General features: G+C 25.5%; 1 protein-coding gene across 1 annotated transcript; it reads left to right on the top strand.

Moving 5' to 3' along the window:
• The first annotated feature begins 25,518 nt into the window (after positions 1 to 25,518).
• On the top strand, positions 25,519 to 129,985 carry LOC129966151 (prothoracicostatic peptides-like). Its single transcript, XM_056080544.1, has 3 exons — positions 25,519 to 25,613; positions 113,302 to 113,959; positions 129,529 to 129,985. Exons 2-3 carry the CDS (start codon positions 113,314 to 113,316, stop codon positions 129,564 to 129,566), a joined length of 684 nt encoding a protein of 227 aa, XP_055936519.1. The 5' UTR covers positions 25,519 to 25,613; positions 113,302 to 113,313; the 3' UTR covers positions 129,567 to 129,985.
• The last annotated feature ends 14,194 nt before the right edge of the window (positions 129,986 to 144,179 follow it).

Raw genomic sequence — 144,179 nt, 5'->3', positions numbered from 1 at the left:
TTTTACAGTTTTATAAACTCTTTACCGTAAATATTCTTAAAGCATAGTAAGCATCAAACTCATTATGAAGAAATCAAACATTCAACGACAGGGCATTTGTAAGAGGTAACTTCTGATTCTGAATGCAACTAGATGACAATTAATGGTTTCAGAAAGGTATTTGAAGGTCAAAGGACTACTTTACCGAATGCCACTTTTAAGACACCCACTTGAAACGAAATTTTTGGCATGGAACAATGCGACAGACAGAATTATCTGTCAAATGAGCTAGAACAGGTGGTGGAAATTACGTATATAATACAGACATGAAATGCTAAATTTATTTCAATAAACCTGAATAGTTTCAATAATAGTTAATAGCATAGCAATATAATTGTAAAATGATAATGTTTGTTTCAAAAGATATATAATTTAAAGAAAACCTGGAATATTTTATATTTCTATTTACAATAATTAATGCTATATTATTTCTTTCTGTCAATGTTATATTATTTCTTTATATTAATGTTATATTGATTCTTTCTTATTTTAATCAATTTAAACGAATTAATTTTTATTATTAAATGATGGAGGTAAAATTAAATTGTTATTTTTGTATTATTTAAATACTTTATTTTGCTTCAAATGCTATATATATATATATATATATATATATATATATATATATATATATGGTTAGACAAAACAAAAATAATATGCATTTTTATTATTATAAAATTAGTTCATTATATTGATCAGAAATAAAAGCCAATCACAAAAATGCTGGAAGATTTGTAATAAAAATTCTAAATGAGCAAATTATCGTTTTAGGAAGAAATATATTTTCGAATGAAAAGTTTTATTAAGTTTATTGAATTTGCTCTGTTTATTTTTTGCCTTTTCTGTTGTTTGAGAGATATTTATTTGATTGCATAAATATTTCTTAATAATATTAAATAAATATAATAAGCATAAATATTAGAAGTTTTGATCTAAAAACTATTTTAATAACTGAATATTTTGCTAACCTTATTTTTTGGGTCTTTTTATTATATAATTTTGAAATGAAAATATAGATTTGTTTTTAGACCAGCCAGAATATGATACGCCATCTACAATTGTGACACCTTAGATTGGTTGCTATTAAAATATGGAAAAAATCCCCAGTTTAATTTTAAACTCACTAAATGTCAGTGAGTAATATGTAGCTAGATTTTAATGTTTCCTTATAGAATGTATAGATCTTTGAATTATTACAAGATCAGTTCTAAGCGCAAAAATATTACATATTTTCTTAACAGGAATACGAAACATTTTTAATCTTGCATTAAATTGGGTACGTTTAAAGATATCTCGATCTAGAACTAAGCAAATAGTATGAAACTACGGTAGGTAGAAAATGAAGGATTGAAGACAAATACATTATTGTCTTGTATATTAAAGTTGGGATAAGCATACAGTTATTGCTCAACATCATTCAATAAAAATGATATTAATCAAATATGTAATTGTCTTTAATAAGTATGCTGATTGAATTGATTGTTAAACATATAAATCTCATGTGAGCCGCGGTGGTATTGTGCTAAGGTCTCGGCTTCGGAACCGGAAGGTTTCAGGTTCGTGACCCGATTCCACCGAAGAACAGTCGTGTAAGGGGATCTGTTGCCTGTTAAATCCGTCATGACCAAATGTCCTCTCACTGGTGTGGAGAGGGACCAGCCAGCTCAAGTGTCGTCATCGTCATCTGGCCGGATTCAGAATTACGAGGTCCGTTCCGAAATCGCCCTAGTGTTGCTTTAAAAAACGGGATATTAATATAACTAAACTATACGTCTCATAAAGGTGGAGAACAAATAGCATTTAATTATTTTCTATGAGTTAATAGAAAAAATTTCATTTCCTATTATTCATTAAATTATTATAAATTATAATATTAATTTAAAGTTAGTCTGTGTAATGATATTAACAATTTTTTTATTCGATTAACATTTCAATAGTGTTTAAAAATAAAGTACAATCTCTCGGACCAAATTAAATATTTTGAATGCCAACATTTTAAAAAAAACTCAATTTTTCTATCTCAAACCAAGATTTGAAAACATAAATTTCATTCATTTAAGCTGAGAAACAGCTCCTTCGAGTAAGAACTGTGAGTTGATTCGAGGTGGTCATTGAAATGATTTACATTATTTAATGTAAATAATAAGGTAGAGTAACAGTACAAAATGTTTTGCAAAAAGGCACTCATTATATATATATATATATATATATATATATATATATATATATATATAATTGAAGTATAATAAATAGTAGTATCATAAATATTGAGCTATGATTAGATTGACAATAACTTAACCCAATGTAAATTCGCTTTAAAAAATGTCTAACTTTAATACTTCATCTGATTACGAATCTCGCAGTTGGACGGAAATAACTTTAGAAATAAAATAAAAAATAGATGTAAGTTTTTTGAGAAAATGCATAAAATGCTGATTGATATAAAATTTCAAAATTGAAATTTACTGGACAACCAGTGTCACTCTGAAGTAAGTTAAAATGGTTTTTGCAACTCTATTCTCTACTTTGTGCTCATTGTTGGGAAAGATATTCCATTCATGCCAGAGAGAGAATGTATATATATAGAGGGCAAGTCCCACGTATTCCATCTAAAATCCAATCTGTTTGGCTATGCAATTCGAGCAACGCTTTAACTGAATAATACCCTCAGTAAGCATTCTAAACTTTCTGCACTCGGACTCTGGAAGACGCTTTTGAGAACTAAAATCCTGCTCTCCTCCAAATACAGGGTTAAAATTCATTTTGACGTTTAAAGAGAATTTTGAATAGGAATCTTTTCTGGGGAAAAAAGCATTATTTTGCTCAGTACTTGAAATTTAAAGCTTAAAAAAAGAGTTATCTATGATAAGAATAGTGGATTCTAATATAAAATTAACGATAGCTTATAATGTAAATATATTTCATATTAGTAATAGGTACGTTTTCAAAGAGAATAATATAAACGTTTTTTTTATATATATTCCCTCCTTCTTTTATTCCAAAAAAAGTTGATAAACGTATTTTTATTTAAAATTTAAATAATTGATATGAATAAAATATTTTCCCGCGTTTCAAAAGTTTTCAATACTTCTTTCATAAATTTATGTACATTCTATTTATTTGTAACAGATTTATTCAACATCATAGCTTAAACCATATGGCTTAAATAAAATCTGATAAGCTTTAATGAAGAAATTTATCAAAGTGCTAAGCAAAATAAAGATTCTTTATATCTAAAAACTTCAAAACATTTTAGCAATTCTTTAAATCTTTCAATCAATATTTTTTTCCATAACATGAATTAGATTGAATTTCTTATTATTAGCATATTTTTGTGTAAACTTTAAATTTGAGCCAGCATTTAAAGTTTAATTTCAATGGAGCATTTAAAAAAGTAAGAAATTTCATTCAGAAATATTTTTGTCTGTATTCTACTTTTTTCACACACTATGGCTATATTCTTTCTCTTTTTTTCTTTAAAAAAAGATGAAGCAATTACTTTTATTTTATTTTCTTGCTTCCACTTAAAAGGATGATATATTAAGTGTTTCATTTCGAATGATCCTTAAATTTAAAAAGACACCTATTTTATTAGAAGAAAGATGAAAATATCCTTGAAACATGGTTATCACTTCAGAAATGACTGCGAAAGAATTCTGATATCTCATTTGGGACCTCTTGACTCATAAAACAATTCTGAAACAGATAACTTTTAATAGTAGTCATTTACTAGTCTGAAAGGTTAAAGGGAATCAATAGAAGTACGTAGTTCTTTGTTGAACAGAATGGTAGTAATTTCTATTGTGCTTGAAATATAATCTCCTTATTTCATGGCAATTGCTTGGAAAGTGCTTAATCAAAAATAGTCCAATACACACATACACAAATTGCTTTGTGATCTTCCTATATTTAGTAGCAAAAGTTACTTTTGTGAATATAGGCTATAAATTTTGATGCCATTTACAACATTGATTTATTAATTAGTTAGTTTTAGCTTCATTGTTGATTTTAAAGTTCAGGACAATAAATAACTGCAATAAATTTACTTAAGTTGCTATTACATCAATAAATTTACAATGTAATAAATGTATAAGGTAAAAGATAGTTTACATTTACTTAATGTGCAACATAAATTTCTCTATCAATACAAAGTAATTACTATTTATATAGATATGGCATAAGAAATATGAACGATTTTAACAATTGTATGTCATTTTGAAAAAAATTATTTCTAAAAGAAAATATTAAGAATAATATATAAATAAATAATAAATTAATATTATATAATAAATAAATAATAGATTAAAATTATATATATTAAAATTATACTAAATAAAAGATTTTAAAATAATTAATAATAAAACAGATAAATGAATAAAAATAAAAAAAAAATGATATACTAAAGAAAATACTAAAGAAATTTAATTTTTATGATAATTTAACAATTTAAAATCGTATTTTGAATCTTTCTGTTTTGAAATATTAATTTGAAATGAAGTTTTGTATGATTAATATGGTAAAATAATTTGAAACAAATCATTTTGTTAATAATATGATAAAGATCTTGAAGAATATTTTAGTTTCAAATACGGTTTTCGGAAAGAAAAATCTAAATCCTTTAGACGTCGAAGTATAAACTTTCATTTCTAACTTTAGATATAATCGTCTCTTGGATCAATGCATCACTTGGTTTAAATCTGTTGTAAGGCCAGAAAATCTTCAATTTCACGAAGCATTAACTTTTTATAACATGTTTGAAAATTCAGAGAGCCTTTAAAGTGATACGAATAAAGCGCACTTAAACTAACATTACGAAATTGCATATTTCAGAAACATTTTGATTAAGATTTTTTTTTTCATTTTATTATCAAATTCTAGAGAATGAATGTTTAATTGAATCTTTCCTTTCTGTTTCAATTTTACTTATTAATATTAAAGAGAAATTTAGATTCATTGAAATATAATTTTTTTTGCCCTCATCGATTAAATGAAGATAAAGGACATCGCAAACAATCGATCTTTATCTTTGAATTAAATTTTGAGATATGTGTAAAAGTAAAATATATCAATATATTCGTCACTTAGGAAAAAAATGAAGTCAGTTGAGCTCAGATAATAACAGATTGTAATTTTAGGGTTTTATGAGCTGAATTTTGAAACATTCGACCAATAAAAACGTATCATTATATCCTTCATAAATAATTAATTGAAGACAGCTGGGTTCAGATATTAGTGCATTGTATTTTAAAGTTTTTAACAGAATATTTAAAATGAAAATAACTGATTAACAAATAAAAAAAACTTTGTAGTCATTTTTTAATTAAATCTTAAAACATTCGATCTATAAAAACATATGCCTTATTATTTTTTCATTATAACCAAGTGTGGTATTTGTGTTTATAAAAAGCACCAAATCAAATTTAAGGAAACATAATAAATGCATCCATTATAAATAAAGAGGCTTATCTATATGTGTTTTACTTACTAATAAAATTTTAAAAAATCCATTAGTAAATTCAGAAAATATATAAAAGGTTTTCTACATTTGATATTTATCATTAAGAAAAGATAATAATATATTATTAATATTTAAATATAAATCCTACTGAGAAAAATGAAATAGAATAATTTGCTTATTCTACTTTTTTAATTTATGGGAAAGATTTTTTTTTTTTTTTTTTTTGACTAAGCCATGTTATTTTGGCAATTCACAAACAATTTTATCCTAAATCACTTTTAGTTAGAAAATTTACAATAAAACGACTAAAATGGGATTTAGGTAGTAAGGTTTTGAAAATCAATTTATAAAATATATTCCAAAAGCTCTGAAAATTTCTTTGCTTTTGCAAAAATGTTTTCACAGGATTATGTGTGAGAAATGTAATATACACTTCGATTCATTAATGAAACAGAAAATTATTTAAAAACAGAATATTTATAAAATTCATTTGCTTACATAAGTATAATAAGAGCCATCTAAATAATCAAACTATCAACTACAAACTTATAATTTATCTTAATTAATTAACTAACTAATAAAATAATTTGAAGTTGAAAAATCTTTTCTCAAAAATCGTTCTCAATGTCAATATTGTACTTCCTCAATGAAATTCTTTATGTAATAATAGTAACATTATTATTTAATAATAATAATATATAAATTATTATTAGTAAGGAATAATAAATTAAATATAGATTATTTCTTTTGATAATGGTAATTTAATACTAGTTAAGTAATGATAATAATAATCTTTTGATGAACTCAAACTGATAATTATTTGAATAACTCAAAATGTAACTTCGCTCACTGTACAAAATATATTAGAACAAAGTAAATAAATAACAATCTGAACTTATGTTAATAAATGACATACAGATGCTGAAAATAATGTTATTGTAATAAATAATTTAAAAAATTAGTTCTGCACAAAACTCAAGATGTTTCCTTAAATATTAAACTGATAACTCCAACTAATATATTCTAAATAAATAATGGATATGAAAATGATGGTTTATAATATTTTAGAAAGTGCAAAATTGAGTGCAATTTTAAAACCAATATATTTTTTTAAAATCATTTATTAATTATTTACAGTCGCACGTAAACTAAGATAAAACAAATTTAAAGACAATCAAAATGAGCAATGGATTTCGATTCAAATATATCATATTGCAGTCAAAAAATATATCAGTTTATTTGAAAATAACTTAAGATTATTTTGACCAAGTAACATTCTATATTTCAATTTATTTTTCCAACTGCCTAACACTTTATTTGCGTTACAGTTGATATTTATAATGTAAAAATTTATTCTGGAAGTAAAATTATATGGGCATTTAAGAATTTATTGATTTGCAAAGTATTCAGAAACTAGGCAAAGGATTTGTTTTAAGCAATCTTTAAATCTTAACTTAAGCAATCTTCAACTTTCGGCTTTAAGCTTTCTGACTCCTGAAAGTCATCAAACTTTAGTAATTACAGCTGGATTAATAATGAGAGGATTAAAATTCTCTCCTTTTTTTTCATGGCAAAATTCGAATGTTTGGGAAGGTTTGTGTTGAAGGAATAAATACTAAACCGTTTTTAATGGCTTCAGTAGACATAATTTAACTTCAGAAAAATCGTAGCTTTGTTAGATCCCAAAAGATTAGTCTATATTTTCTATTATCTGATTTTCTACTACCTATATTTTTCTTGCTTTTTTTTTAATTTTTTTTTGTCTGTTAAAATTATTCTCATTATTTTTTTCAGAATACTTCCAATACTGAATTGACGTGAATTGCAAAGACATTGTCTACAAAATCCATAACCCAAATAAAAAATTATGTTAGTTATAAATTATGTAAAATTCTATTAATCCTCTGTTGAATTATGAATAAAACCTTTTAAATCATTTATTTCATAATCCCGTACCAACAATTATCACTTCAAGGAACTTGAATGCCACAATTGTATTGATATTCACTAGTCATAGCGAAGTGATAACCTAGTCATAGCGAACTTCTTTTTGTTTTTTCTTTACTACAGACGATATTTTTTGGTGACACATTTTTTCAGTTGAATAAATAAACTTTTTATCATAAGTTCAATCCGCATGCAATAAATTAACAATTTTCACCACATTTCTGTTAAAACCTACTATTAATATGAAAAGAAAGACTTCAATCTATATTCAGTGCATTATTTTCTTTTAACTTTTTAGCAATATTGTCTATGTTTATTTTATGTTCTAATATTACTTTAAAACCTTATATTTATTTTTCTTTTTATTAATTACTAATTTAATTAAATTATTTTTCACTACTAAATGTCTAAAGTTTAAAAATCAGGGACATTTTATAGAGAAAATTTTAAAATGACTTCAGAATTATATCTATCTTAATGAAATACATTCATTTGGAAACTAACGGAGACATAACATTACGCCATCTTGTGTACCCAGTGCATATAACACTGAGTTATCTAACCAGTCGGATAAACTAAAGAAGAAAAGTGAAATGTAGCAAATTAAATAAAAAATTAAAAACATCTGTGTAATGGTAAAAATTATTTTGTGGAATTCCTGTAATTCTTGGTCCAAGAAACCATCTTAATAATTACATACGCAACGGAAGGTTTTAAGAAGAATTTAATTAAACATTTTGTTAGTTAATTAAGAAGAATGGACAAAAAAAACAGGTCAACTGTAAACAAATAATTTTCGAGAAACAGTACTTCAAAAATGCAATCAAAAGAGAAATTCGTGGTCTTTACAACATTTCAAAAAGTATTCACGATGGTGTTAATAATTTCAAATCGATTTCATCCATTGTAATGTTTCTGTGTATATTTTGGTTTCCAAGATGCAAGAAAATTCTTTGAAAGTTTAATCTGCCGTAAAGATTGTATTGTTTTGTATTATTTTTATGTGGAATTACCATGGATAAAAAACCAACTCAACAAACATTCTTATTGATATGTATTTTATCAAATATTGGATCTAGTGAGAACTTTTTAATTCATAAAGCTGTTATGAAATAAAATGGTACTTCAGAAACTCTATATAATTTAACTTTCGAAATTTATTTACGGATAAAAGATTTTAATTTGCTTTATTACTCTAAGCTTTGAATATTTCTTCAGCAATACAGTATATATAGAAAGTAATTATAGTAAGGCAATTAATGTTTTCTTAATCTAAAATAATTTTCATCTGTAATTTGAGCTATTAATGAAGAAAAGTCACTCAAAAATAATATTCTTATTACAAAAATTTTAAATATCCACCCGTTGTAAAAATTTTTAATGGAAAAAAAAATTGAAAATACTATTTTGAAGAAGAAAAATTTTTTTTTAAGAAATTGATCTGCAATATTTTTATTCTTTTATTTATTATTTGCTATTTCTGTATTATTTTTTTATTTTAAATTTTTTCTTATTTTAAAATTTTATTACTCGAAAAAATTTTGTCTGATACAAAACGTTTAATATCCGTTTTCTAATACTTTTTGTACCATTAACGATCTCAGTACTACTTTACACAGTAGAAAAGTGATGCAGAACATCTTAAATGTTCTTACGCCAAAGGCAAGGAATTGAAGAAAAGGATTCCACAGTTTTCAGGTAAAGAATTTTTTAAAGCAAACCAGTTTTTTTCCTTGTTTCTCTTTAAAGTAACATTAGGTTTTATCCGGCATCTGTTTTGAATCTGCAAAAGAAAATTGCTTTCAGTAGTTCATTGATTTAGATATTGAATGTAAAACAAAACAAATGAAGAATTAAACTTATAATCGAGGAAATTAGAGAGTGCGTCAGTTCTGAATTCCAGTATATAACCAAAATGTAATCGAATAAATATAATTCGATAACATATCATGACAAATTTGATATCTGAACAATTTTCTTAAGTATTCAAAAGTTAGTACATTAATTCAATATTGTTTAATAAATACATTTATATTTTTAAAAAGAAACAGAATATGAATGACGTTTTGAATCTAACTTTGATGTAAATTTATTTCTGTTTTAGTTCGGCAAGTTTTGAATCTAATATGTTCTTTTGAAAGGATTTTGAAGTATGGTATGTGTAGAATCTGATTTTTACAGAAAACTTTTATATTTTACAGAAAATTTTAATATTGAAAAGATAAATTTACTCTTTATTCAACAAATTCGTAAGTTAGTATAGATCAACTTAAATTTAAGAAATGCAATAGGAAATGCGCAAAATCTATTTGAACTTTATAAAAACAATAAAATATTTTCGATATCTCTAACTCGCTATCTCATGTTGTTTGTGTAATATGAGTGTAAAAAATGATTAAACAAATAAAAATAGAAATCAATATAAAAACCACGAACCTTTTCGATTCAAAACATGATTAAACAAACAGGAATAGGAACAATAGGAAAACCATGGAATTCTTCGATTCAATACATGGACAATCTAAGAGCGTATTACATATTTGATGTCACTATTGAGCTACAAAATATTCGCTGAAGAGTGTTTTCTTTATTTACTAAGCAGTGTCATCAAAACATAAAGCCTAATTATTTATCAAAGCATAGTTCATTTCAAAAAGGTTCCTATAACCTATAACAGAAGATGTTTATATTGGTGATAGTTGTTGGCTATAAGTCGAGGTCCAACATGAGACAAAGCAAATGTTCAAAGGTAGAAATGGGAAAATCTTTTCCCATTAGAGATAGGATTTGAATTCGTAACTGATTTAAGTAATTCTCTTTTAATTACTGTCAATACGTTCTTCCACGGTAAGCGTTTGCACTTGTTTCAAAATCTGAAGGATTAGTTGCACGATGATTAACTTAAGCCGATAAGTAAGATCAAAGTTAAAAGCAATGTTAAGTAGAATTTGATGAACACATAACAGCAAATTTGACATTCTAAGTGGCGCATCTATTAGATACTTATAATGCTACTATATGTTGCAGTTGTTTGAAGAAGAGATTTAACATTCATTTTGATCTTATGTTTCTGTAGAGTAGAATATGTTTTGTTTATGTATGGTACTTTAAAGATAGATAGTGAAGATTTCTGATTTAATTCTTATGAATTATTTATAAATCTTGTTTTAAGACAACAGTAAAAGAATAGTTTCATTATATATGTGGGATATCGGAATTCTCCAAAATTTCTATATCAATCTCCATTTCAAAGTACTTGTTTAAATATTTCCTTTTGTATTTTTATATTTATTTATTAATCTTATTTTGTGACATCATTAAGGGAATAGTTTCGATTTATATATGTGCGGGATATCGATATTCCCCAAAATTTCTATGCTTATCTCGATTTTAAAGTACTTGTTGAAGTAAATTTTCTCATATTTTGCGTAGGAGTTAACGTTATAATTAACAAAAGTCATTCTATTACAAGATGCAATTTGAAATATGTTTCCACGGACACTTTTGATGCGTTTTTTGAAAAGTGCAAATGCGAAATTAAAGTTGAATCAAAATTAAAAGTATATCATAAAGAGCACATATTCTTTACTCAAGAGTTGCTAATAAGCTAGCTAAAATTATAAAATTTCTGATTTTATTTCTCTTGCTCATGTATTTCCCAAGATTATGCGGAATGTAAATTTTGCATTTCCATTATTTAAACAGCAATGGATTTGGTAAATTTTATGGATATTCTTAGAAATAGTTGACATATCTGTTTTGTTTAAAACTAATTAATGTTGTGAGCTTGAAGCCAAGTTATATCTTTGAACATATTCGAAAAATATTAAAACTTTTAGAATTTAGAGATTTGGTTACTGTCCGATTTATTTAGAAATACTTTATATTCCAAATTGCCACAATTTCTATTTAAAATAAAGATTATAGTGTATTGCATAATATTACCATAAATATATTTATTAAGCTTCAAATATTCAAAATTATCTTATTTAAATTAAAATTAATTTTGTACACGCATTTTTACATTTTTATCTTGTATGCTTTTTACATAAATTGTAAAAAATACTCCTGCATTTTTGCAAAATTTTGGATAAATTTTAATTTATCATTTAATTTCAAAAAATTATTTTGTATTCGCACAAGGAAATTAGTATTTTTCTTATTATTTTACTTTTAACTATCTTAAATCTGGAAAATAAAATATATTTATGCTTTATCTAAAAGCAACAAGTAAAAGGACACGATATTGTTTATTTTTTGGTATGGTAAATTATATATTATTAGAAATTAACACCATAATCCATAAATAAATCCATACCAAAATTTATGAAAGACATGAAAAGAGAAACCATGGCAACAGGAGAGTTTTAGATTCAACAACAAGAAACGAAGACAAGAAGAGAAGAATCTGTGATCTAAACATTCATCTGATTATGTGATAAAATGCAAAAGCAAAACTTGAGGTTAACTTAAAGCAGAAAAATAAGTTTCAAGTTGCAATACAGGATTGGATGTAACGGAGCAGTAATGAAAGTTAGATCGAAATTGCTAATATAATATGAATACGAAATGAAATCCAAAGTGGTCACCGAAATTTTCTCATATAATCGCTAATGGATGAATTATACCTTCCATTTAGGGATTGCAATACCGGTGTACCGGGATACTGAATATCGGTATTTTGAGCCATTTGGGCAATTTTGTAATACCGGTATTCACAAGTTTAAATACCGGTTTTTCGGTATTTACTAGAATTTTTTAAAATTGTCTCCAGTATATGTTCAGGGATTGCCAACACAGCAAAATAGTATACGTTTTTGTTTCTATGTCTTCCTAACGGGCGAAATTAATTAGCTAATTAATGGCTTACTTAACTGCTTAAATTTAAATTAGCGAGACATCGATTTTCCCTGAAAGAAGATATTGTATCCATAACGACTGATGGAGCAACAGTTATGAAAAAAGTTGGAAAGTTGATTGGTGCAAAACAGCAATTGTGCTATGCTCATGGAATTTAATTAGGAGTAATAGATGTATTATACCAAAAAAATAAAGAACAGAAGAATCCAAATACTGTGAATATAGAAACTTCGGATTTCAACTTTGAAGAGAGTAAGAGTGAGAGTGATACGACAATGTAATTGTTGAAGAAGATATTGCTAATGAGCATGAAGTATTAACTCATCAAGATTTGCTTCCTATAATTTTAAAGTTCGAAAAATTGTTAAGATATTTAAACGTTCCCCTATAAAAAGGGACATATTACTAAAATATGTACTAACTGAAAATGAAACAGAATATATGATAATATTAGATTCTAAAACACGTTGGAGCAGTTTACTTCTAATGATGGAACGATGTTTGAAACTGAGAAATCCAATACAAAAGGCAATAATCGACTTAAACCTGTAAATTAATTTTTCAGATAGTGAATTCGACTTAATATCCAGAACTGTATCAGCTCCACTTCCAATAAAACTGACTATTGAGGTATTATGCCGGAGAAATGATAATTTATTAACAGCTAATGCAACAATAAATTTAGTGTTGCAGTCACTGAAAGAACAGCACACTTTATCTGAAGAATTATATATTACATTGAAAACTCACACAGTTGAAAGGCATACCGAAATAGAAAATGTCTTATGTTATTTACTTAATTATAATAATTTTAAAAATGAAAAAGAAAAAGAAGAAAAGAAAATAACCAATTCAAATCTGATTAAGTTTATAGAAAATTTTCTTAAAATTTTTTTACCCACAAACCTATCTACATTCAGAAGAATTCCGTTCAGTTATCGAAGATTATGATGACACTAATGTCGATAGTGAAAGGAATCGTCTCTTGAACAAAAGTTAGAATTAGCGATAAATAAAAAAAATTCAACGAATCAAAATACAATACAGAAATCAGCTATATCCAAAACCATCCGACGAGAAATTGATTTATTTGAAGATGAGGGATTTAGAGGTAAATACTTGGAAAAAGTATATCGCGTATTGCTAACAGTATCACCAACTAGCGTAGATGCCGAAAGAGCGTTTACGACAACTGGTAATTTTTTCACAAAATAACATTTCTGGCTTAATGACAGTACAATGGATGCATTATGTTTTTTAACATCTTATTTCAAAAATTTGTAATAGTACCACATACTGAATAGTGATATCTACACTTTTTTGTGATTTAAATAAATAAGATGTTCCTTCACTTTTTTGTGATTCTTTATATACTGTCATAATTTATAGGCTACAAATTATTTTTTGTGATATTTACACTCTCTAATAAAACTGGCAAATAAAACAAAGAAACACCTGTGTTTTCTTTCTTTTTCTAAAATTTCTAATACCGGTATTAAAACCGGTATCCCGGTATTAAGATCTAAAAAATACCGAATACCGGTATTGGAATTTCGGTCCGGTATTGCAATCCCTACTTCCATTCCTCATATAAATTCCTCATATAAGCCTTGGGTAAGGTCGTGGGTGCCACGAGTATTCAAATAGCTAGTTTGAGATTTCAGCAAGTAAGCAATTTGCGTTTCATTTTATCGTAAAAAAAATCAAACATGAATTTTGAAAACTAATTTTTTCCCGATTTAAATAAAAATTTTCCTCGGTATTATAATTTGAATAATAATAATAAGAAGATCACATTTCAAATTTCATTTATTTAAGTCACTGCGTGCTTGAGTTAATGCCTCTACATATGTTTAAATACCAGTCAACACGCGCTCAAATGTCTGCCAGATTTTATTCCAAAATTATTTAGAACATCCACTCTATATGATAGTGCTATGTACCTATTTATCGATCTAGCTTTCTTGGTTTTGTAGTTATGGCTCAATTATTCTCAAATATATAAACGTATCTCAACTGAAAAAATCGTTCACAATCTGATAAAAACAATATAAAATGCGAATGAGTTCCATCAGTCTAACTCTACGAGATCTTGAATTACAGTGTTCACAGACATACAGAAGAATATCATTTCGAAAATATATGTCTCGGAATCTGAAAAGCCTCAGGTCTTAAACATGGAAACTCACCAAAATATCTAGTTGGAATTTTTTAGCAATTAGAATATTTTCTCATTATTTTTTCATATAAGCATAAGGTAAAAAGAAGCTGAATTACCACAATACATATGGGCTCGATGACATAACTATGTTCTATTCAAAGTAACAAAATGCCAAATATCCACGTCTGACAGAAGTCTTAAGAGACAGATGGATTATAATTAATAAAAAAATGTGTAAATGGGTACTAAAATAAACAATTTGGGTACTAATAATAATTATAATTTACAGTAATTTAAAAAAAAGTCAAAAAAAATCTATCTACTTAAAACGTTAACATACGTGGCACAGAAATTGTTCTTGTTTCTTATAGTCTAATAGTAACAGTCAAACCGCCATACGAGTTTTCAGATGTTTCATTGAACGATTTCACGCCTATATTTCATTGAACGCTTTGTTTACTAATTAACTGGGTAGTATGATATTACTAGAAATGTTTGGGAGAGAGATCACCATCTCACCAAAATTTCCCCAGCGCCAGAAGAAAGAAAATGTAAAAGAGCATGATTGTACACACAGGCATTATACAGAAAGATTAATTCATAGTTATAATAGGCTGAAACCTTTCTAGATGGGCAAACACTATGACTTTTCTATGGAAACTGATGTCCACAGCCTCCAAAACTGCATTTTCAGAAAAACATTTGCGTTGTCTTAAACTACAAACAATTACCTCTAAAATGTCAAAAATCGAAATAAACAACTGATCGTCATTCGTCAAAGGTGGTGAAATTAAGTTAATGTTGAATAATTTCCATACTGGTTCTTAACTATAATACGCGGTAAATCAACAAGCAGTGTTATTAAGATATATTGAATATCTAAAAAAAATTATGCATTTTGTTATAATTAGTGATAAATTTAATTTATTGAGAACATATTCTAAATATCTAGGGCAAAATCAATACTATACATGACATCACTGCATATAAACAAATATTTTTTTACAAAAATTTAAAAAAAAAACGATTTTAAATAGAATTTTCAGATGAAACACTGCAATAGATAGACTGTAAGACAGACAAATTAAAAATAAATTTGAAATGGAAAAATTTATAAAGAGGGTTTATAGATTAAAGACATGTTCAACAGGCATCAAATCAATAAAAAGAATTTAAAAATGATGATAAAGTTCATTTGAATTAATTTTTAAATATATATGTAATATAAACAGGCAATTTTCTCATATTTATAAATTTAAAGTTATAAATCTTTGAATATGAAAAAAACATCTCGAAATAATAAAAGGGATTATAAATATGCGTTTTTACTAGGATAAACTTCTTATAGGAAATCAGTTTTTGGTTTAAGAAATGAAATTTTCCTAAAATTCAATAATTTAGTGAATTGTATATCTCATAAGCAACTTCAGAATTTGGGAAAAGTTCATTGAGTACCATATGCTTAGCATATATTTTCATAAAAATTCTCGAAAGATTTTTTTATGTATTATTTTAAAAAGAAGAATTTACAAGGTTTCATGACAAAATTTCAAATATTTTTTCAGCATATGATATAAAAATTTTAGCTAACCTATGATAACTATTGAAATTCCTCTTAACCCAATTACTTATTCAGCAATTATCAGAATTCCACTCCATTTCAACTAAACCTTAGAAATAAATTGAAACCCAATTTAATAATACTTAAATGCACTCCTACCAATCAGAAAATTCACACTTAACGCCTTACATTCATTACTTGACATTGCATTGATTGAGATAAGATCTGCGATTTAAAAAAATTAAATGGAAAAATGATAGAAATTTTCCACTTTCTCTCTGAAATTAGGTATAATTCACGGTCAATTTCTTTCCATGGCCTTTCAGTAATTCAGTAACACTTAATTTTGATTGGACTGAAATGAATCTTTGAAGATTTCAAATCTGCGTTTTTTATTACTCTGTCTTTAAATGAAAAAGAGGATAATAGTGTATATTATTAACCTACCATTAGAAGATTACGGGAGGGGGGGATATATCCCATAATCCTTCCTCATGACGTCGTGGATGCGATTGTCCAATGACGATCTTGTTCCGCCCGCGCTTTTGCCTGTTGCTCAGCATTGGACTCCAAAGTATAGAGGAATCATCACTTCATGCCAAATTTGGCGCGTTATCGCTCCTGAGAAGTATTTTCCAATAAACCATGCTTTTAACTTTCTGTAATTCAGTCTGAGTAATATGTTTGAAATTGTACAAGTTCTTTAATTTAAATGGACATTTAAACATTAACATTATTTTCACCGAAAATTATATTTAGATAATCTGCTCTGCTAGTAACTCTATAGTAAATATTTTAATTCATTTTTTAAAATTCCATATCAATTTACATGTAGAAAATAAACGCATATGGAGAAACAATTTACATGTTCGTATAAGTATCAAAATTCGATCAATTTCATTATTTAATGGAGTCAAAATAAAATAGTTTCTATTATACTAAAAAAATGTAAATTCAATATATTCATCTCAATTGATGAGATCTCACAGGCAAGTGAATAAAACATTTTGAAAAATATTAATTCTCAAAAATATTTTTCATTGATGATCAAAGGTTTTTTTCCCCTGGTTATGCAATAAATCTTCACATTTGCTAAAATATAATGAACACAAATTATAAAAATATAATTGTCTGTAGTCTTGAAAGAGAAATTATAAAATATATAAGAAAATTGATTACAGAAGGACACGGAATTTTCTGAATTAAAAGATGCTACTTGGAAACGATCACACAGATTGAAAATTTCAATATATCTTATAAGATAATGTTTATATATTTGTTTATAAATGGCCTGAATATAAAATGCCATAATTTTATTTATTATAAATAATAAGTCTACTTAACCACTTAAGTGTGGTGCTTGAAAAGTAGTTCGTGTAGCGGATTATCATAATTATATCTTTCATTATGGTAATATAATTTAAGATTAAATCATCCACAGTGGTTATAATTCCATAGAAAAATAACTGTTAATTTATAAACATCCTAAATGTTTCGATTACTAAAATAAATCAAAACAACTCAAATCTAGGTTAGAAATTCTTATCTAATTGAATCGTTAAGAAAACACCGTAAATAAGGAGTAATTAAAAAATAATGCTTAAATATTATACATGTTTATATTTGTAGTTTAAATATTAATTGTATGCTTGTATAATGTTTAGCTTCAAATAGTATTGTTAACCACATTTATTATAAACTTTATTAAGAATTAAGAATTTTTTTTTATTTTTTAATGTGTTTAATACATTCTATAGTGGAAAAGAATATCCTGTAGTGATATAAAATATAAAAATTAATTCATAAAAATATCACCAGAAAAAAATTTAAAAAATACTTATTTCTAAAAATTGGAAATATTATGGCTGTTAATCTTTTGTCATTAGATTAACAGCGAAGTCCATTTTGGCCCAAAAAAATGTTGAAATTAATCAATTTAGCTGTGAACTTGATGTTAAAATACAATAAAATGAACAACATAATAAGATACCAGACAGTTCTCATTCTTAATAAATACAGGAGTAAGAAATCATTTCATATTAAATACAGAATATAAGAAAATCCACATGTTCATAGATATTGGTTAAATGTTGTCCACCAGTTTATCGATTTGCTTAGTCGAATTTTGTCTTTCATAATTAAAAAAGTATTAATATAGGTTTATTCAACTGCTTTTGAATTTTATCCTCTCTTTGCCATTCTTTTACAAATAAAAATGAACCTCCCTTATTTACCATTGATATCAACAATCATAATTTTGAAATATCTATGTTAAATGATAATATCACGTATTTTTTACTAAATATTTTGAAACATAAATAATAAATCTCATTAGTAAAACGATTTCCTTTAAATATTTAAAACAAAATTTTTACATTTTTTTTTCTAACAACTCCTATTTACAGATCATATTAAGTATCTAAATTTTTTAATACAAGTAATTTTTACTTACTAATCCTGAATACCACGCATTCTTAAATTCAAGAAAATTCTACGCTTATATTAGCGATATTTTGGTTTCAGAATTCCTGAGAAGAATTGTGAAAAATTTACAAATAATGTCACAGTAACTAAGAGAGCAAACGATACTTGTTAGAGCAACCAATTATGAAAATTAACTGCCTCTTCAAAATACTAATGATTTTAGTGCGGTTAGAAAATGTTCACTTGATTTTTCTGACGTAATATTCAGTCTCAAATAATGGGATTTAAAATATTTTCAATGGATAGGTGGACTTTGTCAGAATTATATTGAATCTTATTCTTTTCTGATATAAGAATTAGATAAGAATTTTGTATAATATGTTATATGTATAGATAATAATACATATACCTGTCAAGAGGTATAACTGATCGAATATATTTATGAATAAATAAATATGAATTATAGTAAATAAATCTGATTGAATAAAGGAATTTTAATAAATAATCAATAATATTAAAAATAAATTACATGAAACCTCATGATAAAATTATGAGTTCTATTCATAATGAAAATATTGCAATATTTAATTGATTCGTAAATTTTTATATGTAAGATGATGATAAGTTATTCGATTAAAAGACTTTAAAGATAATTCACTAATCTTCAAAAATAATAATAAAAAAAAATGTTCTATATTCCTGAGTTGCCAAATAGTTTCTTTTAATGTTAAGAATGGGTTTAAGATTAAGAAAGTAATGGGTTATGATTCCATCTTCTTTCGATTTAACTTCCATCATCACAAATCCTCATATAATTTTTGATAACTTTTCACAGTATCAAAAAGAATAAAAATAAACATGTTTCAGAATCAACATGTTTCAATCAATTCAGTAAGCATGTTCAGAATCGCCCTGATACTTATTTTAAATATCAGATTTTAAGAAAAAGTGCATTTTTGATAATAGATTATTCTGACACCAAATTATAGTTTCTCACTTTAGTAAATATAACTGAATTTTTCATGGGATTATCAATTATGAAACGAGTCCTGGTTCGGGCATGGTTGTTCTCTTCCTTGTGTTCTCTCTGTGAGGTGCGTGAATGAGCCCCCCTGTAAAAAGGGGTTGTGCAAGCTTGTGTGTGTGCTATCTTCATTTGAGCTAGAAGTCAGACTTCTGCCCTCGGGTGCTCAGAGGTTTATACCCTCAGAAGCTACTGCGCAAAAATTTGGCTTAAAATAGTCACACGACAAAAGAAAATATCGAGGATATACCTATAAAGAAATACTAAAGTTAAGCATTTTTTTATAATTTTGTTACAGTGTTTTAATTTACTGAAATTAGCCCATCATTTAAAAACTCTTCGTTAAATCCCGGATGCAGTAAAGCTAATGTCACAGATGACCAGTTGTTAAATCAAGTTACAAGTCTTCTCGGCTGGGATCGTGCCATTTGAGTTTCTAGCTTCACTCTCTGCAAGCATTTAATCTAGAACAGGTAAGTTATTAGAACAATTGAACTACCAAGATGATTTAAGTCAAACAACGCCGGTAGCCAGTAGAACTTAATACGATTGTTAGGAACTGTATTCACCCTAACAATGACACACTGAATACATTTAAAAGGGAATCTAGGATAAGGCTACAATTACATAGAATTACTTTGATAGATGCTAATTGTTTCTAGACTCTTTCTACCTAGTTACAGATCATATTATTTTAAATTATAAATTTCAATCACTTAAGATTTTATTGATGATTTTATAAGTAATAAAAGTAATTATAGGTAATTTAATAATAAGTCATTATTCTTAATAATCAGAAAACGAACATAATATTATAAAATAAATAGATGGACTTAAAACTTTACGATTTTGTATGAAAATATATTTATAATTATGAAAACTACTTAAAGAGAAAAATATTTGACACACAAGGCAAAACTACGACACAAAAATTAAAATCACAAAGATAATAAAACGTATTCATTTCTTAATTTTATAGTAATGATATTATTACTATTGATTCATTTCATTATTACCATTACCCATTATTAATTTTACCTTCTAGAATTCTACAATAGGTCTTTTTATTGTAATAAAGATTGTATCTCACATACTTTAAGTTATGAAGACTTAAAATGTTTATCAAAAAGTTTTAATGAATTTTATTTCTTACAATTTTAGTACTTACCAAACAAAAGAACTGAAATAATTAGTAAATATTTATTTCCGTATTTTGAGGGAATGATTTTATTGAATATTAATACCAGTAATATTTTCCTAGATGATAATCGATGCGTTTTAGAAATTTCAACTTAAAAATGCTTATCGTAAATACTTTTTTTCTTAATAAAATGCTTTCTTTTAACTAACATTCAAATAATACTTTTGCCGGAAAGCTTTGAATAATTTATAGTGATTATAAAATTTTAATAATAAAGCTCTGATAATCCTTTTTTATTCATAAATTTACTTATTTTGTATTACTTTCCTAAATACAAATTTATTTTAAAATCTATAATAAATTAATATTTATATATTTTAATGTTTTAAGTAATTTGTTTGCTTTGATTTTTTCTATCATGGAATTACGCCTTTTACTTTTGAAAAAAGGATGAAACTCTAGCTTTCAATTTAAACGTGGCAACGAACCTCTATCGAAAAAAAAAATCTAAAGCAGTTTCATTACCAAGTTTTCAAATTCTTTCATCATATTTTAGTAATTAAATTATTTCTTTAGTTTCTTTAAAAATAAACCATAGATATAATATAATTAATTATTCTAAATCTTTCATGTCTAGACTTATTTATATATAAAAAATTAATATCAGGTAGGTGTTAAATTTCACAAAATTTGTGAATTATGTTTTATTTTTATTACTTTAGAAGAAAAAGCCAATATGAATTACCTTTAGAAATACGTATATATATTTTCCAAAAATAATTTATTCCTGATTAAATATATATAAAGATAAGAAATTGTTCTCGTATATATTTTGGGATAAGCCAATCCCTGAGGATAAGAAATCAAACAGAAAGTTAGAAAGTATAGCGATACATATCTTTAATGTATGACCAACAAAATTTATACTTTCGAAATTTTCATTTTTCTTTAGAAAACTTGTTTTTCTTCCAACATAAAACTCTTCCATTTTATGTCCCAAGACATCAGTTCTTGAAGGATTTCTAGAGTGTATGGAGTTATACTGGGAAGCTGTGACACTATGTATCCGATAAATAAATATTCTAATATTTCTTTGTTAAACACAATTTTAACGAAACTCTGCCCGATAATCGTATTTTAACTAAAATATGTCCTTAAAATTCTAATTTTAATATGATGTATGAAAATGATTATGGAGATATTTGAAATTTCGGGTTTTGTTGATATTCGAAAAATAGAATAAATATTTAAATGATATTTTGAAATTAAATTTTTACTTTACTAAATAAAAAAAAGTCTGGAATTTTCCTAAGCAGCAACTAAAAAGAAATTTAGTTTTAAATGAAAGATACTTCCAATTCTACTTCATCTTTTTTCAGACATTTAGTAAGTTATTGTTATATTTGTAGTTTATTTGAATATTAATTCCATCTTACACAGATTGTATTTTTATATTGCATAAGGGCAATAATTCTCCTGAAAACTGTTATATATTGGTTAGGTGTTCATTTATTATTCATAAAAAGTACCTCATTGTTAAGGTATCGTTGGAAACTATAATCCTATAGTTCCTTTTAAATCCATTGCAAATAGACATATGCCTCCAAATGGAAAAAATGCTATAATAATAATTATTAATAATAGTTTTGTTTGAGTTAATAAATATACTATTGAAAAAATATTTAAAGATTTTTAATCTGTTATCCGATACAGTTATAATATTTACTAAAAATTTTTCGTCATTTAATATTAAAAAAAAAACCCTCATTTTGCTTTAAACAAGAGTAACCGAGTTACGTATATTTGAATATCGTTATCAATTGAACAACTTCTTCAATAAAATATATCCTCTATGATGGTTGATTGGTGTTAAGTAATAAAAATCAAATGTTTCATTATTCGATCAGTTATTATAAAATATTACAATAGATTGGTTGATTATATAAAAATTTGTTCCATTATTTTTTTCAACTCTAAATTCATAAACTAAAACTAACTGAATTTCTATTATTTAACTCATTTTAAAGCATTTTTTCCGACAGAAAATGTATATTAGTATTGTTTTTTGAAAATAACCATAGAAATTCGAATAGAGTGGAAGAATCTAATGGCATACAAAAATCATCCTAATATTTTACGTCACATGTAATAAAAATCAGCTTGGCATGATGCACTTGAAATTTAAATATAGCGATTAAAATTTATTTTTTAATTATTACAGCAAATATCATTAATTTAATTGATTAAATAAACAATTTCTTTTCTTCTTAATCACATAACAAAATCCAAAAATTTGTTGCCTAAATTTTTTTAGAAATAGTATCAAGCAACGAAATTTATATTGTGAATTACACGTTTGAATATTCTGCTTTCCATTTTTGTTTTCTTTATGGATTATCACAAACGATAATCGTCAAGTAGTTGTGGCAACAACGTTGGTGTTCTAACTCACGAACCTCATTCATCTTAATTATTTGACACAAGTTCCGATATCTAAGATAAATTATATGTTTGGAGCACGTAATCTTTTTTTTTAATGTTGTAGTCAAAATTTAGATAGCTTAACGTGATAGATATCTAAACTTGAGCACACAGTAGTGGTTTTTTATTGAATTTTTTTCCTTTTTCCGTTGAATAGATCTCTTTTTCCAAAAAAATGGATAAGTATATTGTTAGAATTTCTAAAACTTAAACGAAAATTTGTATGATATAGAGTGTGCCATTTTATTTTACAAACACTTGAAAATAAAATGAATAGTTATATTGTATCATGTTTTCGTAGTTTAATTTCCACACTCACATTATTTTTATTTGTGATTAATTATAAGTGCATACAAAAGATTAATATTATTGCGAAAAAGTAAAATTATCAAAATTATCAAGTAGTACTTTAAATTACATTTTACTTAGTTTTGCATAAACAATACAATATGTGATCAGTTTTTTTTTTTTTCTTCTCTTAGGTAATTATTTTTCAACTTTTGCTCAAAAAGATTATAATTTATTGTTATAATACTCTGTACTTTCAATTACGATAAATTATAGTAATTTAGTTATATTTTGTGTAATAATTATGATATGAATTTTGGAATAAATAATCATGGGATTCATTTATTTTGAGAAAAAAATTAGACAAATTTAGACCTGAGATATTTATTCTCTTCCAGTTTTATTCAAACCTAATAAAAAAATATTAAGAATACATTTTTAATTTAAACTTTTATCTCATGCATTTACCAACAACATGCAACTATTTTTCTTTTTCTATATTTATCATCATATCAAAGCATATTATAATTAAAAGTCGACGAAATCGTTTATTAAAATATACGAGTTCCCATTAAAAGAATTCTTTTCGAATATTGCTTTATTTCACTGAGCAGAACAAGTTTCCTAATATCGTCAAGGGAAGTTTCCACAAATGAATATCTGGATTACTCCAGTTTTCAATTATACAATTATAAATGAAGTGTGTGTGTGTGTGTGTGTATTTGACTGTTCACCTATTGCATGTTTTTTACTGAGCAAAGTCTTTTATTTAAGTTCCCCACAGTGATAATCTCCTTTTTTATATATTTAGTGAGAGAATATGGCCATTTCTAAAAGTTTAGAATATTAATAACTATGATAAATAGACGCCCTATATTAATGCCTACGATAATAAGCTATAAAAAATACAACATAAACATAATATAATTGAAATCTTTCAGATATTAAGTTCTATTTCAGAAATAATTACATAAATTAAACTGGAAGAGTAGCATAAACGTTTAAAAATGTACAAAAAAGACTTTTATCATTATTATTTTATAATTTTTTCTACATTCAAAAGATTTTAACTGTTACAGAAATAACATTAGATATTAGATTTTTATGGTAAAAATTAAATTAGAAAAAAATTATGAGTAATTTACAGAATCTAGTAAAATTTAAGACGATTTAAATTCATGATAATAAATGTTTATTAATTTGTATACTTATATTTTTAGAAAGGCAATCTACGATGAAAAAAGTACTTTATATAAAGATACAAACAACAATTTAAGTAAGTAATCTTTGAATTTTCTTTCCCCAATTAAATTAGTTATGTGTATTATAGTTTCGGGTGAAATTAAATGTATAAAAATAATGAAGCCCGTTTAGATTTTCTGAAGAAAAAATATTTAATATTTATATTAAATCGCGTTTATGATGTAGATATCCCGTGATGGAATCAAATTTTTGAATATGAAATATTTAGATTCTTTCAATTTTTGAATGTATCAATTACATCCAATTGAAGTGTCTACAAGTGATATTTTGTATTTAATTTAAGTTACCCACAATATAAGCACGAAAGTTTAGATTGCATTGATGAAATTTTCCGCATCGAAACAACTAAATTTTTTTTTCAGCGGATATTTTATATTTTACCATTTTCTCTTTTTCGCATATTTGTCTTTTCAATTTTTTTTTAAATATTAATTTCTATTACAAATTTAACTTTTAAAATGCATCATAAGTTTTATAATTTCTATAGTTTCGCCTCTTGATAACTTTATAACCATTAGAAAAAAGACTAAAATTTTAAGTCGGAAAAGTCACACATTTCGAAATTTAAATAAAAATTGTTTAACATGTAACAGAATATTCATAAATCGATTTGTCAAGAGAAATATAATGTGAAAAAAATAAGTTAATTATAAAATGAGGCTAAAATAATTTCATAAATGTCTTTGAAAATAAAGTACTAAAATTAATACATTGTTAAAATTTCATTGTAATTTTTGCTATCTTTCCTATCGCCAACCAAGAGTTGGCTCAATTTCGGTCGGGCTTGGCGAGACTGCCTTCAAACGCGGCGGCCGGCAACCCTGCGCGAAAGTCCCGAATATAAGAAAGGGAGTAACAGAGGGTTCAAACTCTTTCAATCTTCATACTTTTCACCTTCTGAGAATTCCTCGGTTGCAGTATCCTGAGATTTGGAAGAAGCAAATTTGTATCAGCAAAGGAGGTCAGGTAAGGACTTTTTCTAGTGAACTGATACATATTCTTAATTTATAGCATAAATTTAAACAATGTGTTATTTCTTTTTATTAAATATATTTATTGGAAAATAAAAGAGAAATGTTTGTTTCATACATACTTTTTAATTTCTCGACATTTTATATTCATAGAAAAATAATATTATTCCTGAAATGATAATTTATAAGAGATGGAAGTTTTCAAAGAAGAATAAATATTCACTTTTTAATACTTGTTTCAGCGTGATTATTTAAAAGTTGATAATTTAGATTTATAGGCGTCCATTTTTGCTCTGCACCGTCAATTTTAATTCATTTTGAAAAATAATACGATTCAAAAATTATGTTGCGTCTCAAATAAGTTACCTTTAGATTTTTTATGACACTTTGACATTTTAAATATATGGTGGCATTTACCGGATATTTTTTTAGAGTCTGATAACTAGAAACATATTTCTTTAAATTTAAATATTAATAAAATAGGCGACAAATGAATATTATTGAAATATATCGAATTTTAAACTTATTTTTTAATTAGTTAAATAAAATATTTTCATTTGTATTATTTGGCATTCATTATTTGTAAAGGCTTTCAAATAATAAGTGCAAAGCGAATAACTGAAAGTATTTACGGAGTATGAGTGAATATAATGAAACATTTTATCAAGATGATTTATATTACGAAATTTTTAAAAATCATTTTCATGCATGTCACAGATACACAAACTCCATATTAATAAAATAATTCACAATTTCACTACTTTTTACTTATAAATTTTTCCGATTAATATTTTGCATTTAATGTTTTAACCTTTTTTGCACCTTATTATTTAAAAGCATTTTTAATACTTTAATTTGTTGAAATATTTTTTAAAAATGTTTTAAATTCTTCAAGATGAAAAAGTAATTTTCTTTCAACGAATTATGAATTTTAATTTTAAAAAATGCAACCCAGTGATTTTGGAATAAATAGGATAATGCACAATCACAAAAAAAGGTTAACACGTTCATTATGATTTTTTCCATTGAAATATTAATGATAAATACATCTTAGCATCTCATTCAAGTTTTCTGGTTTATTATAAAAAAAGAGTAGCATTATTTGCGCATATGAGATTACTTATCACATTGTCGAAACATTTGTTCTGCTCATATTTCTCTATCAGTTAATTTATATTATTTAAGAATATATATAACATTTATTTTGCCAATTTATTTAATCTTCTATTGTTTCTCTTAAATTATATAAAAAGATATATACAGAATAAATTTCAAATGAATAGAAAACCTACTTTCGTTTGTGGTAAAGTGTTATAAAGAAAACTGAAATTAAAAATACATAAATTTAAGATCATTTTTCTCACTAATTTTTAACAACTTAAATTAATGTTAATCAGAATATTATAATTTAGATTTCATATTCGATTAATATACTTATTTTTCTGTATACTGTTTATAATTATTCTTCATGATGTTTTACAAAAAAAAAGTACTGAGTTGCTATTAATTAGAAAATTTAATAATAACATATAAAGTAATTTCTAGTATTTTTATAAATAATGCAAAGATTATATAACTTTAGAAATTGTAGCATTGCACAGCACTCATTATATTTCTTTTACTTACTGAAAAAGTTTCTAAACTCATTGGAAAATTTCTTCTTTTTATGAAATGCATTTTAATAATGCCTCTCTTAAAGTTTTAGAAAAAATGATGAACGGAATCTTTAAAAAAATCTGCATTTTGCTAAAGATCAATTTTATCAATACTAAATTTTCTAAATATGAAATAAAACACATTTATTGCACTTTTTAAAATGCGTGGCACATTTTTTTTTAGGTATTTTCAAATGTTTTGAAATATTATTGTATTATACAATTCAACTTCTTTGATATCGTTTGTCTAAATAAAATGTTAAAATAGTAATTCCTTTTTAATTGTTCTGATTTTCCTAATTATGTAATCTTAAACTCAAATTAATAAGAAATTGAGATATTGGTAATAATTTTTTACCGTATATTTAAATTATTCTTGTGCGACGTATAAATGTCACACTTTAACATTTATCCATCACTAAAAGATTCTTCAAAATCAACATTATCTTCAATAAAAAAGATTTTATTTTATTTTGTTTCATTGTTGAAATTTATAAAACAAGAATTTTAAATGAGCTAAAAATAACGTTAAACAAATAAAACTAATTTTATTTTCTAAAATATATTTTTAATTAAAATTATTTTTATTTTCTAAAATATATCGGTATTTGTATTTCCACTAACATGAAAATTTTCAGTAGCAGAACAGTAGGAAACCACATATATCAAGCCTAACATAGTCTAATTAATTCTACTACGGAATTTCTAGGTAAATGTTACGATTGACAGCTCAACAAAAGATCAAACGATGTATTGCTACGCTTTAAAATTTTAGACAATCGGGTTTGTTCTGCTTTCTTTATTTTAATTGAGTAATTGGCTTACTTTTTTCGAGAATGCGAGTTTTCTTTGTCAATTTTCCTTGTGGAAACTTATTAAACGAAATGACTTGATTAACGGATTTTCGAAATATCATTCATGAAATTTCATTCCATACTAATATTATGAAATGTGAAAAGAGTATATCCAGTTAAAAGTTTTAAAGTACTATAACCAAAAATGATACTTGTTTAACTGAGAAGTTATTCTGCATCAATTAATATTAAGATGCATAATAATACCTTGCAATGAATAGTTATATCAGAACGGAAAATAAATTAGGCGAACGAAAATCATATTCTACTTGAAAATAAATATTCAAATATGAGCTCAGTATTATAATAAAGCATCTTCTTAGTATAATAATATTTTGAAACAAACTTAAAAGTTACCCTTACCTTTCTTCTTTTTTTATCATCATTTCGAAGCTTAGTATAATGAACAGATTATGAAATCGGTTTCTTAGAATAAATAAATTTCAATTTAAGTAATATTAAAAGAATTCATTTCGAATATTTCTTTATTTCGCTCCACAGAATACGTTTCTCATTATTTGCTTAATATGGTCAAGGGAAAGATCCACCGATGAACATCTAGATTATCCAGGTTTCAGTTATACAATTGTAAATCAGGTATTTTTTATTTGATAGTTCACATATTATACATTTGTTACTGAGAAAAGTTATTTTAAACTTTTTCATAAAGATAAGCTCATTTTTTACCAAATTATCAATTTGAAGCTACAGAGTGAAAAATAAAACTGATAGATAATCATATATTTTTTAAAAAATTTTAAACAGACTCAGAAAATGTAAATTTTTATAAGCATCGGCTTTTCATGGATATACTGTATTTGAAAATATTTTGAAGTCTGTTCTTAGCAAGTGTAAATATATTTTCCAAATCTCTTATTAGTTTATAAAATAATTTTCAGCATTAAATTACAAATGAAGCTTTATAACATTTTATAAATTTCGTAGAATCAGGAGTACAAGTCAATTCAAAAATTATTTTAAAAATATAAAATAACAGGAATTTATTATTCTTATGTTCAAACAAAGAAAAGTTTCCTGAAACTGTCATAGTTTATTTCTGTTTCATATTGATTAAAGATAAACTCTTCATGAAAATCCCACTAGACAAGAGAAAATTTCTTTCACATTTGGAAACTATTCTTTTGTATAGTGGATGTTGGAAAGTATGGTTGGCATTTTGAAAACGCTGAATCTTTTTAACGATTTTCTCTACCTGAAATAGGGAAAGTTTTCCTTAAGACTGAAAAGTTTACAGACTTAGTTTGTCTTTTAAGCGCTCCTCTCTTTTTCTTATAAATATGGAAGTCATTCTTTTCGCTCATTTGCAAGTTCTTGGTTTATTTTTGGACTAAAATGACTGTATGTCGATGCTTGAAGATACTTTTGAATTATTTGTAAGATACAATTTTTATAAATTAATATTGACTTAAATGTTTCTGATAAATATATGGAAAATAAAAAAAGGAAAAATCAGAATTTTATATTTTTTATTATTTTATTTATGCATCTAAACTGTCATTCTAATCTAAAAAGAAAATTGTTTGTGCTACAAACGTTTTTTCCTGCTGCCATTGTACAGGTTCCATCAAAAAGATAAAGAAAGCTCAAATTTAATATGAATTTCTGCCGAGAGCTTCTAGAACAATTTTTATAGTCTCAAAATCAAATAAAAGATTATAATTATATCCATAGTTCAGTTTTCATAGTAGTTATAGTATATTTTAATAATAAAGATCGAGTATAATGAGACAAGAAAAATCCAATTTACAGCTAAAAAATATATTTTTAAGATGTAAACTGTTTATTTTTTTTCAATAAAGAAGATTTTTGAAAACTTTCTTTGAAATGTATTTGCATGCAAGTTTTATTTCGTACTTTTCCTAAGTGGTACATTGCAACCAGATGAATGAAAGTCATTAGTTTCTAATATCCAAACTCTTTAACTAACTTTTTATTGATTTGCATTTTGATTTAATTTATGTTCATCCTTTTTACTTAAAGTACAAACTAATGCTTTTTACACAACACCCATCTATTTAATTACGAACTTAAGCAATTAAACAAATATATTCAATTTAATTTTAATTACCTTTAGTGCAGGTATTTTTTTAACTCAAATAATTAATTAATATTGAAAAGTTTTTGTACGTACAGAATAAGTTTTCAATATTCTAGCATCTTCTTGTTAGAAAACGAATTTCATTTTTTTTATTAATTCTTTTTTTGCTAGTTATAAAAATGAATCACAATTTTTTATTGATTTCTTTCTTTTTTTTTTCTATATTCCAAAGTTTTTTTTCGTTTTGTTATAAAATTCTTCTAAAAATTATTGCAGTTAAAAAAATTTCATGTCATAGAATTAATTCTTAAAGAAATTGAAATAATGAATTATTTAAAGATTTTCTTTTGTAGATTAATGTTATTAACAGCTTAAGAAAATAACCGTTATCTAATTAAAATCGTTTGATATTATAACTCCCTGATATTCCCATCGAATTCCTAATTAAATTATTTATAGTTTTATGTAAACAATTTACAATTAATCTATAATATTTAAAAAATTATTTAATCACTCACAGCCAATTTATTCTACCAATTTATAAAACAGAGGCATTTTTGATGAAAGATGTTAGTTATATACTTCTAGATTCCACATCATAAGATAAATTAAAAATCCATAATTTAATTTCAAAATAATCGCATAATTATGTTCTACGTCTCTGAAACACTCGAGGTTTTTTTTTTTTTTTTTTTTTTTTTTTAACTTTTGATAGTTGAGTAAATACAAAAAAAAAAAAAAAAAAAAAAAAAAACACAGATATATTTTGCATTTCTGAACTTTCATCGGGATATTCTATTTTCTCAAATAAAGCATTATATAAAGAAGAACTGAATTCATGAAACTGGAATTGAACTAAATATTCTTAAGCAAGATTTACTTTTATTCAGTGTTGGATTTTATAGCGTTTGTTCGATTTATGTCCTATTGTGCCACTCACAAATAATGCTCTAGCAACATTACAGAAATCATCTCTAATCCATATCTTCATACAATTTATTTACTAAAATACACGATTCAATTTTTTTAAAAGATTCAAGTTTTATATAAAAAAAAGATACCTGAGTTAGGACGTTAAATATACAAAATATTATACATAATGATATGCTTATATATTGTTTCATATTAGATAAATAAAACGATCTGGTTGAGCTTAAAACATATTAAATTAAAAGAGCTAATTTTCACATTTTGTTCTTTTAGAGCTTATCTTAGAGTGCAGTTATCCGTCCCTAATATCCTCAAATACCAGACGGAATAGAATAAACTCTTGTGTAATCTAGCGTTTATTTGATCTAATTATGAATTATTAATATATGCATGTGTAGTCTGCATATTTCATATAAAAAAAAAGTTATTTAAAGTTATTTGTGGTTATACACTTAAACTTACATGTAGCTATACATTTGTGGCTTATAGTTAAACAACCATTACTGCAAAAACTTAGAAACAATATACATTATTATCAAAACTCTTATAAGAGCATGTAGTTCATTAAGAATGATAAAAACTCTTCAGACCAGAAGCTATAGTTATTATGTCTCATCTGGATGGAAAACTAACTTAAGTATTTTGTATATGACGAAGCTTATTAAAGTTTGTAGTTTCATTTTTTCAGAGTTAATATTCACTGCCTCATAATGCAATATTGATAATCAAAGATTTTCAAAATTAAATCATAGTATCATATTTCGAGTGAGCCATACATTATTTTTAAAAGCATTTTCATTAAATTCAATCCATATTTTTCATTAAATTCAATCTCAGAAAGATTTCTTTTCTCATTAGTAATAATAGATAACTTCTTTATAAGCTCTGAAAATATAATTTATTCTAATTATTTAACTTCCTATTTTGTTTTAAGTATTTTTATTGAATCTCAAACCAAATTACTCTTTATTCCAATGATTATTTTAAAGCAAATTTAAAGCTATTACCAATAATGAATTGTCCAATTAAATGAAAATAAATACTTCAACGCTTTGTAACTTATCTTTATTCCGTTGCCGGAAACGATTAATGCTATACATATGATATAGAAAATAATTATATACCCTGTTATTTAATCAATTAAATGCAAAGCATAACCGATAAATTCTTTTTTAAATAAACCAAGGCTATGCATTCTTAATTGTCATGCCAATTTTCTTTCATGTTGTTATTTCGTATTAAAAAATTAAGCATCTTAATTTTTGAAAAAGGATTTATTTTTATAAAAAAGATAAAATATGAAAAATAAGAAAAAGAAGAAAGAGCAAACGATTTTTGAAGCCAGATGAAGAAATTCTACTAGAATTTTATAAAAAAAAAATAAGTGGCATTCATTGGAATGAAAAAAAACAACTTTAATTACACATATTTTTAAGAAAATAATTATGGATTTTATATTTTTATAATAATTATAGTTTTGTACTGATTGTATGTGAAAAAAGGACAAAACAATCCAAATTCTTTGGAAGAACCACAATTAACTCTGATTACGGTTGAGTAATTCATTCTAAAATGCTGTCAAATGCTACTTTAAAGCAATTAATCTTAACTTTTAAGTTAAGAGATGACTAATTATCTCTAAATAAGCTACCAGCAAACACAAATTTAATCTGAACTGACTATTTGTATCTAGATCCCCAAATTTATTAAAAGACAGGAATCATAAAAGGAAGTGAGCATAATCCTTTGATAACATTCCATTCGCTTAGGAAGCAGATTATTCAGTGGTAGTAAAATTCTTTACTGGGGTATTTAGAGCCAAAATCAACTTCATAAGCAGTCATGTTTTATGACAGATTTCATATGCATACAGTCTGATATTTAGTGAAACTGACTTATGGATAATACAAAATGGGAAAGAGGTAAAGTAACATTTAAATTAGAGAGCTAAAAATACGAAATCCATTATCTTTCTAATGGATGTCATTACTAGACATTGTAATGACGTAGTTAATCCAATCAACACCGTAGCACGCAGCTTAAAAGTAAGGAAAGATAATTCCCTTCCAATTGATGTTAAATTACTTCGTTTTTTTCTTCTTATCGATCGAATACAGCGTAAGAAGTAAGAGCTATTTCCTCTGCAAAAATGAAAGACTAATTCACAGAGTTAGCAAAACATTGTGTCCCATTTAATGTATGGCATTATTCTAGATATTCTTTATTCTTAATTAAATCTATATTAACGTTGGTTTCAATACTGCCATAGAAAAGAAATATATTCTGCTTGATGTTGTTGCCAGAAAAGTTCTTATAAATAACATTATACATGAAACGAATTTTTAATATCAGAAAAACGCAAAAAGCATTTATCTTAATCTTTATTATTTTTTAAAAGTCAAACACTACACCAATAAAACTACATTAATATCTTCAAAATTTGCTCATAGAACTGTATTTCAATTATGAATATCATGGAAGTATTTATTTGTAACAATACATGTGAATTATAGTTACAACTATATATCAATAAAATTCTATTACATTTGTAAAGTGATACCTGTATAGGATATTTCCATTCAAGTTAACAAAAATTCTATGTGGATAGTTTAATAAAAATCCTGAATTCCCTGGATTTTTATTTTTGAAAATTTTATTTATTATCATATGAAAATTATAATTATAATTTAATTCAGCACTCAATAAATTGTTATATTTGAAAAGTACTAGCTAGTTATCTGAGGCATGAAATAATGATTTTCTGCACGTTATTCATTTCCATTCATTCATTTATTTTTATTCTTCCTTTGTTCATATGTCCAAATGAGTCAGATTTATTGTTTAACTTATTATAAGCGAGTGTGCGCAAGTTTCACAATAAAATTATTAACCAGAAAAGTAGTTATATTTTTTTTAATGTCTGTACATAAATTTTCATGTCTGAAGATAGAATTTTACAACGAATTTCCTTCACTTTCTTAGGAACTAGATTTCTGAAATATTGTACAATTATTTTAATATTTCAAAGACCTTACTTATCAATTAATTTAATAATATAGCGAAACATTGGTTTTAAAGAAAGGATGGCTTCAATAAAGTAATTTAAAATATATTAAATCTTAGAATGCATACATTTCTGAACATGAGATATGAAATATATTTGTGACTAAATAATTGAAAAAAAAATAAAGTAATAACGCTTCAGATCGTTTCGTCAGTGTAATTAAAAATAAGAAATAAGAAATTATTATGGAAAATCGAGTAATATTATATAGAAATGAAAGAAATTCTTTGATATGCATTGCAAGTTAAAATATATTATGAATTTGATTTTAAAAAAATCCAATTTTTTATGTATTTCTTTCTGGATCTATTACTTTTATTATTTTCTTTCGGTATCCATATCTTATACAAAAAATTAATTAAAATAAGAAATGAACGATATTATTGAAAGATAATTATTGCAAAGGCTAAGTATAAGGGATAAGTATAAAGGCTAAAACAATAAGTATTCATATTAAAATATTAATAGAATGCAATTTTCTTTAAGATGAAACTTTTTATGAATGTTTTGAACATAGAATTTCAAGAAAACTGGAAGATTTAGCATATTGGTTTTACAAGACATGAATGTAAAGTCAATCGATTTCCGAAAATCGTTGAGAGTATAAGCATTAAAAAAAATGTATCAAGATATGAAGATTTAAGAAGTTCGAAATATATATAGTTTACACGTCATATATAAAACAAAAACAATAAAAATGTAATATATTTAATCCAATATAAGATTTTATAAGATATAAAAAATCCCAAATATTCAGAACATAAATATAAAACTACATTATATATGTGATTACGATTCCAATTAACACAAAGCCTAATTATCTACTTCTCATGCATGCACGATTTTTGTTTTGATTTTAAAATGTTTGATGAAAAATCATTTTGCTTTTTTAACATATTAATAAAAACGCTGTTTAAGTTAGTTTCTTATTTATTATTTTTCCACATTGATTTAGAAGCATCATAAGCAATTGCGTTTCTATATATATTGTTAATAAAAACTTATCTTCAATTCATCGACCAAAGCAATCATTATCGTTTATTTAAAAAGAATAATCAATGCATTTTTGGTGTTGCAAGAGCAATATAATCTGCTTTACAAAATAACCCCTGCAATATTTTTATTAGCATAAAAATATTATTTTTATTATTTTCTTTTGAACTATGACTTTTTAATAATTAGCAGGTAGTTTTATAATCATTTAATAATTTTTGAAGTGCTCTTCTTTTCAGCTAAACGCAAACATTAAACAAATAATTAATATTTTCCAAAGGGAAAGTTTTGTTTGAACAATTTTACCAAAACTTTGCAGATTTTGAATTTGAATAGAAATCGTGCATTTTTTTCTTCATTGTGACTTCCTCTTTTTTAAGGAATATGTTAATTATTTCACACACAGCCGTTGAATTCATAATCAAACATTTATAATTCGAAGCAATTAAAACCAAATTTAAACAAGGCTTATTAAATAATCTTATCTAACAACAAATGCAACTCACGTTTAAATTTCATACCAAATCTTTTTGAAGTATAATATATGGAGATTGGTTTTGAAATATTAAGTATTTTAACTTCGATTTAATATTTAAAAGCAACTTCCAAAATAAATAATGTCTGAGATTAATCAAAAATTTAGTGAAAAAAAATATTTAAAGGCAGCTTTTTTTAACAATTGAATATAACTGAAGATGAAGAGATAGTGATGCTTATTAATCAATTGAAAAATGCTGTAATGCAATGAAAAATGTTGAGTGTTAAATATTAAGATTAAAAGCTTAATAGTTATTAAAAAGTTTCAAAAGAACTATTTGTCTAGAGTGCACTACATATTTTCCTCTCAAAATTCATGAAAGTAAATATTAAGTGTGTAAATCAAAATTTTTTGTGCGTCTACGCATTACTTCATATTCTGAAATATTTAAAAGAACAAACAAATTGTTAAATTTTAGAAATTAAATTTTCTTTTTCATTTATTAAATATTTATGGAAAGCTTATATATTTTTCTTCTTTTTGCTATTTAAATTATGACATGCTATTTTTCATAAGTTAAATTTATATATTAAAGCCTGCACCTATCGCGGATATTTTATCTACTCAGAAAAAAAATGTACATGCTTTATTGATGTTAGAACTACGCTTTTCAAAATTAAAAAATTAAACCGTGCAAACATGAATATTATCATTTCCTTTTTTCAGAAAGATATTCATTTTGCAATGAAAAAAGACGTAATCTTGTGAGATCAGTTAAAAACAGCTACTAGTACAATAGTTTAAATAGTTTCTGAAAAAAAATCGTTGCCCTTTTGCCAATTATTTAAACGACAAAATGCAAAATGTAACCAGACGTGATTATGATCATATTATCATAAATTTCGTGTTTTCTACATTATCAAATCCGGAATTCTGCATTTGGCTTATTATTTATTCTATCTTTATTTTAAAACATATTTGCTCACCAGAGATTCATTATAGTATTTATGTTATGGCAAACAGTAAGACATCTTAGAAATCCAATATATTATACGTAGTGCAAAGTGGAAAAGGAGTATTGATTATTTTTATTAAATATTCTGGTGAATTGGAAGCATGTATGAGAATTTTTGATCAGAAAATTACTCTCAATATTCTATTGATGGGTACTTTTATAATTCATTCGACAGATAAATCATTTTGTATACGAAATTTTGAGTTTCTTTTTCCTCAAAAAATCCGAAGTAATAAAGTTTATGAGTTACAATAGTTATTTTTCACATGCTTTATTATAAATTGTGTATGAACTGCAGATATTTATTCCAAAGGTCTTATTATGAAAGAAAATAGAACATTCTTAAAGAATAATGGGTTGCTATATCCTATGCATTTTGTAAAATATAACTTTATTTTTTTAATTAAATATATATACGGAAATAATAAAGATCTGAAAATTAATTTTAGGATCCTGCCAGAGAAAAATTGTTTACAGTGGATAGCTTGTAGTTTCACTAAATTCTATTATATCCCATGAATTAGTTTCTTATTGTTACCAGGTTTCAATTCCATTTTCCATATGGATAAATCAAAATCTAACTAAAATTCGAAGACTTAGTGTTAAAAAAAATCTACTAAAAAAGCACCTCACAAAAAATATTACAAATACGTCAATTTTCAGAACATTACCTCCCCTCCAAAAAAGCAAGCAAAGTTAAACGATTACTTAACATATGTTGAGACAGCAAAAACTAAAAAGTTTGAAAACTGTTCAGAGATTTATAAATAAAATGTTGATTTTTTTTCCTTCGATAATGAAATTGTTTTCAAATAAATAACTCACATGCAGCACTGATATTCTTGCTTGTTTGAAATTATGATGTATCTCTTATCCAAACAAAATATTTTGAATTATCGACATGGAGTAGCAATCCGCTCTAAATTTAAATATGTTTGTTTTTATATTATTACTGATTAAATGCCAATAATAACCTACAAATGCCTTTTTCTTGGAATACAAGAAATAAATGCTAAACATACACGGTTTGATTAATCATATTTAAATAATTTATTAATAGCACGTTTCTATCCTACATTTTATGTGCGAATGAATTGTGATTGAAAATCTAATGTAGGCAGAATGTAAAATCAATGTAGGTAGTTAATCAATCATTGTTTATGTTTAATCATTTTAAAATCATCCATTTGCACTATTCTATTTCCTTTTTATTTTATTACAAAACTATTCAGTATGTTTGTCACCATTCCCTAATGTTATTCATAGAAAACAAAATAAAATTAATGTTCGGATTCTAAGACATTTACTTTCTAGTCGCGTTTAGAGCTTGAAAAGTTTTAATTTTCTGTTGAAGATAAATCTTTTCTTTAATCAAATCCCTGATGATTTCATAATTCAAATTATATATATAGGTACAAATATAAGTATAAAAAAGAGTGAATTATATTTAAAAGATTTAATAGGTATCATTATTCCTTGTTCAAATACCCTTATATTTTTTTTTCCAATTCTAATGCGATGGTATTAATAATATTTTTTCAGAATTATTCACCAATAGGTCCTGTAAGGGCATATTTTGGCTCCCCTAAAGCGACGAGCTCATATTTTTGCAAAGTTTATATTTTTAAGTAAAATTGATTAAAGTAAAAACCCAATTAAATCCAATTGCATTGTATACATAGTTTTAGAGGATTCAATATATTAATTTTCGTCTCCTGAATATTAAGTAGATAAATGAAATACCCAACATATGTTCATAAAATTTAATTTACAGTGATATATCTTAAATCTTGAGGAATAAGTCAGTACTATTTCCAGTTCCTAATATACAGGGTTATTAAAATAAAACTTCCATAATTGTGAATGCTATGGAGAACGTTCTTATAATACAAATAATATAAAATTTAAACAAATTTCTCATCATTGACTGTACGCAAAAAAAAAAAAAATACCAATTTGAAAAATATTTACATTTATTTGCATTTTAAAAAAACTACTTAATCAAAAATTTCACTGAGTAAGGTCAGTTAATAGAGTGGGGGGGGGATTGAAATATTATAAAATAACTACGATCATCTACACTTCTGTGAAAATTTGTTGTAGCAAATATCGAAAACATTTGACTACACTGGGATGATGCCCCACTTGAGAGAAAAGAATGCATCGATGTTGTTGAAATTCTGACATCAAATTAATTGCTAGTATATTATAATAGTTATCCAGTAAGAGAACATGAATTTTGTTGAAGTCCCTATTCATATCTTTTTATGAATCGGACTACGATTCTTTCATTCATATTCATGTTCTGTAGAAGTAAAATACTTTATTGGCATTCTTACAGATTTTCAACTGTGCAACGACGTCCATAAAATAAAAAATATATATATATTATTTATTTATTATATAACGATTGTTTCATCTAAAATCATTAAAAACAAATTTTTATGTCATTTATAGTAATAAAATGCACTTTGGTGTCTTCTAAATTGGTGAAATATAATTTGAATTTTCATGTATATATCGTTAAGAGCATGTCAATTCAGATAGTTAATTCACTGCTATGCTGCTTCCTATATTAAATCACTGCTTTTTGCAAACTGCATCGTAATTTTAAATTTAACTAAAAATTTAAGACATATCCAATTTCTAAATTAGGATGTTCGCTGTTAAAATTTTATTTTGTAAAGAATTTTTTTGGTGTTTAAGCTGAGTCATTTCACGAATTAAAATCATTAATGCAGCCCATAATCAGATGATTTAATTTCAAAATTCGAATTTCAATGAATACAAATTGTAAATTCTAGAAAGAAAATATCGAAATATTTGTCATGTTTCTTTTGAAAAACTACAGTTGTAAAAGAATAAAAACTATTAACTTGTGAACGTTAAAACTATATTTATTTCTGTATTTTATTATTTATGATTTGAAAAATATCCAAAACATTTATTTTGAGATATAAAGCATTGTTCCAACTACTAAAATTCTCACTCTGTATAAAGGAAACTTTACCATGTCAAACGAAACTTGAGAGATGGAGGGAAAATTGAAGAATGAAGAATCTTGATGGCTGTATTTCAGAAACAAAATGTTTATACTATTCTACAAGGATAGTATATTTTTTACTTTATATATATATATATATATATATATATATATATATATATATATATATATATATATATATATATATATATATATATATATATATATATATATATATATATATATATATATATATATACGAATCTTTCTTTCATATCTGTCACGTGAAAAACAAATATTTTTTTTTATTATCTAATACGTAATATTAAGGTTATATATATGGGTTTCATTATAAGAATAGTAAGAGAGATTAGAAATGAAGACAGAAATATAAAATTTTTTATTCTAAAATTTAAATGACTAATTTATATCTCTAACTTAAATCTGTCTGATAACTGTACTAACTCATAATGCAAATGAGTAATTGTTAAAAATCAATAAAATGAATTAGGAACATCTGAATAAACTTTAACTACAAAATCGTCTTGTCCTGAAAACATTTATATTTATAGTTCACAATTCTTTAATAGCATCAACATTTCTTTCATACGGATTTTGAGAAAAAAAAAGGCATCAATGTGATTCCAGGCATAATAAAAAGCAAAAGTAAAATTAAGAGAACCAAACATCAATATATATGTGGTTTTCTAAAAAGTTAGTTACATTCCTTCGTATGAGGGAATATCTATTAGAAATGCACATAATTTTGAGCATATTAATAAAAATTGTAATAAATGATAGATAAAAAAATAAAAAAGTAGCAGGCATCACCAAGTTTCTGCTCTTCATCGTAACTGCTATTCATGCTAAGCATTTTTCCCAAATATTGGATCAGTTTGAAAACCCAGATCTCATTCAGATTCGTCAGTGGTGAATAGCGTCATTGTCTCATGGTCCATTTATGAGCGATGTGCTTTATAAATGCAGTCATGAGCTATTTGCTTGAGAAAACTTCAATGGATGGACGTAATGGATGGAAAGTCAACAAAAATATTTTCAGATCAATAACATAATTTGCAAGAAATTTATCCAATGACTAGCTGGAACAAATACTTTTTAGGACACTTTCCAAAAAGAAATGCATTGGTATCAATCCAAAAAGACCACTGTTAGGCATTAAGATGTAAAATATCTGATATTATTTGCTGTTTATTTAAGAATATATGTAGGATCGTGTCCTCAATCGAAAGAAGACTACACGTTTGTCTTTTCCATATTTTAATAAACGAACACAGGACTACACGAACATTAAGCAAAAGAACAAAAGTATAGGGTTGGTTGCATTTCAGGCGAACATAGCATGGCTGTTATCCTTCACCTTCGAAGCTCACACACTCTCGCACCAATTATCTCTCTTCTGCCGTTTGCCTCACTTATACTTCTAGTTGGAACACTACTGCCATCTGCCGGCGAGGTAGAGGGAGTAGCATAGGGGCTCATACTACATATATATTCGCAAAGATAGTAAATTAAATAATCGGCGAGAAAAAAATATACCTGTGTTTCTTAATCCATTCATCTAAGAAATTTCAATGGAGCAAAAAAAAAAAAAAAAAAAAAAAAAAAAAAAAAAAATTGAAATTAAACAATAGAGTCGCATCTTCTTCAATGAGATGGGTAACTTAATTTAATGAATGATTTTAAACGCCAATTAGTATGAAGATTATTAGTCGAATAGCTTTCAGCTGAGTTAGAATTTTGCAGGAAATCCTTTCAATCACTTGAAGTCCTTACCTATGATGCTATCATAAATATAAATTTAAAAAAAGCTAATTAAAATTTTGCTAAAAGAACATTTTAATCTAGTTCCAAATTTTTGGTGCGAACTTCTCTTAGAGCAAACATTATTACGAACAAGTAGTACTTTGTCATGTGTGTCAATTCCTTCGCTAAGAAAATCATGACTTATTATATACATGAAGTAGATGAGCAGTTAAAATATGGAGACAACAGAAATGTCCCAGTTAATTCCTTTGTTTTAAATCCCATTGAGCAAGTGTAGAAAGGTTGGATGTTTGGCTGTTTTTATTCACCGAAAAACAAGTAAACTGATAACACGATGGACTTGTATTTCATATTAGAAACCACTTTCAAGCAATAATTGCATTTAAGATCATACTGTATATTGAAGAGAAGAGAAATGCATTCGGATTCAAATAATTTAAAGAATAATATTATGAAGTTAATTTTCAATGAAGAATCTGAATATCATTTGCTTTTTACTTCGGTTACATAATTCTATATATTGTAATTTCAAACATGTATATATTGATGTTCAGATCTGAAAGCAGATTACAAAGAAGAGAAAGTACACATATTTTTATCATTTCAACTAACTTATTTAAATCAACCAAAATATCTAATGAAATATGAACTTGAATATATTAAAATATATTTTATAAAAATTCTTTCTCCCAAATTTATTAAAAGTATGTATTTCCTTAAAAGAGTTTAGATGGTTAATGTTTTCATGTAGAAAAAAATACTTTAATCAATCACATTTTTCAATCATAAAAATAAATTCGAAAAATTTAAAACATTGTATGTTTGAAATAATATTTATGTTTTAAATACGTAATTTAAATAACCTTCTATAAAATATCAGGATCTATAACTGTAACACAAAATCGTAGTGACAATATCATGTTTTTTATAATTAGATTTTAATAATTTTGCTAAAGTTAAATTATCTTTTTAATCAGAAGCAAAATAGGAAAAGGAAATTTTCTATCATCCAACTATGTTTAACATAGAAATATTGCATTTTACATTGTTATAATTTCATTTAAACATAAAAAAATACTTTTATATTTGCAGAAGCATTGTTTGAAAGAAGATCAAGCGAATTATATCTTATCTACTGATTACTTTCATTTTCTGATTATTTTTCTCAGCATAAGAAACTATACATATTTCAGGATAGTCTAAATTCTTCATATAAAAATATTTAAAAAAAATTATTTAAATTAAACAAAAGCAATGATAAAAAATTATCAAGAAAGCTAAAAAATTTAATTTTTATTGACAAAGTACTTATATTTAAAAGCTTATTTTAAATAATTTTCAAAGACCTAATTTAAAATTCTTCGCTGGGAGATAATATATTGAACAATCAAATTTACATTATAAATAAAAATTATAAAAGAAAATTCCTATCAGGCATTAAAAGAAGAAATATTTAGTGAATGATTCACTAAATCAGTGAAAAAAATATATTTAAAAAAAAATTGATGATAATCTCCAGAAATATTTATTTTAATGGGATTTTTTTTATCCTGCTCATCTTTTATTGAAAATATTTGATTATTTTTTTATCTATCTCTCTTTTATATCTGGCTTTCAGATGAACAGTTTCCGCCGATTATAGTGTCAAAATTAAAACGTCAAAAATTAAGCTATCTGTCTGTAAAGAATAAAGCCTGGCGCAGTTTTACTACCATTAACAGAGATAAGGAGTTTTATTGATTATTTAAATAAATATTACCATACTAGATTAACGGTATTAAACATTAAAAAGCAATTAATTTTGATTAAAAAAGTGAACCCAGCTCATATTTTATGTTTGCAAAGTAAATATATTATAATTAATAAGGTGTAGATTTCCCACTTTTTAAAAATATATTTTAATGTACTGTATAAAATTGCAATTTTATACTATCTAATATTGGGATTTTAGAACAAAAATACAGCTAACATTTAAAGGAAAATCTTATTAAATATAAAAAATATATATATTTTGGTTATATATTAACAAAAATATTTTCTTATCTATTCTACAAAATGTTGATGCGCTATTTTATTCATACCATATCATCAAACCATATTAATGGCCTAGATTATCTAAAATTTTCATATTACTTTTATTATTATAATAATTTATTAATTATGATTTTAAGAAGTCGTATAATTTTATTTTAATTACTGAAAAAAATCTTAAAGACACTTATAACTATGAGTACTTATCTAAAATTAAGGAGATATTAATCGTTTCATTCCTATAATCCCGAATTCAGTTCAGAATACTGGAATGTCCGAGTGTTTCTTTAAGAAATAAGAAAAATTATCTATGCCCCTCAACAACCCATATTCTTAAAATGTTAATACAAAAGAGGATCTTATCTGATGGGTACTAAGCAAAAATATGATCAGGCATCTTTTAAAAATTCACAGAAAAAGTCCCTATCCCTAATTCAACATGGGTGAGCGTGGCTAACGAACGAAGTACACACCTCGGGTCACAATTAATACACTAAACAAAGGGATAAGAACTTTGTCAATAATTTCCAAAGGTTATCAATAATATCCATATCAATAATATCCAGAGGCACTTTCGTGAATGGATGTTTGAAGTTGTCTTTCAGAGTTGATAGAGTTTATGTCCATATGTTACGACAAAGACCCTTTGTTATGATATGTTACGTATGAATTTACTTTTCTGTATAGCAATTTTGCATAGTATTTAATATACTCTTTATACATAATAGATAAGAAATGCAACGTATTATTTTAACTGTATAAAACTAGTATATAGCATTTGGTATATAGTACTAGTATTTGGTATATAGCATTATATTGCTACAGTTACAATATTCATATGCAATGCATATGCAACTATAATTATAAGCAGTTACATGCAGGTTTGTCCGATTTTATAATATTTCACCGCATATTCACTTCTACACATTTTTTCAATAAAGTTTATCCAGTTTTTTAAAAAAATAGTTACTGTCAGTAATAATGGCTACAGCCACATAGTTATTATTTTTTTTAAACTCTAAATCATAAAATGTTTCACACATTAAGAGTCTTAAATGTAATGCACAACCCAAACTGAATCTCGAAATTCTTTATCCAAAACAAAATTCTGATAACTAAAAAGTATACTCTGTCACAATTAATTGGCGTCACCTTGGAAGAAAATGAAGAAATTGTTTTTGAAATAGTGCAACAAAAATTTTAAAAGAAGAGAAAAAATCAATTTTTTTTGTTTATTTTTAAGATATTTCGTCCAGTTCTTTAACTCTTTTTAACTTCTATTCTCTTTAAACTACAAAATTATGGGTTATTTTAGTAACTAGATATCTTCACTGAGTAATGCGGCAAGTAAACAAAGCATTGTTTGACATATTTCGCAACAACACCATTAATTCATGATTGTCAACTTCCCCATACTTTTAACATATTTTCCCCTTATTTCTTGCTTGAGTTATAGTGTACATAGGATTTTCTGATGGAAAAGGACAGTTTAACCATTATCTGTAAAAATAAAATAATGCTCATCCTAAAACAACTCTTGCTTAAAAACTTTTTATGCACTTTCCAATAAATATTCCTTTTAGAACGGGATTTGATAGTCAAAAGTATCACACATTTGCAAATTTAATTGGGAAGTATCAATTTTGTTTTTACTAATTTTGTGCATACCAAATATGAAAACACTTCTTTTCTCATTAATCCATCGGTATAAGCGTTTTGTTTAAACTTTACAGATAGTATCTAATGCTGATTGCCAAGTCTTATGTTAAAACAAACCAGATAAGCTTTTTTTAACAAAATACAATGAGACATTTCAGTTCTCTCTCAGATGCACTTACTTTATATGTAGCAAAATACATCAAGAAGATTAGTACAATTTTTTCAAATGAATGTTATTCTTTCTGTTTATTAATAGGCTGTGTTAAGTAATATATATATATATATATATACATACATATATATATATATATATATATATATATATATATATATATATATATATATATATATATATATATATATATATATATATATATATATATATATATATATATATATATATATATATATATATATATATATATATATATATATATATATATATATATCCATCCATCAAAAAGTTCTTCAAACATCTTGGTGAATATTATAAAACCTGTAGAAAGGGCATAATACCATCTTAACTTTCAATTTAAATTATCATAAATCATCTTAACTTTCAATTTAAATTTGAAAGCTGGTAATAATACTACATTATTTTAATATACATTATGCCAAGATAACGATACAGAAAGGATAAAAACGTAGGTATCCAGCATAAAAAAAAAAGGCTATTGTAATCATTAGTAGTATAATAAAGCATTCATCATATCATAATTTAAATATGTTGACTCTTAAACAGTTGATCAAAAAGCAAAAAACTATTTCCAAATTTGAAATAAAAACACAATCTATATTCAAAAGCACTTAAAAAAATTCTAGACGACAATTTTTTTCCTTGTATTATAATATGTATGTTCTATATTTTATTATATATTTTATAAATTATGTATGTTATATTATAATTTATATAAAATAAATTAATAAAAATAGTTAAATGATATAATTAATTATTACGTTATGCTAAAAAAGTCCAAAACATTCTTAAAATATTTTATTAGTAGCTCTAAATGAGATCTTTTATCAAGATCTATGCATATCTCTTATGAACAAGATTATCTGAAAATAATTTCATGAGGACAATTTTTACTCTTTTATGGATATTTATAAATGCCTACATTTAATTTTTAGCATATAATGTTTTCAATGTTATACAAACTGCTTAAAAACGTTAGATGAAAATATGAATTAAATAAAATGTGAAGAAGGAAATAAAAATGTTAACATTTATGTCCTCACTTCAAAATTTTGCTTTTACTATTGTAAAACTGTAAATATTGTATTGTTATATTGAAAATAAAATTAAAATTTCAAAAATTATCACAGTTCTGAAAATTAAGGCTTGATGCTTCAACCCTCTGTATAATATTTTACTTGATGCGATATTATATATAAATCTTTCAACTTCTATTTTATTTGAATTCTATTCATAAATAATATTATATAAATGTTTTTTTAATAGTTCTTTAAATCAAAATTTTTTCTCTGAATTAAATCTGTTATAAATGTGTACTGAGATTTATATCAATTAAAAGATGAAAAATTAAATATATTTATTATAACAAGAAATTAACATAATTTTTTTTTCTCTCTGCTGATATATCCCATATTTGAAATCATCTTATTCACTAGAGAAAAGAATATTTTTAATTAATTTTCAGATATTTTAATTTTCTGATTTCAAATTAATAATTAACAACTTCCTAAAATATCACTTCTTTGAGAATCAGTGTTTTGTCAATATCCCATAGACAGAATCGTGAATTGAGTTGTAGATTATCAAATAATTATAAACATTAATAATCTCTTAATCCATGACTGTGGTATCATTAGTTTGACAATATTTAGACAAGTTTAGCTGATATATTACCTTCAATTAAGTAAAAGTAAGCTTTAAACTCGTTAAAACTAGCACGCTTTAAATCTACAAAATTATTAACGTGGCAGGAAGATTATATAATTTAACATCAGATATTTGAATTAACTTTTCCTTATTTGAGGAAAAATATTGCTGTGGTAATAACTGTTTTGTAGGAATTAGGAATTTGCTACACCATCATATATGTGGAAACAAATGTTAATTTATATAAAAAAAATTATATTCTCTATTTTTAAAACGCAAATAAATAGATGTGTAGCTAATGAGTAATATTATTCAAAATAAGGAAGTAATCATTCCTATATATAGTATTAAAATTGCACTTAAAATTTATAATTAAATTTATTTCTATTTTATAATATATAATTTAATACATCTGAGATTTGTATGTTAAAAAATAGAATAATATGTCCTGTTTTTATGTGATATATTTGTAACACAAAAAAAAAAAATCATGCGTATAATGCGTGCTGCTATTAACAAAAAAAATTACTAATCAATAATTATGCACAGTTTTTCTATTATGGAGATGACATTTTAAAAGCACAAAAATATATTAAATCAATGTTCTTTTTTTATTTAATCATTTTTAGTTGTATATTGGCGTTATGATGATAAAAAGATATATTAAGTAATTTAATGACATTTATTTTTCCAAGCATGATTTGAATCTTAAATGCAGAAATCTACTCATAATTTGATGTTACATTTTTATCATTTAAAAGTAGATTATCAGGGTTTTTTAATTACTTACATTTTTTAACATGATATTTTATATAAATCAGATTTTTATTTTTGAAACAAACAATTCTAATGTTTGATATTTAAACTTATTGCAAGATTTATCATTGATTTTTTTACAAGTCCAAAAAGGTTTTCATAGTTCTGCAACCCAATATATAGTTTTCTCTCTGTCACAAAATCTGAGTGCTTTTTTGGTCGACCCTATTTCGCCTGTTAACATGATTTTCCACTAACACAGACAAAGGTTTTCCTAAGATACGTTCTTTGATGCAAAACGTGTCTCCTAGAAGAATATTTTTGACGTTTGAATATCAAAAATTCTAGAGACTTTTTCATGATTTTACATTTTAAAGCCAATATTCATATAAATCTTTATGCTTTTAGGAAGTTTCGAAGTTGATTGCATTGTTTTCTGGTAAGTGATAATAATATCATTACGTTACTCTATATTCAGAAGATAAGGCAGGACGGCATCTGAAATTTCAAACATCTCAAAGCGATTTTTGCCAAACTATATTTTACCCTACAAATCAGATATTCGACCTTCTGATTTTTATGAATTTTGGCGTTTCAAATCACTTTTGGATAAAAAAGTCATTTTTGGAAGCAATATATTTTCTTGTTGGTATGGCAACATTTTGCATCTTTCTCATCAATTTCTTCTGTTTGTTATCTGTTTCTTTTTATTGTTGGCTTTGTTTTGTTTTTAACTTCAGGACTGTTTCATATTTTGGGTAAAATCCCCAGTCATAAATTACTCCTTTAATATTCCAATTTTTCTTTTATTTTATGAAACTGAAGAAATATAAAGCACTCTAATAAAAATATTTTAATTACGAATTTCCATTCATCCCTAATTGTCATTTAACTTTGAGATAAAAATAATATCATATTTTTTATTTAATAAATTAATTTATAAACCCCAGTAAAAATGTATATTTGTTATTTTTGTTGCGAGAAAAGCTGATTTTTTTAAAAGTGCTGTGAACATCAGGAAAATAATAAATTAACAAAATTACCATCATTAAATACGTGTTTTGAATTAAAGACAATGAAAAACCCATTTCGTTTAGCTAATAGTCTCTGATATTATTATTAGAAAAGGTTCAAATCAGGAAATAAAATTTAAAAAAACGAGTGTGAAATCCTCTTATGAATGTGTAATCTTTACTATAAATAAAAGAGAATGCTTGTGCTTTGGAGGAGAGATTTTTTTTTTTGAAATTTCAATTAATTAAAAATTAGGCGAGATTTCGGCGTTTTACAGTAGTAACATTTAAAATATTATTGCATGTAGATAATTTTACACGACTTTGATATTGCAAATATTGGCTTTTTAAGTATATAAATTTAACTGCCGTATAATTTTCCATAGATTGTAACATTAAAAACAATTTCAGAATTCTCAATTCTATTTTTTTTCTTTTTCAAGGAAATTTCAACTGTTTTATTGTATTCTCTAATATTTAATCCGTGGGTTTTATTTTTTTTTATTACTGAAACTCAGAATAAAAAAAATCTGTTTATTATATGTGTACTTTACGAGCAAAGTAAGAAAAGTAAAATTTCTATAGCTCAAAATAAAATAAAATAAATAAATAAAAAACAATGCAAGGAACTAGATTGATTATATGAAATATGATATCATGCATCATGGAATCCATTTAAAATTTTCCTGTACACAATAAACTGAACAACCGTAATGTTATTAAAATGAAATGATTTTAATGCTTATATAACTTGATGCTTAATAATAAATTGTTGAAGGCATTATGAATATCAAATTAAGCATGAGAAATTTAATTAATTAAATCAATATTACCGGAGAATCAACTGGTTGTCAAACGAAGCTCTTTGTTTTAAATATTTGTAGGTGGCTAATTACATCATCGAAAATGTTTGACTGCATAAACCAAATACACAGCAAGGTTTCGAAATTTTAAAAGTTAGCGTTTACAGCAATTATTAATTAGAGCTCTGTCAGTTATTCAAGCTCTTAATATAAAATCACAAATCTGAAATCATGCTATTATACTCAGTATTATTCATTCGTCTATTGCAAAATGTATATTACAAATGGATTTTCCAATATAAGAAGAAAAAAATTTATATTTTACTATCATTACAAAAAAAGAGACTAATACATTTGAATCTGTTTTACAAGCATAAGTCGCTCTCGAATCTTACTTGTAATACAAATCACTTGTTGAATAAAACGATTTTTTCCACAGGAATCCATGTAAAATAGGTCAATGCATTTCATTCTGGGAAAAATACTGAAATAAATTTATAATAATGTAAGTTATTGTTTACAATGCATAATAGAAAATTTTCTAGATATTTGTCTTTCGCCATGCTTCAAAATTTGTCGAAAATAAGGCACATCATTACTGTTAAATGAATCTGTAGCGAGCATAGGTACTATCTTATCAGAGTGTTGCTTCTCAATGTACGATGCAGTACATTCTTATGCTTTCAACATCTCCCTTATTTCACTTCAAAGTTATTGCTCTGTGGGGGATTTTCTCTCCTACTAACCTGACTAAATCTCTTCCACAATTTTTGGCTATGATACAAAATGCAGATTCATAAGCTCTTCGGTAGCTTGGGCTATATTCTTCCACCAGCTTATCATTATCGTTGTTTTCCACCACTAACCTTTGGAGCCTTAAAATCTCTATTAAGACTTCACGGGCGCTCTTCCTAACCCCTCGGAATTGCGTTCGACAACGTTATCAGGCCAAAACTTTTACTACATAGATATAAGGCCTTTTTACCAAACAAGAGCTCAACACAGACTGATCCAGATCAATTCAGTTTGTGATGATGATGCCGTGTCGCATTTGTCTGCCTCGTCACTTGTTCTGCGAAACATCGCTCGTTAATCAAGTCAGCATTTTACATTTAGTTTTGCCTCGTTATACGAGGAGCTCGTTAAGTTAGGTTTGACTGTATATTGATAAGAAAAAGAAGAACACTGAAACGAAATAATAAATTATAATAATAATAAAGGATAAAAATAATAAATTATAATAATAATAAAGGGTAATAAAGGATAATTAATATCTAAATTTTGTAAAAAAATTAGATATTATTTGTAAAAATTTACATATTATAAAAAAATTGTAAGATTTTAAAAAAATTCAGATTTTGTAAAAATTTAGATATTATAAAAAACATGTATGCTTCAATAAGTTTTGCATTTTGAAAAACTCAAAACTGTGAGAAAATTTTTCATTCCTAGTATTAATATTTAAAAGATAGATCACCATCATTTAATGAAGATACGACCATATTAAATTATATGTATTGCGTTTATTGCTTTCAAGAAAATTTGGCTCCTTGTTGCTAAATATAAATACGAAATAAAGGCATTTATTGTTGCTAGAGAATGCGTGCATGCTCCTGAGAATTCTAGCTCACCCAGGAGACATAATATTCGAGAACTCCTTTCAGAAATTAAAGATTCCATGAAGACAAGTAAATTAAAACAATTAACAAGACATATCCATTTCGCTTAATCTCTCGTGATGGAAATGTTTGCTGGATGTTAGAAAATGAATTTGCAGAAACGCCTGGCCATTCAGTCAATATGCTAAACAAATTAGATATGAATGAATGATTTCGAAAATGAATTCCTATTAATTGCAGCATTCTATATCGAAGTAAAAATTCAATTGTCTTAAAATGAACACTGAACAGAAATGATCTAAAATGTAGATGGTAAACAATAGATGTTGTATTAGTATGCATTTTGAAATGGAACTAATAATCATCAACTTAGAAATGATGATTACTTGACTGTTCCTACTTTGAATTTAAAGGCGTTCCACACACTGATATATTTAATTCTCTGATACTTTGATTTCATATTCATATTTATCGTTATAAATTAGCAATTAATCAAATTAATTAATAAATCAAATTAAATTTATCTAACAAGCTAAATGAATTGCTTTTCTTAAGCCAATATCAATCTTACAATTATTTTAACAAACCATGAGCAGAAAAAAATGGCTCTTTAAAAGGATAAACCAGAACATTTTTGTTATTTAATATAATTTAAACATTTTTCTAAATAGGAGCTAATGCTCCTATTATATATTTTAAATCGAAATATATAAAGAAAATAGAGAAGGAAGAAAATTCTATACATTTTAGTAATTATTATAGGTACTACTCGCTTATTCCTTACTCATTATATTGCATTTAAAATAAAATTACTTTAAAATTTACAGATGATTTATATTAAATCAACGACTAAAAATATGACAGACATCTACTAGATAAAACAGTAATGGAGCATTTGCTGTAATACAAAATATTGGAATGACGAAGTATCATTTCAGAATGCATTTCCATTTCAAATTAATCTGCGTGTATTTGTCTAGTAGTGGGTAGTTAATTAAAATTTGAAACTGAAGACAATAATCATAGATCATAAAAGTTTAGCAATTGTTAATATTTGTTTATCGACTGGAACTTCTGTATCAGTACTTTTAAGTTATTCAATAGGTTATTAAATTTTAACATTTTTTACTTTTCTTTATAAAGAATATTGTCTGGACAAATGTTCTGATTTTATTAAAAGTAAAATTTCATTTCTATACTAATTGAATTTTGATTTCAATATGATTCAACTGATTTTTTCATGAGCTGTTGTTCCTATTCGTTTACATATTTTTTTTCCCGATTTCTTAATGAAAATAATTCATGCTTTATTTGTTATTTTTTTATTTGTCGAACTCAATAAGCAGAAAACAAAAGTGCAATTTAATTATAGGAAAAACTATGTTCTTTATATGTGACTTTTTCTCTTTCCCTATGCATTTAACGAAACATTTACTTTTGTGCTCTTCTAAATAAGGTTATGAAATGTTTCCATTTTTTTTATACAGTTCTAATTGTAGTGTTTATACGGCGGGAAAAGTTCCATAAAATAACTAGGCTGAATTAATTACTTTAAGTAAAGCATGTTTACTAGTTTTCCTCCGACTTTATTTAATTAACTGTATGTAACTAGCTCTTTTAATAGATTAAAAGTCAAATCATTTTTAAGGCTCTTAAATATATTATCTAAGATAGTTTTTCTAAGAGTTTTAACTGCGTGATACAAATTTTTAAATGATATTTTTAACTAATTTATTTGAATCAGAATTTCAGGAAATGGTTTCCCAACAGGAAGGTATAATATAAATAATTAGTTCAAAACTAAATTATAATGCTGAAATAATGAATAACTATTTATAAAGTGGTTTCAAATTAATCTGATGAGAACTTTTAAAATGAAATTTATTGTTTCAGTTAAATTTGGTATATAAACATTTCATTTTCTTAAATGCTATTATAACTATGCACAAAATCATACGAAAAAGCAATATTTCTGGAATTCAAATTCTACTAGATTAGTTACATTACATAAAAATGCAATTCAACATAAATTTAATCAAAAATAAAGCAAACAAAAACATATATTTTAAAGTTTTAAATTTTGCAAAATTTTTATGATGTATCTAATTTTCAGAATTTACTTGCATAAAAAACTATCTTATCAATAGATTTAAATTCCAAAATACTCAGAATTGCTTTATGATAAAAGACTACACACATTTGTTATAAAGGTATTTATCTTTTTAGAGTCGATTCCATTTTGGAAAATTGAAGTTTATCAATGTTTTTCAACTAATTTTATTCCCTGATTTTGAAAAATATTGATTTATCGATTCTTTAAAAATATATTGTCTTACATTAAATCCACTGACGCTACATTAAATGACCTTTTTAAAAGTTAAGAGTACAGTTTATCTTAATTAACATTTCATTTCAACCAATTAAACTGTCTTCGATGTCAAATAATTTCATTCTTTTAATGCAGTTAAGTAAAAATAAATTTAAAGTGATTCTTTTCTGTGAAATTAAGATTCCTTGAGTTAATTTTCATTAACGCTAAGCCTAAATCTGTTGCCTTTTTTTTTTAAGTCAGTTATGTTTCATTTATTGGCTTTTAAGTTTCTGTAGAATTGAAGAATCTATATTTGCTAAGATATAAAATTGAACACTCGATTATTATATGATTGAAGCTCTATTAGAGAAAATGAAATGATGATTATAAAATGTATTTTTAATAAATAAATCATTCATTGTTTTTGTATGCCCTGACAAAGTAGAGTGCAGCAAACTCTTCCATACATAATTACAACGACACGTAATTAAATAACTTCTCTTTTTCAAGTTAAATGGCTACATTGTATTTATATAATCACATCTGCAAATTCATTTTTATAAATACATTAAATACAATGTGATTTAAATAAGCATATATTTAAGCATTTCTTGTTCAAAAAGCTGGCTCATGAGCAAATTTTGAATATGCACTCTCCCGAGCATACAATTTTGGTATCATAAAAAGATTAGTTCATAATTTGGCAACTAAGAAGAAAAGAGCTCCGATACGCGAATAAAATTATTATTTTTAAAAAGTAGGGTCTGGAAAGGTAATTGAGAATGGTGGCTTCAGTACGCACCAATGAAGCCTTTGCGAAAAGGAAAATATATGCATTTTTAAAGGTAATATCTTATGTCGAACATTTTACAGCTTTTTCGGTATTATTTTCTAATATTTATATACTCTAGTTACAATAGCGCTAAAAAAGTGATATCAAAATATTACTGTCATTATTTTTTTCCTATATTAATTATTTGTAACATAAACTTCAAGTTTATTTATTTCTTGTATCTGTATAAAATGATATAATGCTTATATGATTCAGTTTACATATGGAAATAGGATAATGTTCTCAATAATGCCTGATAATTTTCATCATGGGGGGGATTAGGAATAGGTCGTTATAATAATAAAACCCATATTTTTCTTGCATTCGGAATAATTTAGTATATCAAAATAAGTTATATTAAATCTTGGAAAGTAGAAAAGTCTTGTTAATCAAAGAATGTCCAACATTTGATGTCAAATTAAAGAATCTGTCATTTGATCTACATAGTATTATCTCTCAAGAAAATAAAGTTAAAAGGTAATAACAATTTGATGGCATGTAAAAATAAAAAAACTAATTTCAAAAAAATAAACAAATATGAAGTTCAGGGAGGAATCTGGAAAACTGATTCCAATTTATTTTCAGTTAGAAAGGGAGGCAGTATAGAATGGGGAAATAACTTATTTCCACTCATCCATTGTCATATATGTATGCTTTAATTCAATACGTTGAAGGTAGCATGATGAATCTTTATTTGTAAATTTGAGGATATGATGGAGTGGATAGGCACCAAATGAAAACTAAATCAAAATATAGTTTAGTTCAGTTGGTGAACATTTGCGACTCTCGAAAATTAAATAAAATTTATTCTACTAAATCCAATAGATTAAATAGAATTTTTGAGATAACGTAAATACCAAAGAAAAATGAGTTGATTAGATGACCGAACATTCTACTTAAAATGAAAGCTATTAGAATTTTTTAGATAAGTTAAATATCTAAGAAAAATGAGTTGATTAGATGACTGAACATTCTACTTAAAATGAAAGCTATTAGAATTTCTGAGATAAAGAAAAATGAGTTGATTAGATGACCGAACATTCTTCCTAAAATGATAGCTATTAGAATTTTTGTGATAACTTAAGTATCAAAGAAAAATGAGTTGATTAGATGATTGAACATTCTACTTAAAATGAAAGCTATTAGAATTTTAGAGATAAATTAAGTATCAAAGAAAAATGAGGTGATTAGATGACTGAACAGTGTACTTAAAATGAAAGCTATTAGAATTTTTGAGATAACTTAAATATCAAAGAAAATGAGTTGATTAGATGACTGAACGTTCTACTTAAATTGAAAGTTATACTTTCTAAAATTAAATTGAAACAACATTTAAAAAATAGTGCTTTAAGTTAGTTAGGGAGGGACATTTAAATAAATTTTGAAGCAATAAACTGTAATTTCTTTTCATTTCAAAAATCCTAGAAGTTATATTTTCAACAGATATTTTAGAAATATATTGCGAATAATAAAAAACTAGCAATGTAAATAGAAAATTTATATTTAATATACTTAAAATTTCAATCAATTATCAATATTTTCTAAAGAAATTTATTAATAAAATTATTTTCTCTTGAGGTATTATATACCTTATATATTTAATTTCAGGAAAATTTTGACCTTCTATAACATTATTCGACTATAATAGAAACTTAACAGTAAGCAGTATATGAAATATATTTTATACCAATTATATAAGAAACATATTCTATTAATGTAAACACAGAAAAAAGATCGATATAGTTTTATAGCTGTGAAATAAATATCTTGTAAGTGGAACGATGTATGGAATCGTTCACAGAAACTTCAGTACTACAAGATAGTATTTATAATTCGAAAAAAAATATCACGAAGATAATAAGTTTCACTATTGTTTGAACTTCTTGTTTATTTGGAAAAGATTCAAAATATTGCAGCTATAAAAATACCATAAGGCAGAAAAATCTTGGAATGTGTTTCATTGATCATTATTACAGGCTCCTATTTTAGTTCAAGAGAAAACAAATTATTGAAACAAAAATATCTTGCTTTTTAATCCTTCAGTAGACGAAGTGGATTCAAGCTAAAAGAAAATCTTATGTATTTGCCAACATCTCTAGCTAAGAATCTTCATCCAGAAAAAGCAACTTTCTCTTTTCTGGATTCGTTTAATGCCATTTTCACATAATGGAGAGAAAAGTTTTCTGTGGTCAATATATTTTCTCGAAGGTGGAAGAAATATTTTGGATAAACAATTATAATCTTAGGATCTTGAATATTATCTTTTCGAGCATTTTCTAACATTTGTTGGGTGAACTCATAAATGTCGCAAGTCATATATTTTTGTAGTAATTAATGTATATTAAAAATACATCTTTCTAAAATTAATTTTACCAAATCCAAAACACCAGCATCATAAAATTAATAAATATTTTTTTAAAACTGAAAACAGAATAAAGAACATATGAAGTATTTGAAGCAGTCTATCATAGGTGGAAATACTGACTTCGAAATGACTTCAGTAATTTTAATACTATGATTTCAAATAAAATCAGTTCCAAAACTTCATTTGAATTATATATTTTTCTCAAGTTTTCTTGCATTATAAACTATGCAGTAATTAAAACAGTGCTGAAATATACAAAAATCATTCAGGGCATCATCAAATATTATCCTTAAAACACATTTAAAATAAATTTAAAGGACTTATAATCAAATTATTAATAATGAATATGTCGATCTATGCATTTCCTCGAATAATGATGTTGCTATCCTTCAGGGAGAGGCAATTCAGTTTTCTTATTTTAATTCAAGAATATCTCCCAAAAAGTATTCTTTAAATTTTCTCTATATATTATATTCAGGATGCATTTTCATATCATGAAATCATTTTAAATCCTTTATAATCCATAAAATATTGCAATTCTTTATTTGAAATGCTCTATATGAACAAGAAGATTCCAACAATTACCATCTATTGAAGATTAGAAAGCAATTTAGGAAATTCTACAAAGGCAGATTATTACTTCACTGAAGATTCAGATCATTATTTTTTTAAATGCGCCATTATTCATTCAAAATAACTGCATTGAAATATGCCTACTATGATGATATTCAGATATAAAAAAATACAGTTTCATTAAAGGCTCTATTTTTTTTAAAAAATATATACACAAAAAAGAATAAAGATATTTATATTTAAAATTTTAAAAAAATCTTATTTTATCATTTGATGATCACATTTTGCGTTTTCCTCCATCTGAGCTTCTTATCTTCCATTATATAAAATATAGTAACAGGCACGCTAAAAATATTCCCTAAATAAATTTAATGCATAAGCAATATGTAATGGTAGTAAAAACAAATCTATAAAATTATTTTAAATAAATACCTACTTGTAGAATTTTTTTACTATGGATTTGATACAATAATAAAAATAATATTTCGTAATTCATAAATAAGAAATAAATTAATAGATTTCATAAAAAAAAAGATTTAAAATGAAAATAATTTATTTGAATTTTATTCCTCGTGTACTTTTTTCACAATCTTCCCAAGAAATACAAAATATGCAATTTTGGAAATCGCACAGTTGTAGAAATCTTCAGGATAATTGACAGCAAAATCATTTGCATCACCTATATTCATGCTTTGCATTTTAACATCTCGGTAGAATTCCGTAAATTATAATTTTATAAGCATAAATTATGGTAAATCTTTCTTTGAAATCTACCAGCCTTAACAACAACCTACATTCTTTCGATAGACGGTGAATTTTTCGAATCATTTTTAAGTATTTACGTCTGAATAAATGAGACAAGATGAAGGATAAATGGATATTATCCTGGTTCCTCAAGGTATTCTAGGGATAAAGCTGAAGCAACAAAATCATTATTCACTCGGTGATTAAATTAACCCCGGAATTATAGCTTTCGGTTATAGTGATTGCTAATTAAGTAATTGCCCAACAACAGCCACTAAGGACAACAACCTGAATTAAGAATGGCTAAACCGTTTATCACATTTTAAACAACAAATGGTTTAAGTCAAGTTTTTAATATGTGTTATATTCAGTATTACATACAATCCGCATTTAAATAGCATGTTTGTTTTTTTTTAATTTCTGAGATTTTAACTATGTCTTCAATATGTCTTTTCAGATACAAATCTCTAACATATATCTTAGAGAGGATGCCAGATTAAACTGATTTTTTTATATGTAAACATAGCTAGATATGATTCCTAATTTTATATAAATCTGTGAAGAAAAGAAAATTTTTTCTCATTTAAACGATTTTAATAAGAGATTTGTCTTTACCATATCCTTTAAAGTGTAAATATTTTAAATATATTTCGAATAATGAAATTTATCCTAATCAATAATCAATATAGTGTTTTTAAAACAACGCTGTATTTATTAGGATACATTTTTTATTATTTATCCTTATGAATAATAAAATTTATTTGGATAAAAATACATCAATAATTAAAATGTTTCGAAATAAAATCTAATTCAGAACCCATCGTTTTAAAAATAATAGGTATTTAATAAATGTGAATATCATTATTTGAAACATATTTAAATATATAAGAAAAAAATAATTATTTTAGTTTAAACAAGGAGTAATTGTATGCAAATGGCAATATTTGATTTGAATTACATTCCTAAGTAATATTCGCTTATTGATAATATATAAAATTAATTATTTTTCTGCCTTTTCTGAAACACCTTTTAAATTTAAATAACTTAAGGAAACACTTGTATTAGAGTTTTTGTATTTTAAAAAACTTGTAACAAGCTTCAGGACATACATTTTTTTTAAAAATATTTTTTCGGTTTGTTAATATATGAAGTATTAGCAAATATTTTGTCGAATAATTATAAAAAAATAACATTGTCATAAGACAAATACACATTTATTAGGCATTTTCAGGCATTTTTTTATTAAATCAAATTACATTATTCAAATCAAATTACATTTATTTATTATTCTTGATTTATCTTCCTTTTTCTGTGGGCTTATAAAAATTTTAATAAGTTTTGAGCTTTTGATTTGCTTAGAATGATGTATGTATTTTTTTATTTATTATGAATTATTCTCTATTTACGAATTATTCTTTATATCAATTTTTTTTTCTTGTCTCTATTTACATATGGATTCATTTCGCATTTTAAAGTAGGGTTATACAATTCTAATACATAAAATAAGAAATGATATAATTTTTTTTTCTCTGTTCACTTTCTCTCTTTACTCTTTTTTATAGTCTGTCATTTAAGCATTCATTTGTTTTTGCGAACATTTCTCTGCACATGTATAATTAAAACAAATAAATTCAAAATTCCAAAAACATTTAAATATGAGAAAATAAATATGAATATTTATCAATTTGTAATTTCCCAAACCATATAGTATGAATTTGAAGATTATATTATGATATTTCAATTTATCTAAGGGAGTAGAATGCATATATATTTCAATTTTTAAACAAAATCTTTTAGATAAAAATCTGGAATAAAAATTCTTTACTATTTTATATAAACAGTTTATAACATACATAGACTGCTTAGATTTTTATAAAAGTGTTTTACTTTGTTTTATTATTCCGAACAAAAATTGTGTAAGCTTAAAAAAGCTTAAATTTCATGCATTAAATTATTGGAAACATGGGACTTGAACTGAGTTTGAGTTTCAGACTCAACACAACATGTTTTACTTTTAAAGAAATTTTTAAAAAAAATGTTTTTAGAAATTTTCATGTTGATTTACATTTAGATTAAATAAATTACTAACTTCTCCAGTACCAAATTACGCCACTTTAACTTACTTTACCTCCAAATGAAATTCTTCAGAAAATCGATGTAGAAGAATTCAGGGTAGAAAATTTATGTTAACCTGATCACGATTGATGAGGCTGGATAAGGTAGTTTTGTCGCTTAAAATTCTGTTATACTTCCTCAACAAGGACTGCAGAGAAATGCGTCTCTTCACATTTATTTAGGTAATTGTGGTCGATTAGATCTTGTGTAATGTCTCGGAATTCCCAAGGGAGGCACTGAAAGTAAGCTCGCGTGCTCTGAGTTAACACTTTCCGAGGATATCTTAATTGATTCCCTAATGGCTTCGAAATGATTAAAATAATTTGTTGGATGAAGGGAATGATGAGTTAATGTTCGGCTGACTGTCGCTTGGTATGGTTATGTTTTGATTTATTTCATTTTGAATTTACAATGAGCTTAGAATTTGGAAAATATATTAAAAAGCGATTGTATGGAAATGAAATATAATGCTTTTAAATTTTGATTGTGTGTAAAGTTTAGCTTGAAGCGAAAATAAAGGGGATATAAAGAAAATGTATTCATAAGACACTATAATTAATAAATGTTTTAAGATACGTACAAAAATTGTTAAAGATTTAATAAAAATAAAATCGCCATTAAATGTAATTTTTATAGTTTTAGAACAAAGTTATTTTCTCGTATTATAATCACAATTTAGCTAATCCTGCCCAGATCTTCGGCATACGGAAAAATTGAATAATCTGGACACCTTTAAGAACTTTAGTGGAAACTGTAGTTGAATTTAAGATCCATATGTGACCACGTAGATTCTAGTAGGTCTCTCTAGATTCCATCTGATTCTAGTGGGAGGCACATCCACCAGCGGTCAGCTGTAGCCATCTCCATACCATTATTATATTCACTAGAGCAGCAAAAACCAACAACCTTACGAGACGTTTTTTTTTTTTTTTTAACATTTGATGTTTTTCCAGTTAGTTTAATTTGGTTTCAGCAAAAGAAGGCGACAAAAATTTTCTGATTATAAAAAAAGCTTTAAAATTTTAAAGTTTAAGTTATAAAATGAATTATATAACTTTCATATTGACCAAAAAATAACAAATGGCAGAAAATAATTTTAAAAGAAAGTAAAAGGCTTATTTATTTTCAAAAACAAAGGCCTTTCCTAATTTATATAATGTTAGAAGCAATATTGCATTATTAAAATCTTAGTCGTTTAATTTTTATTTTTTGTTAATTAAGAGTTAAATGATTTGCTGAATTTATCCCAAGTATATCTATTACCATGAAAAGCCAAAATTGGACGAATGCCGACATTCTATGATGAATGACGGCATTCACTCTATCGTCAATCGATATTACTAGACGAAGGTGATGATATTCACTACAGAATGTTGACAATCTTTAATTTCAGTTTTTCACGATAACATATATATAATTTCTAGTATGTAGTACATTTAGTATGTAAATAATTAACACGGAAATAGTTCAATTGAAGAACAGACTTTAATTAAGATACCCGATTAAACCAGGGGTTCGAAACAGTAAATATTGTGTCTTTCATATATTTTTTCAATTACTTAATAATCATGATATTTGTATCTATTTAAATTTTGCAGAATGTTATGAAAATTCGACATTTACAACAAAGAAATATTGGTTCGAGTCGCACTTTTTGGTTCATTTTTTTCCTTATTCATTTATATTAAATATTTTTGCTTTTTAAGTTTATCTATACAGGTGAAAACATTTGATCTTACGCACACAAAAATACATTTTTGTATAACTATTTGGGCCATTTTCTATCATTACTCATGCTGATAATGTCATATAGCGCCATCTTAGACCCGATTCAGACTCGGAAACTGAGAATAAGTTAAAAAAATATAAGTAATGTTCGATAAACTATAAAATAAATGCTGTAATACAGCAGATTGTTTCGAATAACATGTTAAACTAAGTGCATTCAGGATATTTTTTATTTAAATGACCAGTTCATATGTAGGTAAGATTGAAATATATTCACACTATATTTATTTTCGTCTCCCTAGTGTTATATTTAATTTCATACTCTCTCACTTTACTATCAGTGACAAAACTCATCCCCCAAATACCTCAACCTTCAGAAATTCAAGGGAATAAAATACCTCCGCTGCTCTTCCGCCGTATGCTTTATGGTGCCGTACATGCACTGCAGGATCTTATTTCCTCCAATTACGTCCAGAATCGACAGCAATCCTCCACCCAATCAATCAGTGTCAGAATAAAGATAACAATCTCGACAGCGGACTTTCTATTCCCGACACATATCTGCCCGAGAAAGCTTCAGCGATTGGATATATTCACATCTAAAGATATAGAAAATCACCGTTCAGTTTAGATGGCCACGTTTCTGATACATGGACACAAGTTTCATTTGATTACTTCACCACGAGAGAGAGAGAGAGAGACAATGTAATAAATGATAGAGCCCATAAATGATTTGTCGGATATGCTCATGCTGCTTCAAAATTGATGAATGCTGGCATGGACATTTCAAAAAATATATTATTATAGAAATTCAGAGGAATCAATAGAAAGAATATTATTATTAAATATAGTTTTTATAATTCGAATTATTTTATTAACTTTTTTTTTTGAGTAAATAAATATGGCATTGAAAGCAGCGATTCAATTTACCTCAATACATTCGGTATAAAAAGTGTTAGAGCTTTGTAGTAAACTGACTCCTACTGGAACCACCTTATAACTGGGGTTTGTGGAGGAAAGGCGGGGATTGGCTACCTCCCATTGATGACAGGACGTACTTACCATGGGAAGGATTGTACCGTGGTCAGTGATGGCCCTTATTAGTCAACCATTGTTCCCGCCAGTGTTGTTATCGTTACAGTTTACTTTCTCAGTTTTGTGTGTGGGTGGGAGGGCCTTAGGGCGGGGTAGAAGTAGTCAATTGATGAAGATTGTAGTAAGTTCCTGTTACGCTAATTTTTTCTATATAAATTATATGTAATATATAATACATACTCTTGTTGAATTTGCAATGGATTCGTATTAAGTCAACTATTTTTTTAGTATAATAATTTAATTATGCTATAGAACAAAGGATATTTAGAGTAATGCTTATAATTATATATTTTTAAAATTAAAGAAGCTGTGCGTGAAAAAATATTCAAGAATTCATTATCTTATCTAAAATTTTGAAAAAGTTACGAATCAGAGTAGAAATTAATTTCTGAAAATGATATAAAAGTAAATCTTTTTGCCAATGAAAAATATATTTTGACAATCGATTTTAAATCTAATATTTGGTAAAATAAACTTAGAAATAGTTGAAAACATTTTCTATTGCAATTTTTTGAGATTGTATCTTTTACTTAAAGAAATATCGCAAGCCAGATATTTTATTTACAGAATGCATTTTTAATGGACGTAAAACTAAGAATGTTTTTGTTGAAGTTTCAGTTAATCATCATAAAGATGAGAAAAACAAGGAAAGCATCATTTTTAATATCCTGAAGTAAATACTTTTTTAGTTAAAATAAATAGGATTAATATTTATTACAGCAAATAAAAAAATCAATTACTGAAAATAAAAAAAAATCAATTACTGAATTAATGCAGAATTAATATTTGATTAAAATAAAAAAAATCAATAAAACTTCTGATAAGAATGAATTCTAGAAATATATGTTTTAATCATTTAAACATCGGAAGAACACGTTTGAAAAATCAAATAAATACAAAAAATAATAAAATAAACAAATCACCAAATCGTAGAAGAAATTTTGATATAGTAGCTGAATTCAAAAAGAAATGAACAGTCGTATTGAATTTAATTGCTTAGAATCCTGTCATAATTCTTCGTCATTTAGTTCAAAATTTATTTTACAATTTCGTTGTCAAAACTAATAACTCTTTTAAAGGACATCATTCTATGTTTGTTTTCTTATTTTTATTTTTATGTAGTAAACCAGGAAAATAATTGGATGAAACATTGACAATAGAAAAAAAGAAGAGAATGAATTCGGGGAAAATACATTTTTTTTCTCTGTTCTTTTCTTTTAAATGATGCCACTAACGTTGAAAATAGATTTTAGACAATAAACTTTGTGGTGAATTTTGAGGATAGAAATTCGATCCGAATTTTGCTAAAACTATATAAATTGTTTTCGTTATAGCCTAATCCAATATGGAACTAGAAATAATAATCCAGCAATAGTTATATTTTTCTTTTGCGCTATTTTAAGTTCATACTGTTAAAAAATAGAAATTTAAACAGGAAGATCTGAGCAAAAAATCAAATATGATAAATTCATAATCATATGAAATGTTTAATTTTTTCTTTAATTGGTTATGGGAATTAAATTAACAAAATATAAAGGGACTATAAAAACAGAATAATACGAACATTTTTAAGTTAACTTCCGCTATTAAATTACTTATATAAATATTGTAAATATAAAAATTATATTTCCAAATAAAACAACTGGACATTTTAATAAACTAAGTGCATTAAAATATTTTAAACTCTAAAGCAACACTATTCAATCGTTTATTCTTTGTATATCATACTCTGGGTTCAAGTAACTTTTTTTAGAAATAAGTTGATAAGGGATCATGATAAATGAGTCGGTAATCTAAGGACGAGTTTCATTAAATATTAAGCTGAAAAGTAAATGAAGGTGGGGTTTCCATTTTCAATTGGCTGCAATAACAGTCATCGCATATATTATTTATACTTCTACCTAATGTTGTTGGGTGAATAAGAAAGATTGCAAATACATTTGGATTATATGTATAGTATAAAGCCATTTTTCTTTCTTATCTCTAATTTGGGTTATGATACATTTTTCTCAATTTTATATATATATATATACCCTCATTGCATCTACTCTTTTGGCATTGCAATTATTGCAAATATTAATCTACCTCAATTAAATTGATAAAAAAAATTTAAAAAGTTATGGATTTATTAAATTTTATTTTAGTTACAATTAGTTTTTTTTTATTTTTGGCAACAAAATGCAATAACAATAAACTCCTCTTAAATTATGCATACAAAAAACAAAAGAAAAAAAAACAGCTAACTACTTGAAGATTATTAGCGATCTATTTGTGACATTTTAAGGAGAAACTTTAATAATATTGAATATCCTTTACTTGATACTTTCGGTAAAATCAATAATCTTAAAAAAACAAAACTATAAATGTTGATATTTGTTAAAAAAAAATAAGCACTTAACAAATATTTAATAAGAATCAAATTTTTCCAGGCGAAACTTAATTTATAATGTGTAGGTTTGGTTAATTCAAAACTGAATAAATTCAATTATTCAAATCTTTTGATAAAAAAATTCCAGTTATTAAAAATTAAATCTTAGATTGTATATATTTAGCAAAATTAACAGTTTTTAGTTTTAAAAAATGTGTTAGAGTTATTTTTTACTAAATTATTTAAATAAATTATACATTTATTGGTAAATAAGCAAACATTTGTTTAAAGGTATTTGTTACGAGCATCGTGATTAATCGGTTAATATTAACAATAATAGTCATTTAATCGAATAGTATAAATAACAGACAACAATATGATTAATCGGTTAATATTAATAATGATAATCAATTATAGTATAAGTAATAGACAATCAATGTAATAAATCAATTTATCATATTTTAACCCACTCGTTGCCTATCCCGCAAATTCCACGGGCAACGTAAAAGTAGCAAAATGTGTGCAACCTGCGATTTCCGCGGGGATGAATTTTTCCGTCTGTGCAACCCACTCTTTTCACGTTCATGGCTTTCATTTTGGCACTTCTCATTTTATTCAGATTTGAGTTAACAGCTGGCGTTAGTTATCCATGATTCTGCGAAATATACAAGCATGTTTTACAGCATTTTGCGTGATCTTTTCAAAGCTCAAAGATGTCTGGCAGGAAACGCTTCGCAATTTTTGAACCTATTTTGATAAAAGAATTACGCAGCGACAGGGTTTTAATAGCATATGTTTAATCACATTAGACAAACATATATAAAAGTTATAAGAAATAATAAAAATTTATAATTCTAAAATAATAAATTCAAAAAGTTATTAAGTTAATAGAATATGTCATTGTGAATGCAACAATTGTATATTAAAGTACTTTTAATGAGTACTTTTCAGTCGTCATTCAAAATATTATATTTAAAAAAAAGTGAAAATTGTTTTAAATCTCCATTTATTAATTTCTTTATACAGCTCTTCAAATAAAGGAAAACTTTTAAGTAATCTTATAGTTTCATTGCAGATGCAAGAAATGAAAACAATTAAAAAAAAGAAACACATTTTTTTTTAGCTTGGCATCAATTTAATCAAAATTAAATCGATGTATAGGTCACATACTCAAATTATGTATAGGTCATATACTCAGAACTCAATAGACAAAAAGCCAATTATTGAGGAATTCAAATTATAAAATTTCGAATAAACTAACATTCATTGCATGATTTCAGTGCTACGTATTGAATAGCAAGGAAAATATCTCTGCAGTAAAATAAAACAATGTTTTATTTTAACTACTGCAATATTTTCCGCAAGACTTTGGCTTGAAAAAAATATACGATTTGGGATAAGAAGCTACCAGAATTGTAATGTTTTGTTTTGTTTGGCTGAACTGAAAATGCCGAATGTATATTTCCTGGGGGAGTTTATCTAAATATATGCTAATGTGTCCCTAAAGTGAATTCTGTGAAACTTTCTTTAAATTCAGAGTATCCGCTTGAAACATTGGTCAAATACCACTTTTAACTGACGTAGAGAAAATGCCTCCGGTTTCGAATAAACAGATCCATCATATTCCCAATGTTGCAAATGTGACCATATGATACGTGGTCTGAAATCCAAATGCACCATCTGTTGCGTGACTTACAGCCAGGAACATCCGATCAAACCACTGAAAATAAGGCAGGTTTAGAAGAATACAAAACGCCTTACAAAGATCCTGAAGCAAAGGGCAACAGTTATATTTGCAGTCACCAAGCATTTTATTATAGAGAAAAACAGAAAAACCAAATGTAACTTACTAGCATCGAATAAAAAATTTAATGGAAAATGTATTATTTATGGAATAACTGAGAAACAATAAAATAGAAGTTTAAAATGATAAAGAAAATATGGCAAGAAAATAATTTTATTATATATGCTCTATTATAGTACAATATGGATCATATTCATCTGTCTTATTTGTGGATAATAGTTTATGGATACAAAATGTATTTATATTTTAAATCGACATTCAGGATTTTTTTTTTCATATTTTCTAAGAAATGTTCAGATATTTAAAAATCTCTAAGATTTAAAATTAAAATCTATATCTAAGATTTTTATGCTCATATTCATATGTGTTGAACTTTATTTCAGGATTGCAATTTACTGTTGAATGTTTTCTGTTCCATTTTAAAAGTTAGTTTTTTTTAATTTTTTTATCGATAATATTAAGACTTAAAATTCCACTAATGAATACATCGTTGGTATTCATTAGAGGAGGAGAAATGAAGTTTTCTACATAATTAAGTGTTGATTTTTTCCTAATAACTCATACACTCACATTCTAAATCAAATTATAACGTAATAACATCAGTGTCACAATAAACATATGCATTTTTCTAAGTATAGACTGCAGCCAATTTTGTGAAGTGCCTGTATGTGAAACAATTACGATTAGCTAATGAGTGTTGAATCAAACACAAAATGTGTTACATATTGTGTTAGCAAGTAAAAATAAACTGTCAAATGAAAAGCTTCTTTTAAATTATGTACTGTTTTAAAGTCTTTTAAAGAATCAAATTTCTTAAGTAGAAAACAAAATTATTTTTACACATCTCAAATTTTCTTAATATTTCATTCAATAAATATTTTATTCTTCAATTTTTTTTAATATTACAAAACAAGGGATAATTGTGTTTTTTTTTCTTGATATTTCTTCTCATTTCTTCTTGGACTGAATAATTTAAAACTGAAATAAATTTTATCGCTTCATTTAGAAGATAATAGTTTCTATTATAAACATTTAGGAAAAATTAAAATGAAACTTGAAATTATCATTGCTAAAAATAAAATTATATGATTTTAAATGTCGATAAAAAAAAAGCTTTTTATGAATTATCATGATAAAGTAAAACTCTATTTCTTAATTTTCCCACCAATAGGTAAATTAAACATATGTATTGTTTTTTTCTATTATTTTTAAAATGTGAAAGGATGTAACTTTATAGAAAATATTATTTATCAGCAAAGCATTTAATAAAATAAAATATATGAATTGGAGCAGACTGAAAAATGAAGATAAATTGTATCCAATCATAACTATAGGAATTTTCTGAAATACAGCAAGATAATAAACATATCTAGTTAATAATAAATAATCTGTATTTTATTACAAGAAACTGTAATTGGGACTAAAAAAATTTAAAATAATATTTAAAAAATGTGCATTTTAAATAACTTTTATACTATACAAATTAAAGAAATATCATATCTACAACTAATAGGATTATTTTGAAATATTTAATGGACTCTTTATTTCTAATATAATTCTCCAAGAGATACATTCAATCTTTATTTGCATTTCAAAAATATTTTATTATATATATATTTAAAGATCATAACTTTGCATATTTATTTTCATAGAATAAATATGCAAAATTCAAAATTTTTTGTATTTTGATGTCAAGAATTAAATACAAATATATTTTACTTAGCAAGATTTAAATCCATTATTTGAATAATCAGAAATGCAATCCTACGAATGTCATTATACATAACATTTTATTTAGAATCTTATTTCAAAAACTAAGATAGTAAAATTTAGAATTACTTTAAATAATTACAATATATACATGCATGATCTTCTAGCATATGTCAATAAAGCGGCATCCAAACAAAAGTTTATTGCTAAATTGTTGCTTATATTAAGGAATGCTCTCGTAGTTCTTAATTAATTAATATTAATGTTATTAGATTTTTATCTAATGCAAGATTGACAAAAGAAATGTATAAATACACAACATATTTTTAATCACTACAAGTAGCTACATATGTTTTTAGTAGTTTTTATTACGCAATTTCTTCTTAATAAATCTTTGAAAGCTGTGCTTTGTGCTTGACTTTAATATCAAAATTCCAAGAAGTGAATAAAATGACAAATAAATCCTAGAAACGTACATTTAAATAGAATATATAATTTTACAGTTCTTAGTAACCATTTCAGTCTTTTAGTAGTGCAAAAAAATAATGCATACCGGTTTTAAATACAGGATACAAATTGAATTTAATGAACCTGAACAAATATCTATTCTAAAAATCCTTAGAAATAAAAGTTGATCTAATAAAATCGGATATTTCACTTTATTAAAGCACAAACATTCATTTTAAATAATAAGACTTACTTTCAACAATAACTGTAATCCAAATTTATTTTCTGGAATTCTTTAAAAAATTCATCCTGAAAGGTAACTTTGAGCATTAGGAATTTCATGTCATTAGAAAACAGGAATTGATTAAAAAAAAGTAAAAAATTTCTACTTTCAATATTAAATATAGTCTGCATTAAAATAAAATATATCTTTATCATCATTCTATCAGTCCTTAGATTTTGATATTACGACGTGGAACACGGCATTTATTAAATAATATCAAATACATTTGAATGACGAATCTCCGTTTCTATTTTGTGTAAAATATTATTACAAAATCCAAACATGCAAATGTTTTGTTGACTGCATAATTTAATTGTATGTTATTGCGTTATAATTATGTGTTACGTAATATAATAAAAATAATTTTAAAATTAATAAAGAATCTATGTATATATAATTGAAAGTAAAGTGTAGTACTTATTTATGCAATTAAAATTATGAATTCAGGAACAACAAAAAAGTCACAAAATAAAGTTTTAAAACTGTTAAATAGTTTTAACTAACTTTTAATTAATGTCAAGGGCTTAGTTGTTACATAGCACATTAAGAATGACGAATGCTCAGAAATACAATATTTGTTGAAAATTTACTTACACATCCCCATTCCGACAAACATTTGCACCTTAAACATCCAATAAAAAATTAATGAACCAAGTTTTTATTTATATATCCTCAAGAAATGTCCAAATTTTAATTATGCATGTTTGTTTTTACTTTGACATCAAGTTCATTATTTGCGTTACTTAAAATACTTCTTGAAATTGGATTTTTTTGCATTCGCAAAGTTTCTAAATTTTAGTTCCTAATTTAAGCTTTTACCTTTTAATAATAATCTTTCGCGTCTACATGTAAATAATTGTAGCACTGTACTATGTTACAATTGTATATTTTTACCAGTTGTTGTAAAGTCTGTTTAATGACTTTTACGCATTAAAACCTTATCCAAATATTAAACTAAATTTTTATCTTAAAGGTCTGTAAATTTTCAATTGCAGATATAAAAGTGAGAGGTGTACAAATTCAATGATATAATATAATAATACATTTTCTTATTTATAAATTTTATCAGGCAATTTATAATTTTTAATGGGAAGTGTATTTTCAAATTAGTCAACACTGGAGTAAGGATTCCGAATAAAATATGAAATAGAGCAAAATAAATTTAATTTTAGAAATCTAATAAAAATTTAAAATTTTATTCTTATTGCAATCCGTTTTTTTTCTCTTATATTGAAAGTAGGATAGCTATATTTTAGATTCAAATCGATAATTAGTAATTGATCAGTTTATTGCAACCATCTAAAGATTTGTTCTTCTCTTTAAACATATTTTGCTCATAGATTATACATTGCGCCTTTTCTGAATTAAATAATTTTTATGAAATATTAAATTTAATTTGAACAATTTAAGAGGAATTAGTATACATTTATGTATGAATAGTATCTTAAAAACTTGGTATTTTAACTTAAATCTTTTCAAAATATGCAAAATAATATATATAATATTTAATCATCATTGTGTAGTATTAGATATTTCCGTTTATCCTATTTAAATGAAACTACATTTTTTATATAAAACTGAATAAAAATTATCTTTGTATAGTAAAATTGTAATTTATAAAATAAATTTACAATATATGAGAAGCATTGATGAAATATAATTTGTTTCTTTCTGCCATAGTTTACCTAAATTAACTGATTGAAATAAAAGCGGTACCATATGATTTATTTGATTTTTTTAAAACTTGTTTTATATTATTTGGTGGCAATTATAAAAAATTTGGTTAGCGAGGTGCAATTTCATAATTTATAATATAAGTGACTATTCATGATAAATATAAAAAAAATTGTTATAAGATATTGGATCATATTTAGAAATTTTATTGCAATTATTTTAAGATATAAATTTTAACAGTTAAAATTTTCTCGGTGTTGTGATCTATATTTTATAATACAAACGGAGAAAATAGGTGAAAAAAAGTATCGTTAAACCGAAATAGAAATAACATAATTATTCCAAAAATAGTTTTTATAATATTGAAAAAAAATCTTTTCTCCATATTTAGCATTTATTTCTGCCTTTTACTTGAATTAATGTGATAAAAAAAACTATATGATTTTCATAATAAGAATCACAATAAAAATCAAATTAATTATATCTGAAGACTTGGAAGAATTGAATGAAATAAATACTGCAATTTAAATTATTTTTCAAAATAATTGAGACACTAAATTATGAAATGCATTTAATGGATATAAACTTTAGACAATAAGTGAAATAGTTTGAGATAATTTATCTTTTATTTCAGAAAAACTCGGCCATTTAATGATTTGAAAACGTGATTAAAACTGGTAATTGAACTTATTCTTTAAGAAAAAAAAAAGTTTTTCAATGAAATTAATATATTCCGTCATGATGCACAGCACATATAAACAGAAAACCTCCATTATTAGCATCAATTAAATTGCAAAAGTTAAGTATCGGATATCGAAAATAATAATAAAAAGAAGGCAAAGAATACAGACCGAATAGGATTATTAAAAAATTAATTTCGGAGACTTTTAATCCAAGAAAAATAAAATAAGAAAATACTGGAAATTAAATATCTCGCTTTTTATATTTAAAAAGCTTTTAAGAATGGGTAATAATGTCAACCTTAATTGCGTTAGACACGTGATTAAGTACTAAATATGAGAATTTATATCAGATTATCTAAAGAGTAATTCTTTTATTAATGATGTTTTGGTATTCAAGTAAGCCAAGTTAATTATTCTTAAACAATCAGTTTTCTTCTTATTTATTTTATTAAAAATTTTTTTATCAGTGCTTTAAATCATTTTAATCCATTTTTATTTAGAGAAAAAATCTACAAATTTTTTTTTAACAAGTGGCTTTAAGAATTTTTTTGCTTTATTGTGTAAAATTAACTTAAAAAAATAAAACTTTTCTTTCGATTCTTTTATGTTTCATGAGTTATGATATTTACAACTGGATTTCGATGAAGTTGAAATTGTAATTTTGAGACGGCTTCAGTGTCAAAATTGCGCCTACTTTAAAATTAATTGAAATACTCCGCTTCAGAAAATTATTAATTGATTTTCAATAAATATTAATTATTTTGTAACTTCATCTATGTCTAGTAAACTTTTTAATTAAATATTAATCCAATTAATCTAATATTTTCAAAAGCAAAAAGAAACTATACATAAAACTTTTATGTTTAAACTATTATAGGATTATTTACTATAATATTGCATTATATCTTAAAATATTTAGAACCTTTCACATTTTAAAATCCTAAGATTATTTACTACCATATTGAAATTTCATCGTTGAGACAGTTGCTATGACAACAACACATTCGTATCATTCTCATCAAAGTTACTCGAAATACTTCGAATCAGAAAATAGTCAGAATCCTCCACTCGAAAACCAATTAGAATTCCATTTCTCATGTCTAGAGAACCTTATATTTTCTGACAGGTAGAGTTTCCACAGCTGCTTTCGTCAGTCGAAAATCTCATCTGTGAAGGGAGATTATCAGATTTAGGGTTCTAAAAAGACGACTAATTGTTCGTTTGATTTGGAGTAAAATTCATTATAGTTTAGTTATAAATTATATTGGAATAGTTAGAAGGGGTTTCCTATTGACTATCATGAAAATAAAAATTATGAATAATATTTTAAATATTTTTATAATACAAAAGTTAAGAATTGCATATATGTATATATATATATATATATATATATATGTGTGTGTGTGTGTGTGTGTATGTGTGTGTGTGTGTGTGTGTGTAATGATAATCTAATTTAAATCTTAATTAATTGCGTAGTTTTTTTGATTTTGATTGACCCATATTAACTTTATTCTAAATGTTCTCTTATTTTCTGAACCAATTTCCACTCTTTTGTTTAATTAGTTTTAACATGCGCTCTTGAAAACTCATGAATTATGGCAGGTTCTGTCTGAAGATCCGAGAGAAGGGTTAAAAATTCTTAATGTTTACAACATTCTTTAAAAGAAACCTAAATTTCCCTCTTCTAAGTCTACACATGTCAAAGAAATCCCAATCAAAATCTCATTGTAAAACCACTGAAAGGAAAACTATTGGTCTCTTCTGCTCTTGTATGAGATGTAGCTGATGTTTTTATTACCTCTTATTCTTTATGCATAAATTATGCATCCCGTGCAGAAATCAATTAAAGTTCTGAAATTTCAAAATGCTAAAATATGTTTAGACACACACACGCACATGTGTGTGTGTGTAATGATATTTTAAATTCTAATTTAAATCCAAATTAATTCCAAAAGTTTCAACGTAATTCAGCCCATATTTTCATTATAGAATTTTCACTTATTTCCTGATCCCATTTCAATTTTTTTTATCTAATTAATTCAACAGAAGCTTTATAAAATTGCTGCATCGGCTAAAAACCGAAGTGTTCTCACACTCCGAGTAAAGGGATAGAAAAATGTCCAGCAAGCACATTCTTTTAAAAAGATCCCTTTGTTTCCCTTGCCTGGTCGGCGCGTATAGCGAAAATCCCTGCCGGAATCTTAATATTATATAAGCACTGCAAAAAATATTTCCCCTAACAATAACTCATGTTATATAAGACAGGGATAAGTTATTTATTTATTTATAATTATATATTATTATTATTATTTATAATATATATATATATATATATATATATATATATATATATATATATATATATATATGATAAACACATTCAAGAGCATCTATTCAAATGTTTATAGTCACAGAGAAATTTTTAACTCTACAATGATGTTGGATTGGACAGTGTTTTAGATCAGATTCCCATTAATTAATGACATGAAAAGCAGTTTTATAATTAAAAGAATTTTTAAAAATATAAGTTCTAATCTTAAAAATCATATTCTTTGTCTACATCAATCTGTTAAAATTAAACAAAGAAGAAATAAAAGAAATCAAGCTGTTTTAGCTTTCGTAAAAATTTCAATAATTTTATTAATAGAGAAATAGAATTATTTACACGCAATATGATTATTATTTATCAAAGAAAAGGTTTTGATTATTTATAAAAATCCATAGGTAAATTCCATGACTTGCGAGTTTACGTTCAAAAAATGTTAAATTTATGTCAATGAGAAATGTTAAAGATGAATGCAAAAAGTTAAGGGATATTCATATATAAATTTAAACATTGTAATAGCAAATTGTATCGCAAAATACATATAACCTTATACAATGATTGATGCAACATATGTGGGTCTCTTCTGCAATAACCACGATTGCCGGAGTTCCAGCATCCATTTAAGCAAGTGGTTGAATAGAACCATTTGAGCTCCGAATCACCCAGTCACATCAAATGTGCACTGGGAGTGTTAGAACTAGGAATACATTAAAGGAAATCCAAAGTGAATATTTGACGCTGTACTGGTCTGTAATTGACTGATAATCAACCACGTACATAGTTTCTCTGTTGTCCTGGAGAGCTAGTGGTGGAAGACGGTAAATTCGGATATATTTAAGATATCTGTTTTAGTTTTTGATCCATTTTCTTTTTAAAAAATTAATATTTAAGAGTAGCATTCCATATTTCCTTTCTAGTCTATAAATGTAAAAATGTAATTTATAATGAGGGTGTAAGAGAACGTATTTATATTGTTAAATTGCATGATTAAAATTCATTTGAAAAACACTAAAATGTGCAAAATGAAGTAAAATGTAATTAATTTCATAAAAAAAAACAATTAATTCATCAAATGATATATTTTTACAATACTTATATATTGCAAAGTGTTCATTGATTTCTGAACAGTGAGACACATATTTATTTATGCAGGTCATAAATACGCATTAATGATTTCAAAATTAGCAGCGTAATATAAGAACCTTTCTTTAAAAACATAAATTACATTATAATTCAACAAATTATTACTTTATGTATTTATGTAATGAAATATTAAAAGAAATGTCGAGTACCTTATATTATAACACATAATATATTTAGCTTTACAGAATGTAATCCATATACCATTGATATGGTAGAGCATGTCCACTATATGAATACATTGAAGCAAAAAGATGTAGATTACGATTGAAGAAGGAACCGGTTATATAGCCAAAATCCATGCATCTTATAATGTTGCCGTAACCAATAAAATTGTCGAACCATTATTTTAGCAAAATTCTAGTTGCTCTCTGAATAAATTGCCAATTATTTGTAATAAAACATAATGAGAAACAGATTCATCACAGATTCAAACTTCACAGATTGCATAATTTATTTTTCACTAAGTACCAAGAAAAACATTTAAACCAGAAAATTGGTTTGTCATTCTCCATTTAAAAATCGAAAAGATTATTAACCTGAATAAAATACCTTATGTTCTCCATTGAAAGTTCTGTGAACCCTTTCATAGCACAAAGAAAAGATGACTAACGAAATTCACATAATACATCTACTTCTGTTTAGAATAAAAATATAAAATGCAAAATTGACAATCAATACGAAAACCTTTGTGAAAGCAACAAATTTATTTTTTTTAAAAATTGTACATCTGTTGTATATATTTTTGTAATACTTGGTTCTGTATTTTGGTGTTTTAATATCTAAACCTTAATAAAAGTTTATCTTCTAAATACGCAAGCTAATTATTACTAATTAGTAATTATTTTGTCAATCTGTGAATGAATTTGAAATATAAACAAAGTAAAAATTACGGTTTCCTTATTTCCATTATTTCTGATTTATTTACCATTAATTGTTTGCTAGATTGTTATGAACACTATGCACGAAAATAGATATGTCTTTTAAATTAGAAAAATTAAAGATATATATCATAAATAAAAAAAACGTGAAGTGATCTGACATAAAGCCGCTCCTCCTTAGTATGATTTCTTATGAAAACCATTGACACTTTTTTATCATACATATATAATCTAAATTTACTATTTTCATAGATAATAGTAAAACTTAAGTGCATTTTATTAGAACTTCTTGAAGGGAAATGTAATATTTTTAGTTATTGGATGTTTCTTTTTTTCTTTACAGAAATCATCTGGAAACGTGTTGTACGATAAAATATAAATGTATTAATTATTGTTTTTAATGAAATTACTTTAACCTAAGTCTTTTTGAAGTGATACTAAGCTCAGCAGTTTGAAAAAAAATGGAGTAAAAGTTTTCGAATCTATTTTTTAGTGTTCACTGATAGCAGAATTGACATTTACACAAACAAAATAAAATGAAATAAATTTAGAGAATTTTGAAGGAAACTAAGCAAAAGTAATTTTTAAAAATTGAAAAACAGTATGAAGTTCAGGAAACAGAATCCATTTTGTTTTCTTCCCATAAAAAAAAGAAACCATAAAATGAAATTGTTTTAGAAAAAGACCAATGTCCAATTCTTACTGAGCTCCACAATTCCGTGATTAAAATCTTTTTAAAAGATACTTAATACTAATATTTTACAGTGCTGCGAGATATATAATAAATTTATTCTAAAAAATAATATTAATATTCATGCACATATTATGAAGTTTCAAAACTTATTCATAAAAAAATTAAATCAAGATCTCAAAATGATATTACAAGATAAAAAAGAGAGTAGATAATGTTTAATAGTAATTATAAATTCCCTGCCTCATAAATAAATTTACAGGGACACTATTAAATAAAACTGAAGAAACTGCAGAAAAGCCTAACTTTCTTGACCCCCGCCCCCCCCAAACAAAAACTGTTATTTACAGCTCTGAATCATGTTGTAATAAATGCTCTGATTTACAGGATAAGCCTCCTTTGATGTAACAGACATATTTATTAAATGAATGTCATTTGTATCCATTTATATAGATCATTTATTAAAACGCAGCCCTCATTTATTTACATTATTAGATTATGTGTAAATTTTGTAACGAATTGCAGCAGTGCAGAATAATTTAATGTAACTTATAAATTTGAGAAGTAAAAATTCGATATAAATATGATGCATAGGCACATCGTTAAAAGGTTACGGGATTATAGACAGTTTCAAAGGCAAATTAGATGGACGATTTGCTGATCAGCGGTTGACTTCAGAAAGCAATGGACATTAATTGCTTGAAATGTTGAAATTCAAAACTTCATAATTCCGACAATTTAGCCAAAGAGCTGTTGGATCATATATTTAAGTATCTATTATTCAAAATGTTAGTGTTAGAAAAACATTTTACTAAATGTGACCAATATGATCGAAACATTCTATTTAGTGACTCTTTCAATTTTCAGTATTATAACGCCTTTATTCTTTACATTATTAAAAAAAATCAGGATAATTCATATGTATATTTTCAATGGCTTAGAAACTACCAGTAAGGCCATAATTATGTAAACAATTATGTATTGAATTATAAACTCATTATTGGAAAAGTATGTTTTGGAAAACCGAGAAAACTTGCAAAAAGACAAATGTTATATATAAATGAATTGAAGAGAAGATATACTTCCACTTTTACTAGAACTAAAATAATAATTTTTTTTTTACATTCCAATCTCCATACTATTAAAATTAAATTTCCTGAAAAATTATGTGTGCTTTATTACTAATATTTTCGAAATTCCTTTTAAAAATATTAATAATTAAAAAACATATTTATTTTAAATATTTGATTTATGTTTTTGAAGTATTCATTATTGTCACAATTAAGTTTAAATCCTTTATAAAGAACTTCTTTAAAAGAGTTTAAAGTTCTATGAATCTTTAATCAAGATATAACTTCAACAGGAATAATTTTACAGCATTTCAAAAATTAATTTTTCCGAAAACCCTAATACTTTCGACAACATGTATTCAAACACTTTACCGACGGAGGAATCTGTCAGTGGGAAGCAGCAATCCAATGAACTTCATGGGCCCAGCGCACATTATAATAAGGAAGCATTTTGAAATTCATTACCTTAATTTATATATGCAACAGTTTGTGTCTTTTCTAGTCTCCAGTCTCATCATCATAACGTCACTCACAATACAATTACTGAAGTTTCGTCTCCAAGATGGTCTTTGAACCTTCAAACGACAAATTAGGATCTTTCAGATTGACAGTTTACCTCTACCAAAGCAAAGCACTCAAATAGAATCCCTAGGAATTTTACAGGTGGTTGTACTTCAAATACAAAGCCCTTCCCTGTGGGAGGAAGCTTTCATGGGAAAGCGGGTGTCTCTAAAAGGTGTGTAATCTCGTTAGGAAAGAGACAACGCCACTGACGAGGACTGTCATTAATGGCGAGTAATTTCATTAAGTTTGGGACAGTTTTATGAAAATTTGCAGCGCTTTGTTCCCCATTTTATTTTATTAAATTGAAGCAAAATGCTATATGAACAGATCTCGGCACTTATCAAATGGAAACATTTTCTTATATTTAGAGCAACATCGATGCTGTTTTGATAAGAATTCATTTTGATAATCAGGTATTTATTACGGCATTATCGTTGTAATTAATTTACGAAAATTTACTATAAAATTTTCAGAAAATAGAAGTTAACAACTCTCATCTAGAATTTCGTAATGAAAGATTATTCTTAAAATTTGTTTAAATATTCTTGTTATTACAAATTAAAATAATTTAATGTGAAATTAATTGACTAAATTTTAACATACGAAAAATTATTTATTTGCTCATCAAACTTTTTTTTCTGATTTTTTACAAGACTTTTTATAGTAGTAAAAAGTAAATGTGTCATTCTTAACTGAAATCAAATTATTTGAATGGAATTTACTATATTTCAGTGTTAGTAAAGCCTTATAAAGATATCAATGTAAATTAATATGTTGGAAATAGAATAAAACAACTATTCTTTGAATAACAGATTATTAAAGGGATCAAATAAAGTAGACATGAAATAAACATATGCATAATCATTTTTAATACATGTTTCATACAAAATATATCATTTAACAGTGATTCGATATAATATATAAGATATATAAAATTTAAGATTTAAATATTAAGTTTGAAAATGTCATCCACAGTTTTGTAAAATATTTTCCAAAGTTTCTTTTCGAGATATTTGAATAATGAAAAAAGAATTATTTTTATTTCGTCTACGATCACAATAAATATGAATAAAGAGATATGAGTGTAGAAAGAATATGATTCAATAAATTAATAAACACTGATGAAAACATCAAAATTAAACGAAATTTGTGTCTATAAAATTCAATATCATGCTTGAGATTTTCAATAGCAACAACCTAAAATTCACACTTTGAAATTTTAACTAAACTACATATGATTGATTTTTATTGAAAAATCGTCTTAGGAGTATCAAAATAACATGCAATAAATGTTTATTGAGAAAACTCAAATAAGCTTAAATTGTTTTTCTGTTTTAAAATATTCTCATTCAACGTTATGACCTGGAAAAGTCAAGAAAATTTATTAAAAAAAAATCTACCTATAACCAAACATCTGAAAGTATATCATAATCTGACGAAGCTTGACATTATTTACAAAGAAAAATGAAAACAAATAAAGTGAATAAAATCGAATTAGAAGAATGCATCATGAGTTAAATTAGACACAAAGAAAAACAGTCTGAATACAAAGTTTCCAATATTTGCACTTATTTCACTGAAAGACTTTCATCCTGATTTATAGAACAGTTTAAACATTCTTTTAGTACCTGCGATGAATGTGTAAAGATTAAATTACATCTACCTTTCTATTCTATGCAACACTCATGTAAATAATCGGATTATCGTTTGCAAACAAATGCATTTTTCTGTTCATATCTTTTTAGATTTCCAGTTTAATGTTAAGGAGACTTATTTTAATCTGTCTGCTATTCTTTAAAATGTGATTGATAGGAAAGAAACGAAAACTGTTGTTTCAGAATTTGGGTTAATTATTAGCACATCTTAATCATCAACTTTGCAATATTCATTCTCAATAAGATTTTCCTTAATTAAAGAAAATAACTGAGAAAAAATTCCCTGACAAAAATATATCAAGAACAAATACAATTCGAAAATAATTAAAGTCTGCAAAACATTTTTTACTTTTGTCAATAATGTAGAATGAACTAGGTCAATTATAAATGTAATAATATTAGGTGTCATAAAACATTCTGAATTCCCTAATTTGGCAAACCAATTTACAATACTTATTTTAAAGATATACGTATACAGGAATATTTATTTAAATAAAGACAGAAGTGATCGAACAACATATTCTGAAAAAACACTGATTTCCTAGAAATGAGAAATTTGTTTCATGTTTTTTCTGCAAAAAATACAAATTTCTTACAGTACAGCATTGATGATATATATATATGTTATTTTAGTGATTAGTTATTATTATTAGTTATTATTAAAAAGTGAATATTTTTATGTATTTTAGTCATTTAAACCATTAATTAGCACAGTTAGTTGGGATTTTTACTATACAAATATTTAAAGCGATCTTTTTAGCTTTATACTGATTAAGCACGAAATTAAGAACTTAAGAATCTGAAAAGGTACACACTAAGCAAAGTTAATTTAATGAGGAGTAATTTGAAGAACTTTATTCTACTATAACATCACGGTATTATCTTTTTTTTTCTTTATTCTACTATAACATCACGGTATTATCTTTTTTTTTTCTTTATTCTACTATAACATCACGGTATTATCTTTTTTTTACTTTGCTACCTTAGAAAAAATTGCAAAGGAAAAAAAAATGCTTTAATTTTTGCTTTCCTTAAAATAGAATAGTAAGGCCGGATCTAAAGACGTAACAAGGGGAAAAATGTCGCCTTATTACGTCATGTTTTCATCATAAAATAATATCTTGTCTGATACTGGAGGAAGTAAATGCTAAACAAAAAGTTGCCTGAAAGTACTTTGAGTCCTTCACCAAAAAAATCATTTCCTTCGCATACCTTGACATCGTCTTCTCATCAAGCGACGTAACGGTTTTTGGCCTTTTGTCTGAAAAGACACTTTTATGTTACAACTGAGTTAATTCAAACTGTTAAATGTTGATCAAAGGTTAGAATTTGCATAAAGATCCCATCACTAGCTAATTGGGTAATCCACTTAAATACAGAGAAATTTCATTACGGTTACAAAAGCCGCTCCATTATTAGGTGTTCGTTAAAACCGCTGGATTCCACTGGATGATTGCCTTAACGGTGCTTTCAGCTGTATTTATTCTTTCATGTGAGCTTCTGCATAATAATGTTGGTGATTCCTGCCATGGAAGAGAAAGGTAACACCTTTTAAAGCCGGGGGATAATCACATGCTGACTGTTGATGTTGTTTACGTCCATGTTCCGCGTTGATTAGATTCTTCGATGTAAAATGAACTTCAATAAAGAGATGCCCTGCATCAAATTAACAATCTTGTTGTTGCTTTTAATTTTTTTATCTCTTTTAATTGTTTAACTATTTTTATTAAAAGAATGAGTGAATACATTTTGAGTAAAATTAATACCAAATGGTTTATCGTTTTTTTTTTATTTTGATAATTGGAACGCGTAAATAGGACGATCTAATTGCAATTAATCATGAGAAAAGGACAACAAAATCTAATTAATCAGCTTGGAAAATGGTAATTTATTTGCAGCGGAGTGGTAGAAAAGAGCCCATTGGTACTTTTATTCGAATGAGATAATTGTTTTGTATGTAATTAGAGTTCTTACTTATAAGAAATAAAGTCATAGCATTAAGAAAATTGAATAAAACAAACAATAAATTCAATTCTGCAAAAATTAATAGATATTTTTTTTTTCAATTCTCACTTTAGCCTATTCTTGTGTGCGTTTATTTAAAGATTTTATAATCTTCTTATTGCTCATTAAAGTATTTTGCTTGACAAGACTTAATATGAATTTGAATTAAGTCTTAACTAAATGTTTACTTGCGATTTAAAACACATTCATAAAAAAGCTAGACGGATTTTTTTTTTCTGCAAACAATTTCCGTTATCATCGATGTTTTTAGAAGCATTTTTATCTGTCTGTTTCGCCAGTAAAATATGTCACACTTCAATGACATTTAATTTTTCACCTTTCATATAAATTTCGAACTATGATTATATAATTTATTTTAGAAGAACATATTTGAATTTAATTGAACAACGAACAAGCATTTTGTTTCCATGTGATGTAAATAATTTTTAATATACCTTAAAGAACTATTTAATAAAGTCTTATTAAGTCTGTAAAAGTAAAAGAAATCATTCAAGTAAAAGTTTCTCACTGATATTAAATTACACGAAAAATGTATCATTACATATGTTGTTTAACCACGAGAGATATAAATAAGTTCAATAAATTGAAACCCAAAAATTAATTTATGTAGAATATTGATAAAAAGCAATTCAAATTAGCTTCAATTTCAAAGAGTTTCAAATTTCAGAATTGTAAATGTAAGATAATAAATAATTTTTTACCAACTATTATAATGATGATACACATATTGTTATTTTAATATTTTATGATTTAAAAAACTTTACTTTTTACTTTTTAAAATGCACTTATTTTAAAAAGTTTTATTTTAAAATGCACTTATTTTAAACATTTTACTTTTTAAAATGAACTTATTTTCAGAATTTAGATTTTTTTTTTTTTTTTACTTTTCTTACATGAAGTAATTTCGGACATAACTTTTTCCCTAGAAATTTTAGATATTTTCAGAATCCGCGTAATTTTGATATGTGTTATTTAGTAATATTTTTTGAAAAAAATTATTGCTATTTCCTTCAATTTTTGCTTCCTCTCATTTCGTAAATTCTTCTTACAAGCATTCAATTACTTACAATTTAAGCAATTGTGCAGCGCTTACAGAATATATTTTAGTTTATATAAACTCCTAAATAAAACATCGCAAGCTTTTACTTACAATTTATAACTTTGAGATTTTTTTTTGCCTTTAAGACATTGTTGAGAATATTCTCAAGCAGATCTATCATTATTAGCAAATGCAAAAATTAGATGTTAGTTCAGATTTACATTTAAAGAAACACAGCATATATCCTTTAATAATGCATTTTTCTATATTTAATTTTTATAAGATTTGAGAGAAATGTAAATATGTTTTATCTATTTGAAGAACGAGTTTACTTTTTTCACTTAAGGTGTTAAGTAAAAGTAAATAATTAATGCAAAAGTAAATAAAACGCCATAAATTTTAAGTTATGTAAACATGTTGCAAACTAACTTAAAATTTATGGCGTGTTGAAAAGAAAAGAATACATTTTTAATAGTTGGATTTTTTCCATAGTAGACTTTGAAATTTTATCTGATAGACGGTAATGTATATCAGGAGAAATATAATAAAAAGGCTGGGTAATGAAGAAAAAGTACAAAATAAGATACATTATGAAAATTATTTCGCCTTTTTGTGGTTTCTCTGATAGATGTATCAGTATATCAGGTAAAAACTTGCAAAAGATGCTTGGTGATTATTATTTTTTAGAGAAAAGAAATAGAAGGAATCAGATAAGTCATGAAAATTATTTCTTTAAACGAAATTAATATGCAGTGATTAAATTTAATCCTTACAGTAACAAACTGGGTTAGTAAATGACTTTTCATATTTCGAACTTCTATTTAACACAATAACGCATCAGTGTTAACAGTTTTATATCAGAATTTTCTGATATAGATAGGCATAAAACGGATAAATTTCAGATTAATGCTACGAGGATTAACACAGATAAAGCAAACATTTCTCATTCATTTGAGCGTTAATACTTTATTTTTTTAAAACTAAACTTTGGTTCCAGCTCCAACATTTTTGCAAATATTTTGTTCATTTAAGAATTCGTTTATAATTTTATATATTTTTTTAACTGTTTGTAATAAGTGAATATTATAAAATATCATAAGAAATTATTCAAAAATTCAATCATTATGAAATTCAATTACAAATATTTTTTTGAACCAAACTAATAAAAGATACATTATATTTAGAGAGTACTAATGCTGTTGCCACTAAAACACAGATGAGCTTAACCAAATTAGACAAAAATAGTAACATTAATGCAAAAAAAATCAAAAAGAAAGAAATGATGAATCTAGCCTGAGGACTTTTTTAAGGGTCATCCTCAGGTAGGGATTCAAACTTTTTAACTATAATTTATGTCTTTTATTTTTGGGATACTAGTTTATCTCTAAGACCTCAATTTCTGAAAGTCAGACCCCTGACAGAAAAAAATCCCTAGTTTGAATCCCTGCCTGAGGGTGACCCTTGAGAAAGTTTTCAGGCCGAATTCATCATTTCTTTCTTTTTGATTCTCTTTGCATTAAACTTAATATTGTTTTTCTAATTTGGATAAATATGACACATGTTAAGGAAAGAGTTTTAATAGTATATTTTATTAAATAAATCAATTCAAGCAGTAAATCATTTATTAATTAAAATTATTATGCAGAAGTTTAGTGGGATTAGAAAATTTATTCAATATAAACATTCGAATAAATAATGCATATGAATTTTAAAATTTTCTTGAACAAATATATTTTTATTTTTTAGTCTCTGTTTTTTTATTCAACTCAATTTAATTTACGTTTAAAAAAATAAACTTTTTTTATATATATAAAACAATATATCCATTACTTTTCCGTTTACTTATAACCGATTTGGTATGTATAAAGATTGATAGCTCCAGCGAAAGTGAAAAAATTGTTATTTTATTCATAAATAATTAGAAAATTATTTTTTCGGTAGATGTATTATGAACTTTTAATTGAAACGATTCGGTCTCTGCTTCACAATTAAAACTTAATCTTTATAAACAATACGTTTCTTTGAAGAAAAAAATACTGCGGCAATATAAAGTAAAAGAAACGTAAAAAAATGTAAGGCTTAGATCTGATAAATGTCTTAAAATATAAAAAAAAGCTATCTGAGGGAAAGAAATTTAAAATAAAGTTAGATAAGACACATATCGAATCTAGGAATTTGAATCTTTTATAAAAGCCATTCACAATGCGAAATTAAATTTTGTCCTTTCCAAATCTCTACGGATTATTTTTTATTTGTTTGTGATTTTTTCTAGGTGTTTTTTTCCCTTCAAGCATCAATAATAGTATCCGATTATAAAACCTGATTAAAAAACTTTCAGAGTTAAGTTCTTGAAAAATTCTGTGCATTAAGAGAAGCGTGAAATTAAAGTTCTTAAGACTTCATTAAGACTTTTTAGAGATATTATTTCCATTTTAGATAGACTGAAGTTGAATAATTGTTTTTCATTTTATTATCAGAAGTGTGTGTATGATTTGAAATATCAATGCTTAAATTAATGTTTTATATCAATTATAGCAATAATATTAATTTATTTGATTTTTAAAATAATCAAATAATTTTATTAGTGGTTATAGCTTATTTTCCGACTAATTTATCTACAAATATTTAATTAATTAAAAATAATATAATAAATAGTATTAATCTACAAAAATTTAATTAACTGCTAGGAGATATTTTAATTCCTTCATTTCATTAAAGATAATTTATCCAAACATTCATATTTATGAAAAAATTAAAATCATGATGCAATTTTGATAAACTGTTAGGGAATGTCAAGCTAATTTCATTTATCTTTTCAGGAATGTTATGTAATCCTCTTTCTAGAAAACTTTATTATACAGCGTGTCTGAAATATTTCGTCTGTGAGACACAACTTTTACTGGAACTGCCAATAAATCATTTCTAAACTGCTGATTTAATCTCTTTAAAGCAGATGAACACTTCCCTAAAATATAATAAAAATGCATAAATTAAATAATCGGCAAATGTCTCGAATTTTTTAACTAATCCTATTACCGATAGATTTAGTTTATAATATTTCTCTTTTACTAAATACAAACGTATTGCAAAACAAAATGAAAAATTTCATTTTAAACTAAACCAAAATAAGACACTGAATATACTACTGGTCTACTGGAATAAATGAATTAAAAGTAAAGTTTTACGTAAAATTTATTTAAGTTTAATTAAATATTAAATAAATATAAATAACAGTGAAACATTATAACAATAAATAATCAAACAGTAAAATTTCTTAAAGTTATTGATTTATGATACTACATGGAAGTCATAATGTCTAATATAATTTTTTTTAAATTTAATAGATATGTCGTAAGTAATATTAATGGAAACTTTGGTAAACGAAACTATAGTGAATATGTTCGAAGAATATCTATACATAACAGGAAGAATTATGTTACAATATTTTTAATTTCATTCAACCTCTTAAATAAATATGAAGATATGAACACTTTTGCAAGTATTTTATTTTCGATAGCATAATTTATTTCTTCACATTAACTAAATGGAAAAAATTTCCTAAATGTCATAAGAGAAACATAGAGACGCGTTAAAATATTACTTCAAATAACAATATGTATAAAAGTTATTGATTTAAGGAAAGGATTGCTAGCAAAATGTAATGGTCTGAAATAATTTTATAAATATAATAAAATAAATATAAATTAAATAAGTTATACACACACACACACACACACACACATATATATATATATATATATATATATATATATATATATATATATATATATATATATATATATATATATATATATATATATATATATATATATATATATATGTGTGTGTGTGTGTGTGTGTGTGTATGTGCGTAAGTGTGTGTATACTGAATAAGAGATCTCACAAAATGTAAAACAGTGGCTTCTAATTTTATTTGAGATTTTGTAACTTTTATTTAGATATGATGCTTTTTACTTTCGTATTAGCAAGATATGAAATTTCCGCAAAATTTTTGCTTCATTAGGTTTATATAAATCAGTAAAAAAAACATCACTGAGATTCTGCTTTTGATCAAAAACAACCGTGGTCATTTTAAAGTATTTTGAATGAATTTGTACAGATTTTTAATTTCAAATATTTTAATACGGGCTACTAAATAAGAAAACCTTATTGCTTTATACGGTTATCGTTAATTAACATAGAAAATCAAATTATTTATAAAAATGGTATTACTGTTTCAAAACAGTTTTTTTATTATTTAAGAAAAAAACATTTTTAAACCAGTTTTAATTTTACTCGTAAAAAGAAAGGAATAAATACGCCTAAAGATTAAAAATAATCATTCGGTCATCCATTTTTTTTTTTGGTAAATTAATGACAGAAATTTTTTTCCGATCTTTTTCTTTTAAATTTTAGAGAAAATTAATTACAAACGTACCGATCGCAGTTTCTTTATACGTAGAAATTATATTACTTAACAGTAATAAAAATGGAAGTTAAATTTTCGCATATATTTTGCTTTGTTGAAATGAATAATACATTTTGAAGAGGAAATAATTCCATTGATTTTATACAGCACATATCATTGTTGCATTGTTTTATCTTTGTTATTTCGTTTGATTTAGAATATCTCTCTATAATTTATTGAAATATAATTTAGAAATCTGAACTAATTTCAGATAACAGTTCCTAGATTTGTAATTGTGTAATAAACACACAAGATTTTTTAATTAAATTTATTGAAAGCCAAACTAAAAAAAAATCTAAATGTTCTTTCATTTCCGAATGAATCATATTTCTACAAATAAAATGTATTTTATTGTAACATTTTCCTCCCAATAATAAATTTAATAAGAAATCTAACAGGCATCTTTTCTAATATTTGTCATTTAAGCTCATAATGAATTAAGGATGATCTGTTAATGGAGCTATAATTGTTTTGAATTTTTATTTGTTAAATTTGTTTATTTTTTGAAATATCTTATTTTAAAAATCACAAACTGCATTCATTTTTCAACATTTATCTTTTTAATAAAGTACTAATACTTTGACTCTAATTAGAAAATAGGGCAAAAGGAACTCTATGGAGATATGATGTGACGTTAAAATTATAATTCCACTCATTATTTCTTAAATAATGAAACAGAATATAATCAGCAAATTTATCAGCCAAAAATAAATTCAGCGAATTTTTTGTGGATAAATTGTGACATAAACTCCTAAGATGACTGCTAAAGTAATTTCACATCCTTAATAACATAATTCAAATACATGTAATATGAACTTTCTCATAATGAGAAAAATAAGTAAACTTTGAGATTGTCCATTCCTTCTTTTAATTGCTTTTGTCGCAAGCCGAGAAATTATTTGGTCGTAACTTCAATCCTTGATCGTAAAACTGTTTTACTATCACTTAAGAGAAATATACTTATAAAAGTATACCACCCTTTCCTTGGCATCTTCAAATGCTACCGGGCAAACACACCACAAACTGAGATTAGTGTTAAAATTGTTAGCTCAACGGCCTTGTTAAAATGTTGTGGGGAAATCTTAAATCAATTAAAAGAGATCTCCAAAGACTCTATAAAAGATTTTATATGCTCTTGAGAAACAAAACAGAGCTGTTACCAAAGAGTGGAAGAAGAAAAATTCAAAATCTCTTCTTTGGATTGGATTAAATGAAAGCAATTTTCCCAATCTTCTCATAGATTTCGCATAGAAGAAAACGATAAAAGCAAAAAAAGATATTGGAAGAACTGCTGCTTTGTGCTGCTATCAGCGCATTTTGCTCGAAGCTTTCTTCGGTTTAATAATTGTAATGGAAGCAGTTAATCTTGTCGCATTTTATGGATCTACTTTTTGCCTTTTTATTTTTAATTCTTCAGGTATATATAATATTTTAAGGAAATTATGAGTCTCACTCAATTTCTACTGTAATTGTATTTAAAAATATGTTCGTTTGTATTCAATTCTTTTAATGTTTTTCTTTCAGTTGTAAATTTAAGTAATTAAATGTAGTGTAAGTGTAAATGAAGTGTTTAATTTTAGTAAATTTGTTAGATTATTTTCATATTTCAGCGGAGTGATTAAAGATAAAAGAAATTTACACTTAACAAAAAAAAAGACTTTATTACAATTATGATAATTCAGAAGTGAGGAAATAAATCTTTTATAAAAGAAGTAAAACTAATTTTCTTTTTCACTACATAACAAGCAATAAAATGGTACTTTATTGATAATTAAATTGTGATGGTATAGGCTATGAAATTGATATTTGAATCCAAGTATTAATTTACTAAAAATTATCAATAAACCAAATCTATTTTAACAAAAATATTTCTTTATTTCCTTCTGATAGTTCATAAAATCAATTAAATTCGTATCATTATCAATGAGTGTTTTAAATACCATTCATTTTTGTTTTTTGCAAGAAATTAAACAATGTATGGAAAAAAGAAGCACCTTTAAATAGTAAAAGTAGACGAAAGCTATAAGTTTGAAATATTTTTATTTATAATATATATATATATATATATATATAATAAGGATAATAGAGTTATATTCAGTAATAAATTCTTGCTTTTTATGCAGGTATTATTTATATTGCAAATATGCATACATTTCTAAAGCACAATTAGTTTCCATTTTACCACATATACCTTATATAAATTTAAGTTTTATTAATTTAAAAAATCAGAGAATTCTAGCTCTACTTTTTAATCCTATACCTCCACAGTAAATACTTAATAGCATAGATACTAAAGAATTAAGAAATAATACATGTAAAACTATTATCTGTTGAATAATATCCATTACTTATAAATGTAGCATGCAAAGAACTTTGGCGAGCGATGTAATATCGTTTAGTGATGAGCACTTTTTTTTATAAGCCAAACATCAAATATCCATTACTAAGAAAGTATAATAGAAACTATTTTCATGGAATAACTATTGATGGCATACACTAATCACGCACCTTTCAACAATTCTAATATTATCCAAAAATGCCAAACGCATCATTAATTATTTTTTTTTTAAACTTAGCTAAGAAATTAGGAAATTGTAATGGGATGAAATAATATTATTCTCAATAGTATGATACATCGAAATATTTCCATTTTTATTTTTCTAACAATTGTCCTTTAAAATAAAATAATAATATTTCTCTTATTTTAAATTAAGATCTCTATGAACAACATTTATATTTTCTTCCTTTTATATTTTGTTATTATTTTAAATTTCTGTAATTGTTAGGTAATGTTTAGATGCAATTTAGTAATATCAATATAAATTTTTGTAATTATATTTTACCAGCAAATATTGCTATATTTCATTTCTTAAATAAATAATTGTATTTCAAATACATATATGATGTAAAATATAATTTATTTGAATATAATTATAAAAGCATAAAATATTGCATACATTAAAAAATAATATTTTTGAAGGATATATAATATTAATTCATGGCCAATTTCAAAGTCTTTAACACTACTATTTAATGCACTCAAAAGCTTTAATCTTGAATAAAAATTGTGTTTCATTTGTATAAGGTCAAGAAATACAAAAATATCATAAACAATTAAAATTGGCTAATTTTAAATATAATTTTAAAATTTAAAAAATCTAATTTGTTTGATTTATATTTCCTAATTAAAATATTGGCAAAAATGTAATTACTAAATTAATTAATAAAACTATTAAGAATTTAACCAAAACATAGTTCACAATGTTAAAAGAGTAAACTATGCAAAAATATAATGCTGAGCAATGCAAAATTAGATATATTTTCGAGCTTAAAGAACATCGCATGAGAAGAGGAAAATATAAAGTAAAATTTAAATAATCATTTTTTTTGGCTGATTATATTTATGATTCATAAAAATTCTAGCAATTGCACTTTTTCCGATAATACGCTTTTAATCATATATTACTAATCTTAAATACGCCTTCCGTAAAACCATCGGATTTTATTGTAACATCCAAAGCCGAAAGTATGTTTATCATATGTTGGCTATTCTTACATTTCCATTTCCGGGTAGCCAAGATCTAATTCCACCAATTGCCTACATTCTTTGAGTAAGATGAGATATATTGATTCGTTTGATATAAAACCCTCTGTAGAAGAAAAGCTACGCTTCGACTTTCAGCTACAAGAAGAATGAAACTAGATGAGGCTTGAAAAAATAGATTTCTATGAATGGAAGTGGGATTTTTCCATAGATTCATTCATAACACAACATGCATTATTCAGTGAGAGAGGAATAAAATGTATATTTTCCCTTTAATCTAATATAATAATATAAGTTAAATTTTATTTAAAAGAATTATTTTTTTCACCCTCTACAGTTAAGATATATTTTATCCAAAATGTGCATTTTATAGATTTTTTTCTTCTTTATAAAATCTTAGTAAATAAATATTTAGAAATATGTTTTTTACTTGAGTGTTCATATCTGAGTTGTGATTATTTAATTTCCAATTTTAATGATTTTATATTATTAAATGTATTATAATTTAACTGAAGAAATAAACTATAATTACGTAAATCATACCCTTTCTATAAAAATAATTCAATTATACATTTTTTATTAAAATGAAATCATAAACTTGAATATTAAATTTAAATTTTTTAATTAATTGATATTAGGGAATTCTTTATTTTTAATATGTATAACTAATTTTTCTAAAATCCAATCTTAGAATCGGAAGTAAGAATTTTAAAGGATAGATATTTGTTGCCTGTTTAATGATTTATAATTATAAACGAAGAACCAAATGAAAACAATATATTTTTCTGCAAAATAGAAACAATGATGGCTATAAAATGTATTATTAGAGGATATTATAAATTATATTTCCATTCATGAATTAAGATAATTATTGTTAGACAGAAACATTAAATTTTAATTCAAATGTCTTTTCAGCAATTAGACTAATAATAAAATAATATTATTTTATTTCTTGTCCTATAATATACTTCAAATTCACGATTATTAATTTGAAGAGTAAATATTCAAACAAAAATGGAAGGGTTTTTTTTTCATTTTGTATGTTTCAAATTTATTAAAATACAAATGTAAAATCAGGAATCTATGTACTAGAAAAAGTAAGAGTATATGTCAATATATTAACATTAGTATATTAACAGTTTAAGAAGATCGAATAATTTAATTTCTTTTCAAACTTTTTCACCTTTGAAATTAAAATTAAGAATACTTTTATTACTATTGTTTGGTACTTATTTTTAAAGATCTCATACATAAGTCTGAAAGTGATTGTTTGATTTTTTATAGTTATAAGCAAATAAAAAAAATCAAATTTATGCTTTATAAGAAAGGTATGCCAATCTTTTCCATTTAAGAACACATTTATTGATTTCAGAAAATTTTTATTCCAAAACTGGGATAAAAAAATTATGGGATTGGTTCTTTTCAAATATTTCAATGGATAAAATTATATTGCAAATAGATTGCATATTCAGAAACTAAAAGCCTGCTTTTAAAATAATCCTCCTTTTACAAGCAATATTCTAGCATATTAGCACATAATATATCCTTCCAGGGACGTTTGTAAGTGACGTGGAGATATAATTTTATTTCATTAAAACCAAATATAAGAACAATTAAATTAAAATTGACTTTTTATGACTTATTATTTATCTCGATTTATTTTGTGTACGATGTCAGAAAGAAATTAAATAAACTTTTACAAAAATTTTAAAAAAAAATTATTAAAACTCAATATATTCTACTCTTTAATTTGCCTTTAAACCTCTTCAATTTAATCTTGCTTGTTTCAAGCATGTTGAAAAATAATTCTGATTTTTTTGTATTCATTTTCTATTGGGTTATATTTCCAAATGTTTATATAATTATATATAAAACTAATAAAAACGTAAAAAAGTTAAGGAGTTCCAAAATATTATCTAAAGAAATTTAATTACAAAGAGAAAGAAAATTTCTATATCTTCATTAAAAATCAAAAACATTGCAAATATTATTTAAATTAGATATTACTTTATGTACTTCTATCTTATCAAGTATAATAATATCTAAATATCAATTAGATTTATGATTAGATAAGGCTTTAATATTTAAAATTTATTTTCTCTCGAAAATCTTTGACCAATATATATATATATATATATATATATATATATATATATATATATATATATATGAAAACGTAATTTTAAACCTTTTTGATTTATTATTATTATACTAAGTCTAATTTCTTAATTAATAGGTTAAAATAATAGCTAATATTATTACAAGTATTTTTACCACACGAGACATTGTATCAATGCAATTTATTGCATTTAAACAGTTTAATTAATCTATCAATTTAATTTCAATCTAATTAATTTTATCTAATTTATTTTTCCTTAATACTCTTCCCTTCTCCGATTCTCCGAACGAACTATTAATATTATTTCAAAATTCTAAGTTTCATTAATTCACCAAATGTATATTTTTCAACTGAAAAAGGAAATTCCAAAATATCGTCTGACTTCAATATTCATAGAAACATAATCTTATCGATATATGATTAAAATCTCAAATCTGACATTTCAACTCCCAAAAATTGTGGTAAATTTCGCTATTTGTGCTTGTTATTTTATACCGTTTCCAATAACAGTCAAAGATATATTTCAAGCCTAGAAAAAGAAATTGCCAGCGAAACCGACAGATATGCCATTTTCTTTATTTATCTGACAAAGAAATGGAAATGCAACATATCGTCTAAGTTTGATCGCAATTTTCTTCTTATGGCGAGTTGAAGATTTGGATTTATATACCAAAACTGGGAAAAAGGTTTCGTAGAATAAATAACTCTAGATTCAACCTCCTTTCCACAAAAAGAATTTATCAGATAAAAACTAGTTATTGAAGAAATAAACGTATTGAAATTAGTAAATTTCTTGCAAGAAATTTTAGTAAGTGTGTATTAATTCAACATTTTGTATGAAAAATAATAATGGGATTTTAAATTATTTTGAAAAAATCCAGTATTTATTATTTACACATGAAAACTGACTTTGCGTGACTTTTAATAAAATTCTCTATTTTACAACATTGCATTGTTCTTTATATTGTTTCTTTAAATATGTGACTATGATTTTTCATTTATTAAAGCTTCCTGAAATAAATTAAGCAATTCAAAAGCCTCCCTTCAAGCTTATTTTGATTTCAAAATTAATCTTCAAAAAGGAAAAAAAAAATGTGAGATTGATTAATTTTCTGCATTAGAAAGGGTTTAAATTTCTGAATAGAGCCACAAATTGTCTAAATCCGCTTTGTAATCAAAACATTATCAGAAAGCCATTGTAAGCTCCTTTAAAGCAGCAAACGCATTTTGAGTGCAGATATCTGCATTTTCATTGTTTTTTTTTATATTTAATATCCAAGCGTAAACCTGAAAGGCTTAAAACATCAATACCTAATTTCTAACGCTGAATTCTGCTTAATTTAACACCATTTTAAACATAATACTGCATGCTACTAAATAACTTTAATTACAAAATCATCCGAATCTGAAGGTATTCAAGTTATAAATTTTCTTAATAATAAAATTAATCTTCATTTTTTTCCTACATAATCATTTAAACTATTAAAAATATACTTCTGGAGTGGCAAAATGATTTGATACTTTGATTACAAATATTAAGGAACTAACACTTATTTAAGTCAAAATATTATTGGCTAAATAATACTATCACTTTTAGTGCGCATAATAATATCGAAAGTGTCATGAAATTTTCCGGTATTTGGATAGTTGAATTTTCAAATTGCAGATGATCGAGACCGTAAATTATAATATTTAATGTTTAGAATACGCAATTTAGAATAGTCAAAGCAGAAAATATATAATATTTAGAATATTATTAACTTAAAATTAAAATGTTTTCACAAAATAACCTTAAAAGTCAACTTTATGCATTATCTAAATTTATAAGCTGTAAATAAATTTACACAATCTGTTTATAAATTGTACATTTTTCTTTATTAGTTTTACATGTTTTCTTTGTACTCTATGTAATTTTATAAACAAAAATTGAATAGAAACTAATACAAAAATAAATCTTTTCATTTTTTAAAATTTGATTTATCAGGAAATCTTTCGTAATAGCCCCATAAAATTGAAAAACATAGGAATACGAATAAACCATTTGTCAAAATATTAATTGATTGCAGCATTCATTTAATATCAGCTTAATACCGGAGGCAAAATTCTAGAAAAATATTAAATTAATGACTAATTGAAAAATAATGAACAATATTTGATTCATGTTATGTTAATGTAAATGCAAAAGCTTTTGTTAATCATGAAGATGTTAGAAAATGCAGTACTTCAAATTATAATACATTCTTTTTGTATTTATTTGAAATCAAATCCATTCAGAATTTATAAATCATAACAATGAAAAAGATCAATATTTTATCTTTAAAAAGGAAAATTAAAAAAAATAAATTAATTAATAATCTTTTTTATTGAATAGGATTTTCTATAATTCATTGATTTTATACTCTTTTCAAATACACGAGATGTATGATTATGAAAGTTATTGGAAACTGAAAAATGGATACATTTCCTTAATGCCAAACCGCTTAAAGTGATTTAAAACAGCTGCAAATTAAAGGAGCCTTGTGGAAGATTACATTTTAATTTCAACGTGGGCACAACTGTTACTCTTCCAAATCTCATTAGAATTTACGTACACGAAACGTTTTATCACCAGTAAGGTTTACACTGAGCGTCAAAAATATTTCCTTGAATTATTTTAGAATAAATGTTAGATAATGGGTCAGATTTTCGGTAGGAAGTTTTCACGAACGGTTACATTCAAGTTTAATCACTTGAGGAACTCCAGTTATTTTCATATATTCTGTGAAGAATATGGATTGTCAACGCAGAAAAGCAAACGGAATTGTTTATGAAAATTAACAATTAATTAAAACAAATTTTACTTAGAATAGGTAAGAAATAATTATTTTGAAGTTAAATAGTAATTTATAACGTTAAAATTATTGATAGTATATTTTATAATTTTTTCAAAGGATAGTATTAACATTTTAGCATAGTAGTTTTTCTCATTATATAAGCTAATACAAGTGCTATACCACGAAGACATTAAGCTTTTACTCTCCCTTTAAAGCAAATCGTCCAGTCCTCTATTGAACTTACAAATGTTTCCCCCAACAGTTATTAAGAACTTATAGGTTATGGCGAAATTCACCGTTAAAAGAAAGAAAAATAGATAATGATACAAAACCACTTTGATAATGATTTAACTAAACTATGCCCGTTTTCATTTATATTTAATATAATGATAATAAATTATTGAAACTGGAAAAAGAGAATTTTGATTATGTATCCTATTATTGATCTAAAACATGCGATAAATAAATACTAGCTAGGAACAAGAAAGTTCGAAAGAGAGAAACCATGATCTTGAATAAATATACATAGATTTTATTTCATACAAAACATTTAATATAATTTCAAAAACTAATATATCTTTGTTTCTCTATATCAAAAATATTAAGAAGTATGATTCAAAAATAATATGTGTGTATGTGTGTGTGTGTGTGTGTGTGTGTGTGTGTGTGTGTGTGTGTGTGTGTGTGTGTGTGTGTGTGTATTATAATTTAATTCCATGTAATTTTGATGTCATTGATACCATCAATAAGCGCAGACAAATAAACAAAGGAATCTATTTCAGAAAAGTTAAAACAATTACTGTTTTATTTATATTTAAAATATTTGTTATTTTTTTCCCAAGAATTATTGTTAATTTTACTATTCATCATAATTTATAAGCTATTATATCTGTTTATCCTTGAAATTTCCTCTGCAATTTTATGCCATTATGAAACTTTCTAAATCAACGGTTGGAAAGATCGATTTTTAACTTTTTTTCCTAGTGAAAATTTCAACAATTTTATAAAATAGTCCGATTAGGTATTTTTTGTAAAGAATAAAGGTATCTATCAAATAAAGAACTAAACCATGGGGGAGGACGGGGTTGAAATAAAGAAATGATACAATATTTGGGATTTATACAATCTGATGGGTAAGGAAATTCCTTTTAATTTTAAAATACATTTTATTCAGCATTTCTTACACTGAAGTTAAAAAACATATCTTCTTAAGAAATTTTTATTTTTACAACTTTATACCAAAAATAAAGAACTATTTACTTACTGCAATTCTATTAATTATTGTAAAAACAAAAGCAACAGCATTTAATGATATGTCCAGACAGCACACAATCAACAGCACTCTATGTTCTGAAATGACTTCTTCCCTAGTTAACATGTAAAGAATACAAATGAGATAAAAAAAAAAGAAACAACAGCCCTAAGAATTGTGTATATATATATATATATATATATATATATATATATATATATATATATATATATATATATATATATATATATATATATATATATATATGTATATATATATATATATATATATTAATAATTATTATTAAATCAGCTAAAATCTCAATTGCTATTCAATATATTTAATGATATCTTACACATCTTTGTTTTTATATGCGATAAAAAGTTATAGATCGATCTAATTAACTGATGATGCTAATTACCATAACCAATTGATTGTTATTAAAATGTATTAGCATGTAAATATATTAAAATGTATTAGACTTTGCCAGCACTCGTCAGAAAAAAAAATATTCATACTCACAAAATTTATTTAAAAAAATAAATTTTGTATATATATGTCTTATTTAAAAACATAAAGAACGCAAATTCAGAAATTCAAAATAAATAATAAAGTAATTAATTTATTATTGAAAAATGTATTTATACAAGTTTACTTTTTATATCTATCAATTGAAAATTTTCTTATAAATCTAAATTTCTATCATATTATTTCAAAACCTAAATAACAACAAAATAAACTTATTTTGTAAACATAAGGTCGATTAATATTTAAAGCTCTCTCTTACATACTAAAATCAGATAAAAAATTTGAGACGTAAGTAAATTATGATCCTAAGATTTTGTGAAGGAAGTCTACCCTTTCATAGAAAATACATATCTATATCAAAAATGAACTCTTAATACCAAACAGTATGTAATGCATTTTAGTTTTAAAAAAGCATTTTTAAAGGATACTAAAAATAGATTTAACATTCTATACATCTGAAGTAAATATATTTCAGTGTTTTCCAGAGGATCGAGCTTGAGTTGACAGATGGTATTAGGAATATTAATAGATTTGTAAGTATGTACCATTTTTCGGAAAAGGTTTTCCCTTTGAGGTAAATATCCTGAGTATTCTTATGTATTTTAACAATAGTTAAAGACTTATTTTAGTTTATGGCATGAAATTTTAATAAATGCACGCCCTCATACTCAAACAATAGGAAAAGAAGACAATAGGAAATTTCAAATCTCCTTGACTGGAAGGAAGTAACTAATTATTCTTTTTACTTAATGTAATAGTATAATTAGTCTTACAATGCTACTTTTCTCATAACAATATGATTTTTTCTTTTCAATATCTCATTCTATCTTGCATAATTGCTTAATTAGCAGTAATTGCATAATTCAATTTTCTTTTCACTTATTTCATACGCATTATTGAATAAATCATATTTTTTTCTTTCTGAGGAACATATGAATCATAATATATTTTTTTTTTCCAAAAAGAGGGGTTTTTTTCGAGAAAGAGCAAAAAAAAATTATATATATTTAATTTGGCATCACAAATATTGTGGAAATGATGGAAAATGTGGTAGTCTTAATGCATTTCGTCTGAAATCTGAAAGTATCAGAGCGATGGCACGCACTATTGTGTATTATATTTTTCTACGATTTTTTTCCGAATTAATGAGGTCAATAAATATTTAATATTTATAATTGGCATATCTGCCCAATGAATTTAGGAAATTTCATTATTTCTCTCAGCATTCAGAACAGAAAATGGAATAGTGAAATGAAATATAGGCCTTTTGTGTATCTTAGGGTCAGAAAATATGCTATATTCAATAAAGTAAGAATAAACTAAATTTTTTTGTGTGTAAAGAAAATTATTTTGCATTTCAACATATAATTTTCTAGAAATTTTCACAAAATATGAAAAAATAGAGAGTTAAATTGACTGCTAATAAGATTACTTGTTTGATAAAATTATATAATTTCTTATAACTACACAAAAAGTAATTGTTAATACTTTTAACCAATTTAACAAAAGAATATATTTTTTTGTAAATAACAGCGGATTTTTATAATTATGTCAACAGTTTAATATTCATAAAAGTCATTTAAAAATAATCACAATATAATATATTTAAAATATAAGTCGATTATCTCTGTCTGCTGAAAAGATATATGCATATTGGAGCAGAATACTTATAACCAATTATTTTTCGTTTGAAAAAAATGGATTCCTGAAGTTTCGGATTATGTATTTGTCATGCGGTAAGCATACAGCATATATTTCAGAAAATTATAACATTTTGAAGCATGTTGTAGTTACAGAATAAGCTACATTATAACGATTCTGATTTTTTTTTAAAAAATTATGTTCAATATTTTTCCAATTCCTTCAAAAAGGCTTCTAAGTTAAAAAGTGTTTTTCGACTTTTAAATTATTCAATTAGTATAGAAGAAATTATTTTTGAACGATTCAGCCTTAAATTCCTCAAATAAGTAACAAGAGACTTATTTTCGTAAGCGTCTTGTCGCACCTGTATTGTTGCTTCCTAATTAAAATTTCATCATGAAGAAAATATCTAAAGAGAATTCACAATGTTGAAAAACATTTCTTTTATAAGTATTTTGTGTGGGTTCTTTGAGTTCTTCAGACAATGAAATAGAATTGTTTGTGGTCTTTTACCAAAAACCAATAACAATTAATACTGTTGATAACTATTATAAAAAATTATCTTTTGTGCATCAAGAATCTGACAAAAACAATAGATTTTTAATGGCTTCATCTAATGTAATATTTTTTTGTTCATGTTCAATTACATTTGAACGATTTCTTTTGAACGTTTTACTACTGTAAAAGTCTTTTTATTGACGCCATTTCAAAGTAAAGGACAATTAAAACGTAAGTAAAGTGAATCCTTATCTTCCACTAAGAACTTGGTGGACTACTTTTTATAAGTTTTTATTAACCATGTCTTAAGGAAAAAATAAAATCTAAATATATAACGCGTCGTTTAAAGAAGTACTTTTTCATTTTGAAACTCCATTGTTTTTAATGTTTTCTAGAAACCTGTTTTTTTTTTTTTTGTTTTTTTTTAAATTTACGAAAGAAACTTGCAAATTACTTTCAGGTAATTTGAAACATTTCGAGTTTTTGTTTTATTTGTTTTGAAGTATTTCATAAGATTCAGGAATTAAATATATTTAAAAAATTATCTTTTATTTGAAAAGTGTAACTCATAAAGATTTCAGAATATTTTTACTTTCATAATTAAATCTTCCTAGGATATTATTTATTAAATCTTTAAGTGATAAAAGCATTAAAAATTTAGATTGAAAATACAAATCCTTAAAAAATGCATTCACCAAAAGCAAAAATTTATGTATAAAAATATTGTAAATTCAGTTCAAAAGATGCTACTTCATTTATTCTTATTGCTGATTTTTTCCCCAATGGTTTTTTTTATTTGACGTATTTGATATATTTAGTCGTTAAACTGTTAAAAGGCCACAATATAATATGCGGATAATAACATAAAAATAATAGCATCTTTTAAAATATTGCGGACTATATTATAATAATACTGTATAATTTATTGTAAAAATGTTATACAATATTTTAAAAACTATAAAGCTAAATCTTTTCCCATTTAGGGCAATTTATCATCTCCTTTTATGTTAAAATTTTCTTTTTATTTATCTTTTTTTAACCTCTTTTATTTTATTTAATTTTCTATAAATACCACAGTTATCAATTCTGAAATGTAGCGTACAAAAATTTATTTTATAGCTTCAAGAAAACATGTCAATAAATTATCGTAGAAAAAATAGTTATTTTGTTTCAAGTGATACTTTCCTATTTTTTTTAATATTTTTATTTGTTGAAACATGCAGAAAATGCTTAATATTCATAAGAAACAATAACAGCAGCAAATATTTGCCTGAAATTTCATTTTTTGTAAGTAGATATAATGAAAAGAAATACACAGAAAGTAATTAATATTTATAAGAAACAGTAACAACAATAAATATTTGCCAGAAATTTCATTTTTATTAAGTAGATATGCTGAAGAGAAATATTTATTGTGAAACATGAACATTTATCAGTTTAAGGTGAATGTTCATGCCATTCATCACAAACTGAAGTCATGTGCTTTCTTTTTCACATTTGTTTAATGTTTCCAGAATAAATTCTTTTTACTGATAGCATTTATAAATTCTCTTGCTTTGCTTCTGTAGTTTTAGAAAAAAAATAAGAATCAGTTTATTTCTTCTACAAACAATCTGAAAACTTTTCTTGATGCTTTTACAAAAAAAAAAAAAAAAAAAAAAAAAGGAAGAAGAGGAGAGGGCACACATTATAGTTTTTCTCACTTGCAAATGAACTTGGGATGAGAACGCGTCTTCTACACATAAACTCCAAAAGGGAGAAAGCAGAAAGTTGACTAGTTTATTTTCACAATGAGCAGATTCCAAGGGATTTATAGACAGCGCAAACTTAATCTACTCGACGGAAGAATGTACAGAAAAGAGAGTTTATCTATAGTGTAGATGATTCTTTCGAAAGTTTGAGAGACCCGGTTCTTGCACGTGAGGGACCAAACATAAAAGAAAATCAGAATGATTGCTATTCTTCTGATACGGACATAGTTCTAGATTTTAGAAAATTCTTTTAACAAAATATATAGCTACAATACATACAATATATCTAAATGTACACATAATACATTTCTAACCTTTTCTTCAAAAAATTCTAATAATCAGCAAATTGAATTTGTGGAGATTTCGAGAAAATAAAAATAGATCCTTTTAATTTTTTAAATACATTTGTAAAAAATAAATTGATAGATAAATTTTGGTTAGGCAGTTGTTCCTTTACTTATAAATGAAGTAAATTATGAGCATTTAATGAATTAATTACCACAAATAACAAACATTTCATATTGACAATCAGAACTACTTAATTCTCCATAATATCTTCATTTACATACAGTTTCAAATATTAACCAATAAAATTATAAACCAAATTTGGAAGGAAATGTCTAAATTCCTATTGAACATTCCATCCATATTAATGTAATAAAGATAAAAAAGTGATGTGGGCATACTATGTACATATCTAGCAATGTATATACGATGCGAAGCATACTTATAAACATATCTAGCGTACATATCCAGTACATACGTGAGTACAGAAAAAATTATTATTCGTAGAAATTGTACCACAACTGATGATTTTTGTATCGAAAAGAAATATTACATTAAACAGGAAGAAATATAAAAACTTTACCATGTACGTTACAAAGTTGGTCATCAAATTAATAGTAATATACAAGCCAAAAAAAAAAAAAAAAAAAAACTTCTGAATTGCTAGGGTTATATCTATTATCGGAAAAAGTCCAATTTTTTACAGATGCTTCTCAAGTTGATTGAATAATTTTAAATTCAATACACTTTCAGTATTTCCATAGTTAAGCACCTTTTCTCAATTATCAACTTTTTTAAAGAAATCTTTTACTTTAGTAGAAAAATTAAGATTGCCAGAATGAAATATGAAAAAAAAATGCTTTATATCTGACATCCGTTTTCTGTACCATTTTTTACATCTGGGTTATTATAAATCCTAATTGAAGTACAAAAGTCAACTGTAAATTTCAAAATAAGCTTTGTAGTCATATCACTTAATAGAAATGTTTAAATTCATTCAAATAAGTAGTTGACTCGTTATCATATACGCTTCCGTCATAAATAAAGCAATTGTATAAATTTAAATTATATATCTGAGGAAGTAATTAAAAGGAAGATGCACAAATAATAATTATGATTTATTCAAAATTGATAAAAAAAACTCTGCATGGATACAAATATAAACGAAAATGACTATTTATGCATCTTAACAATTATAAAAAAAAATTATAACCTGATTAATTTTTTTTATCTAAGACTGAATTTAATTTGGAATAGCCACTATTTTTTTATCTATGTCAATGTTTAAATAAATTTTAATGCGAATTCATATTTTAAAGAAAATAAACAAAAAATAGTAATTTTGCTATAAAATGTATTTAAAAAAATTTCATCTCAATTGAAATAGAAACAAAATAAATTTGAAATTCCACGTGATTGTAAAATACGAAAGAACACATTTATTATTGTAGATCTTTATATGATTGGATTTTGAAGAATTCCAAAACTTCTGAACTAAAAGCTGAAAATTCCATCACATCGCATAGCCCCTATAATAAATAATTGTTCCTTTGCTTCAAATACAAAGATAGAAGTTTTTGCCTGTTGAGGCAAAAATTGTTCTGTTTCCAGAGCAAAGAAAATCAAGTTCCTTTCGCCACGTTCGGTAAACATTAATTTTTATCGGGCTCTTAGGAAGCAATCTCGGAAAGTAAAGCCGGCCAGCTTTAAAGCACTAAACTAGAAACGACAGTGCATTATAAAAATTCTTTTGTAAAAAAATATAAAATGGTGAAAAGTGAAGCAATCAGAAACACACATTTTTCAATTTTAATGGAATTGAATTGTTTCGCAGAATATCAAAATTTTCCATCATTTCTGTAAAACTCTATATTGAAGTCATTAACAAATATTGGCTAGAATTAGAATTGTTATAGTTCTTCAAATTTCACATCATTAATAAAGATATACATATTTTTTAATATCAATAAATATTTGTTATTTCAGACTTCAACTTCAAGCATTCAATTTTTAATATCTTATAAATTTAAACGAGCAATTTTTGTATATATGTATAAATTTATTTCGCGTATCTCGGAAAAGGCTCAAACGATTTGGATCAAATTTGATAGTTAGATAAAGTTTTTGCCCTTTAAGTTTATCTATATAGGTGTATTTTTAGGAAAAACGTGACTCTAACACACACAAAAATTTATAACTAAATATTGACATGTAAATATACATGAGCTGCATAAGCTTTACAGAGATGGAGTAGTGGTTACGGACTCCCCTGCATTCTTCTCATGTCCGTTCCCACGTTTGCAATTATGTTAGATTTTGCTTATAACTTTAACGAGTTGTAGGATAAGGTTTTATTTACTCTTTTAGAACCAAAGAAAAAAAACTGCGAGCCGAAATATGGTCTTACAGGTACTTCTTTTATTATAGACTTATTTCTATTTTGTTCATAGCCAGAGATTACTGTCAACAACCATTTATTAACAGTTGGTTTAAATCAAAGCATAATTCAGACCAACGAACAGCTTATTCTTTATATATTTTTTTCTGAGATTATTTTGGTTTATTTAAGCATTAAAAGTTCTTTGAGAGACGATATTTTTTTACAGTAATAAACTTATTAAAACTGCCTTCTCCTTTCACGTCCACTGCATATACCCTTTCAGAGCACCCACTTTTAAAGCATCAATCGCCTGTTAGATAGAAACCTCGAAATTTCTGGAAGCATCCAAACGAAAAGAGATTGTTGTAGTACATAATATATTCAGCACGCATGATTGGGCGATTACTGAAGAGGCGTGAGGACTATCATTTTCTGCTCACTAATTCTGATGGGATCATGAACAAAGGTCAGACTGCGTGTCAAGAGCGTTGATGATGTTCAAAGGATTAATAATAGCATATTGCTTACGTTCACGAGTATTTGGTAATTGAGTTTTAGTAACAATTAATTCTGTGAGGGGCGCTGACAATATGTCATCTTTTGTCAATAAACGCTAAGAAAATGACAACATTGAGTGACTTGGGATGTTGAGCAGCTGGTGGTGCAAATATATTGGTAATGATTTGCCAAATAATATGTGCTTGTCAGGAACATATCCACACTTTATATATACAATAGTATCGATTTAAATATGATATAAATTAAATACATTACATAGATTTTCCATATACTTGAAATAGGGAACATCGTTTGGATAATTATTTTTGCTTACATTAGATACTAACTTGAATGAACATAATTTTTTTTTGTTTATAAAACAATGTTATGGCATACTAAATCTCTATCAATGGGAAAAATTAAACATAACATCATTTAGGTAAAATTATAATCTTGTTTTTTCCTTCATAATGATATAGTAAGAAAAATTGTATTTATTCATATGTCTATTTTTTATAGTGGACTGAAACAATATCAATTATTTCAGGAAAATTGGATTATAGTTAAAATTTGACATTATTACCCGAATCATGTTTGTATCACACATTCCGTAAGGGATAATAGAAACGTTTCAGTTATTATAATTTAAAGTTTTATTGTAACACAACTTTTCTAAAAATTATTTTTTTATTTGGTCAACTTTTTGTTAAAAATATTCTTTAATTGTGAACGTTAGAATCAATGTAATTTAAGATGCGTAGCCATTTTGTGCAAAAGAAAAAAAAAACACTTTCATGTTATCTCTAACAATCAAAGCAAATGAATTAGTCCTTTAAAAATTAAAAAATTTAATAATAATTATTTTCCTAAATATATATTGAATAGATTAAACTGTTTTAAATGTGAGATATCACAAAGCAATAAACTATATAAAATTATAGTTTTAAACTTATACATAGGATGTTGGAAAATTAAATTGCCAGAAAAATCAATCAGATCGTCTAAAATAAAATCAGATCGTCTAAGATCGATAAAAGATTTTCATATCTGCAGTTAGACATTATTCGAACATTGTTACAAATCCATTAATGCTCAAATCCGTTTATTGAGACTCCACTTTAAAACACAACTCAATCCAAAACAACGAATATCTTCATTCTTGGCGGAAAATAACTCTTAAGGTCCCTCTTTACGATTGAGATTTTCGAGGTCCATTAAACCGGTTGAATCCCCGAGGCGATACTGTTCACAGTAGTAAACTTATCAAAACTCTTTTCGCTTCTCACATCCATTGCCAAGACCTTTCCAGAGCACCCTCTTCCACGGCATCAATAGGCTGTTATAGAGACACCCCGAATTTCTGGAGGCAGCCAAACGAAAAGAGATTGTTGTAGTGCATAATATACTCTACACGCATGATTGAACAATTACTAAGAGACATGGGGACTATCATTTTCTACCCATTGATTCTGATGGGGAAGGTGGCATGGGCGAAGGTTAAATTGCGTGTCATTTACTGTGATGATGGCAAAAGGATTAATAATGTCATATCTCTTGTGTTTCTGAGCATTTGATAATTGAGTTTTAATAACTATTGATTGGGTGATGGATGCTAAATGCTCACTTTTGTCAAGGACAGTGAGGAAATTGATAGCAATGTACGTTCTTGAACAATAAACAGGAGATGGTTTTAAGTGTAACGATAATTATCGTGTATATAGGGCCTAATCTAAAAACAATTCAAAGAGTATAGCATAACAAGAAATATTTCTTTTGGATTATTTTTGGTGATGTAAAATTTGTCTTATTGGTGTTAGTGATGTAAAATTTGTCTTATTGACGTTAGTGATGAAAAATCTGTCTTATTGATGTTGGTGGTGTAAAATTTATCCTGGTGATATCTTTTTTCTTCAAACTTTCATACATAGAAAAAGGAAAGAAAAAATAAAGATATTTTCTTTTATCCAAATATTAAACTTCAATGGTGTTTTTTTTTTTTTTTGAAAATAAACATTTAGATACATTCTTAATTATGTTTATCTACATTTTACTAAGTTTCATTACATTTAATTTCTATATCCATTATCTACGTTTAACAACATTCTTATAATATTTATTTAATAAATGCAATCCATCAAATTAGGAAAAAATTATTACCTTCATGTGGCGTAATGCACGGTCTCTAATATAAGTAAATCATTCATTTGTTGAGAATTTCATGTACGTAAAACATCAATAAAAAATGGCAACAAAAAAAAACAAGTGGGAACTAGTAGAAAAGGACATAAAGCAAATTCTGTTCAAAGCATTAGATGAAAATTTCTTAAACTTTCTTCTTGAGTAAATAACACTCCTTGTATCGACGAGCTCATTACAAAATCTTTCACTCCTCCTTAAGGAAAACTGCTTTAAGTACGTGTCTCTTTGTAGTGTGAAAGAAAAATGAAAAGCTGGAAGTTGAAGTATAGGTTAATCTTTTTTTCAGACGTAAAAATCAGAAATTGTTTCTATGTTTGAGTTAATTAGAGAGATAATAATAATTGGCTTTCTTTTTGCTTATTTTTAAAGCAATCGTACTTGGGCTTATTAATGGTTCAATGTTATGCATGTAATTTGAATGAAAGTTCATCAAAAATTGATTTAAATTCCGTGAGATTCGATTATGTAAAAATTCATAATGTACTTGATAAAGGCTGATTTTCTGTGCATTACTCATTTTAATTGCAGTAGAATGCCTTTTTCAAGTCATTAATGGGAGTAAAATAAACAAGTTGAAATAAAAGAAATTATGCATTTTGTTAATTGATCAAATTATTTTAAAATATTTCATTGTTACTTGGAGAAATTATTCAATTGGATCATTGTAGCTGTGAAGAAAATCGACAGAGACGAAATATGGAATGGGAAGGAGATTCATACATTTTTTTTTTTTTGTTAATTCAAACTTTATTTTTAATATTTAAAAAAATCAAAAAATCCATTTCTTTCTATAGTTTTATTGATATAAAGTGCTCTTGAAATGAAATTTTTCAGATTTTTAATGTATTTAATTTCACTATACGCTGTTTTATTTAACAGAGTACAATATACAATTTTTCACATCCCAAAAATCTCATATGTTCTATGATTACGTAGAGTTATAAATAGATACTGAAAACGAGCATTTCATTTCACTTGGAATTTTAAAGACTTTTCTAAATATTTCTTCCACGAAAGTGTAATAAAATTTGTGTAACATGGTAGTTTAATTAGTAAAATTCAAATGGAAAGTTTTCAAGAAATCTTGGTGAAGTAATTACGACGCAGTTACTAAAAGACTTAAATAAGAACAATGCTGTTTGAAAACTTTAGTAAGCCGCCTACGCTTGAAGGAAATTTAAATATTCTTTCAAAAAATACTCAGTTTAAATAAATTCCGTTTTTATTTTCGTATATTGTTAAATTTCTTTTTTTTTCTGCTATCCTACAGCCAAACTTCGACGCTATTTTTTTCAATAATATTTCATATGCTTGATATATTAAATAAGATTAAATATTTAATTTCATTTTAATAATTTTAGCAAGGATCGTTTTCAAGAAATTTTGGAGAAGAAATTACTATCAATAGCCTTTATTTGAAAAAGTAAAATGTTGTTTAAACATTTTTGTAAACCTCCTACGCTTTAAACAATTTTGAAATTTCTTTCAAAAATACTAAGTTTAAGTAAATTTTATATTTATTTTTGTACATTGTTCATTCTTTTTATCGGCTGTTCTATAACCAAACTTCAACACCATTTCTTAAATAATATTTCATATGCTTGATAAATTAAATATGAATAAATATTTAATTTCTTTCTAGTAATCTAGCTAAATCTTTATGAAAATTATTTTTTAATGATTGTAAACCATAAAATATTTATAAATAATCATTAACTTAATATTTACTTTATTTACTTACTACTAAAATGGGCGAATATTTTAAAAAAGAACATATATATATATACATTCTAAGTAAAGGACAAAAAGTTTTTTTTTATCCATGCCTTCCTACGCTTTAATCAGAAAATGATAAATGATCAAGTAAAAGAGGAAAAATGAATTCAAAAATTTGTAAATGGTAAAGAAAAAAAAACTTTTTTGTGACACATTTAAAAAAAAATCTAGAAACCCACGACGCCATTAACCGTAAAATGATTTTAGAAACAACTTAATCGTTAGCTATATAAAAAAGGCTAGTTGCACATAAACAAGTAAACATCACTAAGATTCGTCTGATGTTCTATAAAAAAATCTTTCATTTCTTCACTAGTCTTGCCCTATTATTCGCGTACTTTTCTAACTTCTTTCCCAGTATTTTTTTCTTCCTTCAACGGTTGAAAAAAAATCGATTGAACGCATTTTTCTTATCAAGAGAGAGAAATAGACGTTATGGAAAATAATAGACTACAATAATGCAACTGTCAAAAACTTCCTTTCAACAGGAAGCGTAATTCGAAAAAGAAAGAATGTACACAAAAATATTTTGGAGAGAGGGAAAAAAAGATGTTAAAATGGATGTTAGAACCGAGCTCTCTTATCAGCAAAAAATGGCAGCGGGTTTCACATAAATCATTTTAAAATTGTGGTATCGTATGCAAAATCCACATGTTTACTTTAAATCAAAAATGGAACTTAAATCATTTTAATACTTTTTTAAAAAGTGGACATTCTAAGCCGTTATCAGGACAAGCGTTAAAACCAAATTTCAGTATTTTTTTTCTGAATTGCTTGTTGTTTTCAGAAAAATAATTGTTCCATTTACATCTTTGAAGAAAACAGTTTGCATCTTAAAATATTTTTTATTGAATAATTTAATCTGTAAAGATATAAAATGTAACACCAAACGACATATTTTTTATAGATAAAGAAAACATGTATTAGTATTTAATAAAGGATCATATCTTGTCTTCTTTCTGTTTATCTAACGAAATAGGATTTAGGATATTTATTAAAAGCAAAATATGTCTTAATTTTTAAGATGATATAAACTCACATCATTTATGCATGGATTTCTATATTAAATAGTAAAGACAATTAGTTAACATTTTGTACCCTGTTTAAACTTTTCTTTGATTGCTTTACGGTCAAAAAATGTCCGTATGAATCAAATTAATATTATTAGGTAAAAGATACTACTTGATCTGCCACACCTTCCATCAAGATCTTTTACTGCACTATATTAAAAAAAATCCTGAATAAAATTTGTTCGCCTCAATGTTCCTTTAAAAATGTTTAAGTTTAATTTTAGCCATAATTTTAATTTAAAGAAACTAACCTATTTTTAAGACAAATAATATTTAGTTTTCTTACAATTATATGGCATTGATACTTATTAATAATTATCTTTTAATGAATAAATATTGTTTTTGATTGGTGTTGCAACTTAATTGATTCTTTTAAAAATGAAATTCGACTGCCATACTATAATTAAAAAATTATAGGAAAAGCTGATAATAATGATTGTGGCTTTAAAGGAGCAATATTTATTTTTTTCTGGAACAATTAACAGATAAATGTATCTTTTTTTTAATCAATTGCAATGACATTATATTATTTATGCATTCTATGCGAAACAGCTTTCATTAAGATGTTATTTTTAATCTATGTGTGATATCAAATCTTCCTTAATAAAAAATTAAAATAGTTTGAGTTAAAATTAAGAAACGATACATTAATTTCAGACTTTTATATGCGTTCCTATGATTTCGCATCAATTAACAATTCTTTCAAGAAACAAGGAAATTGACAATTAAAGAATAAGTTTTAGATAAGTTTTCAGCAGCATGCATGTCTTAAACGAAAATTTCCAGATTTATTCAATTCATGATTGAAAAAGATTTTGTTGAAACATAACTTATTTTCAAATATAAAAAACCGTCCCAAGATCATTTTCTTCATAAATACATTTTCTAAAATTAAAAATAATATGGTACTTTACATTTTCATTTTTATCTGAAACTCTTATGTATTATGTATTATCTTACTCTTATGTATTATGTACAGATAATATGTGCTATTGGTGCTTCATTTGAATGGCAAATAAATATCTTTAATTATTATTTTTTTAATTTTCATGTATTTGATCAAGTATTCGCCATTTTAAAATAAATATTTCTTAACTATCATTATTATTTTTTGTCATGAGATTAAGTTTCTTCAACAAAAAGTTTGTTTTAGTAAATTTAATCAAATATTATGAAATTAAAATTATTTTAAACTCTTATTTGAATTTTTATGTCTTTAGGCGATAAAAATTTACATTTAAGCTTTAAAATACAAAAAAAAATCAGTAAAGAGTTTATTTATGAGAAATTATATTAAATAGTTATTATTATATATCTCACATAAAAACTCCTATAATTAAAGATAATATTTGCTAAAAAATGATTTTTAAATAAATTTTGGATGTGTTCGCTACTATAATCAAATTATTAAATATACCTTTTGATGAAATAATACAAGTAAAAATAATGTAATACAGTAAATGCAATATTAATTTTCAGTAATTTTTATCTTAATGTTATAAATTGAACTGGTATGAAATGAAATTAATGTAGCATATATTTAATGGCCTATAAGGCCATTTAACAAAGACATTTTCATAAGGGTAGCAGGAATCGGCTAGTAATAAATATAAACCTAATTTAACTTCCTTGTTGAAACTGCTGCATGTTAATTTGAAGTTAAAAGTGATATCGATGGATATAAAATTAAACTAAATGACTGTCTTAGATTTTTACAGCTTGGAGTTTTATATGATTGAAAATGTGATATTTAATCAAAGCAATTTATTTTGTAAAATTAAAATAAAAAAGGAAATTTAAAAAATTATATGATTTGTATTACAACTTTGTCTGCATTTAATTTTCGGTCGCTTTCAATAGCAGATATCAAATTCCAACAAAAACTTTGGCAATTTTGCATAAGATCTTTCAATTTTTTTTTTTAAATAAAAAAGGTACTTACTGTAAATATTGTATGCATTTTGTCAAATTTTTATTTCATTAATTAAAATAGTTGAACTTGAATGATATTGAGAAAATAGTTCATAGTAAACAATTAAATTTCATAATCTCATCTTATTTACTCAATTAGTATTTTGTACATAAAATTTTGAATAAGTCTTTTCCTCAATAAAATATAAAAAAAGATAATAATTTATTATTTAGAAATTAGACTGCGATTGAAGTATAAATAAATATTATATTTAGAGTTTAGTTTTTGATAGAGGAATAAAATATATTGCACATTTTTCTGTAAATACTTGATTGAAAAATACAACTATAAGCACATTAATTTCAATTTTTTTTTCCATTTTTATATAATCTACTTATATATGTAGATAAATTAATTTGGAAATTTAATAGCAATCATTCTGGGTCTGATTTATTTGCGTGTAGTCTTATAAATTATATTAATTCGTCGTGAATTTATTCAACGATTATACGTTATCGGTCGACAAGTAACAAATGACTCTCATGAAATAAAAGAACCATGATAAATACCGATTCTAAGAGCTCTAAAATGCTTATTTTTCGGTACTGAAAAATGCTTATATTTCAATATTTTCATAATTTCAAAACTATAATCTAAAAGAGTATAGAGGGAAATTTTAATTTATTAATAAAAAAAATTAAAAGATTATACACCTGACTCTGATACAAAATAATTACTAACAAAATAACTACTTTGCAATATGTTAAAATAAAAATATTATTATCTTTGTGATTTGATAACAGAGTTATCAAATCACAAAGGCAAATATTATATTATCATAATATCGAAATACCGAACATCCATTGATTCATAATGTAAGTCTGGCATTCGCTACTCTTACGATGAATCAAGCGTGCTGATATTGGCATGGTGTGAGAAATTTAGAGCCTGGATTTGTGAATTCAGTTGCCATTCTCATCAGTAATTCCAATGTGCACTATCTATTATCGAAGCTCACATGAAATATCAAACTGACTATTAATATTATAGTTTCAAATAGCTAACTTTATATATTGCATATATAAACTATGTATTTTTGCAGTAAGCAAGCTTTCCATAGCAAGTAAAGGAATGCTTATAAAATTATGCGTGAAACAATTAAATAAAAGAATATGATTCATATTGTAGCATAATATTTTGAAACATTATTATGTATCAGTGATTACTTTACATAAGTGATTATCAGTGATTACTTTATTTTTTATTACTTTTCTTTTTCTTTTCAGAACCTGTCCACGATGCACGACACACTTCTCCTGGCATGCATCATGTCATTCATTTATATTGCTGCGTGCAATTCCAGACTTCCTGATGAAACCCCTAAATCAGATGGCAGTCAGTCAGCTGTTGATCTCGAACCAGTTCCTGACCAGTTGGACTCCACCTTAATATCGTCTGAGGAAGATCCTGAAAAGAGAGGATGGGACAAATTGTCCAACGTATGGGGCAAGCGTGCCGACTGGAACAAATTAAATGGAATGTGGGGAAAGCGTGCTGACTGGAACAAACTTAACGGTATGTGGGGCAAGCGTGCCGACTGGAACAAGCTCAATGGCATGTGGGGCAAGCGTGCTGACTGGAACAAACTTAATGGCATGTGGGGAAAGCGTGCTGACTGGAACAAACTCAATGGCATGTGGGGCAAGCGTGCTGACTGGAACAAATTGAATGGAATGTGGGGAAAACGAGAAACCACTGAGCTGCCACCTTACTGGGGAAAACGTGGATGGAACAACCTTTCCAATGTCTGGGGAAAGAGAACCTCAAGCCGAGACGACGGAAGTAAGAGAACAACTCAGTGGAACAATTTGAAAAGCGTCTGGGGGAAACGAGGAGACAGTGAATGGGACATCCCTGCTGTTTGGGAAGGAATTCCTGTTGAAGGCAAGAATATCTTTCTGTAGACTATATTTTATATTTATTAAATGTATAATAATCTGTAAGCTTTTAAATATTATTCCATTATATAAATATATAACTGTAATTAATTCACAAAAATTGCAAGAAAAATTAATAAAACTAGAAAGAAATGTAAAGTAAGAGACCGGAGCGTAATAAAAAGATATTATAATTCGTTCCTTTGAAGAACATTTCTTCAGCTTAATACCAATTTGAGTTTCAATATGGCTTTTTAATTACATGATCCTTTAATTTATTCTGTTTTATTACTTTCATAAATTAAAAATCAGAGTAATCAATTATCTTATAGCCTACAAAATAAGAAAATGTTCTAAATACTGTACTGCGACACTTTTTAGAAAAAAATATTAATACGCTTGTTTTTCTATTTTATAAATGTTTCAGAATTGCGAAATTAGAATATTTTTTTCTTTATTTAGTATGAAAAATAGGAACTTTTTTACAAAAAGATGTCAACGACAATTAATTTCTGTCATCACGATCAAACAGTCATAAGCAACTGTTATTTTAATGCTAATGTATAATTATAAGGTTTAATTTAAAAATGAATACTTTAAATTTTCGATATATTCCTTGTGAAAGTATCTACATTTAACTGCATAAAATGTTTCTCAAATGGTTATGGCCTTTGTTGCTAATTACGGTTTAAATCAAATATATCCTTCCATTCTATTATACGGTTTAAATCAAATATTTCGTTTTATTAAAAAAAGAACATATTACATTGAAATATTTTAATATTTAATTAGTTAAAATTAAAAATTCGAAAAAAATTATTCATGTTGTATGTTAATAAAGTTCCAATAAACATATTTATCAATTTTATTTAAATTTTTTAAATAGGTGAAGAAAGATAAAGTAATTGAGTGAAATTTACTAAATAACAACGGTGAAATTTCGAACAATGAAATCTAGCTATTCATTAAGAATTCGATTTTGAATAATGGCAAAAAGTAAATATTTGTTTGATTCTTTATAGAATTCTCAATCTTTGCTCATTAACTAAAAGGAAATCAGAGAGCCTTTTTTGCACATTTTTCTCTTAATTTGAAATTAAACATCATTACAAATACTTATTTTCTTTATGTAAAATGTTATTTTCTCACATATTTTCTCTTGTAAAAGGTCTTGCATATCTTCCATAAAGCAAAAAAAAAATAAATAAATAAATAAAAAATAAATAAATAAAATAAAATCAGTTCATTCACCTAAGGTTTAGTAATTATAAGAGTTCAAAATTGAGTAAATTTTCCCTTGCGGGGGAGTTAATAAGCTTCATTTTATACAACAAGTATAAGATGAAGCCACTTTCATAAAATATCTGGGATGTTTTGTTGATATTACATTCATTCTTTTAATTTTAATTTCGAGAGTAAATGTATCGTAGATAGATGAATAACGACTTTTAACTATGCTCAAAGCGCATTTGCCTTTAGTGAGCTATAATATAAGCATCGTTAACTACAGAGTTAATTATTAATATTTTAAAAATAAGAAAGTTTCCTAAATCCCTTCTGCAGCAAAATAAGTATATCGAAGTAATAAATATATGATGGTATAAAGAGAGTGTTTACTGAAAGGAATTCTTTTAAATTATGGAGGAAGAAATTCTATTCATTGAAAATTCTTTTGTATGCAATATTACAATTTTTCATTCATATTCAAGAAATCAAAAAAGTACTTTGAATAATATATACATTTTATTTAAATATCACGGCTTTATAATAAGCGGATGTTCAATATATATAACACAAAAAGTTAAGATAGTTATAAAAGTTTTTTTTTGTAAAATAGTTTTGTTTGAAGCGTATTTTAAAACTGATTTAAAATATAAGATTTTTTTAAAAAATAAAACATCATCTAGCCTCAAGACATTATTTATGTACTTAATAGAAAATCATTTTAATTCTTAGTTGTTATATGCCTTCAAGAGTTAGTAAGAAAAATTTTACCATCCTTAAAAGGATTGGATTATTAAAATTGATAAACTATCCCATATGAATATAATTACTTTAATTTATTACCTATTACTTATAGAGTTTTTTTTTCAATTTTTAGTTTTTAAATTCTAATTATATATTTAATTATACAAAAAAATTGAATTTTTTATTCCTAATTTAATGTTTTAATTAATATATGATGTTTGAAGATAACGCTGAATAAAAATAAATACGCAGCGATTTAGAAAATTTATCATCACTCCTATTTTAAATTACTTGATACTAAAATCATATTTCAAGCACTCTTTTTCTAATCATTTAAAAATGTATGTAAAATTCTTCCTCTTAGCTTTCATGGCACAACTCAGTTTATTATAATTATTATTATTCGAAAATGATCTGTTATGTTGATTGCAAAATAAGAACACAAATTGGCACATGTAGTAATACATTTTCAAACATTTCTATGAAAAAACTCACTTAAAAAGTAATAAAATTATTGGTGTAAACAATTGTAATAATCTGTTTATTATTTCCGTATAAGTATTTAAGATTTAAGAGTACACTTATTCTCTTATCCCCTTTTAGATAATTTTGTTATCTTATATTATTTTGTTCATGTAATACGCTATTTCTCAAAATAGAATATATGTGATGAAATTTATATAATTTATAAAAAAAACTGAATAAAGTTTTTGAAAAATAAGTGTCCAGAATATCATGAAATATTAAATTAAATCATCAGTATGCCATTTTCCAAGAGGCAGTGATTTTTTTATTTAGTTCAAAACAAGAAAAAAATATGTTTTTCAATGCATATATGTAATTTTAAATGAAATAAAACGCTTATTAAGAATCTTAGAAAAGGTTTGGAATATCAAACAGAATTTTAAGAGATGAGGAAAAATTGTTTTAGCAGTCATCAATAAAAAAAAAATATCAAGCTTTTATTTTCTTGGACATGTCTATTTTGGTTATTATGTTGTTAAACATGAAATGCACTATTAGAAAGAAAAATTATTTTAAAATTTTACTTTTAGATGCAGTACACTTGAAGTCTTATCAGCTGCTTTAAAATTAAATGCGTAGTAAAATAACCTTTCTAAATATAAATAAATAAATAAAAACCATATCTTATTTCACATTTATTTTTTCGAAGTTTAATTAAAATGATAACCAGAGTATTAAGAAACTTGAGATAAAAATGATTTCAAAATAAGTTTATAAAAAAGGAACTAAGAAATTAAATATTTGAAAAATTCTAAGTACAAATAGTTTAAAAGTAAAAATGCAATATTGAAATTCCTCCCTTATAACAAATTTCACTCTTATTTGTGTTATGATACTTTTATTCCAGTTAATATTTCTCCAACAAATGGTAGGGCCGCGGTGGCCTGGTGGTAAGGTCCCGGCGTCGGAACCGGAGGGTTTCAGGTTCGAGACCCGATTCCACTGAAGAACCGTCGTGTAAGGGGGTCTGTTGCACGTTAAATCCGTCCTGACCAAACGTCCTCCCGCTGGTGCGGTGTGGTGTGGAGAGGTGGGTGCCAGCTCAGGTGTCGACCTCGTCATCTGACCGCGGTTCAAAATTACGAGGTCCGTCCCAAAATAGCCCTAGTATTGCTTCAAACGGGACGTTAATATAACTAAACTAAACCAACAAATGGTAATTTGATGAATTGAAATCTATACATTAATAGTAAAGATGAACTATTAGTAAATTATTGTATAAATTGTGTTAAAAAATCCTTAATTAAGGTCCTCTGATTCCTCTAACAAATTTCTACTTAAATAAAAATTTCTTCACTTCACCTCTATGATCTACGCAAATTTTCTAAGCAGAATATAAAAATTTAAGCTGGAATGTTGTATTTCTTTTCAAGACGAGGCTTATATCTAATTATAGTTGGAAATACCTGGATCTCCGAATGGAATTTAATAGGATTTGCTTTAAATTATGGAATAAAACAAAATATTTTTTTTTTACTTATTCACCTTAACATTCATTTATACAGGTTTATGCCAATTCCTTTCCTTTTTTAGTGCTCTTCGTTCTAGTAATTCTGTAAAGTTTTTGAGCGAAATCAAAATGGATTCTTAAGAATAACAAACTACAATATTCTCTACTTTTCTAAAATTAATGACTGGAGTTAGGAAAAGCCTTTCACCACTGATGGAAGATTTTAATTGGACTTCCGTATTTATTAATTTCAAAATATAAAATCTTATTATTAACTCTTAGACATGCATGGGGGCTAGATATACATAGAAGAAACTTAATTCATTAAAAAATATTTTTTTGTTTTTTTATTTAATTTATTCATTCATTACTCTTATGAAAGATTGTTAAGAATATTTTTATTCATCAAAGGGCTAGAATAAAAATATATGTGTAATGAATAGCATTTCGACAACGATAATTTTAATAGTTTAATTTCACGTAAGATTTCATTATTAATATTTATATTGTGCAAGGGTATATAAAGAAAAAAATAATAAATAAATATTCTATATAACATCTAATTAAAATAATTGTATTTTAAAATCTTAAATCAATAAAAATTTCTCTTCATCTATAAAAATATAAGAAATTCGTTCCATTAATTAACAATAAATTATTCAAATAATTTTTAACTTTCAAAAATGTTAACCATTGAAAATGTTGCTTGTATAATTTACGAAATATTTCTGATTTATCAGTGTATTATTAACTAGAGTTTCATATTATTTTTAAAATTGCTTCTTTTATTAATGCAATGCATGAGTACTTTTCGTTGCAGTTGGAAATTTATTACAAGCATTTAATGAATAAAATCGGTAATTTGAATTGATATTAGATGTAACACTTTGAAACAATACAATAGAAATTTAATTAGTAACTGAAATATTAATGTATCAGTGATAAGTTTATCGTGGATAATTTGCTTTTTAACTATAAACTGATTGTTTTATGATTATTCACAATATTCCATATTAAAAAAGAATTTTTTTTTCAAATCTAAGCACAAATTTTATACCTTCTTCTTCTTGCGTACAGCCGACCACCCCGCCACCACTGAACGTAACAGTATCGACATGATTTACACACAAATTTTATACCATGAGCAAAATTGAGCAAGTTGATGATTTCAAGATACATTTAAATCACTATTTTAAGTAATATAAAACGTACATAAAGATTAAGAATTGATTTTATAGGCAGAAAACTATATAGGGTTATTTATTAGTTTTTAATTTAATTCGTTGTGTTATTGAGAGAACACTAAAAATATTACAATTTTTTAAACAGAAGTTTTTGATAACAGAATTTTTAAACAATATAATAATTAAAGCAAAAGCACAATATAGCCTGAATAAAATAATGTTTCGTTTAAAATCATTATTTCGGATGCAGAAAAATACATACAGATACTTCAAAATAGATTTTAACTAAGAAAGTTGCATCTAAATGTCTAATAATTTTTTAAAAAATTTAATTCATTTTATTTCGAAAAAATTGAAAATATTGCAAACTTTAAATTACATTTTTTTAAAAAAAATATTATAATTGTAATGTATACGTAATGAAAAGGGAAAAAGACAATATTTATATATTCATTTCTTTTTATTCTTATGTATTATATATAAAAGCAAATTTTAAGCTTTTTCATACTAAAAATGAATTTTGAAGAAAAAAATACTCTTCTTATTTCTGTACTGCCGCATTGATTATATTTTACTTCACTTTCTTTTCTAGAAAATACATAACTAAAACTAAACATTGAAAAATAAACTTTCGCTCTGTGCAGTAAATAAACTTGCGTTGACCTTTTCTCTCGCGATGAAAGACAGATTTTGTTATCTTTTGTGGGGAAAAAAAATGTTACATTCCAGCAAACGAATATATTCCTTTCCTTGCGGGTCCACAAAAAGCAAAGGGAAAGAAAGACATTTCTTCTCATTTTTATCTTTTTTTACAATTAAACACTATTCTAAAAAAAATTTTTAACTTTTTTTTATTTTTATTACTCTAGACAACACATCGGAAATGATAATTTTGAAGGAACTAAATAAATGTCATCTTTTGAAACTTTCATTAAAATCTTTTTCCTGGAAATAACACGAATATGTCTTTTCTGTCAATAAACTTTTGGAAAAGAATCCAAACACGATTAATGAATACCGAAGGAAAAATTTGATGTAAGGATTCAATATTTTTAAAGAATAAAGATACGAATCAATATATCAATTTAGACTATTTCTTTCAAAGTTACAATATGAATCCTTTTAATTTATTCGAAGAATTATTATTCTAGATTTTCAATAATTTGAACTTAGGTTGATAATTTATAACAGGATGCATTAAAATTCAATAGAGTAAGGTAAAATAATTAGTCTTTGCATTATATGACTGCTTTTAAGAAACATTAATGGAAATTATCAAATTGATTATAATTTTTAAAAATAATTTATAAAATATGAAACTGAGCTATTCCAAAATTTCTAAAAAAAAATTTTAACTGTCAGGTTGATTTAAATCCTAGATATGATTTTTCTACTAAAATTATTTGTGGCTAAAATCCATCTATTTTTATCATATTAGACATAAGCTTTTAGGAAACTTTTCTCGAAGATTTATCATAATATTATTTTTTTAAATTTTCATATTTTGTAATGCTTTTAAGTTTGCTGTAAGGAACATAAATATATTATTTGTTCAATAAATATTATCATATTTCCAAAAACCAATAGAAAGGCATTTGCTATGAAATATTATAAGAAAAATTTAAGAAGATAATCAATTATTTACAACTCAATATTAATCTTCTTTTCGAAAAGAGTCTTAACTAAACATAAATAATAAATTATTCCTGACTAGTAAATATTAATTTTATTTCGCTAATTAGTCTCTGAATATGAAACGAATTCTGTAAACAAAAGAATAATTTTAGATGTAAGATAATTTTTATTAAAATACTAGAGTTCAAAGGGAATTGGTAAAACATAAATTAAAATGTTCTATTCAACATGTTATTCTGAAACATAATGTATCAAAGTTCCATGGAAATTTTGAAAAAAATCATTTATTTGAAGCCAATGAGGTTTAATTTCATTATCTCAGGGTGTACATTTTGTAGAGCGATCAATAAGTATTAGGTGAAAATATATTCAATGTTTTAACTCTCAAATAAAATTGTCCTCTAAAAATGTTTATTTTTATTATTTTTTTGAAAATTTATTTTTTTATGAATCATAATAGATTATTATAATTATTAAGAACATTTAAAAACATTTTTTTCTGACATTTATTAACAAATGACACTATCCGAAAGGAACCAGAATATTAATTTATTATTGAATTTTCGAGATATCAAAAATATTCATTATCATAGGAAAATTCAGCTTTATAGAATTTCTGTAATCTATAAATATTTGATTGAAAGTAACATGCAACGTGTCAATTTTAAAGATAAAATTATATAAAAAGCAAATGGACTGCAAAAATAAATATATCTTTAATCTTTTGTTAAAGAAGAAAAACGAAAACAAGAAAAATAAATTTAAAGACATTTGAAAGATAATTTATTTTACAAATAACTAGTTTTGTTACATTACATTTCAAAAAATTACCATAAATGAGGCACTCCATTCAATGGATATCTAAAAAATAATGATGATGATATGGAAATTCAAGTAAGAGTTTTCATGAAACACGTCTCAAATAATTTTGAAAACTGATGGCTGCAATAACAATAAAAGAACAAATGAATGAAAATAAATAATGTAGAACAAAAAGTTTTGCCTTATCTATCACAAATAGAGACGATTGTAATTATATTTGAAATGGATCTCGAACTAAAACGAAATTTCACTTTAATGTTATTAGGAAAAAGTCGAAATGACTGATAAAAATTCAACAACTACCCATTTGCATATAATGTAAATAGGCCATATAAGGTGATATATCAGACGAAATGCTCCCATATTGTCAGAATTTAAACATATGTAACCATAGCAACCGTTTTAAGGCTTGAAAGAAATTCAGAGAAAGATAAAGCTGAAGTTACTAATTTTAGCATTTTTGGAATAGTTTACAAATTGTTACTAACCTTCCAGGAACTTCTAGGAATTCTTGTATATTGTTGCCAGCTTAAGAACGCTCAAGAGGCGACTGAATTATTGGAAATGTTCAGATTATAGAATACGGGTTGAAATTTTGATTTCTTTCATTCAAATTTCTATTTCAATGTACGAAGTGTTATTTGATAAGGTATTGGTAAGAAATTGATACTTCAGATTCTTTTAACAATTTCCATTTATGTTTTTCATGGCGTCTTAACAAAAATGTGTGAGTATATATAGAACCAATGCAAATATATATGTGTGGTTATAATAATTTTGAAGTCCTTGTTATTTTTATACAGCCTGTTTGTACAATAGATTTCTTATTTCCTAGTTGTGTATTATTAGTAACAATCAACGATTCTTATGAAAAACTTGACAAAATAAATATCGTCTGCACAAAAATATTTTTGAATTATGAAAATTGAGTACTGGATACAGAAATGGGGGAAGCTGTCAAAATAAAAGCTTAACTGCAATTTGACTTTCACATTTTCTATGATGGTATTAAGTTATTGTTCTTATTCTGAGTGTCCATAAAAAGTAGAACCGGTGTTTGTTTTCTTAAATATTGTATCAAGACATATACTTTATGTCTAGATACATAAAGATAAAAAATTACCAAGTTATAATAACCATAAATACGTTAAGATAAATTTAGATACTAAATTCGGTGGATTGTTATCTGAAAACTGTTTAGTTTATGGAAACTGTTGATCCAAAAAATAAGTTTTATTCGATAACCCTCATAATATAAAAGTTCATCGCATTAGGATTTTTTTTTGTATACTTAACTATAATCACACAAAATTCCAATTTTGTATCAGAAAAATTTTCAAAATTGATAATTTTTCACAATTTATACATATTTTAATCTGATGTTTGATCTGATCTTTTGATGGACAATTCAGGAATGGTATATTTATTACAAAGGATTATTAAAGAGATCAATAGGAAGATAATAATCACTTTATTAACTTTATTTTTTTAAATGATTAAGTTGTTGTTACAGATTCTTGAACGTATCAGTAAGAAAACAAAATGCATTTATTAATTCAAATTTTAATTTTTTTTATTTATTATGATGATTATTAAGAGGATCATTATTTAATCAATAATACATTTATTAACTTATATTTGAAAAAAATAGTTCAATTTACCACACTAGATTATCAAAGGGATAAATAAGAAATCAATAATAATTTCATGATCTCAAATTTTAAACATCGGTCAAATAATTCATTAACTGATTGTTTGCGGGTTATGAATATTTGAAAATTGTATTTTTTATTGAGTAAATTTGTATCTCTGTTTTAAATTTTTAATACTTTATTGAGTAATTTTTCAAACACATGCCTGAATATAAATTTTTATGATCTCTTTTAAATTTAAAAGCAAATATATCTCTACAAATTTATCAAATTGGAAGACTGACATTTTGTGTATTCTAAGAAAATAGTAGTAGGGACATTTTACTAACAAATTATTTTAAGCGATGTTTAAAAAAAACAATTAGAAATACCCACTTTATTTAATTAATCATTTCTATTGAAATTTCTACTATATGTCTAGTGATAACATTTAAGAAAATAAACTCTCATTCTACATTTTTGGTAAACTGCTGCATATATAATCAAAATTGTTGAGGCATCTTTCTTTTGTATTAGAGACTCAGCTTTGTTTGAAACCGGATTCCATTTATAAAGATCATACAAATGCATTTGTCTAAATTTAATTATCATTCCACTGTTGTGATATGAAGATTAGGAAAGAGACACAAGATTATTTTGCACATGTTGATCCTATTATTTAAATTCTATTAAATAGTTTTTAAAGCATAAATTAAAAGTGAGTAGCTATTAAAAAAATATAATAGCTACTTACTTTGTTCCTTTCTATTAAATTTCAATTATTATTTTTATCATTATATATATATATATATATATATATATATATATATATATATATATATATATATATATATATATATATATATATATATATATATATAAGGGATTATATCCATTATATATAATTATATTTTTTATTTTGTTTATTATTATTATTTTAAGAAATTATCAAAGAATTTTGTATTCGAATCCGATAAGTAGCAGCTGTGCTATGATTGATAGCGCTGAATTATTCTTTAGGAATTATGAAACATTTTTCTCAAAATATATTTCCAGTTTTATGGCTAAATTTACTTATTTTAAGTGAAACATTCAAAATACACTTTACAAATAGAAGTACTGCAAACTATATTGTATATAATTTTTCTGTGAGTAAAAGAAAAGTTTCTTAGAAACCCAGTGACACACTTTTCTTTTTGATGATAAATGAGTTTTTGTTATAAACTAAATTGCCACTTCCGTTGTTATTGAAATCCCTTTAAATCATAGAAAGTGTCTGCAGATTATTTTTCTGGATCAAATATAACAGAGAAAAGGCATTTTAGAAAAGAAATGGGATCATTTTAGATAATGATGCATAGTAGATCATGCCATATGCCGCAGGGAAACTTAACAAGCAGAAATTTGAGGAAGGAACAATTTTAAAGTGAAAAAATATATTTATTTCTTTAAATGAGTTTGAAAAGGATATTTCTAGTTAATAAACACAGAAATGACCGGAGGCAAAATAAAAGATATCGTATATGTATTAAAATTATTTCTGCTTTAAAACTCTTTCATAAATCTAATAGAGTATTTTAACTTCTTTAAAGAGTCCTATTAGATTTAAGAAACACAATATTATAACTAACCATTTTTTTGTGCATGTTATATTAATTTTCTTAATGATAGGAAAGCAAAAATGCATTTCATCTTTAATTTTGAAATATAATACAAAGTAATTTCATTCAATTTTCAAAATATTAGGCAATTTAAAAATAAGAAGAAATCTTATCTAAAGAATCGAAAATGCTTTACTAAATTATACCTGATTTATTTCAAGTGTAAAAAGGTCATTTATTGTGTTCAGTATTTTTTAAAAAATATGACATTACACTTTAACTATGTTAAAATTTAACGAACTTCTTTTGCCAGTCCCATTTATTTTATTTTGTTTTCAAAATAATTTCTAAAAAATTACTTTATTTACTTACACTCTCAGGCTATGCGCAATCTAATAAATATATCTTTCCTTACAACCATTATTAAATTGATTGATATTAGGATGGTTAAATGTTTGATCACAATTTATTACCTTTTTATTTTTTATTACACATTTGTGTTTAAATATATGTTGTAGTTATTAAAGCTTTCTGTCATACTGAAATTTAAAATTATTTTCGATATGCAATATTAACAGAAATAGTGCAATTATTAATACATCAGCCTTTAATTCTATCAATAAAAATATTTCAAAAAAGTGAGGTAGCTTTAATTACCTTGGAAATGCATTTTTTTCTTTGCTAATTACTGAACTTAGAAACTCTGTAAACTTGAAGTTAAAGCAATGACTTCATTTAGCCAATTAATTAATCAATCTTTTTGAGGAAATCAGAAAAATTTTCTGAAAGTAACAATAAAAAATAGAGTTTAAATTTATATAAGATTTAATTTTATATGAAATTTAAATAAAACATTTTCATAATTAATATCAAAATGTGTTAAAAAGAAATATTACTGATATTTTATTAGTTCTTGGTATTCAAATACATTGAAATTCATTGCATAAAATGCTGCATTACATCAGATTTCTACATTATTAAAAAGTTCATATAAGTATAAATAATCGAAAATGAATGCTCTTTTTTATGTACACAAAGACACATATTAGAAGAATGCCATTTGAAGAGATCTGTGATTAGTTTGTTTATGCATCCAAACATGTCTAATTTTAGCAATCCAGACATGTTTAATTTTAATAACGACCATACATTGAATTGTGGAAATATATAAAAACACCTTTCATTAATTTAGTTGGAAAAATATTCATTTTACAAATCCAATGCTCTGTATTTTAATTCATAGAGTTCCATTCGAGGATTCTCTCCTGTTTTAAAACATATCTGCTCACTCACAATTCCACTATTTCCAAATAATAATTATGAGCAAAATACCTCTACCAAATTGAACACTTCTGCCACAAAGATTCGCTTTCGTCTCTCAGACACATTATACATCAACTCTTTCGAACAAAGTCCCCACCACGCCTTTCACCACCCTCTTCGGTGTGATTTACAACATCCGCTGAGGCGAACATATGTCCGCTTACATAAATCCTCCATCTAATCCCACCACGCTGCTTGGATGATGTATGAAAACCTGAGTTATCTACTTGAATCAGATGTTGTGGTGGAGTGCCCAATTTGCCGATATAAGCCCAGTTTGTCTCCTGATAATGTAACAGGTATCCCTCCCTCCCTTTAGATGATTGCTATTGAGCAGCGGAGCAAATTAGTGATTGCTAACCGTAAATGTCGCGTGATTAAGGGTTTAGAGTGTGAAAAGTGGCAGCATGACATTGGAGGGGGTTTTGTAGATTGCGTTTAGCATTGGAGATTAGATGAGTTAATATCATCTTGTTAAAGAGTTCTTCATCTCTCGTTGATGAACAATGGTGGAGATATTTAAACATGTGCATTTTAGTTAAGGTTGCAGCCTGTCCGGGGTGTGCTAATGCTTGTCGAAAGTTAAATATTTGCTTCTGCGTTTCGATTTGTGATAATCTAAGTTATTATGTGGAAGTGTGTTATGCCTACATAGTAATGAAGAAAATAAAACTAAAATTACCATTTAATGGCAGAGTTATGAAATGAATACTTTGTAGCATTCAATTCAATATTTGCATTTTAATCAATTTCACTCGTTTATACTGTAATAAATATGGTAATCATTTACATATATAAATAATTATGAATATTATGAATGTTATATAATCTAAATCATTAGAATAATCTGAAATGAAATTTTAATACAAAATTATTAAATACTTTCACTCAAGATATATGATATAGTACTTAAATTAAATTCGAATATGATGTAATGTGATAAATATTCTTAAGCGAAATTTGTTTATAATGAAAATATTAAATTATTGAGTGAATTAAAATATTTTGTTTAAAATAATTTTTAACATTTTAACTATTTAAATTAAATATGAAAAACAAAAGAAATTATATTACGATAGTTAATATGCTGTTTTTGGAGAAACATGGATCTCATCAAGATCAGTACATATTTTTTATCATAACTTATTATTTTTATGTATATGTTGATCATATAAAAATGAAGATGAATTGATTTGCTTTCTAGTATTTATATTTTACATGTTTTAAAAAGTATTCCAAACTCATTAACCAATATTTTAGATATGGGTATTAAATAAAACATTTAAGAAACATTCCAAATCATTCTATTTAATATTTGCTCCAAAATATAAAGGAAATTGTACTATTAATTAAATTAACATATTTTTATATTTTCATAGATGAGAATATAAAAGGCTTTCATTAAAGGCTGTTTAATTAATATATATTTAGTAGAATAATTCTCCTAAATTTTTGAGACAAAACTCTATGAATGCATGTTGAATATCAAAAAATATTTTAACAAAATGCGTAAGAATATATCTTTATTCGAATTTGCTTAACCCTTGATTATTTTTCCAATACTTTTCAGATGCGTAACATTCCTCTTTTTCAAAGTTTCTTTTTTCTTCGATAAATCATTGCACATTCAGCATAAAATTCTTAAAAGAAAGAACTATTTTTTTCTTTTTAGCAAAGAGAATCATTTAGATTCTTTAATAGGTTGTTGTCGTTCCAGAATTCAAAATATTTCGCGTATTAATTCATATTTACTTTAGAAGTCTCCCTCGTTAATTCCTCATACGAACCTTTCCAGTATTTTTCTTAATGTACTCAGTAGCTTTGAACTACTTAAAATCCCATAATTAGTGTTGACCCATTAGTAAAAGATCCATAAATCTAATTACGGTCACATTGCCATTTGTAATGTATTTTAAGCTATTATTTCTATTAATAAATGTTATATCCCCCAATGGAACTTGCAACGAAAAGACAAAAATATAGGTGTGGTTCAAAGTCAGATAATGCATTGTTATTGTAAGTTTTTAATAAATAATCCACAAAAGAAAGCATCCATACCTGGAACGGCAGTTTCTGAAAATATTTTAAGAAGGATTCTTCTACATTATGTTACTGGATTAGAGTTAATACTCCATCAGAGAAATATTCATAAATTTTGATTTCGAAATAATTATTTTCAAATATGTGGCTGTAAATATACAAATGAAGGCTGCATTAAATTTATGTACTTGGTTATTACCAAACTTCATTAAAAATATAACATATTATTTAACATGTAAAATTTTTAATGTATGAAAAAAGTGTTGGTATGATTATTTCAGCAATGATATTTTACTGTAAAAATATTTAAATACGAATGTAATATGCCTTTTTGAATTGATTTTCGCTAATGTTTTGAATTAGCAAAGAAAGTCCTGTAATCCCAATCTTAGTTGCGTTACGAACTAAGAATTAATTAAAGAATAAAATTGTAACTTTCAAAGAGTTGCTTTATTCCAACAGAAGCGATAATAAAATATCAGTTTCTATGTGATATACTAACCTGATCAGTTTATTGTGTAGTGAGAACAATGCATAATAAGGAGAGATGACCATAAGCATAAAAAATCCTGAATTATTGAAATAATCTTGTGAAGAAAAATACAACATCAAAATTAAACATACTTAATATTTGAAGAAGAATGACATGAAGATCTTTTGTATGTCTTATTTTTAGGATCGAATCACTTTTTCGGATTATATTGTTATCGAAATAATACATTGTATATCTAAATGAATCTATTCTATATATAATTCAAACACAAATATTTAGATTGATAGATAAATATATATACTAGCTTATATTCCAAAGTGCTTCCTGTAATTTTAATATCAGTTCTATGTGTTAAATTTTTTATAAATTAAAAAAGGCATTTTGAGTGAAATGTAAAAAAAAAAGATTCTTCGTACGATGCATAACTTTTTAAAAACTACTGCATTCCTTAATGCACATTGATATAAAATAAATTCCATATACTAGTGTTCCATATTCATTCATTTATTTTATATTCCTCTCAGATTTGTGGGTATTATATGTATTGAATATAATGTCTCCTTCCTAAGCGGATGAACTATTCGTGTTACATTTTTTGATTATTTGAATATATAATCATTTTTTTCAATAAAAAATATCGTTTTCATTTTTTTTTTCATTTTTAAAGATTTATTCTGATTGATTTTAAAGATTCAAATTTCTAAATGTAGATTGAAACTAATTTCAATTTACATCTAGAAGCCTGTTTCAGGAAAGAAGCGTGATTCACAGGTTCTATCTTTCAATAATCTAACCTACATTTGTACATCTGTAATCATAGATCTTGAAGAACTTGGCAAAATGTGAACATTTGTTTGCTTGCTTTTTTATTTATTACAAATTTTGCTTTGTTCTTTTATTACAGATAACTTTCAAGGAATCTACATCCCAGATCAGATGTGAATACTGCATTGGTTGTACCGTCATATGTGTCGTCCATGTCTTACAAAAGAAAATTGATGTGAAATCACTACATTAGGTGTTTATGTTGAAAGAAAAGAAAATTCGGCTTTGATGTTTTTGCTTGTTCTTATCATGTATATGTGTCCAATTTTTTTTTCATATTTTAATGTTTCCAAATATTAGCAGACTTTTATTCACGATTTAATAAATGAATTTCATTTATTTCATGTGTTTGAAATTTTGTGATTCAAGCATTTACAATAGTTTCTATAGATTTCAAAGTAATCCGAAATTTTAAATGCGAGATTGAAAGTTAAATATCTAGTTACAAGAAACTGGCATTTTGCTTTAATTTGAAATAGATAAGATTTCTTTCATGAAATTACAAGGAAAAAATTCCATTTCTCTTAAGAGAAATTTAAAAGTTTACAATATCTTATTTATAAAACCAAATAAATAACGATATGTGTACAAATATTATGCTTACCTAAAAATTATTTTGCAGGTTAACCTAAATATTTAATTTGAATTAATTTTGCAAAATACATGGCATAATTCGTAATCATAAAGTTATAGTTTGTAGTAATTTAATTTTTATTAAGAATAAAATACATATCATATCCTTCAATTAAGTATTTTAAAAATTCTTTTTAATATCTCATTTAAATACAGCTTCTTGTAATAACATTTTTTTATTGATTGCTGATTATTTAATTTAAATATCCATTTAACTTGTAAGTACAATTAATTAAGAGTTTCAAAACTATATTCAAATCTCTATAAATATATAACATCATGTCTCAATATCAAATTAAAATCTTTACTCATATTTTATTTTTACATTATTTTAAGTGAATTATATATGCAAATATTAAGCATAGCTTTTGCATATAACTCAATATCATTTGTCTTTTTACTCAAATTACAGAAACATACAAAATTCTAACTACTTATCAATATTGAAAACATTTTTTTCTTTAACTTATTAAATTCTTCCCCTGCTATCTATGCTTTGTTAAAAAAAGATTGATGTTCATTAAGGAAATATATTGATAGACGATTTTTTTTAGGAATCTTTTGTGTAGACACTTTACCTTTTCATTTTCAGTGTAACTTATAGTTTGATATTACCCTATTAATACCTTGTATGTATAAATATAAAAAATAAAGTGTGTCCTTATTGTTATGCACCTGAATGAATATTGTGTGTTATTTTGAAATAAAATAAACAGTAAATAACATTATTGTGTTTTCCATGTTTTGCAAATTTCAAATTTAATTTCAATATAAAAAAAAACCCGCCTGAAACTATAGTTTTTTAATTTTATTTAATATGGTAAAAATATCATCTTAATTTAATGTGTTAACATATAGTACTACAATTATCATCTTCAAAATCCATTACAAGATTTCAGTATTAAGTATAGTTTACAGGAAAATCACAATTTTGACATTTGCAATTTTTCTAAGGTTTCTGGATGCGCTTACTTTGATTATACTGTTTTTACTCTCAATTTTAAATTATTTTCGGATTTGTAAAATTTGAAATTAATGTTATAATAATGTTTCAAAGTATTAATAATATTCCGAGATATTTTTCAAAATGAAATGCTTCTATGCCATGAAGATAATTACAGAAGAAATTAATCAAACCATAATGATGTTTGTCTAGATGTGCTTTAAAATATTTTTCTCCATTTGAAATTAAACAAATCGATTTAACGCAGCAATTAAATTCTAAGGAAACAGAAGCTTCTAATTATTAATAAAATATACATTATTATGTATGTAATATAAAGGCTTTAAATCAAATAGGATTTATTCATTTCTTTAAAAGTTTTCTCTAATTAAAAATATGAAGAGATAAAAAAAAATCTTTGTACATATTTTTGTGTTCTACATCATTATTCATGAAAGAATGAAGAAAAGACATCAATTTTATAATAAATATTTTCATTTTTTTAATAAATATTCTTTTAATATAGAAAAACAAATGATTACTTAAGATTTATGTGCATTCTTGAATATAAAAAATTTAATAATAGTATTAAAACTATTGTAATATTACATACAGTGTGATATACTGTAACATATAGGAACTATAAAGGGAGGAAGTGCAGTCCTACAAGCTCGGAAAACTCAACGGAAAGAAATTGGGAAGAATCAAATTACGAAAAGAAAAATGTCTTATTAAAAAAAGGGTATGCTTATGATTGCAAAACACAGAGTGTATTTTTTTTTTCAAGGACGAAATACATGCACATAAACTTTGGGTTTAGTTTAGTTATATTAACGTCCCGTTTGAAGCAACACTAGGGCTATTTTGGGACGGATCTCGTAATTTCGAACCGCGGTCAGATGACGAGGACGACACCTGAGCTGGCACCCCCCTCTCCACACGACACCACACTAGCGGGAGGACGTTTGGTCAGGACGGATTTAACGTGCAACAGACCCCCTTACACGACGGTTCTTCGGTGGAATTGGGTCACGAATCTGAAACCCTCCGGTTCCGAAGCCGAGACCTTACCACCAGGCCACCGCGGCCCGTAAATGTTGGGATGTAGATATGACAGCTACAGACAGACGTGTGACAATATTTTTGATAAATTGTGGGGCTTATGTGCATAACAACTGTCTAGTAATTTCAGGAAAAAATGGTCAATGGGAAATATGTACAATAGCGATTGCGTCCGCAAAAGTATGAAATCCTTAATCCACTCCATTATTATACAACTATTACATTTGCTGTTGCAGAGTGTCATTGTTAGGTTGAGGAATACCAGATTTTTTTATAATGGCAGTTTCCTAGTCAAAAATCTAATTAAGAAAAGAAAAATGCTTTCATAAATATAGGGTATGCTTATGGTTGCAAAAAGCAGAGATTTAAATTTTTTTTCCAAAGACGAAATAAATGCTATAATTTTTGGGATGTAGGTATGACAGCTACAGACAAACATACGACAATACCCTTGACAAATTACAGGCCAGTCGTACACAACAGCTTTATAGTAATTTAATTCAGTGGGAAATAAGAACGATATACGATTTTGTTGCCAAAAGCATGAGATAATTAATCCACTCCTTTGTTATGGACATATTACGTTTGCTGTTGTAGAGTGCCATGTTTAAGTTCAGGAATACCGGATTGGTTTATAATGGAAGTTCCCATGTCAAGATAATGTATTAAAACAATATATATTATCGCATCAGTTAAAAATTTAATTGTTCTTCCAAAAACGATTAGTCAAATCCTAAGACTGATGTATTCAGAAAAATCGTCTACTATGTTCAAGCACTAATAACCTAAGCATTCTTCGACAAAGCCAAATCCAAAGTTTTTCTGAAAGTTTCTTAAATCCCAAATAAAATTCATTCCTTGAAAGCTTATTTTAAAATGTATCTCTGAACTCTCTATTCCTCCAACAATGATTTATAAAAAGTGTTAGATAATACAGTAAATGCAATAAAGATTCAATTCTATAGTCATTTTAAATGTATTTGGATATATACAAACAAATATTTAAAAAATAAATAAATAAATATGGCGAGAATTATGGATTTTAAACATTCTATAAAGAATAAAATAAAAACTGTGTTATATAAGGGTGTAACAAACTTAAAAGCAAATTATAAAGAATATTATTAAAAATAATCCCCACTCCTTTTATTCCTGATGTACTGCAATATTAACAAAAATTGTAAATGTGTGATGTTTAATTAAAAATTTTAGTATCAACATTATTTGCAAGTAGTAAAACTAACAATTAATCTTTAAATTTGATAGAAATTGTAGATTAGCTACAATTTCAGTACCAATTTTATCAAGTATTTGGTTCATTGCAGGTAAAAAGGATTAAAAAAAATATTTATTAAAATACTAAAATCTCGTTAAGACAGCATCCAGAAAAAGAATCAATAACTAAGTGCCTAGTAATATTTATTACTATATTGATTTACTTATTTCTTTCAATATTTTTGCAATACAAGATGTTTTTTTTTTTCAAAATGTTTGTTGTTTGGAATTTCAAAGGACATCTTGCGATCCCCACAATGTGATCAAGGGTAAGTAAAAATCAAAATTGTGATAATTTCAGATTAGCTCACCATGAAAATTAAATATAACTAATAGCAAATAAACCAGAATTCAGTAAATGTTTTTATGCCATTTCATTTAAATTCAACTTTAATAATCTCTTCTATGATATTTAAATATATAAAAAATCTGATAAATGTAAGAGAAACGAATGCAATTTTAATTTAAAATATAATCTTATTTTTTCGATGTGCAACGTGTACTTTTAAGTGTAATTTGAATACTGAAAGAATTTATTAAAAATTTAAACAAATGCATTTAACCATAAATAATTTCCTAAAATTAAAGACCGTTTCTGGAATAATATATACTTAAGACAGGAAAGAACTTTGAACAAAGCAATAACTTCAAAATGTTTTGTTCCTGTCTGCGAATACATAAGGAACATTTCCGTCTTCCCATTTCAACAATACCTGGATATGCGAAAGTTATTAAAATTGCTCTAGCAGTCGTGGGTCATGTTTGATAAGAAATTGCTGCTATTTCAAGAAGCGTAATGAAAAACAATAAATTTCATCTTGAAGGGTTTTTATCATTCTGCTTCTAAGAATCGCAATAATTAAAATCATTTCAGCGTAATAATATTTAATGACGATTAATAATTTGCTGATGCTTTAAATGTATGGATTTTTAGTAGTTTTTAAAATGCATTCATGCTTCTTTTGTCTTACAAACATTTTGTAACCAAATGATAGTGCATTAAGATTATTTCTGATAAAATAAAATATAGAATTAAATTTCTTTTATTTTTAAAAGTATTTTAAAACTTTAAAAGTTCATTTTAATAAACTTAATTTTTATGAATAAACTTTATAATTTGTATTTGAAGTAATCAATAAATAGATTAACTAAAAAACATTATTAAACAACAAACTTTTTTGTTGTTTTATTTACTATGTGAGTATATGAAATTTAAAGGCTTAGAAATGTGCAGTTTTATTGATTTATCCAAAATTCTTCAAAATATAGAGATTTAGAATATCATTTTAAGAATCATTTTGCATTGGATTTCGATATATATCCATGGTTTAACCTCTCTATATAAAACTCTAGCGTACGTGGCACAGAAATCACTATTATTACTTATGGTCGAATGGCAACATTTAGACTGCTTCATTAAATGTTTTTACAGTTGCACTTAATTTGATTCTTCACTTAAATAATTAATGAAGCAGCAAAATGTTATTAGAAATTTTCTGGATTGGGTTCGTTAATGGCTGTATGCCAAAAAAAGTACTCAGGTCAGTTTCATTCAGCTGGAGGAAAGAAACTCGAAGTGAAATCAAGAAATATAAACTTTAATCCAGCGCAAAAATAGGCCTAATCGTCTCCAAATAAGTAATTGCTGTAACTTGTGTATGTAAATTAAGGTTCATATCTTTCAAAAAATTATTTTTCAAGACTCAAAGCATTTTTTTTATGATACTAATTTGAATTTCGTATAATTTTTCTCATTAATTTTAATAATATTTTGTAATTTTATTTGACATTCAACTTTATTGAAATGTTATGAGGGAATTCAAACCCAGACATCAAAAAAATTCAGTCATGCTCTTTTGCTGATTATTAACTCCATAAGAAGATTTTTACTTCAGATTTTATTTCATACATGTACATTGTTTTAATGTGCAGTTAACTGATTCAATTGAATTCATGCTTTTCTGTCGCATCAAATAACATAAAATAACTTTCAATATTTATCATTTAACAGCCTAAAAAAATCAGTAATCTATGCGAACAAGCTAGTCTTCATAGGCGGCTATTTTTATATAATATGGTTGTAGATGCAATTATTTCAAGTACCAATTGCTCTCGGGTACCACAATTAAAAATTACCATGACTTGAAAAAGAAATATTTTTTTAAAAAAAATTTGAATTGTGTTAAACGAAATATGTATTTCGCAAAAGACATAAAAATAGCATCCAGTACATCTTATAAAATAATTATTTTTAGTAAAGGAGTATGATACAATTTTCAGAAAATTGCAATATAAATTAATCGTAACAATCTTTAATGATTAACCCACGTGGAATTTGAAATTCAAAATAAAATTCATAGATATCACTCAAGATTACTTACTGACATTAAAAAAAATTATCTACTGGCTTTGAATTTGTTTACGCTTAATGGTAGATGATAGAAGAAAATCGACATTTCACCTAACATATATATATTTGCCCTAATGTATTTAATGATTAACCCACGTGGAATTTGAAATTCAAAATAAAATTCATAGATATCACTAAAGATTACTTACTGACATTAAAAAAATATCTACTGGCTTTGGACTTGTTTACGTTTAATGGTATTTGATAGAAGAAAATCGACATTTCACCTAACCTTTATATATTTGTCCTAATGGATTTCCATGAGGTGAAATAAGAAATCACTTTATCTTGAGTAGAGTGATAATGGGAAAATATATATCATCCTGTTGAAGAGAGTATTTTCAACTTAGAAAAGACCACATGTGTCTCGAATTTTTCATTTTCATTTCTAGACTTGAAATTCTATCTAAACCTTCCCTTTCCTCTAAAGATGGTTCAAAGTTTATATCGATCTTGTATACTCGCTACATTTTTCATATTTTTATTCAATTCTCCTATTTACGGCTCAAGCAGATCTCCGCATTTGGTCGAAGTCACCTTTTACGATCGCAGGTTTAATGTTCAAAGATAGGATGTTAGTCAAAACTATATTTCAAAATTCCAGGATTCAGTGATTTTAACTTTCACTCCTCTTTACGATCCAAGGAATTTCTTACTTCTATATTAACTGAATGTGCAAAATTTTATTGATCACGAATTTTCCCTGAACATATGGGTCTAAAGAGTATGAACATATTTAATTAAAAATTATTCAATATGTTCACTAAATATTATATCTTATTAGAAATAGATAAAGAAAAAAGTGGCAAAATATTTAAGAGCTAAGTAAAAAATTTTATACATTTCAACTAACTGAGGAAAACATACACAGCAATTATATACATTTCACCATTATTTTGCATCATCATCATTGCAATTTTATTTATTAAATATTCACATTTTTTTGGAATTTCTAATTATTAGAGCTTAAAGAATCATTAATTAATAAAAGAAACATTCTAAATTCAGCTATGTAAGTCTGTAATTCTTGATTTAATATAATATGGATGTTGTTACACAAATCGAATGAAATTTGAAACTGAATGTTTTAAAAAAATCAATAGAACAAAAACTTTAAGATAATATTCATAGAAAGGAAAATTCAAAAAATATTTTCACCAGAAATATTACAAGTGAGGATTTATTACTATCCAATTGGATTAAAATTAAAATTAATCTGCTAAACAAATTTAAAAACACCTATATTGTTCAAAAATCCACTCTTTTTTCTTTGTTCGAAGTTTATTGTATCTTATTAAATATAATAAAAACACTTTTCACAATGTATACTATTCTCCAGAATATTATATGTAATATTTTTTTAACCTGAGGGATTTTAATCATTTTCTCTAATAAAAAGAATAGAAATTTCTATTAAGGTTATAATTTCTCTCAGATATGTGATAAATAGAATAGCAGCTTTTTCTTTGAAAGAAACATGAATAACTAAAAAATTAAATCTTTTGATAAAAACATTTCAAGTAGAAAATTACCTGAATTAAATGAAAAAAAATTTGTATTTTCAATCTCATAAGAAAAATCTTTAGATTTGTATAGATATAGAAGCAATTATGTTTCTCATTTTATAAATATTAAAAAAATAGCTTAGAATTTTTCAACGCCAATGAAAACATCAGTTTTTTGAAAGCATGGTTATTAATCAAATTTTGAAAAAAATCATATATTTCTGAAGAGCAGTATTGGCATATATAGATATTTCTGCCAATTTTGAGTATTTCTCAATTTTTTAAAACTAATACACTTTATATAAATAATGACACATGAAATCATACATAAATGGCCCAAATTTTGTTTTTAACATCATTTAACAGATGGCAACAATTATCTAGATGTATTGGAAGCATAGTTATTCTCACTACTATGTGAGGAAAGAACAAAATTTAACTTTCTACAAGATGAAGCCTCATCCACTTGAGTTTCGAGGTTACAGTCTACCTAAATGAGGAATTTCCACCAATTTGGGTAAGTCATACAGATTACATAGATTTACTCTTTTCCACGAGGGTGCTAAGATTCTGGGTTCTCATCAAATCTGATTTCTTTGAAAGTAGCCAATGAATTTAAATAATTCATTAAGTCTCGTTGACATTAAGTCATTGACAATGACACTGAAACTTTATATTGAAATTAATTGCAATATATCATTGACAATATAAATCTTCATGATGATTAACCAACTTGACTACAGAATGATTCTTTATTGTAATACGAAAGGATCACACATTGAACATTTGTAACTAAAAAAAATGGACAGTTTTTCTTTATTTTCATATAACACTGTTTATATTATGAAGAAAAAATTTAGAGAAAAGTTCAGTCATTCACTTATGCTAATTCTGCATTATATGTAATACAAAAATACAGAAAAAACATTAAAAGAAAAAGTTTTTTCTTTCAAAATATCACGATTTTTTTTATTATTATTATTAATTCCAAAACTGATAAGTAACTTCAAACAGTAGTATTTGTTAGTAGTATAAAAAATGTGTGGATTAATATTTCGGAATGAAAATTTAAGTTTGAAAGCATAATTCTTTTTAAATTTCTACTGAAAAAAAGTCATTTGTTTTTGCTAATTCTGTATTATATGTCAAACAATAATGCAGAAAAATAACAAAAGAAAAAGTTTTTGCTTCCGAAATATCACGATTTTATTTTTTATTAATTCCAAGAAGGACAAGTTATTTCAAACAGTAGTATATGCTAGCAATATCAAAAATTCGTGGATTAATATTTTAGTATGGAAATTTGTTTTAAACTTCTACTGAAAAAAAAGAAACGTCTTGCCATTTGAAATGTTTAATACTTTATTATTGCAACCATAAGTTAGAGAAATGCTCTATTTTCTTTTCACATCATCATCAACATGAGTGCATAATGAAAATACCTAACAAAAATCTTATTGATCACAAGCGTTTCAGAAGTTTTTTTTAACCCGTTGATCGATACTATCAACTTCTGAAATTTCCTTAAACGACAACGCTTGAACGTAGAAGGAAGATTTTTCTACGTTCCAGTCATTATTGAAAAAACTCGTTGGTATTGTTTACTACTCTCCAGCTGGCTGAATGCATAAATTATCTATAATTCACTAACAAACCGAGCCTTGCATTTGAACCTCACGTTCAGTTAAAAAATTTTTTTGCTTCTATATGGCTGAAATATATCTTAATAGTTTATCAGTGATTTTAAAGACGCCATGTTTAATCGTGTCTGCATAAAGGAAATGTTTATAGTTTCTGTTTTAAAGTATTATAACGAATTTCTATGCAATAGATGAGTTTAAATCAAAAGAAGTATCAATTAATTATCAATTTGAAGCTTTGCTCCATCAACGAAATTATTTAATTATTATTCAGAAAAACGTTATCACTCTTACATAGAGCGTGTTGTATTTATTGAAAATGCATATCCGTTTCATTATCTCAGTGAATCGAGATTCATTTTTTCTCAAATTATCCAACATAAAAGATATACCGAAACAACTCTACCAGATTTGTACCGATACAAGGGAATTAATAATATATATCAGTAATTGTTATCCTCCGAACATTCTATTTGCGTGTCTTTGAACGGTGAACATCGTCTAGAATTAAACTGGTCAGGCAATACTGCAATTTGAACTATAAAGTCAGATGGGAGCCTCGCACTTAATTCACATCTCAACTATTCACATTCTCCGCATACGATGAGTGCTACAAGCAGAAACAGACTCAGTGTTTGAACGAGGATTATTACCACAGCATACTGATAACTAGAAGCACGCAAACGGTGTTTAATATTTTCATGTCAAAATTTAAACTGTGCTATTTCAAAGGATGTAGACTGCTTGCGTTAATTGGAGGCCCCGTGAAAATCTGTCAACAAAGAGAGGTGAATTAAAATAACATACAACGCGTTAGATCCTCAACACTTAGCACTGTTGTCAAAATGTGGTTGATATAAATATGACGCGGGTGAAATAATAATGTATTTGATCTACAGCAGAATTGTAAATGGATTAATCTTTCAGAATGAAGTCAAACATCATAAGGAATTTGACAAGTTTATCTTTGATAATACACGACAAATCATAAATAATTAAACATCAAAATGTAACGAAATTTCGAATACTTTCATGGATAAACGGCATAAATTTTTAATTTCATTAAGGCGAAAGAATTATTGCATTTACTAGCAAAATATGCAAATGTTCATTTCTTATTCTTTAAGCTCGGATTGCTTGGTTTGAATACAAATTAATGTTACTTGTCAAATATTTGACATTGAGCTAAGTTAAGAATCATTTACAACAAGCAATATAAAAAAAAATTAATTCAATTCCTACTTAGGTCAACAAAGAAAATTTTTATTTTAGTTACTTTTTATTAAATAATTATCAAAAGATTATTGATTTTCGCAAGAATTGAACTCGCATTCTTCACCTTCACGTGGAAAATACAGAAATCCTTGCATTTCACCGATTGAGCTATTGCCTGAGGATTTCAATTTTTATTATAAACTGCTAAAACTATATTTAAAGTATTAAAAATTAATTAAATTGAATTAATGAATTAATATTTGAAAAAACTGCATAAACATCAAGTGTCATGCACTACAAGTTTAAAAAATGTATTTGAACTTGAATGGATGAATAAAAAGTATTTTATTAACGATTGAAAATTTGAGCAAGATATATAAATATATTTAGGGAGAATGTGAAAAAATATTTGGAATTGAAAAATAAACCATTTGAAGGTGCATTTTCAGATAAATGTAAAGTCACTGTCTATTTAAGATAAATAACAAAAGGAATTATTATTAATATAGATATATTTAGCGCTCAGTTATAATTAGTTTTCTAAAATTAAGATTAATTTTCAAATAACTCATAAAAAGATAACATATTTGTAAAATGAATATTATAAGAACACTAACATGTATTTTATATCAGCGTAAGAAATTTTACAATATATCTGCTATATTATACGATATTCTAAATATTGTATAATATCGTGGATAAATCTTATTAGTATTGCTGAGATTTGGTGCTGATAAAATCATATTCGTATATTTTTAATTCATAGGAAACAAGTTTTTTTCTTTCGAAAGAATAATCATTCTCATTTCACTAAATATCTTATTCTCGGAAATTGGCATTTAAGTTTAAGAGTAAAAAATTGTACTTCAATTTTCAAGTGGTATGAGGACCTTAAATTACTTTTAAGGGAATTTCAATGAATTCTTTATAAATAAATATTCTTTATAAATTCTTTATAAATATAATACTTTATATTATAAATATTTATAATATAATAGTAAAAATTATAGTATGTTTTAAAACATGGAGGAAAAATACAGCTATTATATTGGAATCATAATGAATCAGTATCATGCAAGCTGTAAGAAATGGTAATTACAGAAAGATATTTTTTAATACGACTTATAAAGAAAATATTCAATGTATTAAGCTGTCGCAATCGTGTAATGATCCCATTAAGTCATATAAAAGATGTACAAAATTCTTATTATATTTTTTTTTTTAAAAAAAAGATAGAATTTGATTAAGAAAGATGATTTCTTAAAATGTCATAAAATGCTACGTGGGCATGCCCGAGTGATAACATTTTAGCTATTGCTTATGATAGTTGATACTTGAAATTTCCTAAATTATTATAGTAGTCAATTATTATAGAGGTCACAAATATTGCCATTCACTTTTCACTGGCCTTAATTGCAAGGATGCATCTATAACAAAGTTTAAAAGCATGTAAGGCAACACAGAGTGAAATCGATTTCATATAAGTAAAAGATTCCGAGTAGCAGTCATTGACAGCTATTGGAACAATTGATTCTTCAGATGTCTTTAAAATATTCATGGTGATAATTGCTGAGGCGGTCACTACATATAAAGGTATGGTTAGTTGTTGAGAAAGGTGACATAGCGAGCATTAGCAGTCTTTTCCAGAACATATCTAAAATGTTTTACCTTAAATTTTCATCAAACAAATGTTGTACCAGAAATTTCCCAATGAGTGCAGAAAAACTTAAAATACCAGATATATATATTAATCCTACATTCTTTATCCAAACTAAATTTTTATACAAAAACAAATATTTAACATAAAATGCGAAAATTATCTTACTTCCAATCATGAACATGTTTAAAAATAGTTCAATTATTGCTATCTCCAAAAAAATACCTTCATGGAACACATTTCTGACCATTTAAATCTCTCAGGAAACTAGTTTCTTTAGATATTTCATACATATTACTTACAGAGTAGATACTTTCTCTACATATAATATACTGTGACGGATTTTCTTCACTTCCGCACGGTTCTTTTAGATAGTGGGTGTATAGTGAAAAGAACACAATCAGCAGACGGCAGTAGAAAACGGCGACGACGTTTATTTAGACGAAAACACGAGTACACAAAAACGACGAATACACAGACAACAAATATTTACAGCCGAGAAGAACACAGGACAGCACACAGTAGCACACTGCAGACGACAGTAACTCAAAGATAGTAATCGTTCACAACACACGAAGCGGCTAGAGAGAATCCAGCAGGAAAGGGGTTCTTCGGAGCTTCGCTCTACGGCTGAAATTCTCGCTTTAGCTTCCGACTCACTACTTCTCACAACTGGCTACACACAATATACCACTCTGCCTCCACAGTAGACAACAGGGCTCGTCACACAGCAGTTCAGTACTCTCTCCACACAACGCTGGTAATTCACCGTTGCTTCGCTATTCTCTGGAAGGCTCGTTACTTGTCGGCGACTCCGATTACTCGACACACGACCCACAGTTTCAGAGTGCCGGCTTTTTATAGTTCTCGGGAGGCGGAGCAGGAAAGCTTCTAGAACAATCAGGCGTATCTCAGTTCCTAATGGACGGATCAACATAATTCTCAAAGTTTCGAGTTTTATCCCTTTTATCGCCAAATTCGTCACCAAGTCGCCAAACTGTCACCAAGCTCTAGGATCACAGGCTCGGCTTCCGGCAGCATCCATTACGGATGACTATAAATAAGTCTTTTTTATGATGATACTATCTATACGTGTTGGAAGCAAAATTACGCGTTTGTAATAATACAATCATTATCTCAATTATTAAACATCATCCAAATAATTCCTAGCCCATTTATTGATATCTCAATGATCAAAAACTTCGAATTTGTTCAGTTACAGACAAATTATTTTGTTAAATACATTTATCTATGTGCCATAGGTAATTTATATTCTTGGATTTGAAAAGTGATTATCGTAATTGGTTTCAAATGAATAAGCAGCACTGATGTTTCTCATTTTTAAAACAGACGAGAAATCGTTTTTTACTAACTATTCACAATTTTTGGTTGTTACAAAATTAAGCATTTACTTTTAAGATAATATTGTTAATATACGTAAAAAGGACTCGAATCAAAATACACTCAATTGTTATTTTTATCAAAATATAATATCAATCATATATTTATTATAATTGTTATTTTGGGGGGAAATTCCACATTTAGCAAAAATATGGACATTTTATATTAACTGAAGATACAGTAAGAACATTTCAAGCACACACGATAGAAAAAAGAACGTGGAATAAGGCAAATACTCTAACTTATCATTGCCGCTGAAACGTTCTAAGAATAAAATATAATTATTTGAAATACATCTGCAAACATATGATGTTAAATAAGTTATAAACAGTTTTATATGCCAGGATTTGTGATTAAATTCATTTTTGTACTTTTTGAAATTTTACAGACTTCTATTTGCTATTCACATGTTATATAAAGATATAACATGTGAATGTTTCTATTTATAAATAAGTAAATATTTGATAATAGAATAATAAATACAATTTAGAACAAAGTCAAAGAATAAGCCTTTTGAACATTTAATTCGTAATAATAATAAAGCTATTGTCAATTTCTAAGAGAAAATATTTCATTCATTCGAATTTAAGTTATTTTGTTTGTATACAACATTATATATATAAATATTGTTTCAACTAATTATAGATACAAATCATACTATTTATATCAGTATTTGTATAAACATATTTCTGCTCTTCCTTTTATTTTTCTTTGAATTTTTAGAAGAGAAACTATATTTATTTTAGAGTGATTCTATTTGCTTCATCAGTATTGATTTTACCAAAAAAATTATCTTTCCACCATTCAAAGCAATGGAGCATGAAAACAATTGCCATATTGGGAAGACAAGTTATTTTTGATATGCACTCGATTGTCATATCAAGATGGCAGAATATTCTAGTATTGGGTAAGAGCCAAATATCCAATAACGATTTCATGATTTGGCGCTTTTACTGTACTAGGAATTCCCGAAGAGTGACAGATTCAGC

The sequence above is a fragment of the Argiope bruennichi genome, chromosome 4 (assembly GCF_947563725.1).
Source record: "Argiope bruennichi chromosome 4, qqArgBrue1.1, whole genome shotgun sequence".
Lineage (NCBI taxonomy): Eukaryota > Metazoa > Arthropoda > Arachnida > Araneae > Araneidae > Argiope > Argiope bruennichi.
Note: the sequence above shows the minus strand (reverse complement) of the source record. Positions and strands in the feature narration are given on the sequence as shown.

Excerpts from the sequence above, each read along its gene's own strand:
- LOC129966151 (XM_056080544.1), top strand. The coding sequence starts at position 113,314 with ATGCACGACACACTTCTCCTGGCATGCATCATGTCATTCATTTATATT. Across the intron at positions 113,960-129,528 it reads GGAAGGAATTCCTGTTGAAG|ATAACTTTCAAGGAATCTAC; the intron begins GCAAGAATATCT and ends CTTTTATTACAG.